Below are 143,106 nucleotides of genomic sequence, written 5' to 3' on the forward strand. Positions count from 1 at the left end.
ACTGGATAGCTAAGTGATGGGAAGAGCAGAAAGTAAAAAATATTCTACTTTAGGACTTCTGTAATTCATTCAGTTATAGGGAATTTGAAACAGTAGCACAAACCCACATTTTATTAAAATGCAATTTTAAAAATAAAAGTCCATCTGCAGTACTTTAAAACACAGGTTAAAAAAAAGAGAAAAATAGCCCAAACTTGTTGGGTTTTGTTTGTTTGTTTGTTTGTTTGTTTGGAGTTTTTTTTGTCCCCAGGAAATATTTATTCCAGAGAAACTCTTTCACATGGAGTTTCTGTTCTTTTCAAGACTTGTATTTTGGTATCCAGCCTTTGGCTAAAAATGGCTAAATGCAATTCCTTGACAGACCATGAATGTTGTATCATTGCAGCAACTTCCCACCATGCTTTATTTTTGAGGAAGAATATACTGATTTTGTAGCCTTTTCTTTCCAGGTAGTAAAGGAAATTTTAAAGCGTAACAAAACAATGTGAGCCAGGCCAATCACTGTGAGGATTGGTGAACAGCACTCCAAAAAAGAGCAATTTAACCATGCAGTGACCTCCAAAGCAGCCAGAAACTGTCATTCAGTTCCTTCATGAACCTTAAGTTACTTCACTGCTTGTCAGTGTTATCTCTTAACCACTTATTCATCACAATTCTTAACATGGAAAAGCTGTTTAAAAATCTGAATCCCACAATAGTCACTGTGAAATATTTCTTGGCCTCCAAGCAAACAGTATAGGACTAATTCTAGAAGAATTAAATAAAGTAACATGTAGGCTGTCATTGCTGAGCTCTTCAAGACAGGAATGAACAAACCCACTCAGAGCAAGAACATCTTAAATCTGTAAAGTACCAAAATCGTGATCCAGATTAAAAAATAGACAAGCAATCAAATCCAAATTTCTTTTAGTCTTACCCGGAAGAGGCCTTTGACATTAAAGTTGTCATTGCCTCACCTGATGCTTTTATTCATACTCTGCTCATAGTGCTACTATTGTTCTTTTTTACCCTATTCACACTTCCCACCTGTTACAATCTGCAGAGCACAGATTATTGTTTACTGGAATTTTTGGAATAAATGTTCAAAGGAAAAAGAGTTTATTTCAACTCCAATTATATGAATATATGTTTCCTTCCCCTTAAGGGTGGGTCATGACAATGAAGAATCCAAAGCTTTCTCTGTATCCTATTTCACCACAGTCAGTAAAAAGTTGTGGGCTTTCTTGTTTTGGTTTTGGTTTTTTTTGTAAGCTGCCATAATTTTAGCAGACATATTTTGTTTAATCTATTTTTATACTTAATTTTGAATGCTTCAGTCTGGCAGTATTTGTTTTTCTAAACTGTAGGTAAGAGCAAGAGATTTTGTTTTGCTTTTGGATGACAAATCTTGGAACTCTGTAGTAGGCTGTGGTATTTTGGGAGCAGGGGGGGCTCAGCCTGGAGAAAAGGAGGCTCAGGGGGGACCTCATTGCTCTGTACAACTCCCTGAGAGGAGAGCAGAGCTAGGTGGGGGTTGGTCTCCTCTCCAAGGGAACAGGACAAGAAGAAATTAGCTCAAGTTGTGCCAAGAGATATTTAGATTGGATATTAGGAAAAATTTCTTCATTGAAAAGGTGGTCAGGCATTGAAATGGGGTGTCCAGGGCAGTGGTAGAGTTCCCATCCCTGGAAGTGTTCAAAAACCACATGGATGTGGCACTTGGGACATGGTTTGGTGGTGGCCTTGTCAGTGATGGGTTACTGGTTGGATTCAGGGATCCTGGAGGACTTTTCCAGCCCTCAGGATCCTGTGCTGGACCTGCCAGCCAACACTGGGCTGCAGGAAGGCACCTTGTGCCTCCCAACGGCTTTTCCAGCACAGACAACTGGAGCGTGGATTTGATATGAGTAGGTTATTCCCATTTGAATTTAGTTTTCCACTGGCATTGAACTGACCTATTTAAAAATCCCAGCCAAACAAACAAACATCCCTGTTTCAGAAAGAGGGATATTTTCTACTTCAGTGGAGAACTGATTCAGTGACACTTCCCTCATGGCTGCCTGCCACGCTGTAGTGCCAACAGAAATCTAATCTTATTTATTCCAGAAAATTCCAAACAATAACTAGACCTGTTCTCCCCCAGATCACCATGCTATAGTGACATGAGAGCATCTTTCAATACCAGCTAAATCCTGACTTAATCCAGCCAGAGGTCTCTGGGTGTGCAGGGCTCTGCAACAGATCCATCCTGGACAGGGAGATGGGTCTGGCACGTCTCTGCCTCTGCCGGATCCAGGGATAGGGATCAACCAAGAGCCTACTCCTTGTATTAACACAGAAGGGCTCTTTATGGACACTTTCCCTCAAGGACACTCAGATTTCCAGTTTCCAAATACAGTCTGTGGACTGGATTGAGCCAGGAATTCCTTCCCCACAAACCAGGACACACAGTGCTCTGCAGCCCACAGGAGTGGGAATGCCAGTTCCTAAATGGAATTTCAACACATGGCGATAAAGCACCGAGGCCCATTCCACAAACAACCAAATTATTGCTGCAGTAAATGAAGTGTCTTTCCTGCAGAAATCTTGTTGATTTAAAACAAAGAAACAGTCCTGCTGCAAACATTTAGAATTTGTTCATCCTGGGACCAATGTACAATTAAATTTTATTAAGTTTTAATTGTGCTCTCAAAAGAATTGTGTCTTCACCATAAAGGTATCCCTGTTCCTATTTTCTTTTGGAATTTAGGTAAAATATAACTGGATATGGCCATTTTGTACATTATCTAAATCCCAGAGTAACTGATCATTTTGTTAGATGCCATTTCCAGCATCTGTCTTGTTCTAGGTTTTATCTCCTAAGTCAGACTCCAAGGTTGCCTTCCCTTCCCCACCAATGAAAACATGCCAGTGGTTCTTCAGTGACATTTAAAACAAAATGTTTATTATGGTGGCTCAGATACTTTGTCAGTTTTGCTTTAATTAAGCTCCTGTCACTTGTTGCTCTGCTACATGTAATTCCCATTAAGTCATGACAAATTTGGTTTCCAGCAGCTCCAGGAGATGTTAATGTGAACATATCAATATTCATGTGTCTTGACAGATAGTGAGGTTTAATAAATTGCTTTCTATAAAATAATTTCTGTGGAATCAGGGGTGTTCCTCTGATAGCACAAAGGAAGCCTGAAGCTGAGATATATAAAATATCATTTGATCTAAAAGGTAATAAATTGTTTCTCCAGAAAATAATAAGGGATTTGTTTTAGGCTAAATATAAAAAAAAAAGTGGAAGACAATTAGGATTAAAAAAGCACTTCCCTTTCATGTGGTTAAATGCTTAGTTTGCACATAAAGATTGTTAGTGACCCACTTCTGATACCATTTCATTTTGGCCACACACCAGAAATTTATCACGTTTTGGCTTACAGAGAAACTCAACACCTGGCTGTGTTAGGAGAGTTTGGTCAGAGAACACGGGCAGGCACTGACCAGTGTGTGCTGGAATGAGGATGTTATGGGTTCACCTAGGTGGGCCTAGATTTGGGCTCTGAAGTGTGGACTAGGCTGAAGCTGTCAGCTGACTTGAGCTGGGCTGAGCTAACAGCTGACCTCTTCTAGCCAGTAAGTTTGTATTCCATACCACATTATGACATCATCTCCAGGGAAGTAGGAACCAGTGTGGGAGTGGTTAAGGCAGTCGCTTCTCAGCCCTCCTCTTGGGAGGACGCACGATGCTGTCCCAGGGGGGATGGAGAGGACCAGGCCCACCACTGGCTCACAGGGTACCTCAGGAAAGTAAAATGTGTTGTTCTGGGTCTCTCCTTTCTGCTTGGGTTTGTCTCCCTGGGTAATAAGCTTCTTCTTAAGTAACGTGTAGTTAGGACAGTAGAATTTGTGTGTTCGTTAAGAAGTTGAGGTGGGGAACTTGTTGTTGCAGATTTGTGTGAGTGTGTATTTGTACTCTCTTCTAATTGTCTCTTTCTTTCTGTGAAAAATATATGTAGATTTAGTATAAATGCAGTTTGAAGTGTTTTTTTTTCTTTCCCCTCTCTTTTCCTCCCTTTCCCTGGTGTTAGGAGGGAGGCTTTTCTCTCTGTGCTTGGGGGGGTTGGCAGTTGCTTATCTCAAACCAAGACAGAGGAATCCTCAGAACTGGGATTTTGTCTGAAGAGCATTCCATGTGTCTATTTGCACTTTTATAAATAAATAATAGATGGTGGCTGTGTATCTAATAGAAAGGCCATATATATTTAGAGCTATTTTAATGGATTTTACTTTTGTAAATATAAAGAAAATACAGCAATGTGCATGAACATTAGCATTTGTATATCATTATTAGCATATCACTAATATAGACCAAAAAAGTCTTTAATATTTGAATCAAACTCACCTTGAAGAGTATTATCAGATGTAGCTCTGTGCCAAACTTCTAATGCAAGTCTGTGGAAGAAACACCAAACAGCCTTTTCAGGTCATTTAAAGTTTCATTTCCTTTCTGCTTAGCCCAGGAGGATGACTGCAGAGTGGTCTTTTCCCAAAAAAATCTCAGGAGGAAATTAAAAATACTGCAGAAGGAAAGACAATATAATTTCCTGATGATTGTTTCTCTCTGCCTTCATATCTTTGAAAAGGAATTTATTTACTTCTTCCCTGTTATTCCCAAAGAAGTATTGTGCAAGTATTTCTGTCCCCTGTAATGTGCATGACTATTCTGTCTAGCCTGGATACTTTGTGATAGTTTGGGAGAAGAAAGTGGAACACAATGTGCCCGGGATTTAAGGAGTATTCAGGTTCCATTAAGTGAAGGTGAGAACTGCCATTAGCAAGGGTTTGTGACAGTATTTGAGCTGGCCAAACTTAACCCTTTGTTTTGATTCAGAAAGTGGTAACTCAGCTGTGATCAGGGCTGGGGAAAAAACCAGAGGAGCTTGATTTCTTCCAAGATCTTTTAAATAGTTAGAGAAACACAGAGCTGATAAAGGATAATTATTTTTTTTCATATAGAATTATAGATTAGCATATGTATTAGCTATGGTAAAGGCCAGCCATTACAGTCAACCAAAAAATTGCTGGAGAACATGATTTATTTCTGGGGCCCACATGCAGTGGAACCCTGGGCTGCAGACCACAGCCTACATGAGTAGATCAGTGTCACAATTTGGAAATAACAGAGCCAAGGAGATCTGCAAGGTAGGACAAAAATAGCTTTTTGGTCATGCTTAGATGTGAGCACAACCCCTGTTTATTACCTCCTAGGCACATATAAATCCATTGGCATCCTGGGAGCAGCCACGAGTGTCCTGCTGCTCCACAGATGAAGATATTTCCAAGTGATGCTGCTGTAAATACAGAAGTTCACAGCCAGATGGTGTTGGGGGGGCCTTGGCAGCTCTCTGCCCACTAAAATATGGTGAGGTTACTTTGGATGAGGATCTGAGTGTCAGGTTCTTGGCAAAAATCTGGTGCACCTGCACGCCTGGTCTTTCCCATTTAGTGTCTTAGACCCCAGGCAAGCCTGAAGGGTGTTACAGTGACAGGTAATTCTGGGAAGACAGTCACCTTGGAGCACAATCCAACAGCATGAGGGAGGAGAATTTAGGCCAAGCAAATAAAGGGAAACCCTACTCTTATAATAAAAAAATGCCAAACAGATGGTAACCAATTCAATGCATGGTGAGATGTCAAAAACATGTTGAGCACCATATTGGGACCTGTTTAGGGAAAATCACAGAGCCATTTATTCTGTTATGCTTTTGAATGACCTGTTAATTTAATAGTAGGAATAAGCTCTTGCTTTGTACAATTGCAGGTCTGCTGCTGGTCCTTCAAGTGAGGTTATAACCAGGAGCAGCTGTCAAGATCAAGAAATGATATATAGTTTGACTGTCACAAAGGACTGGGGCACTGTAATTGCTCTTGATAAAAATATCAAAAGTATGAAAGAATCATCACTTTCACTCTAAAGACTTCAGGTCAGCAATTTAAACAAAACATGTGTTCTTCTGAACAGGTATGGATTTTTTTTTACCAGAGACATCAGAAATGGGTACTGAAGTGTTATCAGTGCAACTGTACAGCTTTTCTGTCTCTCCTCCTCTCATCTGCCACTTCAGCTTTTTTTCTTACATTTGATAACAGTTCTGGTGCAGCTGGATTTTCATGCTATTATTTCATTTTGCTGGTAGACACTCTTGTTGATGTGAGTCTTTTTACACAGCAACAAAGAAGAAAAAACAGTAAGTGATCTTTTACTAGATGGCTGCTTCCAGCAAAATATACAATTAAGGGCCTTCTTAAACACAATCTAAATTAGGAGGAAAACTCTATCTGTCCCAAACAACACTTTTAACAGCCAGCTTCCCTCCCTGCAAACAGAGAAATCTTTACTTGGAAAGGTTAAATTATAAACCTGAAAATCATAGAACTGAACTGATGACATTGTTGAACCTTTGGGCAGCTGAGAGAGGCCAAGCAGCTCACCTGGCTGGTCACACTGGGGATATTGTGTGAGAGACCCAGAGCTGGTGTTCATGTTGTAGAAAGGGCAGCCTAATGTTTATGAGATGAAACCTTTAATGATCCATCTCCTCTCCCAGTTTGTGGATCAGCTGTTCCACAGTGTCCTGCAGAGATGATGAACAAGAAGAGCCACCCTTTGTCATCTGAACACAATATAGAAATGAGCTGTCAAAACCCAGCTCTTCTGCTGCCCTCATTTTCTAAATCTAAACTAGTGTATAGATATGGTGATTTCCCAAATGGAATTAGAAACAATGTGGATATTTAGTAGTAATTTTGGCAGTTAAAAGAAAGTGGATTATTGGCATTTTCTGAGGAGGATAAGCTGGAGAAAGAAAAAGGCAGAGGAGCCTGTAGTTCATCTCATAATTTGGATGGCAATGAAGCTTGTCCAAAATCTAGGACAGAACACCTTTAGACATGGGCAGGTTTCAAACAGGGTAGGATGGGGTATTTTATTAAAATGCACTAGCATGAAAATTAAGCAGTTTATGCCCAGGGAGAAGCTCTTTGCTGCACTTCCTTTAAGAGCTGATCTATCCTGGGCAATGCAGGTGTGGATGAGACACAGGCAACGACAGTGCCTTGAGTGGAATCCAAAACTAAACTGGCAGTGCAGGTGGTGGGCAATAAATTAGGTTTTAAAAACTCTTTCAGGTTCAGTAACTTGAAACGAACCCAGATATGTTAAGTCTGAGACAAGAAATACACCAAGAATTTGTCAGTGTTCCAGGGGTGAACTGGGAAAGGTGGAAAGAAACACAAATCTGTAAAATTATTTGTATAAATTCGTAATATCATAAATTCAAGTGTGTTACTTTAGCAGCCAGATGCCAAGCCAGTATTAGCATCATTGACTGTTCAGAGCAAAATATTTGATGTCACTACACAGCAACGGGGTTATTTTTAAGGACCCCATCACTGAGGTTTCTGTTAGCAGCTTAAAACCTGCCAGGACACTGTGTAACAACAGGCTGTGCTCTGACACAGCACCCCGTGTTTTACACCACTGTGGTGTTTGCAGATCCCATCAGTGCTTCGTGCTGAGGTTCTCCACGGACATCTCATGGATCCATCCCTAAACAAGGTCATGCTGCATCCCACTGACCCTTTGCTGGAGGCACTTGGGAGGGGATGCTGAGCTGGAAGCTTTTCACCAGGGCTTCACTTGGCAGCTAATCATATAAAACAGCCATACAGAGAGGGTCGTCAAGGTCAGACAGGCAGTTTACAGAAGGAAATTTAAATCTTGTGACAACCTTTTCATTTCCCTTCTGGCTGCCCTACCTGGCAGCAGCTGCTGCCAGCGATGACGCGGAGGGCAGGGTTGAGCCCGCCTCCGGTCAGGACTACTAGGAATGAGTCACTTTTGCGTTTTAAGATTTGGCAAAGATTAAAAAACAAAGAGGGGGAAAAAAAACCCAACTCAGTATAATACATGACAAGCAACGTGGCGCTGTACGAGGGCAAACCTGTGCGAGCAGAGCAACGGCTCAGCCACAGCCCCGGCCGCCCCTCTGCGCTCACCGCAAGGTCTTCGCTTCCCCCGGGGTGGCCGAGCCGCGACAGCCCCTGGCGGGCCGGGCCCCGGAGCGGTGCAAGCCCCGCGGCCGCCGGGCCCCTTGAGCCGCCCCCGGGCCCCCTCAGCCGCCCCCGGACTCCCTCAGCCTCCGCCGGGTCCACTCGGCACTCGGACCGACCCCTCAGCCGCTCCCGGGCCCCCTCAGCCGCTCCCGGGCCCCCTCAGCCGCTCCCGGGCCCCCTCAGCCGCTCCCGGGCCCCCTCAGCCGCTCCCGGGCCCCCTCAGCCGCTCCCGGGCCCCCTCAGCCGCTCCCGGGCCCCCTCAGCCGCTCCCGGGCCCCCTCAGCCGCTCCCGGGCCCCCTCAGCTCCCGCCGCCGCTTCCGGCCCGCCCGGTCCGGGATTGGCGCGCGCCGCGTCACGGGAAGTGATATGCGCAGGCCCCGCCCCCAGCGCCGTTCAAACGCGGCGGCGGCAAAACAGGAGAGCGGGGTACGGACGGGGCTGGGCGGGTGTGGGGGAACCCAGTGGGGATGGGGGGGGAGCTGTGATGGGTTTGAGGGGCTGTGAGGGCTCTGGGGGTCTCTGAGGGGACCCCCGGGTGGGCTGTGATGGGTTTGAAGGCGGGCTGAGGGGACCCCCGGGGCGGGTTCAGTTGGGTTTGAGGGGCTCTGAGTGGCCGACCGGGTGGGCTGTGATGGGTTTGAGGGGTTGTGGTGGGTTTGAGGGGCTCTGGGGGGCTCTGGGGGCTGAGCGGATCCCCAGGTGGGCTGTGATGGGTTTGAGGGGCTCTGAGGGGCCCCCCGGGTGGGCTGTGATGGGTTTGAGGGGCTCTGAGGGGCCCCCCGGGTGGGCTGTGTTGGGTTTGAGGGGCTCTGAGGGGACCCCCGGGTGGGCTGTGATGGGTTTGAGGGCCTCAGGGTGCTGAGCGACCCCGGCCCCGCTCGGGGCTCTGTGTCTGCGCTCCCCGCCCGCCCCCCGAGGTGCGGCAGTGCCGGCCCTGGCCGTGCCCCAGGAAAGGCTGCACGGAGCGCCGGCTCTGGCTGGCACGGCCGTGCTCGGGCACAGGTTGGGCTTGCTGATCTCAGAGCTCTTTCCCAGGCTCGTTGCCTGGGTGGTTCTCCCTGCCATTCCCCAAACCGCTGTAATTGCAGGGGCCCTCCAGTCGTGTTCACACTTAATACTATTAATAAATGTCATCCCAAAGGGAATACAAATGTTGCTTAGATTATATCCTCCCTCATCTCCTTTTTTTTTCCCCATATAAAGTCAGCCATTCAAGCGCTTCCTGAATGTCCCTGTTGTTTTTTTCAGGTGATGGTTTATGGCAGATAAGCTGTAAAGATGCTGAAGTTCAAATGTGGTGCCCGGAATGCCGGCGATGCAGGAACACCAGAGCCCATCACCAGCCGAGCTTCTCGCCTAAACCTGCTCTTTCAGGTAAAGAACATCTGCCCTGGGAGCACCTGATCTTGGTTTTGTTCCTGTACACTCCCAGCATGTCAAAATACAGCTTTGCTTGTTTGTGTGGGTGCTCAAAGTGTGCCTGTGTTGTTCTTTGTGGGAAGGGGTAAAAGAAGTGGATAGAATCATAGAATAGACTCACAGAATGGATTGGGTTGGAAAAGACCTCTGAGATCATCAAGTCCAACCCTTGGTCCAACTCCAGTCCCTTTACCAGATCATGGCACTCAGTGCCACGGCCAATCTCAGTTGAAAAACCTCCAGGGATGGGGAATCCACCCCCTCTCTGGGCAGCCCATTCCAATGCCTGAGCACTCTCTCTGCAAAGAATTTCTTTCTGCTCTCCAACTTCAATTTCCCCTGGCAGAGCTTGAGCCCATCATGCCCCCTTGTCCTATTGCTGAGTGTTTGGGAGAAGAGACCAACCCCCACCTGGCCAGAGCTTCCCTTCAGGATAGAATCATAGATAGAATCATAAATGGGTGAAGTTCAGAGTGTATCTTTGCACAAAGCTCAGTGCATAGTATCAGGTCTTACCTTTTGTGGCTGTGGCAATGTTTTAGCCTGATGGGTTTTTCCACACAAAGATGAAGTACTGCATTCTGCACCCTGTAATCTTAATTTTTTCCATGGGTGCTGTAGCTGTGGGTTTGTCCTGAGTTGAATTTACTTAACCTGCTGCTATTTGGTCACCTGAGGCTCAACAGCTTTTCCTCCCAGGGTTAATATTGATTGTTTAACCTATTTGTACAATGAAAGAAACACACATGATACAATGTCAAGGAAAAATCCAGTCAGATCAGAATCATCAGAAGGATGTAGATAGTTTCAAGGAAGCTGCAAGTTGAACTTTAGCAATCATTAAGATTGCTCTGTCTGAAAGTAAAATACCTGCAGCAGCTATTACAGATAGACACAGGGAGTGGATATATTTACCTCACACTTCTGTATCATTTGCCTAATTTCTGAAGAAGTGATTTTGAAATGGATAATATATAATCTGCTCTATACATCTGTTATGGATTTGAGGCTTTTCATTGTTGTCTGAGACTCCATCTGCTGTTGCTGCTTTTTTTTTCCAGGGGAAGCCACTCTATGTGACTCAACAGCAGATGTCTCCTCTCTCCCGGGAAGGCATCCTTGATTCGTTATTTGTTCTTTTTGAAGAGTGCAGAAACCCTGCTCTGATGAAAATTAAACATGTTGGCAACTTTGTCAAGAAGTGTAAGTTTGTTTAAACTAATTTTCAGGTGTCATTTTAAAAGACAGTTCTTAGGAATCTGGATGTTTAAGTAATGCTTTAGTTGCTTTGATCCATTAATGATTGTAACCCAGGACTTTGAGCAACTGATTTTCTGGGGGCAGACTCAACACTGCAAAGGGGATCTTGGCAGTCTTAGTAAAGCTTTGTTCAAGTCCAAGATCAAATGCAAGTGGCTTTTGAAGTGCTGTGACTCAAATGTGCATCCTTTAAGAAGCCTGTACTATATTTCCATTTGAGGAGGTGTTTTCTTGGAAAGTGTCTGAGCACTGGGTACAGTAAAGCTGCAGGATGTCAGAAGTTGAGAGCAGGGTAGTGCCTGGAAGGATGAGAAAACAGATCAAGAAAGGGACTTGGTAATCCCTGGCTCTTTCATGTTTTGGATTCCAGGTGTTATCTGAGTTTTGCATGTGTAACTTGTAAAGAGTATTTCTGTGCTTCAAAAGTATAATTTCTGAAGGAGTCGATATTTTACTGATAATCTGTTTGGATTTGTTTTGGGCCTGAGAGTAGAGAAAAGGTTCCTCAATTTTCCTACTAAGACTTAGCAGAAAGCCTTTTGCTTACAAGTAAGGTGCTGTGCCCTCTGTGATAGCTCCATCCAATGGTTTTTAGACGTGATTAGCAGACAGTAATTTTCTGCAAGTCTGGAGAATGTTTAGAGGGATTGATTATCACCCTGCACGCTGGTCTGAACTGGTCAGTGGAGAAGTTGAGCTGAGTATCTGCAATAAACGCCTGTGGGTGGTTGTTAGACAATAGACTAGTGCCTCCCTCAGGCAGAGGAGCAAACCCTGCCCTGGACTCCAGTAAAGCCCTCCCATTTAGAGAATAGACTTTACACTGGTGAAGGGTGGCTGGAAAGAAGTTAGAAACCAGAGGGGCTCTCAGCCTCTGATGTTGTGAATGGGACAGAATTATGGTTGCCATGGAAACTGTCTTAGCATTTCCTGATTCTTTTATATGTGCCATATTTCAGACTTAACTCTGCATCGATACATTCTTTTTCTAGTTCTTATGCATACTGTTATTTTTAAGAAGCATATTCTGGAAAGATTTAACATTTCTTGAGAATCTGGAACAAAATTTATTTATTTATTTATTTAGTTTTATTCCCCAGTTTTAATGTCTTTTTTTGTGAAATACCAGTTGGCTAATGTAAAAATAAGTGTTTTATTTTTATAGATGCAGAGGCTATAGCTGAACTAAAGGAACTGCAACCCAGTGTGAAGGATTTTGAAGTAAAGAGTGTGGTTGGCAGTGGTCACTTTGCAGAGGTCAAAGTAGTAAGAGAGAAAGTCACTGGTGATGTTTATGCTATGAAGGTGATGAGCAAGGAGTCCCTGCTGGCTCAGGAGCACGTATGTATATTGTTATGTTATGACAGTAGAAGGATAAATTGCAGTTTGTTGAACACTTCCTTTTTGTCACTGCTATTAGAATAAAGTCAGAAATGTATCTTGAGAAGGTTCATGCTACATGTCAGTAAAGCAGTAAATTCGTGTGCAGTTTTGCTGTGTTTAAAAGCCATTGTCAGTCTGTGAATCTGCTGGGTGAGGTGCCATCCTCAGGTGCTAAAACATGGCCCTTGTCTTAAAGAGCTTAACATCAATTGTAAGACAAGATAAAACAGATGAAGAAAACACTGAATCAGTATTGATCTGCTGGCTTGAATTTTCAGGCAATCTATTCATTAAGTTTTTTTTTTATTTTAAAGACTGACGTAGAATGTCAAGAGTGGGTGTGAAGGCAAACTGTGGTGATTGGATTTTTATGGAGAGCCTCTCACAAGCTTGAGAAGTGTGTTACTTTTAAACTTAAAAAAAGAGATAATAGAGGTTGTTATCATAGTTTGGTGAGAAACAGAAGTTAATCTTTGGCTGACATGAAATGACAAGTAGGACAGAGATAGTCCATGAAAGACCCCATGAATTTCTACAACAATATCTGCATCAGGTGTTCCCAATACATGGTGCATTTAGGCTGCTCCTGAGATTCCTCAGCATCTTTTGTAGCTACCAGAAATTAAACTAAACTACAATTACTTTCTATTACATAGATTAACAAGAAAGCAAAGTATGATGCTACCTCATATGGCATTTCTCATTCTTGTTCAGTGTTTGGTGAAAGTGGGGAATGTTAATGTAAAGAAATTTGCAGTATTCTGTAATAAAATTAATGTCTTGTCTGGCTGAACATCTGAACAATCATAGTTGCTAGAGGATGATTTCAACAAAGCCTTGTGTTTTAATGCCTTACATTGAATGCATTACTGAATTGGCTGTAAGATGGTACCCCATAATTGCTCCAGCTTCTTTTCTGCTTGTCTGATTCTTTTGAGATTAGTTTTACTTTGCTGGGCCCAGTCCAGATGAGGTCAGCCAGGGTTGCACTCCAGACTGGTGGGTGTTTCAACAGATTGGAAGGGAAGGTGGCCTTTGCTGCAGGGACTGTTCAGCTGGGAGCAAGCCAGACAACAGGAGGAGGGAGGGGAACAGAAAACAAGAACTTTTTTAAAGGTGCACATTGCAAGGAAATAGCACTTAATAATATCTGTGTAATTTTTTTGTGATGTGTGCTTTTGGCACAGACTCAACTTTATCTAAATCTGGGGGATTCTGATGTGTTCTAACTCCCTCTCATCATGATTTAACTGAGCACTATTTTTGTAGGTGTCATTTTTTGAGGAAGAACGCAGCATATTAGCTCAGAGCACCAGTCCTTGGATTCCACAGTTACAATATGCATTTCAGGACAAGAAAAATCTCTACTTGGTAATGCCTAGTCTTTGTTTTTCTTCTCTATTGAACACTATTGCCATTGTTGTATTTAACAACAATGTGATGGTTGAAATGTCTCATTTCAACCACGTGCCACTGTTTGATATGTGTCCAGTATAATATGGAGGAGGTGAATGGAATATCTTTTCTGTATATGAAATAATGTATTCTTTTAAAATTTAATGTAGGTTATGGAATATGAGCCTGGAGGGGATTTGCTGTCACTCCTAAACCGCTATGAGGACCAACTGGATGAGAATATGGTGCAGTTTTATCTTGCAGAGTTGGTTTTGGCCATTCACAGTGTGCATCAGATGGGTTATGTACACAGGTAGGTGAAGTTTGCTTTGCAGAGCACAGAAATGTTTAATCAGTCCCATTCCAGAAAAGGTGTTCTTCAACAATGCATTCTTATATTTTTATATTCTGTCCTCTTTCAGGGCAGTATTTCACATGCTGTATTGGAAGACAAAATTAGAAGATTAATCAGAGTCCCAACTATAATTGTAGCTAAAGGCATTGACTTTGATGTAAAGTTCAGCCTAATATCAAGAAAGGATTGTTACATATGTTTTTCTGGAGGCTCAGTAAAAAGAAGCCTTAATGTTGTACTATAAAAAATTTAAATCTTTTCCAGAGATTGCTGATTTTGGCACCAAATAGTGTGGGAAATTAGTGTAATTGTTTAAAATTGTTGTGTGCTGGCTGGTGAACAGGGTAGTATAGGATGTTGGAGTAGCTAAATATCACAGGGGTTTCTCTCAAGGCTTGGAGGCTGTTACTGTGTGCATTTTCAAATCATATTGGTATTTAATAAATTTATTCCATTCTGAAAGTGTGGTAATTTTATGTTCCAAGAGTTGCAGTGGTTGCACTTGGAGCCCAGGCTGTGGTTTCTAGTGCAAGGTCATTGCCTGCATTTGGAAGATGTGCAGAATAAGCTGGGAGGGAATTTGGGAAGAAAGCTACAAAATACTGTAATGCAGTTACAGAGTGGTCAAGGTGCAAACCCACCTTCTCTTTCCATCTTCTATCAATAATTATTAACCTTCCATGAAATAAGGGGAACTTTAATACTTTCCTATTTGAAAACAGAACAACAGTTGGAAATAACTCTCAGTTGAAAGGCTTCATGGAACTGAGCACACAGTTGAGTACAGCTGGACAGGGATATCCTGTTACCTGGATGTGGCAGCAGGGAATGGTGTGGGAAGGTACTGATGGCTTTCCTCTCACTTACAGAGATATCAAACCAGAGAATGTCCTTATTGACCGAACAGGACACGTTAAACTGGTGGACTTCGGGTCAGCTGCCAAGATGACAGTAAACAAAATGGTATTAAAAGTGGATTTAAACTTTGTCTGTGGCTTGTTTGGATAGTCCAGGCAAAAGGGCAAAACTAACCTGGTATTCCTCATTGTACCTACCTCTTCTGCCTTCCTTGTCCAATGTGGAATCTGTTCTCAATCATATTTTTCCATTTATGAATGGCTTTTCAAACATGAGCTTGAGTACCTTTTGCAGCCCTCAGCTGGTATTTATTTGCTTATTAAACTATTAATGCTAAGTAAGGCATAGGAAAATCTACTTTCTCATGGTGCTGTGATACACTGTGATACAAAATCATTCTTTAGAGGTTCTTTCAGCTGTTCCATGCTCTGTTTAAAGAGGACATGGATTTACAGGTGGTCCTAATTGGAAGGAAAATTGTGCCTGTTGCATCTAAGGTGGCATAACTTTGAAGATCGGGGAGCTCTGGATTAAAATGAGTCACATTCCAGTGTTCTGGGCTTCACTCATCAGAATGCACTACATTCCAGTCTGAATCAGTGGAGTTTTTTATAAGTTGCCTGTAAGTTTTGGTAACTGCACACAACTTCCAGTGAAAATTTAAAATTAAAATATATCAAAGTGAGAACGTGAAGTTCCGCACCAGATTCTGGTCTTGTTTTACAATTTTCGTTTTTTTGTACCATTTTCTTTGTAATGTGATTCTTATTATTCTCTTTTCCCTGTTCTTGCATTTTCAGTGCTTCTCTGCAGTGCATTTTCCTTTTAAGTGTTTTCTTCACATTATCCTTTCAGTCACCCTCAGGTTTTTGTGTTAGCCTGCCTGCTGTTTTGTTTCATTCTTTATGCCACTCAGTTCACAAGTGATTGCAGTTTTGACTCCTGAATTACCTTTTCTAAGCAGTCCAGGGATTCAAATATTAGTACTTTGCTGATCATGAACACAAGGTAAAAAGGCAGGGGTGGCAGGGAATGGAATGAGGGCAGGGAATATTTATGTCTAAATTTGACCACTTTTGAAATTTCAGCTTTGATATCCCTGTTAATACCACTCGAAGCAGGAGAGCTGGAGTATATTTGCTGCTTAAAACATCAGTTTAGTAATCCTGTGGTTTTGGAATGCAGCTTTCCTACTTTAGCAGTTTGTACTTTCTAGTAACAGCTCTGATAATTTGACTCTTTCATACCAAATAACTTGCTTTGTTTATCAGCAGTGTCCTTAACCTTGCACTTATCTGCTAAACAGCCTTGCTGAAAATTACTTGCTTAAAATTCACTTGCAGGGCTGAAAATTATGTCTCATTAAAAAAAAAACAAGAAGGAAAAAAAAAAGAAAAAAGCTTTTGGTTTGTTACCAAGATGAGAATGAACAGAAAGTGCTGTAATCTCACTTGGTGTATCTTTGCTTCCAGGTGAATGCCAGGCTACCTGTTGGCACACCTGACTACATGGCACCAGAGATGCTGACGGGGCTGAGCGGGGATGGCAAAGCCTCGTACGGTCCAGAGTGTGACTGGTGGTCCCTCGGAGTCATTGCCTACGAAATGATTTATGGAAGAACTCCCTTCACTGAAGGGACCTCAGCCAAAACTTTCAATAACATCATGAACTTCCAGGTAGAGAGAACCCCTTCCCTGTTCTCGAATAAAAAGGCTGTAACTAAAGGCTCTTTTAACAACTGAGAAAAGAGGCTTGTGGATGTCTCTTACTTCATCATGTTCGTAAAATATTTGGAATATATGCATTATATTGTATTTATTTGTCTCTGTATTGTAGATATCAAGTTATTTTTTGTAACAGGTGTCATCATCCCTGGTTCAGAAAATCCTAAGCCACAAACTCTTGGAAGTTTGGGAGAATTTTCTGGGAAAGTGACTTGTTTTACTCTTCCATTTGTGCATGCCCTTGGCCATTGTTCAGCATAAGATGGTGACCTGGGGTACCATGTGCCTGGGTGGGAATGGTTGTTCCTTTACTCTTATCTTTACTATATAAAAGCCAATTTGGATAAAATGCACCATGCTTTTATTTGTGTGCTATAAATATTCATCCTTTGTGCCTGACATATCTCAGAATAATGAAACTTAATCTTACTGTTCTGAGCCTCTTTTCCTACTGAGCAGAAATCCATTTCTTTCTAATGCAGAGATTTCTGAAGTTTCCAGAGGATGTGAAAGTTAGCAGTGAATTTCTTGACCTGATCCAGAGCCTGCTTTGTGGGCAGAAGGAAAGGCTGGGTTACGAGGGTCTCTGCTGCCATCCTTTTTTTTCTAAAATTGACTGGAATAATATCCGTAACAGTAAGTAGAATAAAACTGTATTTATAAATAATTTCTGTTTCTTTGGGTAATGGGAAAATTTGTACAATGTGAGTATTCGTGGGTTTGATTTGAATTATTCATTATGAAACAGGACTGAAGCAGGTGTTTTTAACAAAACAGCTCATTTTGGTTTTTGAATAGGCTGTGTTAACATCTCAGGTGAAAACTGTAAGGTGAGATGAAGTTTAATAGAACTCCCCATGAATTTCTAATGCAATTGCCATATTACTGCAGGCACTAGACTGGAAAATCAGAACGGTCCCTTCCATGTCCTTCCTCAGATTAAAATGCATCAGTGTGTTCGTTCAGCCCTTTCCCACCTCAGTTTCCTTCATTTTGGCTTCATCTCACTTTTTTTGTTGCATCTGCAGCTTTCTCTTTGCTGCTTGTGAACCAACTTCACTTAAGGGTGTTTTGTTTTCTGTAGCTCCAGTAGGTGATGAAATGTCCATGGCCATAGCACTGGAGTTTTTCCTCAAAGTCAATGGGGATAATATATCACTATTGTTTTGGTCAAAAATCTGTTCATTCAGCCAGGAATAAAATAAAACCAGCGAGGCAGAAAACTGTTTATAATACTATGTAAGCAATGGAATTTAGCATTTGGAAGTACTGAGGCACCAGCTCCGTGACAAAAGCAAATATTTCACAGATCATCAATGATCTCTGTATGGGTGTCTGCCTTGTACTGGGTAGTATTTGAAATAATTCAGACTGTAAGATTATCTGGGCAAGCAACATGCCTGCCTTATATTTTTTATCAAATATGCTGCAAGGGAGTGATTGTGCTCCATTTTCCGTGATAAATTGCTAAGCCCAGTGCTTCTACTTTTGATGACTATCTCAGCACTTCAGCTGTCAGCTCCACAGACTGTTTGCTCACTTTTCTGTTGATTCATTAATTTTGAACTTGTGGAGCTGCTGTTCTGTTAAATTCCATTGTTTCTGCCCTCTGAGAGCCATTGAGCCTCGAGCCCTTTTCATCACTTCAGCATACATTTCCCAGCTCACTCTGCCTTCTCTCCCCAGAGCCCTGCCCAAGCCACCACTTTCTGAAATTTTTCTATTGCATTTATATCATATTATCTCAGATCTAGGAAAAACGGTGGTGTGTTGAGCATATGTTCTGGTGTTTCCTTAGCAATTGCATACCCAGCATTCACACAACTGCACGAGTTAATCGGGCGTTTTTGCCCCTTCCCGTGGCAGTGGAGATGCTGATGGGCAACCTGATGTCATTAAAGTGCTGAAATAATCATCTGGGATTTTAAATATCCCATTCCTGCAGCTGGCCAGTGGATCAAATCCCTGCTTGTAAAATCCAGACCTACTTACTGTGAAGATTCAGGCAGTTCTGACCCCTGACTCGGTTGTTGTGCCTCACACTTGATACACCCCCGCAGTAACTGGCACAAAACACAGCAGTCCTCTTGCTCTAAGCAGCAGATTCAATGTATCACCACTTGCTTTGCTCTCAGCAGTGCCTCTCCCTGTGCTGGTTCCTCGGGGCAGTGGTGCTGCCATTCTATTCAAAACCAGTGTCAGGTTTGACCTGGGCTATCTAAAAGCTAAAGGTCTCTCTCTAGTCTTGACCTCTGCTGATAGTGGTGTTTAACTGGAGCAAGGCCAGCCTGAGAAAATTAGGAAACTAGGGAGTGCTGGGAGAGGTCAGAGGATTTAGATTTATATTAAAGTATCTTGCTCCCTCCAGTTAATCTGGGCAAAGATTCTGGGGTTACGGAGTGTTGGACTTGCTGATCTTAAAGGCTTTGCCTCCTGAAGTGATTCTATGGCTGTTAAATTCTGTGTCAGTACAGTCAGACTTCTCTCTAGTCAATAAGAGCAATGATGTCATTCCTATTTCAAACTGAGCAAGGTAGAGAAAAATTGGTACCTTTGCCTTACAGGTATTTAATTATCATGCTGAGAGCTCCAGGACAGCCATTCTTAATGCACTGATTTTGGTTAAGAATGTGTCATTAAGGGGTTTTTCAGTGTTATATTTTGTTGTTATGGTAACCTATGAAGCACTTGACTTTTTAGTAAACCCCTCTCCAAAAGATTGTTGCCTCTGAACAAAGCTCCCAACTTCCTTGGGTTCAAGTAATGTGTGTCTGTAGAAGCAGCTCTTAAGTTACAGAAACAGAACCAAACCATTAAACCCAAGGTCAGGTTTAACTGAATTTGCCTCAACAGGTAATTTTCCCCTTCACTGGAGTATTGTACTGAAACACACTTGTGGATTTTGCTCTCTGTTGGTTTTGCTATTTAATGGCTTCTAAAGCTTATTAAAAAAAATGCCACCCCTATAGAGTTGCCACCACACTCCCCCCAAAACAAAACAAACAAAACTTTCAAAAGTTTGTGTTGTTTTACTTGACAGAATTTTCTGAAAATATTTTGGAATTTATCTACCTGGAATAAACATATTTCTACCTGTGCTTCAGCTGAATGATCAGATGTTTTACTGAAAAGTTGATAACAGCACTATTTGAGTACTTATAATTATCTAAAATCAGAGGTAGAGACTGGGGGGATGACATGCTTGAGGTATCAGCAACAAGGCAGCATTCTCTGTAATTTGGGGATTTTCTTAGTTACCTTTTGTAATTTGAAATCCATAAATTACATCAGGTTTTTAGTTTGGAACCAACAGTCTGCTGAAGTCCAGCTGGGTGATGGTCAGAAGGCTTATTATTATCTAAGCTATATGTATGTATGGCATAAAGAGCCTCTCATGTGAAGAACTGCTTTGTAACTGCAGTCCAAAAAATCTTGAAATTGGAATGCCATATTTGGACTTGCATGAGGGAACTACACATATGGGAAGAAAAGAATTAATGTCTTGTGCAAACAGAAGAACTTGTGAAAGCACTGAGGACTGATTTTTAGGCTGTTTTCTGCTACCAAACAAGCAGAAAACCAAATCTCATTATTCAGAAGTTTAAGACACTTCCTTTTGAACCCAAAGTTGTCATTCAGTGAATTAACAGTTAAACATTCTGGTGTTTCACACTTGTCTTCAGAGAAATATATTGATTTCTTTCTTGAAGTGGATATCACTTTCATTTCAGCTTGAAGATCACTTATTATTAACAGAAATGTCTGTGTTGGATCATTGTCTTGGCAGAACAGTAGAGGTGTTAAGATAATGTTGTACAGATTGGTTAGAACTTGTACAGTGCGTTTTTTATAAGTGGTCTTAGAGAAAACATCCTCAAATTGCATCACTGGGGTTTTCTATTTTTCTTCCATAACACCTTCTCAAGTAGGGCTGTTGGAGCCTGAGGAAGAGGAATGCCTAACCTACTTAAAAAGGCTGTGTGGATGCTTTTCCTCGGGAAGCATTTATAGATCACCTTGTAGATCAAGAAAAGACACATTTCTATCCTTAAGAAACATTCTGTATTGCTTTTAAGTTCCCTATTTCAGTTGAGTCTCTCACTGTCCCAGGGGAAATGGAGTCTCTCTTTTCTGAATTTGCATGAAAATATTTTGAAAGGATGGAAAGACCTGGTTAAGGCAACGTTCTTTGAACTAGTCATAAATACACACACTAGTGAAAATTTCAAAAAATGAAGCTTCTTTCCATAAGAGACACTTTATCTCATCCTAATGATACACTGGTTAAAGTACTTTAGTGTGTGTGTGGTGGTTTTAGCTTTTTCTTTCTTTTTTTTCTTTTTTTTCATTTTTTTCTTTTTTTTCTTTTTTTTTTTTAAACTAAGCAACCTACAACACCCCCTTTTCCTCTGAAAGTCATCCTTTGGAACAGATGGAAGAGGGTTACATCCTTCCACAAGTGGGGAGGTATCTAGGCAAGCAATTGGCTTTTTTAAAACATGCAGTTCTCCACAAGATACTTTAAATGGTAAACAGAACGTGTGCATTTGTTGTAACATTTCAGAGACAAAAAGGTCTTTATACCCAACCAGTTTGTATGAGTAGAAACATCAGGTTTAGTGTCTTTTTGAGTAATAGTTTTGCCTCCCTTTCGAGTGAGTCTGAAAAAAGTGCAGATTTTTCACCTTGTCAGCTGCGATGGCAGAGTGTTCACATTCAGTTCTCAGAGGTTTATCTTGACCTCCACTGAAGGATCTTCCCTTAAAGAAGCAACTCACCAGCAGTTGGTGTGTTTGCATTTACCAGCCTTCATCTTGCTCTGGAAATCCTATAACTGTGGGACAGCTTTCAGATTTTAAGCAAGAAATATTAATTTAACTAGAGATTATGTCACCATGGAACCCACGTTAGAGAACAAAATTGCTTGTCTGCTTTAGCATGTTTTTATGAGACTACTCAGTTTATTCTCTGGGCATTTTGGACATCAGGCAAAGGACTTGTTAGTCTTAGAAATAAAAGACTTTGCAGAAGCTACAAAAGAATTAACAAATTCAGACAGTGAATCCATCTTACTTTTTTCTTTTTTTAAGTTATTACCTGTTACTCTTGAGTGATTTTCTTTTTTCTCCAGTGCTTAAACTTCTGAACAAGTTTTGCTTCTTGTTTTCAGTCGCTGTCCATAAGTTCAGAACCACTTAACATCTAGAGGCATTTTTGTTGAATGACTTTTCTAGGTTTCCTCCTTAGTCTTAGAAATGCTATTATTGCTACTATTTCTTGATACAAATATTGTATCAAAGTTACACTGCAGAGTTTTTGTACTGCTAGTCATGGAATTTTAGTGAATGCAACATAGAGGGCAAAGGAATTTTTCTTTTTTTTTACTCTAGTGTTCACAACTTCTCTTCTTTGTTCTCATATTTTATTAAGCATTAGAGGACGATATAGTGTAAAATATTGTGCTCTTTAAACTCGTTTCCCACCAGCCCCAAAGGTTTGCTCTGTCTTGCATTCAGTTTTATCTTTGTGCACTCATTGTTTCCCCACTGAGTGCTTTTCATCTTCCCATGAGCATGCATAGTTACATGGAATTTTCTTTTATGCATGTGGTTTGGGTAGGAATTCTTATTGTTGGTGAGAGGAAGGGCTTTCTTTTAATTGCAAGGGCTTGAAGATGACCTTTAAGATATTCTGTGCTAGTTTCTAGTGAGCAGTAAGGCTGTAGATCCCTCTTTCAAAGGCAAAGTTACCTGTCAGGCTTGGGGAGGGTATAACAGGGGCTTATACCATTGTAAAAAGGCAGCCAAGTTGGGTTTTGCTGCCTCTTTAAGAAAGGTTCTAGACTCGCCCAGATGAAGTGAAGAGTTTGCTGTTTCTCTATTACTTCACCTCACAGACAGGATCTGCCTTCAGAAAAGATGTTAAAAACCTCTGAGAGGATGTGCAGAGAGTTCTTTCAGCAAAAGTCCTGAACTAAAAAATACTAATCCTGAACTAATCCTCCTGTGCTGTGAATTAACTGCAACTCTGGGCTTATATTTGCATTAAAGATGATATACTTACAAATTGTTTTCTGTCAGTTCTCTGTTTTTAATCACGAAAAGGACATGGAAGAGTAGCTGGACATTATCCTAACATTAAATGATTTAAAAAAACCCCACATCCTAATCAACAATCTGTATTTTAAAATTATGTTTATGGTACATAAAAATCAGCATTATATTGGATCTAAATTTGTGTTATAATCAATAAAATAGAAGAAATGAATAAATTCGTGATACTGACAGAAATTACAAACCTTCTGAAGCTGATAAGTGAAACTGCTTACTACAGAACCCATTTAATTTGTGTATTTTCCCCATTTATCTCATCCTAATGTACTTGGAGCTGCTGTACGTGAGCAGCATCCTCTGTGCTTCATGGAATTTCCTCTCACTTCCCTGCTTGGGAGCAGCATCAGGATGGCTCCTTGGGGAGCTGCTAACAAAGCCTGTGTGTGTAGCTGGGACTTGGTAGTTTATACAGACAGATTTTTTGTCCTGTTGGCTGTTCCTGCTGGTCTGGGGGGTGGTTTGAGCTGCGTTTGTGCAGCGAGTTAAGAGTTAAGAGCGGGCAGTGCAGGGCTCTGGCAGCCTAGAGGGAGCCAGCAAGCTCCAGCCAGCCCGGCTGCCCCTGCCAGGGCCATCGGCAGCAGCAGAGCTGTCACGATGCAGCCAGGTGGGGTTAAACCCCGAGCACGCAGGCAGTGAGGAGCAGGGAGCCTGCACTGCAGGGGTTGGAGTGTTTGTTCCCCTTCCTCAGTCCTCATCAGCCCCTCAGCTCCAGGAGATCCATGCAGGATCCATGGTAACGGTTTTAGCGCACTCCACTTGCATCAGCTGGTGACAATGGGCTGCTCTGGCTGCTGGCTGAAGGGCTGGCCCCTTTGCTAATCTCTTTTTTTGCTCTATACAGTTGCAGTGAGTGGGGACCCAAGTGATGAAATAAATAAATAAATAAGAAAACGTGACTTAATAGGGTAGGAATTGCTCAGCAGGCTCTTGCATTCATTGCTTTCCCACACTAGCCAAGCCAGCAGGTAGCTCGGGTGCTGCACATCATTGAGAACTTGTCCTTTTGTTCCTTGGGTTAATGAGACTGAAGCTAGCACGAGAAAATCAGCTGAAATTAAACAACTGCTTAACAAGTTAAGTGGTACCAATTTAGAAATTACAGTAAGAAATACATTGTAATTCCTGTTATTTATACCTCTCTTCAGAGCTGATTGTATCAGAGCCAGACTGCAGTGGTGTCCCGACAAGAGTTCCAGATCTTCAGCAAGCTCTTTCAGAGAAATAAAATCTTAGTTCCTTTCCTAAAGACTAGTGAGTTTCTAGTAGCTATAGTTTATTAGAACCTTCCAGGAGAAAGCCCAGTTTGCTCTTAATGAGAATCCCATGCTGGGAAGATTCTTGTTAAAGGATAAGATACAGCCCTGGCTGACTAGCACAGGATCAGGCTTCATTCTCAGGTAGTGTCACTAATTGGACAGGTTGGAGACATTTTCCTTTTCAAGATGAATCAGAATCGAATGACTTTTAGCTGTATTACAGCAATGATTTTCTTAGCCTGGTGCTTTGATTTTATTCAAGGTACATATTTAAAAAACCCAACATCCTAACCTGAAAAACATACCCCCAAGCCCCACAATCTCAAATGCCCAGGCTAAAGCCCAGTTTGATCAGTGTGGGAGATGCTGTGCCTGCAGAGTGGTAGCCATGTTGGTGGCTTAAGGGTTAATCTCTTGTTGCTGTAATACGCTTTGAGAGCAGCAGCTCAGGCTGCTTGTGTTAGCAAGATTAAAAGCAGGAGCTGCAGTGCCATTGCAAGCACTGAATGAGTGGGACTGTTGCAGAGTGAACTGTAGCTGAATTTTGCCTTTTCTTCTTGCCTTTTTTCACCAGCTCCTCCCCCCTTCGTTCCTACTCTCAAGTCTGATGATGACACCTCAAATTTTGATGAACCAGAGAAGAATTCGCGGGTTTTATCCTCTACGCGCCAGTTGAGCCCAGCAGGATTCTCGGGGGAAGATTTGCCGTTTGTGGGGTTTTCATTCATCAAGGCATTGGGGATTCTCAGACCAGAGTAAGTAGGAATTATTGCTTAGGTGGATAGGACAGCTGGAAAATGGAAAGGTTTGTTACAGTGAGGATGATGTGTGTGGAAAAGCTGTTTTAACTGACCTGTGCTCTGCTGTAGGGAAGCTGCCAGATTTGGGCTGTATCTGTTGCTGCTGTGCCTTGTGCATGTCCTACGGTTTTGTTTTTTATTTCTGGGATAAGGGGCAGGGAATGGGATGGAAAGATTGATTCTAAACCAGTTATTATTAAAATTGTTGCTGAAATACTTTGAATTAGTTGTCGCTGTTAAGCAGGGAGCTGCAGGTGATTGCATTTCTGATACTGCAGATCCCTGCAAGAAGGAGAATACTGAGGAGTTCAGAGATGGAAAAGGGGGGTGGTGTTATTTTACTGGGTCAGAGAGTGGGCACCAAGTGCTGGGGATGTGTAAGGCTGAATCAGTGATCCACAGAAATGCAGCTCCACTAACCTGGGAATGTGCAGCCATGGGTCAGTGAGCAAGAGAAGGATCTGATGGCAGCTGGCTGTGTGCTACTGGGTCAAGTTAAACGGGAGGACTGGGCATTGCTGTGCTGTGTGTTAGGAGACTGGAGATTCAGATGAAATATGCAGTGTATGTGTGTGTGGAGGGACGTGGAAATCAGCAGAAATGGTTTTCAATGGGAAGAAAACCTGCCTTCCGAGAGACTGGAGTCAGAGAAAAAGAAGAAGTAATGTGGTATAAACAGTTTGGTTTGGTGGGTGGTTGGTTTCTGATGACAGGGCTGTTGAAAAAGTGTTAGTGCAGTGCATTAAGTTGGGAAGTCCTTAGCTGGGGATCTGGAGGCCTCTCAGGAGCGCAGTGTGACTCTGGCTGGGTTAGTGACTCAATGCACTGAGGTGTTGTGTTTTCATGTCAACCATCCTTCACTCCTGCTAGTTAGTTCCCTTCAGGGACTTGGTTGTCAATCTGTCTTAATCAAGTTTCATTTTGTGTCATGCTGGGTGTGATAGTTGCTCTGCAGTGAGCGTGTCACCAAGCTGGTGGTACTGTTGACATCCTTGATCTTGCCCACACCGTGAATCAAGGTTATACGGCGGTTATGCCAGTAATAAAAAGGGAATCCTTGGCTGTGCCTCCTCAGCAGAGTTGCTTTTATGCCAAAAGAGGAAGGAATGGAGAGGACATAAAAACCCAAAAAGTGTTCTTTTGTTGAAATGATGTAATATTGTCAGCAGAATTAGAAAAATGGAATGTTACATCTGTAGATACCTGGGGTTAAAATCTGTCTTAATTTAAGAGTGATGAATTTAACTTATAGTGTTATCCTTTCCACCTGGAGAACTGCAATCCATGTACCAAGGCTAAATGGCCATTCAGGGAACAGCAGAGCCTCAACAGTGACCACATATATGTGGTAAAAATCTGTATGTGGTCAGGGCCCAGAACCAGGACTGAAGAGGAGCGTGAGGGAAAGTCTCAGAGCAGTGGTGTAACTGTGCTGGGGGCTGAGACAGCTCGAGCAGATGGATTGATGGGCTTCCTCCTTGGAGCTGGTGATGAAAATGCATATGGAAGTTATATTTGAATTTGGGTAATAGATGAGAAGAGGTATAGCAAACTGATACAGAGATTAATGTCCTCTGGAGAAATTTTGACTGAAGTGAAATTTCTGTTTGGTGTGGCCTGTTTTATTCAACTGGAACAGAAAGACATCATGTATTTAATTTTCCCCAAATAATTTTAATGTAAGTAGATCTGATTGGTTTCTTTTTTCTGAATGAGATCTTGATAAATGCACTTTGTTATTTTTAGCAGTTAATATTTGCATTTTGTTCTAAGAAGGTGATTTAAATATGGCAAAGAGCTTGGGGAGTCTTGAAAATATCTGTATTTAAATAATGCAGTGATTGGTTTATGCTCAATATCATTGCAATGGGATCATAAAGATAACTTCTTACTTAAAAAATACTGTCTGGTGTATGTTTTACTTGAGGAAATACAGTTCTGTTTCTGTCCACACTAGCCTGAATGTCAAATTCTAGATGGAGAACAGTAAATGGAGGGGGGAAGGCTTATCTGTTGTGAATCTTTGGGATGTCCTCACTGGAAGGTCCTAAGACATGAAGTTTATCAGACCAGAATTATTCTTTTTAGAATCTTTCCTCTTAAAGTCCAACCTTTTGGTTGCTAAGTGATGCAGATCTGCTTTCCTGTCTGCAGCACGAGCCTCCAGTGCTGCTCCCAGAGCCCAGGCAGCTGCAGAGTGCCAGTCACAAGGTCCTTGAAACTTTCGTTGCTTTTAATTTGAGGGCTGCCAAGCCATGAAGTTTGGGGTTATGCTCTTGCCCTTGTTCACTGGACAGTAAGAAGATATGGCTGAGCCAGGAATTACAAATACTTCAGTTAAATGAATAGGGAGGTAAAAGTTGTTCTCTTTTCCACTCTCCTCTTTCTCCCAATGACTCAGTGCTAGAAGGGCTCACCTAAGTCACTTAGACCTGTTGCCAGAAATTATACAGTTGGCGTGTAGCTTAGAAGCTTCACTGAATGACAGTGTTCTGTATGATTTGGGAAGAATTTGTGATGGTCTAACAACTGTGAAATTTAACAAAAAAGCAAAGGGCAAGACACAAATGTGTCATAGGAGGCAATGAGGAGAAATCAGGGGCTCAGTTGCTCATGGCACAGGATCCTGTACTAGCAAAGTGTTAAATAAATCTGCTGTGTGATTCTAAGAGCGGGGTTGAGCTGCAGAGAAGGACCAGCTAAGTCCTTCTCCCATCATGGCCTCTGAATTCCTGCTGTGGGGGAGAAGAGCCTGTCTGGCTGCAAACCTGGCTGCTGGTTTGGCTGCCAGTGTGACTGTGACAAGATAAGAGGCAACTGAGGGTTTAATTCCATTAAAAGCCAGCCCCACCTTACTTCTTGTCCCTAACCATGGCTGATCTCCAGTGCTCAGAGCAAGTGACAAAAACCCTGAGGTGCCAAAAATATGCATCAAGTGGTGAAGGAAAATCGTTCTTGTCCTTTGCAGGTGATTACCAGAAGCCTGAAGGCATAAGATAAATACCTTATAAATCCAGAGCTAACCAAATATACCAAACTGCCTAATAAAATTAAATACCTAATAAAAATTCAATACCAAATAAATTACACCCAATGAAAATAAACTCCTAATTAAAAAAATATTTTTAATGCAAATTTTTGCATACCTGTGTCTTCTCTGCAAGGTCCAAAGAAGTGATATTTTTCAAGATTTCTGGAGTTTTCTTTTTGGTTTTGTTTTTTTTTTGGGGGTTATTGGGGTTGGATTTAAAAAAAAAATAAAAAAAATTGATATGGATTCGTGACTCTCGTAGAATACTGAGATTTAAAATGGGCTGTTCTTCCAAAAAGAAGGACTACTGGTTTCTTCCAACAGTTTGTCGGGTTCTGGTAAGCTCTTTCACCAAAGATAGATTAAAGAGGAAGCACAGGATGAGCATACCAAAAATATGCTTTGCTTCAGCAAGCTCTATTCACAGATTGATGGTATCACTGTTTGTTTTTGGTTGGTTTTTTTTAGGCCTGAGCAAGCATTTAGGAGGGGGCGGAAGGTACAGATGAGTATAATGCTAAAAGGAATAGAGCATGAGGGATGGGGGATGAGATTATGGGCATGTTGTGTGGGGGCCAGGACTGGGACAGATGGTGCCAATCATTGTGAGAAGGAAGAAGCACAGGTGAGTTGGGGGTTTATGAGAGTGGCATAAAAGGACACAGGAAGTTACGAGGTATGAGGTGATGCACAGGGGGGACCAAGGGACGTGTTTGGTACCCCAGAATCATCCTGGAGCTTTCCCTCTGCTAATGCTTTTCTCTTCTTCATCTCAGCCACGTTGGGACTGGAGGAGCTTTTACACAACCAGCACTATTTCTGATCTCTCTGCTGGTTGAGGCTGCTGCTGATCTAGCTCTGAAATCACTAGTCAGCTGTAAGTTAACTTGGTTTTTAGCCATGCAGGAAGTGCTTCTTTGAAAAGTAAATTGGCACAGCCACAGTCCTCTCAGAGCTTGGTACTACAGACTTGACTTTGGTTTTTTTTTAATATTTTATTGCAATTTTCTTGTTGATGGGTGCTGGTTACCTTTTGTCAATCTATTTTTTCACACTTCAGAGGAAACAGCAGAAACTGCTCTGCTGTCCTAAGAGAATTGATCCAGATGTAGCATTAATTAAATGAAATACCCTTAGATGGTCCCAGCCTGAATGATAGCTTTGCATCATGGCTTTTGATGTTGGATTGTATGTGTTTAATTTCTGCAATTATGCTGACTGAGGAAGAATGTAAGTGCCCCAGAAATGTGGGCATTTTCCACCTTGTCATGCTCTGTTGAGAGCTGCTATCACCATGACAAGGCTTATTAGATTAGCCAGTACTCCATTTCTCTTGATTTCCTCTGTCTGCCCCTTTCTGATACTTTGAAGATTGTATGGATGTTCAGGAAGTTGTTCTAATACAATTTGTACACAGGAAAGAATCACTGGGAAAGTAAGTCCCTTAAAAGCTGCATGTCCACAATCAGCTTTCCTTGGGGATAAAATGGACTGTTTCCATGGCAGGAAAATTGTCGTGTCACCAGGACACATATTTTTAAGGAATTTCTTCCTTGCTTTGGAGAGGGATGAGGAAGGAAGATTATAGTTCTCTTTTGTAGCCTCCTCTTCCCTTTCAAAGCCGACACCAACCCTGAGGAGCAGCTCCCTCTGCAGTCACCTCGTGAAATCCAAACTTTGAGTCCTGTGCTCTGTCCCAGCCCAGCCCACCTGGCTGAGCCACCTGTCCTTGCAGAGCTCTGCGCCTCCTGCCCTGCATCCATCCTGGTCCTGCCTGGGTTCCAGTGCCTGGGGGTGCTTTAAGCTGCCTTCCTGGGAGAACTTTTTGAAATGCAAAATGGTGCCTGTAATATTAGACTCTGATTCTTTTAATAGCAAATAAATAATCAAAAATAACAACTAAAATCAGCTCCTTTAGGGAGGCAGAATAGAAGCCACAAATAAACTCCAGACAGTTCTCACAGACCTGGTTTTTCTTAGGTAATGCCTCAGGTTGGAAAAGAGTAAAAGGAAGAAGGTGATGGCTGAGGTTGAAACTGTAATTGAAAGAAGATTGCTTCAGCCACTACAGTTCAGATCTGTAAAAATAAACTTTTATTATAAGAAGATTTTCAGACTTGTCTCAGTACATATTTGCAGCTATTTACATATATTTGATTAACATTTGAAAGCAGATTCCTTAGTGTCTTTTTTAGTTAATGTGAGCTTTAATTTGTATTTTTAGACTGCTTTTCTCAACTATTCATTTTTAGCCTTGTTTGTACACCCAGCTGTTATGGGATTTAATATGCATCTTTCTCAGATGGTTGCCTTTTCTCTGTAGGAGTATAGACATGCTTTATAAATTGATTTTTAAACATGGTAATTTGACGGATCGGATTGATTGGACCAGGGCTAAAGGAAGGCTGTAGAAAAGCATTCATTTTAAATTTTTTTTAGTAAGTCCTGATCATATCTGTATCCCTGACATGCAAATTTCATTCTTCTAAGTTTTTCCATATCAGGTTTCTGAAGAGATATTAATATTTGACCTTTCAAGGCAGAATTGGTGGATTTTGCAGTGTTTTGTTTGTGGATATCAAAGCAGTGTTTCCTAATGACAGCTTGAGGTGGTGGTGCTGAAGACCTGTTTGGTACAGAAATGTTGCTGCAGCATTTTCATAAATATCCCCGTGTCTGTTTCTGTGCCTGTGCTGCATATCTGGTTGGATTAAGGAGTAGATTTTTCTCAGAAAATGGTGGTGATGGAAGGAAACTTTGCTGGGTGTTGAGGCGCCTGTGCTGCTGTGTGTGGGTGTGTGGCTCTGTGCAGAGAGCTGCTCAGAGCTCCCTGCTCTCCGTGGGGATAACTGGCTGCACACCAAACTGTGGCCAGGAGAAGCACAAACCAACGTGTGGGCAGCCTGTGTGATCTTTTATTAGCACCTTCATTGTGCTCCTGTGTTTTCATCCATCACTTAACTCTGGTTCCATCATTAACTGCTGAAATATCCAGTTTGAATCATTTCATGCGAGGGAGAATGTGATTTTTAAAATTATGTTTTGATGTGTGTACTTAATTTTTTGGTTGCAGATTGCATATTTAAGACTGCAAAGCACTAAAAATACCCTCCCAAACATCAGGTGGCTTCCTATCCTTTTCTGGAATGAATTTAGGCTAACAGAAATTGTGAACTTCTTAAATGCTGAGTCCCAATTAGACAGAAAGCTTAAGAACAAGTAAATATTTCCCCCAGGTTTCTGGAGTCAAATTGTTTTGAATAGTACAGTTAAATTGTGTCTCATGAAAAAAAATTACTTCTAAGAGGAACTCTGAAGTTCTGCAGTGTGACTAATCATATTGATATTGATTGAGTTCGTAGGGATCATATGAATTGTGTTAGGAAAGTTTCAATTTTGATTCACAGAATGTAACTAAGGATATTAAATTCTTCTTCCTGTGGTGCAGATTATGACATGTTGAAGTTTTTAGGGTTTTTATACTTCGAAGATAATTTAAAAACCTGTTTAAAAATAAAGTACCAAATAAAAAACATTTCTCTGGAAATTTGTTAACTTTCCAAAGGTTGCTTGACTTTATGCTTTGGTTTTGTTGCACTTATAAATCCCTACAAATTACGCAGGACTGTTGCTGTGATTTATTGTTTTGCACTGTGACATATCCACTGATGGAAAATATTAATATCGTAACTAGAAGGACACATGGATTATTTAATAATGATACACTGTCATCAGCTTTTATGGTACGTTTGATCTGAAATGTTGGCTGTTAGAGTGGGATTGCTGCACCTTTCTTTTGTCCTGGGATAAGTAAGTACCCAATGACTTTACAGAGGCTGCATAAATCAGATTTCTGTACCTTTTGCCCATATTCACGTGCTGTTTGGCTTTGCTCTTTTAGATCTGTTTTTTCAAGTGTGGATTCTCCAGCCAAGGTCAGCTCCATGGAAAAGACACTTCTTCTCAAGAGCAAAGAGCTCCAAGACGCGCAGGACAAGTGTCACAAGGTATTTATTTATGCGATTGGCCATCTCCATTGCTCCAGGAATCTGCAACCACTGTATGTCCAGGGATCTGTCAGATGCTGCTGATCATCCAGACTCGTGGTGGGCAAAGTGCTTTTCCTTCAGAGAGCTGGCTTCCTGTCCAGTACAAAGGGAGATGAATGTAGGCCATGCTGTTGGTGTAGATACTTTTGTCTTAACAAGAAGCGGCTCTGGATTTTAAACAGTCCTTTTCTCAGCGCTGACACAGACGACCTGCTGCCTCCTCATCACACCAGTTACCCCAGTACTGTTCTGAGGGGCTCCTCCTCACTCATCAGCTCCTGCTTATATAACTGTTGTCACGTCACTGCTTGTGGTGAACGTCTCATAACAGTTGCTGTGCTCCAGTAAAGGGAACCTGGTGGAGTCTTGTAACGCTTACTGCTTGTTTGAGACTTTTATGAGAGTTCCATTACTTTTCTCCCTGCTCTGTTCTGGATTTGACCATTTGCTCCTGACAAGGAGATGGGGGGAAACCATCTTCTGGTCCAGCATGGATTTGGGATAAGGTTAAAGTGACCCATCTCTGCAAGTCAGGTGAAAAATGATTGTGTCTTCTTTGCTAACTGGGGTTCGAAGAATGACTGACTATGACCAAGCAGCTTGAATGAATGGGGTGACTTAGACTTACTACTTGTCCTTAAGAAGAACTGTGCATTCCTGGAGCAGAGACAATGGTATCGGAATTTAAACACCATTTGGAGAAACGTAGCTAGAAGTCTCTTGGAGACAAATTCCTTACAAACAGAGCTCTGAAAGTAGCAGTTAACAAAGCTTTTGAAGCCCCCCTTTATAACCTCTTGATATTTATTGCAGATGGAGCAGGAAATGACGCGGTTGCACCGGAGAGTGTCAGAGGTGGAGGCTGTACTTAGCCAAAAGGAGGTGGAACTGAAAGCCTCTGAGACCCAGCGATCCCTCCTGGAGCAGGACCTGGCCACCTATATCACAGAATGCAGTGTGAGCCCTTACACCAGTCCTTTCACCTCTGAAGGCCTGAAATCTGGTGGTCTTTGTCTTTCTCTTCCATCGTGCTTTCAGTGGGGTACTTGATGGAGAGAAACTAGTGTGTGAGGGGATCTCTGTTGAACATGGAGCCCTGAAGTGTTTGCAAAAGCTTGCTTGGTAGTTTTATTCAAGTGTTGTTTCATGGTCATGTGCTGAGGTCATGCAGGAGTGACTACTGTCCTGGTCTTGCTGCAGCTCTTCGTGATGTTTGTCTCACTGGCTGTGCTAGAACATGCTTGGGCTTGACTTCTTGCAGGTCTCTTAGCCGGAAGAGGATGGGGCCTAATCAGTGCCATGACAGAAATCTTCAAGAACCAATAGGATTAGGAAGCAATGGTGTTGTCTCCATCTTTGGTGTCCGAGTGCAGACTGATCCAGTTCCCCAGCACAGTGTCAGGGAAGGTTGTAGGACAGGTGCTATTTTTCAGGTAGAATATAAAAATGAGGCCGTAAAACCACATCTTCAAAGATCATTTGGCATTTTCCATGGGAGCTGGAATGTCTGCCCTGTTGTCCTGGCAAGATTCCAGAGAGGGTATTTTCATTCTAGTTGATAGTCTCTGTATTTTCAGTTGGATATACAATTATGTTTCCTCTCTTGTACCAATAACAAAAGTGCAGATAATACTTTGTTTCAGAGAACTGAAAACCATTTCTGATGAGTTGACTTGTTGGGAAGGACACCTTAAAATGGGGCTGAGTGATTTTCCCATACCAAATGCTACTAGGTAAATAAATAAAATTCAGTTTATACCTCTCTGTTGAAGAATAATACTCAGTTGATAGGAGGACAACTCCACTGGTAGGTCCAAATTTGAAGGTAAGGTGTGTGGTGAGATACAGACTCAGCTCTTCTGTTCTTTGTAGAAGTTTAACAACAATTAAAACATTTCACTCACTTAACAGCAAGAAAAATGTAAGTAACATGAAGTTGAAGGATTGTATCTAGGTTGTGGATTAATAGTGCTGGATAAAATATAGATAAATGCTGTCAATAATGGATGCCTTTTGTGATCTGTGTTTGGTTTTTGTCTCTAAACCTCATGGGAGGAAGTAGAGATTTGAACCAAGATTTGAGTAAACAGTGTTTGTAAAAATGAGCTGCTTCTGTTCAGACAGGAGCAGCACTGGCCATGAATTTCATTAGGGTTCCATCACTGGTGCCTTGATTTTTATTTTTTAATTATTTTAAATTTTTTTTGGTGCCTCACTGCAGCCAAGGAGGCCTTTGTGTAACTAAAGATCTTCGTTATACAACCATTTGCAAACCCAAAGACTGTGTATTGAACATTTTGCTTTCTGCAGAGCTTAAAGCGCAGCCTGGAGCAGGCACGGATGGAGGTGTCTCAGGAAGATGATAAGGCACTGCAGCTCCTTCATGATATCAGAGAGCAAAGCCGAAAACTGCAAGAGATCAAAGAACAGGTATTCCTGCTTCTTTGGGCAGCAGGGTGGCTGTCCCCACACAGGCATTCCTGGCAGGTCCAACTCTGGTGCCAGGATTGTGTTGATGTTGGCAGGTTGGGATAACTCCCAATGTGTGTGTTTTCACATGGGTTCCTAAACTAGACAGCAAGCAACAAAATGCCACTTGTATATTTAAAAGTAAGCACAGACACCAAATTCCATGTTTTTCTTTTCCTAGTCCTGAAAGTACTTTGTCTATAAAACTAGCTTAGGGGAAAGTTGCAATGCTTAGTAATATGCTGCCTTAGAAATGAGCTATCTATTTAAAATGGTTAAGATATGCAAATTGCACAAGAAGTTAATGAATCTTCACCTGGGAGAGAACTGAGCTAGCCTTAATTTTTTGGGCTTTTTTCCCTTGTTTCTTATCTGGCCATTTAAAATATTATTCTTTCAAAATAGAATGTGTGTTGCCAAACTGTTCTTTTGCTAATTTAATCTGTTTTCAAAGTGGAAATTCATGATTTTTTTTCCAGTAGAAGAATGTTAAAAATTCATTAATCCATATAGTTGTTCATAAGGAAAAAATCAGAATTAAATAAAAATATAGTGACAAATCTAGACTTTTTAGGATTTAAAATTGTTTACAAGACAGAACCCATTCAGTTTTATTAATTAACAGCAACATACTGCATTGAGAAAAAGAAATTGAAGTTTGCTGTAGCATTCAAATAGTTCTTTGCAACTATCTGTTGGTTTTCATCTTCAAAGCACTTTACAAACGTTTAACTGACTCATTTCAAAGTGTTTGAGACAAGGAAACCCAGAAACCTTGGTAATGATTCTCCAGACATGAGAAGCTCTTATGTAAAAAGTAATGAAATGCAAACCCAACCCTCTGGATGTCTCAGGCCTCCATGGACTTCTCCAGCATTCTTCTGGGTGGCTGTTTTATGTAATCCAGGGATCTAAAGCTCCCTGCTCTCTGTTCTGGGGCTTTGCTAGCAAAGTTGCTTTAAATGCTGAAATGTGGAACATTTTTGATGATTATAAATGCCCACAGATTCTTAGGCAGTACAGACACATGTAACAGAGGAAACATAATGGAAGTAATTTCTAATCAAATGCTTTGTCCCAGAATCTCATAATTTGGCTTGTGAAGATTCACAATGACATAAAAAATGCTGCTTAGGTCAACAAATGAATCTGTAATATCCTGCAGACTGTCATATCTGGGGAGGTCTTCTGAGCTTTCTGAGACTCACATGCAAGAACATTGCAACAGGAAATGCTGAGATGTTTGTGCTGACTCACACGAGCAGGTGGACCTTGGCCATTAACTTGGATCATGATCTTTATGTCAGAGGGAGCTGGGAGATGAGATGGAAGAGTCTCTCAGAGTTTTGCTGTTGAAAACCTGAAACTTGAGGGACAACAAGTCAAATCAACAGCAAATCAGAACCTTCAAAACTTAGGCATATGATATTTTCAGGGCAAGGCTGTAGGTTCAACTTAACCTCAGGTACTTGAATAGAAGAGCCTGGTGGGTTTGTGGGATTTTTGTTTGTTTGGGGTGTGTGTTTAGGTTTTGGTTTTGTTTTGTTTCATTTTGGTTTTTTATTTTAACTAAGCCTGTGCTCTGGTTGTTACTTGATGAAGATCTGTATGAGCAGATGAACTTGCAACGAGTCAGAATCTGTATTTTTTGAAAGCCCCACTCATCTGTATGTAGTTCCCTGATGTGATTTGCTTCAGGTACATGCCCTGAGCTTTGCCTGTCCAGTAATATGTGCTAAGTACCTCTTGGTAGTTCTTAAACTCTGACCAGTGAATATCTGAGAGGTTTGTTCTGTGTTGGCTTGAGTGGTGTGGCCTGTTCCTCTGATCTTATCATGACACTTATTCAAAGATATTCTTGCAAATGTGATGAAACAAGAAAACCTGAAATATTACTAACTCTCTCCTCTTCTTCCTTCTTTTCTCCTTCCCCATTCTCCTCCCTTCCCAAACACTCATTGTCACAGTGGCAACTGTAGTCATACCTGTAATTCTTTGGTCAAGTGCTTGTTGATAGGGAAGCCCAGTAATTTAGGAAGTCTTAACAAATTATACTTTCTGAGCAGAACATGTATTCCCTCAAACCAGTCTGCCTTTTTTCTTCACAAATGTATTTGTCTGCAAAGAATATTTGAGTTAATATCTGCTTTGTTATTATCAAAAGGCTCTAATTCTTTCCAGCAAGAAAATAAGATCATCCATAAGAGACTAACTGGAAAGAACAGGTCCCTGTCTGCCTTCAAACTGGAGAACCAGTTTGGGGATTGCAAACCAGAGAGCCCCTGAGCCGTGCTCCCTGTAAGGGAGAGTCAAGCAGCCTCCTAAAGGCCCAGCTTTAAATATCTGATAAACTCTCCTTGCTGGAGGATCAGGGGCTCCTCTGGGGTCAGTGTTGGTGCCGCCCCGTGTGGAGCTGGAGGCGCTGCCTGTCTGGAGGGAGCGCTGACAAACCTCCCCCTGTCACGAGACACTCACTCTGCTCCATATGGGGGCAGCCAGGCGTATTGTAAGGTATTAAATTGGAAAGCAAGATAGACTCCCCCACTGTCAGTCCTTCATAATCTTTGTTCCCAGCTCTTGATGTGCATGTTTTCTACTTGTTCTCATCTTCATAAAAATGCTTTAGTTTTGGGGTTTTTTTTCAGCTTTGCGTTAGAGTAATTTTATGAAATGTATACTTAGAGGACTTAGTAAATGCTAAATAAACATAATTAAATTCTTTTTTATCCAGTGAATATATGAGAAACAATCTCTTGAGCTAGTCTCAGTTTGAGTTCCCAGTGTTATCGAGATAGGAAACTCAAATGTTCTTTTCTTCCCCCACCTTCCCCATCCAAAAGCCCCATCTTGTAGTCTCCTGCATGGGGAATCTTCATTTCTGCCTATCTAGGCAAACATCTTCTGTGGGCAATGTGACTTTTAGGTAGTTTTTCTAAGATAATATTTGATTTTAGGTTCTCTCCCATGCAGAGCTATGTGATCCTTTTTAACTGTCAAGAGAAAATAGCTGATGGCTGGAAGTCTCGTTGTGCTACCCCTCTGCTTCTCCTTCTTTCCTTTTACCCAAGCTGTGCAGATCTGTGATAACTGTCATGTTATCAGCCTGAGAAAATAGATCTTGAGGGAGCATCTGAGCATTTAGTAGAGACACCAACTCAAAGGCACATTTCTGTTTCAAAACTTAGAAATGTAAGTAATTTTTATCATTTGTGTGTAGATGTATCTGTGTGTTCCTGCACTCTCAAAAAGTCAGTGTTTTGGCTTTTTGAGGTGTTGAGTTGAAAACGGTGAGACTAAAACCAGAACACCATCCATGTGATTGTGTTTAGTTTTTACTGTTTCAGTTTGTACTTTACCTTTTCTTCCACATCCTCTTAAACGCATCTCTTGCTGCAATCAGTTTTCTGGGATCTGCTGCTCCACACACTTCCCCTGTTGCCTCTAAAACGTAATACCTTCTCCTCCCCTTCCACCACAACTGCAGGAGTATCAAGCTCAAGTAGAAGAGATGAGGTTGATGATGAATCAGTTAGAAGAGGACCTGATCTCCGCTCGCAGGCGCAGCGACCTCTACGAGTCGGAGCTGCGGGAGTCGCGCCTGGCGGCCGAGGAGTTCAAACGCAAAGCTGCCGAATGCCACAATAAACTGCAAAAGGTAGTTTAGGCTCCAGGGGGCTGATGATTTGCTTGAATTTCTAGTGCTTTTTGACACACACACACGAGTTGGGGTGGTGTCCTTCAAAGATCAGGGTGGTTTGTACAACTAACACAAAATGTTTTTCAGTTGTGTCCTCAAAATAACAGGACTGAAACTTTGTGTAAATCCTAATGTTTAAACTGTGTGACTGGATAGAAGCTCAATGTACTACAGCTCTTTCTGAGATTTTTATGTATTTTGTATTTAAGTTACAGGTTAAAGATCAAGGAAAAAATGAAGCAGGAGAGTTGTATTGCAAGTTGGAGAAGGTATGTTATTTCAGTGTCCTGGAGTTTGCTAATTGGGTCTTCACGTTATGCACAGAAACCAAGAGTGTCTTTGGCACGTCTGTGACATGCACGACCTCACAGCCCTCCCCATTTCATTTTACTTTTCAGGACATCTTTTTCTTGCTGTGATTCACTGTTCATTCTGCTTTGATATAAAGCTCTCTCTGGATAACCCGCTCGTAATGGATTGTGTTCAGAAGCCAGGCAAAGATGGGCCTTGATGTGTCATCCCAGTTTGGAGCTGGGCTGGGGATTCATCAGAGTTGTCTTTATTTGTAAGAAGAGCAAATGAAAACTGAAAGGCTTTCTGAGGATTCTCACACTGAACAGTCTATTTAGTGACCAAAATATGAAATCAACCAGAAGTCAGCAAAATGGGAATAGATTGGCCAAGGAACATTTTGATGTGATGGATTTGATAGGGAGAAACAAAGATTTTTTGGAAGGGAATCAAAATAAATATGGTGTCATCAGCAGAGAGCACTTTTTCCCTTTCTGGTTTTATGACTCCCTCCATCTTTTTATTTAACTATAGATCAATACAGAGCAGCAGGCCAAAATCCAGGAGCTGCAGGAAAAGCTGACAAAGGTAATGGCTGGGTGGTGAAAGTGAGTTTTCCACAAGATTTTTGTGTGAAACCTTAATGAAGAAGAGGGATGCACTTTGTTTTACCCTCAAAAATAGAGTTAGTCACAGCACGGGGGATAAGGAAAGGGGGGTGGGAACTGGTATCAAATCATTGGAGTTCTCAATATGCTTTTGGCTCTTGAGGCATGTCAACAGTGTTTATTTTTACAAATGAAGCTGAGTCAGAACTGGAGTAGTGTAAAGAAATTCTCACTTAATGGGTATGCCATGGGCAATGCACTGCTCCCTTGTCTCTGAAGAGTTCAGCTGGTTTTAGCTCACTTGTAAAATACATGTTGGATTTGGTTTAGTCTCCCAGTATACTCTGCTATAATTATAAAGGCACTTAACAGTTCAGTTATTCATACCAATTTATGCTGAAGGATGTTCATAATACTGAGTGTTTGCTGTCGTGGTCAGTCTGGCACTTGAGGCATCACTGTCAGAACAGTCAGAGAACTTCCCTTATGGGAATCTTTCTCCAGAAGAGAAAGGGGTTGTCGTAATAATCCTCTGGGTGAGCTTTTCAAACTTGGCACCTTCTGAGAGGGGCCTTTTTCAGGGGTTAATAATCATGGATATGATCAGGAGGCCAAAGCTATATATAAATAGTACTTTTAATATTTCAAAACAATCATGTTTTAATCCCCGTCTCCTTTTCTCCCTTCATTAATGCTAAAGGAATTATCTTTAGGCCAACAGGTTATTCTCCTGATCTTTTATTAAGAGTATTTTGTGAGTTCTTTCTGAGAACTTGAGCTGAATTTGGGGCTTTACTTTACTTTCAAGACATAGAGTCAAGTAGAAACTTGCAGTACAGCAAGACAAACAGGTGTATCTCCTGGATTTCAATTCTTTTTTGTGAAAACAGAAGATAGAATTACATAATTGAAGTTAGAATTTGGGGTCCTGCACATGCTTGTGGTTGTCTTAATTTAGACTATTAGGCTGAACTTCTCTAATGTTTTTATTCAGACTGTTGACCATCCTGAGGTTGTGATCCTTTCACATGCCAAATTTTTGTGTGTGCTTTTATAATACCTCTTTTTTTCCTTCCTTTTGCCTTTCAGGCTGTGAAGGCCAGCTCAGAGGCAACTGAGCTTCTGCAGAACATCCGTCAGGCGAAGGAGAGAGCTGAGAAGGAGCTGGAGAAGCTGCAGAACAGGGAAGATTCCAATGAAAGCATGAAGAAGAAATTACTTGAAGCAGAGGTGAGTGGAGAGTGTCTGTCTGGAGTAAACCAGTTATTGGGATGAGCCTCAGCTTAGGAAGCCTCATCTGGATGACTCTGAACAGTGTGTATTCCTGTAGAAACTCTTCAGGCGGATGTGTTGTTAGATATTAATCCATTTTTAATTAAAAAAGAAACATTTCTTTGAAGAAAGCTGAGAGGTTTTTTATTCTGAGTGAGGAGTCAATAAGGACACGTGGTTACCTGAGGGATTTGAGGCATGATGAGGATTTAAAATATAAAAGCCAAATATATATATTGACTGCTTCAGCCTGTTTTTTCCTGGGAACTGCTCCTTGCTTTGTGCCGGTGCAGAGTTGAACAGCCTAAATGGCAGCTCCTGATTGCTCTGCAGGAACGGCGCCATTCCCTGGAGAACCAAGTGAAGAGGTTGGAGACTGTGGAACGAAGAGAAAACCGCCTCAAAGAGGATATCCAAACCAAATCCCAACAGATTCAACAGATGGCAGAGAAAATTCTGGTGAGCAGAGGTGAAAATGGAACTCAAAGTGTGAGTGTGTGTGAGAAAGGGGTAGGAAAGGCCACACCTTGAGTGTTGTGTTCAGTTCTGGGCCTCTCAGTTCAGGAAAGAGATTGAGGGGCTGGAGCAGGGCCAGAGAAGAGCAACGAGGCTGGAGAAGGGACTGGAGCACAAGTGCTGTGGGGAGAGGCTGAGGGAGCTGGGGGTGTTCAGCCTGGAGAAGAGGAGGCTCAGAGGTGACCTCAGCACTGTTTGGAACTCCCTGAAGGGAAGTTCTGGCCAGGTGGGGGTTGGTCTCTTCTCCCAGGCACTCAGCAATAGGACAAGGGGGCACAATGGGCTCAAGCTCTGCCAGGGGAAACTGAAGTTGGAGATGAGAAAAAACTTCTTTGCAGAGAGAGTGCTCAGGCATTGGAATGGGCTGCCCAGAGAGGGGGTGGATTCCCCATCCCTGGAGGTTTTTAACCTGAGATTGGCCGTGGCACTGAGTGCCATGATCTGGTGAAGGGACTGGAGTTGGACCAAGGGTTGGACTTGATCTCGGAGGGCTTTTCCAACCCAGTCGATTCTATGATTCTATGAAAGGATTAGAAGACAGAATTGCACAGAGTAAGGTGGAAATTGGTGAATAAAGGGCTTTGTTTCTTGTAGCAGTCATACTGGAGAAAGCTTAAGCACTCAAACTCTATTTGCACCTGTAGTTAGTTACAAACTCACTCCTGTACTTTTAGTCTCAGTGGGAGCACCCTTAAGCCAGCATAATAATATTTAAATTATTTAAATTATTTACCTAGTATTGTTTCAGAAGTAAAACATCCTCAGGGCAGGATACTGCAACAACAACAACATTGATGTCTATCTTTTAAACTAAGTTGCAGAGAAATTTAGAGGTCAGATCTATTTGAAATGCTTATGTTTTGAAGCAGCGAGAAATTAGTCATCTAAACTATTCATCTCCAAAGATAATATTTGTCAGGAAACCATTTTCACCCACATGCTTTCTCTGTTGACAATTTCTTGTTTCTCTCCTGCTTAAACCTATTAAATCTTTGCAGCAAGTTAGTGTGTCAATCTCCAGTGAACCAAGCAGAGGGTTTCTAATTCTTTTGCTTCCCTGGGACAGGAAGCATAATTTTATAGTGGAATAATTAAATTTATTTTGCATTCCTCATGAGTTCTCTTTGTGTGTTGCCAATATGACAAGGAAAAAATGGATTGCATTTTATTGGTAGTAATCCCAAGCCGAGACACACGTGAGGAAGTCCAAATGGAAATGTATAAATAAGCATATTTAGAGTCAACAGATGACCCAGGCTTGTTCTGGGAATGTGGACTTTAACATCAGAATGCCTAATTGCTGTCAAGAACAGGTAGAATCAGTTCTTCAGTAGTGCTGTTCCTTGCAGATTGTTTTGATAGCATGAGTGCATGGTAAGTGGGAGACTCTGCTGGGCACAGAGCCAACTTTATGTTTAGAAGTAGTGTAAAACTTTGAATTGTTTCATAAGCCTTTTGTGTATATTTGGGGATTGTTCCTTGGTTTTGATTATGTTCTCTGTGGAGGAGAAGCTGGAAGGGAACACAGAAATATCGACTAATTGTTTTAAATCATGGGATATGTTTAGCTCTTCTTATAGGTAGTTTCCATGGAGTTCTGACAAAATGTTGGAGAGGCACAAAAGTATTTATAAAAAAAGTCAAATAGGCATTGAAGAAATATTCCTACAGTCTCTCCTGGTCCCTTGATCTGTGCCCTGGGAGCACAGGGTACTGGTGTTCTTTTCCTCCACCCCTACCCTGTACCTCCCCTCAACTTGATCTCTGCAAACTCTTCTGACTTTTCCTGGTATAGAAAGGTAAGAAGGAAGTTGAAGATGCAGAATTGCATAGAATAAGGTGGAAATTGTTGAATAAAGGCATTGTTTTCATGTGCACTCATAAAGCAGGACCAGAGAAGTATCAGCTCATCTGGTACCAGCCTGTGATGAATTGAATAAGAACCGAGAAACAAGTCAGAGAAGATACTTATTATTGCCTGAAAGTGCAGATCACTGTGATGCCAATAACAGTCAGTGCTACATACAGAATAGTGAGTGAGAACTGGAATGGGAAGAGATTTACCTTTTTAAGCCCACACTGGCTGTTAAGTGCCACTGCAGGAGCTGGAGGAGCTTCTGCCACAGTATGAGCAGTCTGATGCTGGTGGCTTTGAAGCTGCTGCTGAGCTGGTTGTCTGATTCTCTGCCAGGACCTGAAACGTGTGGGCTTCTGGGGGAGGTGAGTTGTCCCTCTTGTTGCTGGGAGACATATTTCAATTGCAAAAAGCAGCAATCTCCATTCCATGCAGAAGTGTTGGGACTAGGCACTGTAGGTGACCTACTTTTGGTGAACCTCCTCTTTGATTCTCACTTCTGGTCCATTGCAATCACCATTGCAAGAAAAGTTGTTGTATGTTTTCAAGGTGAGGAAGGTCAGAAAAGAGAATATGGAAATAGTATGAGAAGTGCTAAACTACACACAAATATCAGGAAGTTTTCCTGTGCTGTGCAGTAATGAAGACAGACAGGAGACCTGGATGCAGCCCAGCATCTGAATTTGTCCATGCAAAAGTCAATCCAGTGGTAGTGAGTGACACATCTGGAGCTGTTCCTGTTCTGGGGAAATTGTTGGAGTGACAAATACAACGTGAATGAGCCTAAAGTTGTAAGCTCAGCTCTTGTGAGGTGTCCTGTTGCAAGGTGATTGTAGATATACCCCAAATAATACAGTCAGACAGCAGATACTGCTAATTTTCTGAGTTACAAATCACTTAAGTCCCTGCTGTGCATGGCTGAACCTGATGTGAAGTAAAGAGGTTAAAGACATTCTGGCATGTTCCACCACATATCTTGCATCCTGCACTTTTCATTTTCCAAGCAGTTTATAAATAGTTATTCTGACAACATTTGTCTGAGGAATACAGCAAAGTAAATGCTATTCCCACTCTGAATGCAGAATGAAAAGCATTGACAGCAATACCCCCTTATTGAGGTTTTCTCTGAGAAAACAAGTGAGAGACCTTGATAAAAATAGATCTGAACTTCCTGTGATGCCACTGCAGCTATAAAATGTTTATAACTATGTGTTTTCACCAAGTGTCCTTGGCCTATCTTTGAGAATATTTTACTGGGAAATGGAGATTCTTACCATGGAAGGAGGAATCTTTGTCCTTAGCAGAGAACCTGCTCTGCAGTGGATGGGTCAGCAGCAATATGCAAAGCTCAAAGCTGATAATGTGCAGCTCTCATAAGGTTTTTTTTAATGTGACAGCCCTGGGCTTGGGATTTTTGTAGTGTGAAGCCTTAAAGAGGAGAATGAATGAGTGGTACCTGTGTAACACTTGCACACAGCCCTGCCATGGCTTTGTCTCTGAATGTGGATCTCTGCTGCTTTCAGGAGCTGGAGGAAAAGCACCGCGAGGCTCAGATCGCAGCACAACACCTGGAGCTGCAGCTGAAACAGAAGGAACAATTCTACGAGGAAAAACTCAAAGTAAAAATGTCTTATCTTCCTACAAGCTTTTGTGGGTAGAAGGAGTTCATTAACAGTTGTCTTTATGTTCTGATTGTTTAGTGTTATGAGTTGCCTCTTGCTCAGCCCACTGGAATGTGCAGGGCCCTTGGTGGGATCTGAGTTTTCCTCCCTCCCAGTCCCTGCCATTGTGCCCTCTCTGTCTGTGGCACTGCATCAGGGCACAGGGATTGGAAATCAGACCTACAGGGAGGCAGTTGGTGATTGGAATTTGACTTTTGCTGACTAAATGATCCTTAATGCTGTTGGATCTCACACCCTGAAGAAGCTTTCAGTTCCTCCTGGTGATTTTCTGTGAGTGCTCACTCAGCCTACCTGCAGGTTTTAAATGCAACAAATACTGGAGTGTTTCTGAAATTCCATCCTCTTGGAGCTGTAACATCTGCCAAGAAGCCACAGAAACCACCCACTTTGTTTTTGTCTTTTCCAGGGTAGCATTAACAAACAGTTAGAAATAGAATCAGACACACCATCTAAAATTAGGAAAAACAAGCTGGGAAATAGGAGTCTGTGCACTGGCTATGGTTTTTTTTCTAAAGAACTTACAGTATGACAGCCAGTGAATGCATTTTGTAAGAATCTTTGCTAAAACAGGTTATTCTTAGTAGAAACAATCTTTCTCTAGTACATTTATCTAGGAACTTAATTCTACATTTTAGCTTGAGAGGACATAGTATTTAAGAGCAGGGAAGAAATTTCTGTGGGAGAAATAAGAAGGATGAAAAGAGAAACAAGATTTGCTGGCAGATCAGAGCATGTGATAATCAGCAATGAGAGGAGAGTGACAGAAAACAGGAAGATCAGATGTAGATGTTGGGAAAGAAGTGGTAATATAAAAGCTGGAAAAGAGGATAGGCATTGGAAAAAGAATGAAAAGAAAAAGAGAGCCAGTGCATTATGGAGACATGTGTTAGAGGGTTTAATAGGAGAAATCAGGAAGCCAAGTGAAAGAGGTTCAAAGGCATGAAAGAGGACATGGGGTTTTTTGTAATTGGAACAGTAAAAAATATCCTGTGGTGTCCAGAATTTGTACCTTTGAAATCTTGTCTTTGAAGGAAGCAACTTTCATTTGATTGAGAGCTCTGGACATACCTACATAACATGGATTTTTTTAAAAATGTAGCAATTAATTACTTTAGTCCTGTTCCTAATGACAGGTATTTGTGCCACAAAGAGAAGTTTTTTACTTAGGTGTCAGATTTGGTGTATCCTACTGGAAGAATTCATGTGGTTCTCAGTTGCCTTTCTCATCCATACTTATGGAACTCACAAATTTCTTCTGAGCCATATTGGTAGGGCTGTTCAGGATTGGCACTTTCTTACTTTCCCTGCTGAACATATTTTGGGGTAGAGAGTTTTTCTGGTTTTGCTTGCATTAATCCAGAGCTGTTCTTGAACACAGTTTATATGACTTAAAGTAATAGTTTAAAAAAAATCTACACTGTTTCCATGTCTGTAAAGTCCCATCATTACGTTCAGCCTTCAGAGGTAACAGAGGGATTGCTCTTTCCTGGAGTTTGCTCTCCCATGGATTTCATGCAGTTGCATCAAGGGATGAATTTTGCTTGAGATATGATCAATTGCTTAAAAAAATTCTGTCTATCTTGATTTTCTTTCTGCTTGCCCTTTGCCCAGTGAAACAGATATAATTTAGACAAAAGAAATGTCTTCATTTAGGTGTTGGAAAATCAGATGAAGAAAGATCTTGCAGATAAGGAAGCCCTTGAGAATATGCTGAGAAGACATGAGGAAGAAGCTCGTGAGAAATGTAAAGTCCTGGCTGAGCAGAAGGCGGTAGGTACTGCTGGGCTGGAAATCAAAGCAGCTGAGGAGTGGCTTTCTGAGGCTGATTTCAAGCAAGATAATCTTGTTTGAGGTTTGGTAGGGCTGCTGAGCTGCTTTGAAGGAAAATCGTTGATTAATGCTAATTTTAAAAGACGTGCTTTTTAAATTCTGAGTATCTTCTAGAATATTTCCTTTAAATTAGCCATGTAGCTTGCTGTGAACCCCTTATTTTGTGCCTTGATAATATAATGGTTGCTTTTTTTTCAAATATTAAAGCAGCAAAAAGCAAGTTGTAAATAGCTCCAGGAATTACACCTTTGATGCTCTTTTGGCCATTTGTTCAGTTTTCCTTTAGTTCTTTTTGTTTTTGGAGTTCAGATTTTTTATAAACTTTATAATCACTTGTGTTTCAGATGATCAATGCAATGGATTCAAAGATCAGGTCACTGGAGCAGAGGATTGTGGAGCTGTCTGAGGCCAACAAGCTGGCAGCAAACAGCAGCCTCTTTACCCAGAGGAACATGTAAGTGTGGCAGCTGCTGCCACTGCTGAACAGGTCTCAGCAAGGTGACCTTAAGGCCTTTTTCAATCTAAATGATTCTCTGATTCTCAGGGTAGAAGTGGCTCTTTCTTGCAGGCCTGCTGTGCTCCCTGCTTGATTTTCAGTGATAGCCTTTCAGAAATGTGCTTGTTCTTCACTTAACTCTGGCTCACTGTGTATTTTGTGTTTCCTCAAACATCACTGGGAAAATTGGTTTGTATTTCAGGGAGTGTTTACTTTGGAGCCTTTCCTAAGGCAGGTGATCTGTGCAGGTTTGCCAAATATGTTCAGTGAATGCTAATAATTGTAATATCTAAATTACCTGTGGAGAAGCACATAGTCCTCTCTTGAACAAACATATTGCCAATAGAATTTATATTTTCCTTGGTTCCTGTGACATGTGATGTTGAAATTGAAAACTTTAAACACCTTTAATTCACAAACATCCCATCCTGCATGGATGATTTGGTACATCCTGCAGGGCAAAGCTAAAGCAGTTTATGCCCTCACTGGGTTCAGAAAAACCAACTCTGTACAATCAGCCAAAGGTTTCAGTGCCTGTCAGCTGCTGGAAGCAATGTCAGGTCGTGTTTCTGTGGGAAGCACTTGGATAGATTCACCTCTAATATTGAATAGAACCAAACAAGAATGAGTTTTGGCAAAGAGCTGCCATGGTTTTATTCCTTTTCAGTGATGATTATGCCTCCAGATATGTAATGGCTCCAATTTTCATTGTATTTCAAATATCTGGCAAGTTCTTTTAGCCTGTGCAGCCAAAAATATTCACAGAAATAACTGATGAGTTTAATTGTGTTGCTTGATGCTCCAGATGACCTCCAGTTAATCACCCAGGAAGTTTGTTGAGGCAGCAAAAGCCATAACTCACCTTCAGGCTGAAATAAAACAGAAATATTGTCCCAGTGTGTACCTGGGAAGGATGTGGAAGGTCAAATGCCACAGTCTTTGGTCTGACTGTAAGAATTTAGCTGAGCTGGATGCACCCTCTGAGGGCAACACACTGAGCTGGAGAGTCACAAAAATCAAGAAAAACATGACATGACATTTTAACATAGGACTTAGAATAGATTATTGAGAGACACATTGTCAAATGACACAACTTTGAAGGATTGGTAGAAGGTGGTACAGAATTAGCAACATTTATAAGAGGCAGTTGCTTTATTATGCATGCAGATAGTTAATGAATTTTTGCTTATTTGGTGAATTGGGCTGGGAAAAATACTTAAATTGTTGTTGGGCTGCATTTTGGATGCACAAAAGCCACAGCTAATCTGAGCATGTATCAAGAGGAGAACTAGTGATTAAACCCTTTAGAGGAGAGGGGAGCTCTGCAAACTTTTGTTCCAGGGGTATCTGAGGAAACCAGTGATTATCAGGTTCCTGAGAAGATAGCCCAGTAAACAGCAGGAAATGAAGTAACACCATTTGACAGTTCTGGCTGACAATAATCTGTGGAGGTAAATTAAAAAAAGACAAAGGGTGAAAGGGTAGCTTTGCTTGCAATGCACAGAAATGTGAGTCAGAAGACTAAAGTTCTATTTTTAGTTTTGTTAAGTCTTCCTATTTGATCTTGGGCAACCCACATAATTTCTCTGGGATAGGATTAATAACAGCTTATCTCAGAGTGAACTTCTTAAAATATTAATTCATTAATATATGTAGAGCTTCGTGAGGCTTCTAAGCAGAAAGCACATGATGAGGCAGAACTTTCCAATGCATGATAACATGATTCCAGGAATTGTAAATAATGTACAAAGACCCCTTTTATTTTCTTTTTTTTTGAGAGTATCCATTTCAAATGGTAATAATTAATCATTGCCAGCTCTCAGAATTCTTATGAGCACAAGTAATTGCTTTTGTTCACTTTGTAGATTAAGAATTTGATCAGAGACAGCAAAGCTTCATGTGAGTGTAGGTCAGGTTCTGGGTCCATTACAACTTAAAACCCCAACAAACAACACCCAAACCCCCAATCCTGAAGCACAGGGTTCCCCTTATCTTGTGGAAACAAAAGCAACTCTTCTTAGCATTTATTTTTGCCATATAGAAAAACAAAGGATTGAAGAAATGAGAAGAATGAGCTGTAGCCTAAATATTGTTGCAGATCACCCTGTACAAGACTCATTTGTCTGTGCACCTTGCAAACATGGCACTTTAGTGCTCTGGGCGTATGTTGATGCATACACTAGTATTTTTTATTTTTAGTTGGGATGGTGAATTTAAGCTATGAACTTAACTGTTCTACTTATCAGGACACTTGTGCTCTTCCTCACTTCACCCCAGGGGAAGGACATTTGTTGGGGACATTCTGGGTTTGTCACTTGTGCGTTTCTCCCGTCAGGAAAGCCCAGGAGGAGATGATTTCAGAGCTCAGGCAGCAGAAGTTCTACTTGGAAACACAAGCTGGGAAGTTAGAGGCCCAGAATCGAAAATTAGAGGAACAATTGGAGAAGATGAGTCACCAGGATCACACTGACAAGAACCGCCTGCTGGAGCTGGAGACGCGGCTGCGAGAGGTGCAAAATACTCCCAAAAAACTTCCTTGAATAGTGTACTGAGAACTAGAATTAAGTTGGTTTAGTGGTATTTGAAAGTGTATGAATTTAGTTTGGTCTAAGTACTTTTTTCCCCCCTAGTAGTAAAACAATAATTAAAAATTGCTCATTAGGAGGAGATAAAATTAAGTAATTTAGGGCTTGTCATACTTAATCTGAGATTTTAGGTCCTTTGGCATTCTCAGAATCCTATTTATGTGAGTTTTTTCTACAATATCCTTATAATATTGTCTGGGTAGAGAATAGAAGCTCAGCTATGTTTAACCACACCTTTAGAGTCCACAGCATAGAGAGCAAAGGACACAACAGAACTACTGTAAGAAAACAGGAGACCTGTTGCTTCACATGCATTTTCCAGAGTTTTCTGGAAAGAAAACCTAACAGTAATATGAAAATACACATTTTTAAAGATCTGTGAGCTGTGCTTCATTTTTAGTTTTGTATCAACTAGTTTGGAGCCACTTCAAATCTTTGTTTACCTTCTCCAGTCTCCACTAATTTTCAGCTAAGACTGAAACCCTTTAGGGGTTGGAAAACCATGTCCTTGTTTGACTGGAAGCTGTTTGGGACCAGTGTAAGATTTCTGACAGGCTTGTCATGCATCTCCAGCACAACAGACAGATTCCTTTGGGAGAGAAGACAGCCTGAAGGAGGTGCTGAAGTTTGGAATTGATTTAGAGCACTGAGATCTGTTCTGTTGGTGGTTTATTTCTTATCCATGAAACGACATGTTTGTCCCTGAGTGTGCCTCAAGAAAACCTTAATCAGAATCCATTCAGGTAAACCCAGAGCCGGATGATCTGGTGGGTTTCTTTAAAAGGAATCTGAAGGGAAGATGAAATATGAAAGTCAATTGCAAAGTGTTTATAACATTTACATAAAAATAGAGATTAGTATGGACATTTGTACCTAGAGATTCCCAAGTAAAGATTCCTGAAGACTCTGTTTCAGTGGAGAAAGTTCATCACAAACTACTGCAACTCTTTGTATCAATGTTTGATGTGTGAAGTTTGAGTCACAGCAGGAACTGTTCTTGTGTCCTTGTAGTTTCAAAATGCCAGGTTGTTTTCAACCTTTTCCCAAGCAAACCAGTAGTTTTTAGGGAGTAGACAGATCTGCATCCTTGACTTCTCAGTGACTGAGGGAATCTGTCCGGATGTGATTTTTGGCACGGACACGGCAATGGCACCTTAAGGTGGGGTCTGAAACGCCATTTCATTGCCTGTTGTTTCTTTGTTAGTAACTCTACTCGGATGCTGCATTTTCCTTTTCCAGGTTAGTCTGGAGCATGAGGAGCAGAAGCTGGAGCTGAAGAGGCAGCTGACGGAGCTGCAGCTGACCCTGCAGGAGCGGGAGTCGCAGGTGACGGGGCTGCAGGCGGCGCGCACGGCCCTGGAGAACCAGCTCCGCGAGGCCAAGACCGAGCTGGAGGAGACCACGGCCGAGGCTGAGGAGGAGATCCAAGCCCTCACGGTGAGCCCTGACACCTGCACCATGAACTCTATAAACAGATTAGAATTGTGTAGGTGCATCAGAAGTCAAAATTAATTTATGCTATTAAATTTTTAATTTTCAGAACTGGGTGTGAGTTTTGGCTTGTGTTAATAGAGGCAGGAGTGGCTAAAATGCCAAATTGTATCTAACCGTATGAAAACTTCCTAGTAGGGGTTCATTGCTGCCAAAACTAATTGATGGCTTGTAGGAGCATTATTACTTTTGTACTGAAGGCTGCTCCTGAAATTGGTATTATTAGGAGTTTTACTCTGATTAACTTACTTAAATAATAGCTCATGAGTCTGAAAGTACTTGATAATCATAAATGTTTTGATTATTTTCTTTCTATCAGTTACCCTGCTTTGAGGATACTTACTCAGGGTGGGGAAAAACCCCACCAAATTCCTAGAAAAAGAGTGTTCTTAGCACATAATGCTTGTTTCATTAAAAATTGTCACGTGTCTTGCAGTCTCTGGTAAGGTGTGTGAATGACAGAAAGGAAAAAAAGTTCAAGTCCTGCCGCCCTCTTCCACCCCAGCCCCCTGCAAATGAAATTCTATGTTGCTGGTTGCTTTCTCTTGAGTACAAAAACATGCTTTCAAACTGTTTGATTCTAAGAAATATTTCCTTCACAAAAGACTCCCAGGGTTGTGGGGTAGAGAGTGGAGCTGAGCTGCCAGCACTAACCCCCCTCAAGCTGCAGCCTCCAATGACCCTCAGATCCTGTTCTTTGGAAGTGTTGAAAATGTGCATCTCGTGCTCCAGTGGCATTTAATCCTAAAACTGTTCTCAGTGCTCCTGCCATTGCTGTTTTTGGAAGGGGTGGTGGGCTCAGCTGGTGTGGGTGCTGGAATCATGCTGATGCTTTGGTGGATGAATGGGAGAACCATTCCCTCAGTTCCAAAGCAGGCACAGGCTGGGCAAGGGCAGCAACAGCATCGAGGCCCGAGAACAACTGAACAGAACATGGCACTGGGTTCCTTTCTGCTCCAAGCTGAGGCAGTCCCTCCCAGCTGAAAGCTTTGCATAACAACAAATATCACTGCCAGTGGGCTGGTGATGTGCTTGATGTCTTTACCCAACAGTGAAACAGATGAATATTCATGCCCTGTGTTCACTCAGTCATTGCTGCAGATAATTTGGCAGAATGGTGGTGCTCTGGGAGCAGCTGCTGTGAGACAGTCCAGCTCGGTGGGCTGGGGACTATTCCTGGCATGGATTTTTTTATTGTACTTTTTTTCTTACTTTTCACTTGCCTGTTGTGGTAAGATAGCTTTTGAGCTCTCATATCTGACTTCTGCTGAACAGTTTTTTCCTGTTTAGTCTCTTGGCTCTAAGGAAAATGTTCTGAATGAAGAAAGGTGGCTGGGTGTGCTCGTGCACAAACCTTTACACAGGTTACCTTTAGCACATGACATTAGACACTTTTTAAATCACTTTGATGGATTTTGAGAGAGGCCATGAGGCTGAAACAAGAACTTTTTGCTTTGTCATGCTTTGCTTGGAAATTAGGGGGTAAAATGGTGCATGCAATCCTGCATTCTTTAAAATGAGTGTTTGCACTTTTCCATACTTTGGATGCTGTCTTCCAAAGAATTGATTATTGGGTTTTGCTACTGCTTTTTAGAGAGGCTTGGGATTAAATGGGACCTTGTGGTAGGATTCAGGTAGATTGGCAGAGCTGTTTGGGATAGCTTGCATAATACATCATTGCAGCTTTTCTTTGCAAGCATTAAATTGTATGCAGTATTTATTTCCTATGAAATACCAATCTGGATATGGAAGTAAAACCAACTCAAATTAAAATGTCAAGAATGTACAAACTCACCATGGAATCAACAAGTCTTCTGGTGACCATTTCAGAAGGACCCTGTTACACAATTCCATTCTCGAGTTTGTACATTTTCCTGAAGCAGTTCAGAAGTGGGAGCACAAGTGTGTGTTGATGAAGTAGGATGTGACTTTTGCTAATCAGTTCTTTGCCACTGCAAAGTGCTTTCACAGCCTGCAGCATCTGCCTTCCAAACTTTGCTTGCTGGTAGATTGTTCTGCAGATTGTTTAGCAACAGCTGTTGGATTCGAATTCTAATGTATGAAAAATTGATGATTAACTTCTTACCTCCTTTAGGCACATAGAGATGAAATCCAGCGTAAATTTGAAGCCCTTCGTAATAGCTGCACAGTGAGTATTAAATACAGATCCTTGAATTATTTTGAAATTAAGGATAATGAAACAAACAATTTCCTCATTTAATCCTTGATGGCACTAGTTCCTAATGAGGACTTCTGGCTTCAAGGTGTTAGTAGGAGCTGGATGGATTGGATTTGATTTCTTTTAGGTTTCAGGTAAACCTCAATTTTGAGGTTTTAGTCTGATCATGAAATTGATACTGTTCTTCTTTTTGGAGAAGAAAGTAAATTAAAATATCTCATTGCAGTGCAGCTAGTAAGAATGGTGTAGCAGCTGCAAGAAATGACTGTAGGTGAAGATCTTTTCTGCTCACAAGAAGAAAAGATCTGCCTGTCCAAATCCTGAGCTACATTGTAGATCTAAGCCAGAGTGGGTTTTAAGGAGGACTTTAGCACTGTTTGAAGAGGCAAGAAATGTTAAGGTTCCAAATAATCCATTGACATGTAGTTATCTGCTCAAAGTGCAGAGAGGACTCCAGGATCTGAATTTTCACCTTGAGACCTTTGACATGTTTTCAGATTCATTTCATCAGTCCAGGACAGATGTGCAAGGTCTTTGTCAGCCCACAGGGGTTCTTGCAGTTTAACACAATCTTCACCCTTGTTTGTGAAGGTTGATGGGAAGCATCTGCCTTCCAATGGCATGGATTACATGAGTGTTGGATAAGGCCCACAGTCCTCTGGATCAGCTGCAACCCTCAGTCACTTTGGGCTTTTCCTCCTTACCCCACCCTGTGAGAAGGGCTTCATTTGGGGACTTTTTTATCTTGTTTCTCTACTTCCAGTGATTTCCTCAAACTTATTTTTTCATGCTGTAGGACTAAGTATCTGTGCAAGTTTTCATCTTCCAAAAATACCTTTTCTTCAGGATGAGTCTCATTCTGTTTTCCTCACTTGCCCTTTAGCTCTAAGCAAGGGCATTCTTCTGTTCATGGAATATCCAGATATGAAGAAATCCTGCACAGGAATCTTTACTTTTTGTTCCTTTCTTGGCTTTCTTAGGTTGATCTTTTACCTCCATGTGTGTCATCATGTATCTTACATGCAGAGCTCTCTTCTTTTTCTCTGTGCCTTGCCCTTCATTCAGAACAGCAGCTTCCTATGAAAACACCTCTGTGACCCCCATGCAGGCAAAAACCAGATGTGGAGACTGAGGCTTCTGTTCACTGCCCTGTGGAGCCTGCAACTCATTATCCAGTTACACTTTGTCTCTAAGGGTGTGAACAAGCTCCAGCAGGCAAGAGTGACCCAGAACATTTCCAGAATGTCAAGAGCTTCAAAGGTTCTGCATCAAAGGATTTGTAAAAGTGTTGTGCATTGTAAGGGCCTTCAGTGGGATAAGTGGGATCAGACATCCTCATCAATAAGAAATTAATTAAATAGTTCCTAAATGAATAATACATGCTCATCATACATTCTTTTTCCAGCCCAGGAGAATGCCATGTATAATTTAATTGACCATGGGCAGAAACTTTCCTGTTCTGTGTTATGACAGGTCCTGGCTGCCCATCCTGTGTACTGATGAGCAGGAGAGGAGCTCAGGGCAGTCTGCAGTGGACAGAGAGGGGCAGGGAACACTAATTGTGATGCTTTCACCAGATGCTTCACCCTCATGTTTATCTGCTGGTAACCAGTAGGATACAGGCTGTGCTTTTGGGTGACCATGTGATTCCACTTGAAGGTGATTAGAACTTACACTCCCTTTAAAATCAGGCAACACTCCAACGGAATAATTGTAAGATGCTGCTACTTATACAGCATGACAATGGATGGGTTTATTCTTTTAGCAAGTTCTCAAAAGATATCCTTCTAAGCTGATACAAACTCCTTGAACTAGCCTGGCAAACTTTGGTAGGGAATGATTTTTTATTTGATCTTATTGAGAAGCCTCAAACAGCATAAGAATTATGAAAATAAGATTAGGCAGGAAAAATATCGAAATATTGAATGACTTCAGGACTTTTGTAGTATTCAAAATATAAATAAAAATACTTAATCTACTTTCTTTGGTATTTTTTCTGTCTCTAGCTGCACAAAGGTCAGAGCTTCTGATTGCAGAGAAGGCTTACACCTCAGATGTGTGTCTGCTTTCCTTGTGTGCTCACTTGTTATTCCTTTTGCTGAGGTCTCTGTCCAAGGACACAGTTTTTTAGGTTCTCCTATTTGTTCATTTAAAATTTTCTTGGTTTGGGTCATACCCAGAGACCATTGCTGTGGTGTTGGTCATAATTTCTGCCTTGTTTGGGGATTTATATTCAGTTGCTCTGATAGCTCTGAGTTGTTTCATCTTGTGACATCTCCCTTTTATTATTGGGGTCAGAAAGAAAACCTTAACATTTGCTTTCTCTGTCTCTGAGTTGAGCAAGAAATAATAAGATAGCTAATTACAACAAAAATTGTAAGTTGTGGTTCCTGCTGTGCACACACAGGGCTTGTGGGCACACACAGAGTGGTGTTTTATCACAGTCTTCTCACAATGATGGCTCAGCCAGCAACTCTCTTGAGGGAGAAGAACTAGTTCCCTACATTAATTCTGTCAAAAATGTGCTTCATTTGAGTGTTAGAAATATTTTCCAGGCAGTCAGAGAAAGATCTAGAAATAAAAGGCATTCCTAAATAGGAAAATTTTACATATTTGTCACTTGTTTCCAGGTGCCTCTGAATTATGGCTTGTGTAAATTTAAAAATGTGACCAAGTTATCTAAATAACAGTAGAATTGTTTCAAAAAGAAAACATTCAGTGAGCAGGCAGTAAAGTCTTTAAATATTTAGCAGAAAATCCTATAAAATCTTTACACTCATCTTATTAAAATACTAGAGACCCACCACTTCAATCTTCTGGGGTTTCCAGGTACAGGCTCTTGCTTTTACTCTAGAAATGAGAATGGCATTTCTTAACACTAATTGGAGATTGCATTTCCAGTTACTCAAGTTTTCTCCAGTAAAACAAAGTCTGTCTTCCCTCCTTTAGTTTCTTTTGTCCTCATCTTGTGTTTCAATTCAAGCCTTAACAGGTTTGATTCTGCCCTTGTCCATGGGATTGGGTATTGAGGCATTAAATCTGTGAGCCCATCAGACAGTGTGTGATTTTAGTCATGCATGAAGTCTTGCTGTCTTCAGTCTAAGATCCTGATTCCACATTGGCTCAGTCAGTTGGTGTACAAGAATAATCTGTATTCTTGAGAGCTTCCAAAATTATATCTAAAGATGTTGCTGCTAAATTATGTTTCAGAGTAAAGGAATCTTCCCCACTGTTAAAAGGCTAATACCCAGGCAAAAACTTTTATATGGCTTTGTTAAATTTGTAAAAAAAGAAAAAAATTGCTTTTGGGTGGGAGGGGTTACGCCTGATTCTCATTTCCCAAACAATATGATGGCACACACCAGTTACAGGCAGAGACTGAACTTTTGTAGCCTTAAAAAGCTCAGAGACCTCTCAGGTGTTGCTGTTAAAGAGGGTAGTGGGACCTTCACCTTGGCCCGTTCCATGATAATTTCAGGTGAGGATGAAGCTCCTGGTTGGCAGAGGAGAGCAGGGACTGTGTGTTTGAATGGTGGGTTGGAGTGGGAAGGGCAGGAGTGCAGACAGTGCAGTGTCCAACGAGAGCCATGTCCCTCAGCTGAGCCAGGACAAGGTTCTGGAGACTGAGATCCCTGTCCAAGGTATGTTTAGAGGCACAGGTGTTGTCTGTCTATGGGAAGGGGAGGAAAGTGAGGGATTCATGAATATCTGGCCCAAACAGGTGGAGATGCCAGTCCCTGCAGCATCTCTGGGTGCTCGGCTCCCTGACGGAGCTGGGATTCCTCCGTCTGAAAAGCTTCTCCCATCCAAACGTGAGACAAAGCAAGTCTGATGTCTGCTCTTGCTTCCTCCTCACAGTAATTTGGGGCTGAGAGACAGCTTTTTATTGTTTCCTATTTGCCTCTGACTGGCCGGTTTCTAGTGGAGATTAGTGGGGATGGGGAGGACTGGAAATGGATAGAGGAAAAAACTGTTAGTCTGGAATTATGTTAAACTCCAAATAAAAAGCTGCTGAAAGCATCCCAGAACACTTCCCCTTGCTGTGTCCTTGCATTTTTCTGCAAGTTTGTTGGTGGCACCTCAGAACTGAGACATCTTCATGAAGAAGTTAAGGATATGGAGAAGTTTGTGAGCTTATTTAGTGGTATATAAATAAAATTCTTTACTTTTCATAGAATCACAGAATCAATTGGGTTGAAAAAGACCTCTGAGATCATCAAGTCCAACCCTTGTTCCAACTCCAGTCCCTTTACCAGATCATGGCACTCAGTGCCACGGCCAATCTCAGTTGAAAAACCTCCAGGGATGGGGAATCCACCCCCTCTCTGGGCAGCCCATTCCAATGCCTGAGCACTCTCTCTGCAAAGAAGTTTTTTCTGCTCTCCAACTTCAATTTCCCCTGGCAGAGCTTGAGCCCATCGTGCCCCCTTGTCCTATTGCTGAGTGCCTGGGAGAAGAGACCAACCCCCACCTGGCCAGAACTTCCCTTCAGGGAGTTCCAGACAGTGCTGAGGTCACCTCTGAGCCTCCTCTTTCTCCTTTTCCTCATTACTTTACTCGTGGTTTTGACATGTGGAGCATACAGATTGCATTCTGTACATTGTGTCTGAATGCAAACCTAATCCTCATGGCCCTGACTGCTTGTTGCTGTGATATTCCATGTGATCCATGGCTGGACAGGTTTGCAGGGCCAGGTGTGACAGCTGGGAACGTGCTCAGTGTCACCAGAGGAACACTTTGCTTTTCTCAGACTGTGCAGTGGGGAGGGAATTGTGCTGGGCATGGTCCCCTCTGCTGAGGAGCTGCTCTGCTTGGGTTGGTCTGTGATATCCAAAAGTGAGACTGAGCCTTCTGTATCTGTGTAAACTGAGTGCTTAGATGTGGTGTGTAGTGAACAATCTGCCAAGGTGAGTGTGGTTAGTTAGGTGAGATCTCTGTCCTCTGGATTAGCTGTGATGGAGATGGGCAGAGATTGAAGAGAAAATTCCAGTTGCTCTGGAGTGATGATGCAGTGGCTGCCTAGATTGTCTAGAATTGCTTTGCCAAGCTTTCAAGTGTTTGGTTGTTTTATAAACTTTAAAAGTTAAGATTTTTATAATTACTTTATGGGTTTGTGAATGATGTTATAGTGTTTTCTTACAGATTTTCCTTTAATATACTTCAAATTTACCTTCAGAAGAGCTCAGGGTTGGTTGGTTGTTTTGGGTTTTTGTTGTTTGTTTGTTTGTTTTCTTTTTTTGCCTGGGAATTTCCTTAACTGAAGAGAACAATACCTAAATCTGTTAACTCTTTCCAGGTGCAGGATTCTGTCATAGGTTGTGTATATGTATGTATTCCTAAAACAACATTTTCAATTTTAATGTGGTTTTTTGATCTGTTTTTTTTTGTTTGTTTTTTTTTTTGTTGGTCCCCAGGACTGGCATTTATACCACACCATGTCCCATTTTCCTGTGTCAGTATTACCCATTACTCTTTAGGCTTTGTAGCATTAATAAACACTCTGTTTCAGTTGGGTTATACATAGCTCTAGATAGCTTTTAAAAATTGGATTTGTAATAAATTTTCCTTTCCCCATGAAAAATAGAAAATTGTACCAAGAAGAAGAAATTTTCTTCTGTTAAAAAGAATTTAAATCTGTCTATCTATATGGATTACATTGTATGAGTTATAATATAGTTGGCATTTAAGCCAAGGCATTTTGGAATTGCTGGCAAATATATTGTTAGGAAAACATTCAGGAAAGGAGACCAAATCACTTCTGGAACCTTCTTCCTTAACTGCTTTATTTGTCTGAGGTTTTCCAGAAATATCCTGCCAGATAAAATGTAGCAGTGCACTATGGAATGATTTGGTTTAATTTTAGTTATATTCAGGGAAGGAAGTCAAGATCTCAGAACAGAGAATAAAAGAAAATGGGGACTCAACTTTTAGCCCTTAAGGAGTAAAATCAACTTGAAATACAGCCAGTTTTAATAATTAATTAAGTAGTTTGACATGTTAACTCTGCATGTCACTTTATCTTTTTTGTGTTTTCCCCATCTCTACTTTCTTGTATTTCAAAACTAGTTTAATGATTTTTATTGAATACTTGTATTAATATATGAAATGGATGTGGAAGAAACCATGGAGTATAAAATATATCTTAAAACTTCTCAGACACATGATGTGGTTAAACATAAAAATAACAACAAGTGAAAGAAAAGGAGTTTCTGGTCTGGCAGTTAGTTGAGATCTCAGCTGCTGTAAGAGTGGTAGGTTAAACACTGTAAAAACAAATGTTCTTTTGCTCCTTTTTATTTGTATAAACACATACCTAAGTTCTTATCCTTGCAGCAATACCAGCACTGACAGGTCCTGCTGCCTCCTCTGAGAGCCCAATGCAAACAATGCAGAATCAAATGTGTGTTTGGAACAGGCCAAAGACAAGCACACAATCAGAGTTTCATTAGAAATGTTGTGTTTTGGAGTGTGAATCATCTTGATTGACCCTGAACATATGGGTGGCAGGAACTCCCCTTCACCCAGCAGGCAGAAATGTCTGTTGGACTTTTTCTGCTTACAGTTTGAAAACCAAACACTGTTAATTTAGATCTAGGAGGGGCATGGTAAAAGGCTGCCAAAATCTGTGCTACAGATTCTTCAAAAAGCAATGGTTGTCATCTTTCCAGAGAGCTGAGAAGAGCTGCATGCTCTGTCCTCTGCTGCTTTAGGTATTTAAGTCCTTGGCTTGTGTAGGAAACTGGAACATTTAAATCTGAATGTGTGGCCACCTGTGCTCTGGGATTTTATTTTTTCTCATTTAATGAAGCATCTTATTCACTTTTCTTTTACATCCAGGCAAAAAAGCCTCTAGAGCCTATTTTTAAGAGCTGAATATGAAGTGTATAGAGTTTACCAGTGCCTGAAATTCTTTTTGTTAAGCTGATTTCAAGATTATGCCAAGGTTTCTTTTTCTCTTCTGTTGTGGTGACGTTGGTTTTGAGTTAGGAGGAGGTACAAATTCATCCACCCAGTGTTCAGACCTTTCATTCATAAAAATCAAAAGGGACTGTGACAATGGCCCACTGCTGTTTATATTTTTTTAAATTGAAGGGAAAGTGGTTTGAAGTGTTCAGTGTAATGCAGTTCTGATTAACCAAATGGATGTTTCCATTCCCCAAAGGCAAGACCATTGGCCATGTGGAGGGTTTGCTTTTCACTGGTTCTCTGTTAATCTGTTGTGTTACCACACCAGTTTTTTCCCTTGTGGTCCCATGCTGCCTTTCATAATGCTGTTACTTTGATAGAATATATTTCTTTAAATTTCTCTGCCTTTTCTGGGCACACACAGGGTTACACACAATAATAGCAGCAGCTCCCAGGGGTACCAGCAGGTTGTGCTGCCTCCACTGCACCTCCCGGGCAGTTTTCTCCAATACCACTCTTTGAAAGCCTCTCTGAGAGGTGTTGGCCTGATTGCACTTAGGGAAAATTGAGGCAAAAAAGGGTAAAGTGCTTTGGCAAAGGCTCTGTAAGTCACAGCAGAGCTGGGAATACACCCAGCACTCCTGACTCCCAATCCAGTGCTTCAGCTATGACAGTTCTCTCAAATAATAAATTGCATTGCAACATATTTGTACTCTGAACCAGATTAAAAAACCCAGGCTATTTTCTGTGAGAAACAAAACCCTATTCCTGATTGAAGTACACTCCTTTGCATAAAAATCTACCACGACAATATTGCTTTTGTTTAAATTTGAAAAGAAGTAAAAGCCTGGCAATAAATGTTTCTGTGTGAGGATGCTTTTTCAAAAGCCTGTGCTCACTGACATATAATTTAATTTGTTTTTCTTTCCAGGTGATTTCAGATTTAGAAGAGCAGCTGAACCAGCTCACTGAAGACAATGCAGAACTGAACAACCAGAATTTCTTCCTGTCCAAACAACTGGACGAGGCCTCGGGGGCCAACGATGAGGTTGTGCAGCTGCGAAGTGAGGTTGACCATCTCCGCCGAGAGATCACCGAGAGGGAGATGCAGCTGACCAGTCAGAAACAGGTAAGGCTCTCTAAGCCTGGGTCATGATCTCTTGCTGGTAGCTGGGTAATTATCTGAAAGGCAAAAGATTCTTTTAAATCCTTAAACCTATAAAGAATGAGTAAGATTCCAGGGGCAATGGCCTCTAAGTCTTCCTTCCCAGAGCTGTTGAGTGAATGGAAATTTTTGGTACTCTCCATTGTGTTTTTATGCAACTTTGTTTAGAAATTTGCACTCTGAAGATATTTAGGATATAATTAAATATCTGAAGATATTTAGAATTATTAATTTCAGTTTTGTGGCCCTGGGAATCTCAAAATGTTCCTATTGAGATCAAACTGACATTATCAGCAATCACAAGTGAATGTATGGGAGCCTTGAAATAAATGGGTTGTGATTTACCAGCTTATGTTTGCTGCCAATTTGCATGTACTGTAATTTAGATGGTAAGGCTGAAGCTTAAAGTGCATGCTTGATGTGGGATGTGAGAATTGATAGGAGGATTTATTTTTAGACTATGGAGGCCTTGAAGACAACATGTACGATGTTGGAAGAGCAAGTAATGGACTTGGAGGCCCTGAATGATGAACTCCTGGAGAAAGAGCGTCAGTGGGAAGCATGGAGAAATGTTCTAGGGGATGAGAAGTCCCAGTTTGAATGTCGAGTTAGAGAGCTGCAGAGGATGCTGGATACTGAGAAACAGAGCAGGTCTCTCTCCCCTCCTCCCCCTTTTATTAACTTTTATGAAAATGCTCTACAGAAGCTAGTACAAAAATTATATTTAGCATAGGATATGGGAGTTGGAACTAAATATAAAATCTTGTGAGGTAGTTCTAAAAATGGTTTATTAGTTAATAGTCATTCACCAGTGATATTGTTCCTTTTGTTTCTTTGCCAAGTGAGAGATTCATGGGGAGTGGTATTTATCATTGTAATTTTTAAAATGTCTTGATTTATTATCTTCTACTTTATTATATGGAAAAACAGTCTTTGTTCCCGACTGTTCCTGTGGGGTCTTGAAATCTTAAGGCTGTAGTTTTAGCAGGGGCAGGAACAGGGTTATATAATATAAAAGTGTTGCAGCAAACAGTCTGGCTTCATAAAGGAACATCTTGAATTTGAGGCAACCCCTGAAAGAGCTATTGATGCCACTGCTTGCTAGGGAGAGGTCAAGCCTGAAAGGAGTTAGGTAACATTATTTTCCATTTTAATGCAGAGTGAGAGCAGATCAGCGTATCACTGAGTCTCGCCAGGTGGTAGAACTGGCTGTCAAGGAACACAAGGCAGAGATTCTGGCCCTCCAGCAAGCACTCAAGGAACAAAAACTCAAAGCAGAGAGCCTTTCTGATAAGGTAAGGAACTTTCAAGCCTAGACTTTTATAATTAGATGAAATACTTTTCTGGTGATATTACCTGTGGAAATGTGGCCTTGAGCAGATTTTTCAAGATGTTAAAGCAAATCAAAAAGACTGGAGGTCACAGAATAGAATTCTACCTTCAAGCCAAAGCCTTCAGATTTTCTTTGAAAAAGACTAAAGCAAAAGCAGCCTATGATGCCTGGAATGAAGCCCTTCAATAACTTGGTATCTGCATTTGAACACACCAAAATGTGATTTGCTTGGTTTTTCCCAAATAAGGCAAGGATAATTGTATCATACTTTAGCGTGTGCTTGGTGAAGTTGGATTTTAGGACTGTGGAATGCTCTATCTGTGTTCAGTGCCATCCTGACCCTCTGTCCCACCTGCCCAGCTCAATGACCTGGAGAAGAAGCATGCCATGTTGGAGATGAATGCTCGCAGTTTACAACAGAAGCTTGAGACAGAAAGGGAGCTCAAGCAGAGGCTTCTGGAGGAGGTAACCTTGGAGACTCATGTTAGAACTTCAGAAGGTTCCACATCTTGAGGGGGGGAGGCTGTGTGAATAAGTGTTACACATCCATCCTTCTTCTGTATAACTGGGGAGATTAATACAGGTGGGGGAGTTGTTTTTGCTGAAAACTTTGCAGAGCATGTGGCTGTGTTGGGGAGCAGTAAAAGAGAACTGCTCCTGGGGGGAAGGTGAGCTGGGAGCCACGGCATGTCAGGCAAGGCCAGGACCTTGCAGCCAGCAGGCACAACCCAGAGAACCAGAACAAGAAGAGCAGAGCAGGTTTGGGGAAGGTAACCAGGCTCAGCCAGTGACTCAGCGAGCTCTACAGAGCCTGTAGCCAAGAGGTACATCCCAGGCTGGGCCAAAGGCATGGACCATGGTTTAAAAACATGTCTGGAGCCAAAGTGCTGAGAGTTCACATGTGGACGCCACAGGTGGGGCTTTTCACAGCTCTTTTTCATCGTTAATTTGGGTCACAGGAGTGGGACCCAAGGTCACAGACCTGCACCATGTCAGGGAGTCACTGAATGCAGACACCCAGTCCTGGGTGGTGGGGGAAGAGGATGCAGAGGAGGATTTCAAGGGAAGGCTAGTTATGGGCAATTAGAACCTTCTGGAGTTCTTGGGGCGCTGACAGGTTACCCCAGAGCTGAGAACTCCTTTATGCATCACTATGAAAGATTTCTGGCTCTTGCTTTATTACATGTGATTGTTCATGGTTTTCCTGCTCAGGGACTTTCTCATCAAGAAAGTGTAAATCCTGAGAGAGTTGTTTGTCATGTGCCCTTTTCTGTTGTTAGTTGGAGACAAAGATGTAAACAGTTGGCCATAATTCTCCTTATCTCATGTGACTATGACTATCCTGCTTTATAGTAAAGATTTTTTTTTTTAGTTTATTATTGCAAAGTACTGAGATGCCTTCTGGTAGAGAACTTGAGAAAATGGTACCAAGAAACTCTTCATGTACGGTCTAATTAACAATTCTGTATGTGCTGTTTAATTAACAATTACAAGATTTTAAATGCTTGAAAAAACAAACAACTTGAACATGCAGTTGAAAGAAATGGCATTCCTACAGATTATTATAAATACTCTACATAGAAAGGCTTGATTAGTCATAATGCATCCTGAAAGTAAAGGAATCTTCTAGAATGTTGTAATTTCCCAGCTTTTAAAGAATTGTCTGTTTACTCTGAAGTTCTGCAGTGATGTTTATTTTACAAGGAGTGATAAGGTTTAATTTGTTTTACTTACAAACAAGCAAACAGCAACCCCAAAACACTGGTCTTTGTTTTCCTATTAACAGCAGGCAAAGTTGCAGCAGCAAATGGATCTGCAGAAGAATCACATCTTCCGCCTGACTCAGGGTCTGCAAGAGGCTCTGGACCGAGCAGATCTTCTGAAGACTGAAAGAAGTGATCTGGAATATCAGCTGGAAAACATTCAGGTGAGGGTGAGGAAGCAGGGCAGGACTCTGCCTCATTCCCTGTGAGGCTTTAGGATGTGATCTGCTGTTTCTGTATCATACTTTCCTTACGCTGTTTTTAGCTCTGTTTTGTTGTTATCTGTTTGTTTCTCCCGTTAGGATGACATTTCTTACATGTGTGTGTGGTTCACAGGTTCTCTATTCCCATGAAAAAGTGAAAATGGAGGGCACTATTTCTCAGCAAACTAAACTCATTGATTTCCTGCAGGCAAAGATGGACCAACCAGCAAAAAAGAAAAAGGTGGGTGAAGAAGGTTTGAGAGGCATAGAATTAAATGGTTTTGTGATTGGTTTTGTGCTGTGTATTCTTAATATTCTATTTTATCTGCCTTTGTGTAACAAAATGTGTCCTCATTTAAGACCCCTCTGAGCTGCTGAATGCAAACTTCTCTAGCCAGAATGTGTTCTTTGTGGCTTTTCCTGTATTTTGTTATTCCTACAACACTCAGGTTGCCACCCAGTAGCTACACCTCAGTGAGGCTGTAGGGATACAGAATTATATTTTAATGGTAAGTATGTACATGTGTATAAACTTATTGTGTCTCTAGAATGGTTGTCTTGTAGTCACAGCATAGGACTGATTAGTCAGGTGATGTGACTTATGTCACACCTTTGTCTAAGCTGTTCTGTCATGTTGAATTAAGTAACTTAATTTTAACCTCCTATTTTGAGATCCTCTGTTTAGATGCTTTCGGAAACGCCAGGTGTGAGTACTGACAGGTAACGTACGTCCTCCTTCAATGAATCCATACCTCGGCATTTTCTCTCCAGTGCCAACTTGAACTAAAATTCCATCCTTAAGCATAACAGAATTGCCATTAGGCCCTCTGGCCGGACTGCCACTAGTGAGTGCCACTGTGCCTAGTTCAAGCCATCTCTTGCTAGGAGTTAGGAGTTGTCTGTGTGTTTCTGTTGCTAGGGCCTGTTTAGTCGGCGGAAAGAGGACCCTTCTTTACCCACACAGGTTCCCCTGCAATACAATGAGCTGAAAGTGGCACTGGAGAAGGAGAAGGCTCGTTCTGCTGAGCTGGAGGAGGCTCTACAGAAAACACGCATTGAACTCAGATCTGCTCGTGAAGAAGGTAGGGGTTAACAGAAAGGTGCATCTGGAAGGAGACACGTGTTTTTGGTCTGAAAACATGCCTTTAATTGTGTGCCATTATAGCAGTAGATATGTTGTTTAATTATTACCTCCTCCTGTGAAGGTGCAATAGGGCTACACTTTATTCTGTGGGTTGTAACTGCTGGATGGTCACAGAGAGCCACTGCTGTGAATGGGAGTGTCACACTGGTTGTGTTAACAAGTGGCATTTGTCTTGTCTGTAGCTGCTCATCGGAAAATATCCGACCACCCTCATCCATCCACCCCAGCCACAGCCAGGCAGCAGATCATCATGTCTGCCATAGTGCGCTCCCCAGAGCACCAGCCCACTCCCATCAGCCTGCTGGCTCCTCCCTCCAGCCGCAGGAAGGAATCCTCCACACCTGAGGGTAGGCTCCTGCTCAGCTTTTTCTGTCTGCTAGGTCAATGCCATCTCTTGATTTTTAATTTCAAACCCAAATTTGTTTTCATTGTAATGTCATTAGATGATGAGTTTTCCTTTCTGTTTTTTTGGTTTAAAATTGTGCTTGGAGAATATGTTCCTGAAAACCTCAGTAAGAAAGTAATTATTAGTGTGAATTGTTTTAAGAGCATGTTTTTCTCAAAGGAATATGTTTTCTGTTCTTCTCACTGCATTGACAAAAGGATTTATGGCTGTTTCCATAGCAGTTGACATTTTCACTTGTCCGCAGATTTGTTCAGCTGAGGAGAAAGTTTCTATTGAGACTTTTGGTAAAGGGAAGTGACTTGGGTTAGGCATAAAAGGAAGATACCAGGTCAAAGATGACATTGGTATCCTATTAACTAGAAAAAGCTGATACCCTTCCTTATCTTTGAGAATGAAGGGGAGAGAGTCATCAGAAAAAAATAAGAGATTAAGGGTTCTGATTTTATTCTTGTTTAACCAGTGTTCCAGAGAGAGTCTGAACTAAAACCTCCAGCCTTTAGCTGGAAAAAAACAGAATCCACAGCCTGGTCCAGCCCTGACAGAGTCCCAGGGTGTCATGAGGGTGGGTAGCACTGGCATGGGGAAGTGTCCTCAGAGGCAGGTCATGGGCCGGGAAGAGAATTGTGTTCATCAGTAAAAGACAATGTCTCAAAGGATAGGTCCACTCAGTATAGATCCACTAACAGGGATTTAAGATGTTTTCCAACTGCAGAGGCTGGTGTTACAGCATCAAGGCTGTAGAAGAAGTGTATTGATTCCCTGGGCTAGGTGTGGAAGGGTTTGTTAGCTGAAGGCAAACCAGAGAGATTACTTTAGCACATCCAAGTTCAGGCTTGAAATTTAGGTGGTTTGATTGGCATAATCTTGCAACACCAAAGGTTAGCTGTAACAGTTCTAGAGTCTGTTCCTTAATACAGCCTGTGCACCTGTATAAGGTAATTCCTGAGCAGCTTAAGATGTGCAGATTGCAAAGGTAAACCATGTTCATCAGGGCTTTCACAGAGATATGGAATCACTTTTTACTGCCTTAAACTGCCCAAACCTACTCTAATTTCCTACCCCAGTTCTCCCCCTGATGGTGTGTTGTCCCTTCCAGAGTACAGCCGCCGCCTGAAGGAGCGAATGCACCACAACATCCCCCATCGCTTCAACGTGGGGCTGAACATGAGAGCCACCAAATGCGCCGTGTGCCTGGACACGGTGCACTTCGGCCGGCAGGCGTCCAAGTGTCTGGGTGAGGGCCCTGAGGGCAAACACGCCCTGACTGGGGGGTGGGAGGGAAACCTACAGCCCTCTAGAACAGATTTTCAGTGCTAGCTGAAGAAATGACTGAGTGTGAAGGCTCTGAGATTAGTCGGTGCAAACATTCTACATGAGAAAACATCTGGTGGTTTGGAGCGCAAGGTGGTTCTTGGAGATGCTGGAATTTGTGTGGTGGAAGTTGAGGCAGCTGTGTCATGATTTTTATGTCATTTAACATAAGGGGTTTTTTTCTGTCCTTTTGTCAGAATGCCAGGTGATGTGTCACCCAAAATGCTCCACTTGCTTGCCAGCTACTTGTGGTCTGCCAGCGGAATACGCCACGCACTTCTCCGAGGCGTTCTGCCGGGATAAAATGAATTCCCCTGGCCTGCAGCTGAAGGAGCCCAGCAGCAGTCTGCGTCTGGAGGGCTGGATGAAAGTGCCAAGGTATAAACAGCAGTGTCACACCTGGTGCCATATCACGTGCTGAAATATCCCTTATATTATCCTGGCTCTTACAATGAGATAATTGGTATGTGCCCATTACATGGGCATTACAATTACTACCACTGCAATTGCAATTGCTGCCACTGACATTTGCCTTTCTAGGATTTGCATGTTTGGTTTATGTAGAATCCAAGCAGAAAGTCCAACATAGCTTTGTGCTTATTTTCTTCAGGAATAATAAACGTGGGCAACAGGGCTGGGACAGGAAGTATATTGTCCTGGAAGGAACCAAAGTGCTCATTTATGATGCAGAAGCAAGAGAAGGTAACGTAGCATTTCTAGGAAGCACCTATTTTCTAATCTTCAGATATTGTTTAGTGAGTTAGAGAGGCTTAAAGATTGTTATTGTTTGCTATGGTCGTGTCTAATTTAGCTCAATATTCAGTAATAAAACAACATTGTTGTTTTTCTAGATCCTTAACCATTTTATTAGCTGGCATGCCATAATAATCCAGCTGTGAAACATCCATGGTGCATCTACTTCATTTTACTTTCACAGTTATTTTCTTGCTACCTCTTTGTTCATTCCTAATCTGTCTCCCCATTCTCCTGCAGCTGGACAGAGGCCTCTGGAGGAATTTGAGCTCTGCCTTCCTGATGGTGATGTAACTGTTCATGGAGCTGTAGGAGCCACTGAGCTCACCAATACAGCAAAGACAGGTGAGAATATTACGTAGATGAGGTCAAAAGGATTTCATCTGGCTTGCCATCAGTTGGCCTTCTGCTTGGCTGAACAGAGTGTTCTCCCTTTAGCTTCCATTCTGTAACTGTCAGCTTGAGGTTACCTCTCTCTGAACTGGGGGAACAGCTCAGCACTCTAGATCTAGTTGCACACAGGCTCTTGCTTCTGTCGTGGTAGTTGAACTGTGGTTAATATTTAATATAATCATCGACCCAAATGGAAGTAAATTTGAAGAGATTTGTAACCCTTGGTTTATTTAAATTTCTTCTCTCTCAAGTGTGACGTGTCATACCTCATGCCACCATTGTGCTCTGACCAGGAAGCCATTAACTTAGAAATACTGTGGGATGTATAGTCTCTTATTATGAAAAAATGTTGATGTTTTAATTTGTATGTACTGAATAGAACTGATGATAAGTTTCTGTATGTCTTGACTTTAACATTAAAGGATACCGACTGTTAAAAACAAAGGTTTCCATAACCAATTTTTACAAATTTTTTCTAATCAGTAGAGGGAAAACTTTAGTCAACTGACTGGTTTTGTGGTTTGGTCTTTTTTCCACAATGGAATTTCTTTCTCTTTTAAATAAACGGCAAGAAATTATTTTTATTTAGTAAAGACAGCATTGTGTGTATGGCTTGCATATATGCAGCTAATATTTAGCTGTAAGTAGCTGGCAGGACCTGTCAAGGAGAAACCAGTGTATCAATTGCCATGGTAACATGTCATGATAAATACAACTTCTCTCCAATGAGGCTGAAAGGTGTTGATTTTAAGTCCACTGACAATATTCCAAAAACTAATCTAAGTCTTATTCTATCTATATAACATCTCAGATGTGCCATATATCCTAAAATTGGAGTCTCATCCACACACCACTTGCTGGCCTGGTAGAACACTCTACCTGTTAGCACCCAGCTTCCCTGACAAACAGCGCTGGGTCACAGCACTGGAATCAATAGTGGCAGGTGGGAGAGTTTCCAGAGAAAAAGCTGAGGCTGATGCTGTGAGTATGAAAGTTTCATTTAATAATAAAATATTCTGGGAGGGAGCAGAGTTTTGAAAAATATTTTTTCGGTATTTGACATACTGAGGTTTAACCGAAGGTAAGTTGTTGCTTCTGCCTTCTGATGTACAATATGAGCACCAGGAACTGGTTCACTGGGAGACTGATGCTTTATGTTACAAGACCCTTCTTTAGGCATGGGGAGTGTAGTAAGAGGATCCCAAAACAGCTCTGTAATTCCAGCAAAGGGAGAAAGAGTGGTCAGGACATGGTCTAAATCCAGTCTCTTATGGAATGAGCAAACCAAGGAAGAAAGAAAGTAAAAAGCAAAAACTCCCTCCCATTCTTACGGAGTCAGAGGTTTTGTTGTTTCTTGGTGGGGGAGGGGGGTGTGTGTATGTGTTTTTAATTTTAAGTTTTATTCTTAATAAGAGGCTAAACAGATTTGTGTAGGTTTTGGATACCTTTTTTCACATTGTTGCTGACAACTCTATTTTCTGGTAAAGGGAGATTCGATTCTGTGTCATTGCATAAATGAATGTTAGCTCTGGAGGCAGGGAATACCTGACTAGCAGGAAATTCTCTTTTTTTCCTCAGGCTCACATTCCTTTTGTCCCTGAGAAAAATAATCCTCCCATCAACATTTGTACTTTTCTTAAATCCTTCCCCTCAGAATATTCTACTTCTCAGTTGGAGGAGATTGGGGGAAATGGAAAGGATAGGGACAATAATGGCTTCTGTCTGAGTTTAGGATAATCTGATTGGTTTGCCTGACTGTGTTTCAGGTAGATAAAAGTTTACTAAATGTTTTGTAGGGAGCATCCCTGCAATTTTTAGCTTTCTGAGAAAAAGCCAAGCTTTTTGCCCATCTGAAATGATGACCTTACATTGTTAAAATGCTCTCAGATAAAGATATTAAGATTAACTCAACAAGAAAAAAAATCTTCTTTTAATTTGCAGAAGTTGCTTGGAAACTCCCTGCTGAAGCTGGAGGGTGAAGACCGCTTGGATATAAATTGCACAATGCCCTTCAGTGACCAGGTGATGATGATGTTCAGTTGGGTCTTTCTGAGTAGTGGATAATTCCTTCATGGAAATGGGATCTTAATGGCAATTTGTGTAATTATACACTTGTTTGTGGGTTGGTTCTTTCTCTTCACTGCCAATGAGTATCATCCAAGTTTGCTCTCGGAGCATTCCCTGCTCCCCTCATGCAGAGCTATTTTTTCCCCTGCTGTAGGTAGTACTGGTGGGTGCAGAGGAAGGTCTCTATGCCCTGAATGTACTGAAGAATTCCTTAACACACATCCCAGGAATGGGTGCTGTCTTCCAAATTCACCTCATCAAGGATCTGGAGAAGCTACTCATGATAGCAGGTACTGGGCTGTGTGTGTCACCACTGGCCCTGCAGGGAAGGTGGGAATGGCTTTGTGCTGCTGCAGCACTGAGGTGCCAGAGGCCCTTTGCTTTGGATGCATTACAGGCTTTTGTCCACTTCTGTGTCAGTATTTGTCAGGAATCCCTTCCCATGGTGAGCACAGCCCTGTCTGAGGCTGGGAAATGGGTATGTACAGGAAGGCTCAGTTAAACCTTTCCGAGAAAGTGATTGCTCAGTTTCAAAAGCTGAGGGAGGGAAGAACCAGAGACAAACCAGGTTAGAGGTCAGTTGTCATTTTAAGTCCAGTTTGAGAAGTGTTGAGTTGATTAGTGATCATCTTCCTAATTAACCATTTGAGGATCACAATGTGATGACTGTGGCATAGGGCCTGTAACTCTTAACCTCTCTTGTCCTAAATGCTAATCCATGTAACAAAGCTGGGACTCCTGTCAGGATTTAAGACTCCCTTCTGAAAGGAACACCAGTTTTAATGTCTCCATCTGTGGTTTTCCAGAGATAATCCTTCCCACACTGATGTAGGCATGCTGAACATAGGGATGTGTCTTCAGCTAAAAGCCCAAATTATCAAGTGTCTATATGACATTTGTAGGCAATAAAAACCAAATTTTCTCTCTTGTTCTGTTTGTTCTGCATTTTTTCCCTTGTAAGGATTTAAGCTGTCCATGCTTTGTTTGTGTCAGGGTGGTACAGAACAAAGCAAATCTCACACATAATGAGGAGAGGGCTGTGTTCGTCTCTCACTGGACTTCTGAGAGGAATCATGTTTGGGCTACAGTGCAATTTTATTAGGGCACTTCTTGGAAATCCCTTGCCAGCTCTCTTGGCACAGAGAGGTTAAAAAAGTCTTGTACCTAAAGCATTTTGTACTTTAAGGAGTTCTGAAGGGTAAAATAAAACTTCTTGGCTAATTTTGAATAGTGTCCTAATGAGGCCACAGTTACTGTGGTCTGCTAGACCTTAGCAACACTAATGATTCACAGAGGGAATGGTTGTTCTCCCAGTGGATTTACTGCCTGTTGTGGGCTTGGGGTTTTGTAAGTTTTCTGCTTCACTTTGAGTAGGAATAATGTGGAATGAATTCTACGTGGTACCTTGTGACTGTTTCCACAGTAACAGCCTGTAACGAGGAGCTGCTGCTTAGGTAACAGGACAGGCTTTGGTAGAGAACAGGGAGCCCTCCTTTGATGAAATGCAACCATTTTTGTTTCCAGGAGAAGAAAGGGCTCTGTGTCTTGTTGATGTAAAGAAAGTGAAGCAATCTCTAGCCCAGTCTCACCTCCCAGCCCAGCCTGATGTGTCACCAAATATCTTTGAGGCTGTCAAAGGATGTCACCTTTTTGCTGCTGGCAAGGTAGGAAACAGCTTCCTCGGCCTCCAGGCCTCCCCTTAGACTGCTCTGAGTTTCATATTAATCAAATCAGCATCTTTATTCCACTGGCAACACATCCAAGGGCTATATTCTTGTTTGAAATATTTTTCTTCAAGTAAGAAGAGTGTCTGGGCTGCAGAGAGGCTGAGCTGGACACAGAGAGGGGGATCTGCTGCTCACAGGGATAAAATTAGCCAGGATGCCGTGGGGGGATGGCCTGAACTGCTTAATAATGGAATCCAGCACAGCAGAGCACAACTGCCTCACCACTGACTATAATTGTGAGATGTATAATTAGTGAATTCTCTCCACTCTTTGTTCTTGAATGCCATGTTCCCAGGCCAGCACGTTTCCTTAGGTGTTTGAGTCACTTTAATTCTTGACATTTACATAAATTACTGGGTTTAGTAATGGAACATTTAACCATAACAAAAATTAACAAGGACTTCTGTGGACTACTTTGGTAACAAACAAAACATCATTCCTTTCAAGGTAACAGTTTCAGGGACTGAAATGTAGACCTGACTTATTTGAATTTGTTAATCCCTTTTCTGTGGAAAACCCTCTATTTTTTTGTTAACTTCTTCCAAGTATAAAGGAGATCATAGAGCCATTTAAATTCACGTTCTTTTTTGAGAATGTGAAGAGGCTTTTCATGAATTCACAATAATTACCCTATTAAAAAATGTACTTGCTTATCTCTGCAAAGCTCTTTTGTGGGAAGAGGTAACTTGGATCCCTTTCACTTGCTCAGCAATAGAATTTACTCTGTGTTACCATCTTGAACTGTGCTTGTTATCTTCCTTACAGGTTGAGAACACTCTTTGTATCTGTGCAGCCATGCCCAGTAAAGTGGTGGTTCTGAGATACAACGAGAGCTTGAGCAAGTTCTGTATCAGAAAGGTGAGCTAATAACTCCCTGCAGAGGCTGAGGTAATTCACACAGTGCCCTAAGCCTTTGCTTTAGAGCAAACATCTGAAACCTTTTTGCATGCATGAGAACATTTGTTTGCCAGCTAAAATGATAACAAATTGCACTGTGCACTGACTCAAAGTGGAGTAGGCAGCAATTTCCTTTAATAAGAGTTGGCATATTTGGAGAGATGCAGAACAGAACTGTGATTTTTTGAGATACTGGATTCAGCTGTAATTGTACCCTCTCTTATTTACCCCTAAAAAGCCTTTCTTAATAATCCAGCTGCCTTAATTATCCTCACCTCTGTTGTCTTTGGAGAAATCCATAACAAATTAATTCACTCTCCTTTGCAGCTACAGAAGCAATGAGTATCTGAATTTGTCCCACTGCAGCAGTGAAAATTGAAGGGTATTTGGTATTATTCCATCACAGGATAGGCAGCTCTTTCCTTCCTTATCCTGGTCCATGTGTACTTTCTCCTGGCAGCAAACAAGGCAGTCAGGTGTGTTCTCTCATGGCTCTGTGCGCCCTCCTTGAACATAACCCTGCATCCCCAGTCCTGTGGTACCTGCACAGGTCCTGCTGCTCTTTGCCAAGCAGGGTGGGAGAGCAGAACTGCTGCAGGTCCCCTCAGCCAGCTGCAGGCAGCTCACACTCCAGGCATGTGACCCACTGCTCCTCTCAAACACAAATCCAATGAAATTGCAGGGATACATTTTATGTGTTAATGCAGAACCAGGAATAAAACCCCAAATAGTAGGGATCTCTCCTCAGAGCAAAGAGTTTAAACAGCCTTAAACCAGACTGGTACCCAGGAACTCATGTCCTCTCCAATTCACCAATTAAGGGGTGTTCCAGTCAAGCTACACGTCCCTGTGAGGTTCTGCAGGTGACTTTGAAGGCACTGGCTCAGCTCACAGCCTGCCCGAGGCTGAGATTCCCCCGAGTGCCACACGGGCACCACTGGAGGGAAGCAGCGGGCACAGTCATGCAGATCAGCCTCCTCAGGAGGAAAGATATCTTTGCTGGAGATCTTGGCACAAACAATGCAAACCTGGAACATCTACCAGCATTGTAGCTGATACCAACTCCTGCTCACCATGGGGCAGCAGCCATCAGGAAACACTGAGGGTGCTCAGCCCTGTCCTCTGACAATGCAACATGCAAAGGCACGTTTTAGAAGGCAGGTTTTCTTTATCTCCACTAATCCAGACAACTGAATTTAGATCCCAACAAGATGGCAGCAAGCCCAGAATATGCTCTTCTTTTCTGCCAGCTAAATTTCCAGATAAACTAGGATTTATGCAAGGAATCTTGTCCTCAGAAGATCTGGAGATCTGTGTGTTGTGCCAGGCTAACCTGACCACGAGGCAGGTCTTGGTGGACAACATCTGTGTAATGCTGTACAAAGGAGGAAGATTGTGTATGTTTGTCTTCCTTGAGGGAGCCATCAAGCTGATCTGTGAAGTGTTAACAGCAGGGATGCTTTAGGCAGCTGATTCTTGCTGTTGGGAGAATCACAGTGTGGGCATCCCTACTGACAGGAGTTCTGCTCCATGGGTTATAGAGAGTCTGGGACTTGACTGGGGTCAATCCTGCTGCAGTTGTCTGGGCATCTTCTGTCTGCCTTTCCAGCAGCTGCCCTGGTGACTTCCAGGCTACAAAGCTGGAGCTGGGGCTGGTCTAACTGATAAACTTCCTAGTAACAAGTCTGTCCTTCAGTCCCTATTGCTCAGTCCTGGTCTTCTGTCATCTCCAAATAGTCCTTGGCATGGCTGTGACCTGCTGTGAGCAGGGAGCTGCTCCCTGCTGCTCCAGAAAACTGAGATGCAGAGCAGACAAGGGTCTTCCAGAACAGTACATTCTTCCAAAAGGAAGAGTATCTTAACTCCTGGAGCTGAGTTGATAAGGAAGGCTATATTCAAGCACGTATGACTTCCAACAAACCCAAACTCTTCTAGCAAGAGGTTCTTTTCCATGTGCTTTTGAGAAAATGTTTGGGACTTTGATGTTGCCATCTCTCCCTTCTATAAAGACACATGTGGCAGTATAGAATCTTCCAGACTAAGCAGTATCTGTGAACTGCTACAGGGAGGTAATACCTGTCCATACTGTCCCCTTTTCCAGGAGATTGAAACCTCGGAGCCTTGCAGCTGCATCCATCTGACCACTTACAGCATCATCATTGGAACCAACAAGTTCTATGAAATTGAGATGAAGCAGTACACCCTGGAGGGTAGGACATAATTCCTGAGGAATGCTCCAAGTGGCTCCACAGATTCTTTTGGGTGGGGCTGTTCTAAAACAGTTCAGGAAAAAACATTGGTACCAATCAAGGTGTTTTTCTCCATTTTCTTTGCAGAGTTTCTGGATAAAAATGACCACACTTTGGCCTCTGCTGTGTTTGCTGCTTCCACCAACAGTTTTCCAGTCAGTATCATCCAAGTGAACCCAGCAGGGCAGAGGGAGGAGTATCTGCTGTGTTTCCATGGTAAGTGCTGGATGGTGGTGCAGGTGTTGCACTACACCTGTTCCCTGGCACATGAGCTGCAGGAGGCACCCAAGTGCTGTTGGATTTTGGGCAGCCTGTTTCTGGCTTAAAAGTTCTCTGCTGTGGATCAGTTGCTGCACATAGACTGTGCCTGAAGGAAGGACTGCACTCAGTGGAGTTTGATTATCCTGATAAATGTTCAGGGGTTCTCAGACTTGGGCTTTGCTTTCCACGCAGACAGATGAGACTTTTTAACCTTCTTGTGATGAAATAAGAGGGAGTGTTATTTTTTTTGTATAGCTACTTTTATTGCCCTCTCATGGCAATGCACAGGAAGTCTTTAAAAGCAGTAATTCTGGGTGAGTAATGGTAGGAGTCTGCAAATTAAATAATAACCTTGCCTTAATGAGTACAGAGAGACCTAGAACTGCAGCACCTTTTGGCCTGTCAGTACTCCTACATCTCCCCAACTCTGTTTCAACTGGAGTCATTCACAGCGCTCCAGGATTTGCAAGATAATCCCTGCACTTTGTCCCTGATAAAAAGTCCAGGGCAAACTGTCTTTGTCCCTTCAAAAAGAAGCAAATTTCGTCCCTTCAAAGATTCAGGCACATGCTCAGGCCCTGACCTGACTTTTCTTGGCAGAGTTTGGTGTCTTTGTGGATTCCTATGGAAGACGCAGTAGGACAGATGACCTGAAGTGGAACCGCTTGCCCTTAGCCTTTGGTAGGTGCTGGGGGGCAGTCACTGGGATTATGGAAATCACTGAAATGGGGAAGCATCCCTGTGGGATGGGGGTGCTTTGCACTCAGCACTTCTGTTTCCTTCTCCTCTCCCAATTCCCCCAGAAACTATGGAGATTTTCCCATGATTTAAGCTCATTATAAATCCAGATGGCAAACCTCCTCAAGTATAAGCAATTCAAGGAAAACTAAACCAAAGCTACATCTCCTTAGTGTTCCTAGTCTGGCTCTGACTCTGAACTGGCTACTGGAATTTTTAATGATGCTTGGAAGGTTCTGAAGTAGTCAAGAATATATGATGGCAGTGTGGTTCCCTCAGGCCTTTCATGCTGCCTAATGGGATTTTGTTCAGTTAATAGTCTGTTTTTAATGCCTTTTTCATGATACTTTGGTTAGTAAAGTCCTTAAGACACAGTTTCAAAGCAACAATTCTTTGAGCTTGCATCTTCCCTCTTAGTAATAGTGTGTGTGTCTTATTATAGGAAATGTATTCTCCAGTTTTCCCACAGGGCTGTGAGGCTCTCTTGTGCTCGCTGATGTGTTTTAGAAGTTTTTAATAGAGAATTTATTTTGTGTTTTTTCCTGCCTTCGTGCTGCTCCTCCAGCCTACAGGGAGCCCTATCTGTTCGTGACCCACTTCAATTCCCTTGAAGTGATCGAGATTCAGGCACGAGCTTCTCTAGGGTAAGTTGTTCTCTTTTCACTCCTTTGAGCAGCCTCTTCTGCAGAGATATATGGACTTGCCAGGAAAAGGCAACCATTGCCACTGTAAAGACTTTTTCCTGCAATTTACCCAGAACTCCAGCACGAGCCCACCTGGAGATCCCGAACCCGCGGTACCTCGGGCCTGCCATCTCCTCAGGAGCGATCTACTTGGCCTCCTCCTACCAGGACAAGCTGAGGGTGATCTGCTGCAAGGGCAATCTGGTGAAGGAGACCAACAACGAGCAGCAGCAGCAGCAGCACCACAGAGGCTCCTCTGCCACGCGCAGGTACAGTGACCTCAGGGTGTTACAGCCCCTCATGAGCAAAGCCCCCTCCTGATGCCTTTCCCCCTGATGTGGTGAGATCTCCTTGTTCTCTTCTTAGAGATGGAGGCTGGTGATAGCCTGTCACTGTAATGCTGAAATAGAGTCACTGATTTAAAACCCAGAAGGAAAGAAACTTCATCTCCCTAGGAAGATATGGATAATCTCCACAAATGCTTTGTGGTTTTCTGCTGGTTTACTTTGATGTTGTGATCAGGCTCTGACTTTGAAGCTTGGTGACCTCAGATGCTGTTGATATGACACTAAAACACGGCTTGGCTGTAACAAGCTCTAAAGCTTCCTGTCAAATACCAAGTCTGCCTGAGGGAGACAGCTTTGGGAAGTTGTGAGGGTATACAGCAGAACAGGTGAACAAATACTGGGGTTGGGAGTGGCATTGTGCACAGGAGTCACAAAATGAGGCTTGTAGCTTATCCCAACCTGGCCTGAACATCCCAGAAAATTCTGAGTGTGAAAATGCATCTATCAAATTTTAGTGTATTTTTATATGGAGAAGTGTAGGAAAAGGTGACATTTTGTGGCCTGTTCCACATACACGACTTACACTTGCAATTCCTTAAGGCACTTGACCAGCGTGGCTGACATGATGGATACTCAGCTAACAAAGTATCTCTGCATTTCCACCTCAGGGAGGGGCTGATGCCTTTCACCCGAACCCTGCCCAATGTGTAGTGGGAGAAGTTACATTTTTGCTAAAGTAAGAGGGTTTCGTCACTCACCTGTTCTGTCCATTATTTTTGCACCACAGCAGCCCCAACAAGAGGGGCCCCCCCACGTACAACGAGCACATCACCAAGCGCGTGGCGTCCAGCCCGGGCCCCCCGGAGGGGCCCAGCCACCCTCGGGAGCCAAGCACACCCCACCGGTACCGCGAGGGCAGGACGGAGCTGCGCAGGGACAAGTCCCCGGGGAGGCCCCTGGAGAGGGAGAAGTCCCCGGGGCGGCTGCTGAGCACCCGCAGGGAGCGGTCCCCGGGCCGGCTCTTCGAGGACAGCAGCCGGGGCAGGATGCCCGTTAGCGGTGCCAGAACTCCTCTTGCTCAAGTCAATAAGGTGAGTCGGGAGTCTGGAGAACTCTGTTCTCGGGAAGAGGCTTGTACGTACTATGGGAGGGCTGGTGGGACTGTAAAGCACAAGAGCAAATCAAACCTCACCCCTCTGCTCCTCAAATTCTGCAGGAACAGAGCCCACATGGTGTCACTCTCTGGCCCTGTGGCCACCTTCCCTAGGTCAGTTCTGTGACTGCAAAAGCTGCTTGACTCTAGACCAGGCTGAAAGCAAAGGTGCATTTACTGGCAGAAATCAGTGACAGAGGATTTGACGGGGGTTAGTGTCTGGAGCAAGGAATGTGGGAGCCTGCTGTGCCCAGAGTGGTGGTGACAGTGCCTGCCTCTGTCAGCGTCTAATGATAATGCCACCTGGCAGGACTATGTCTGGCTCCATGGGAGCAGCAGGTGATGTTCTGCTTCTGGCACCTCATGCCTGGGAGAGAAAAATCAGTGCATTGTAACTGTGGTTTTATTTCCCTGCCAGGTCTGGGACCAGTCTTCAGTGTAAGTCTCAGCTAGACAAAGTTACTCATCTTGACCTGCAGGAAAAAAAGGAAATATACTGAGTATATGCACTCCATCTGTCTGCTGCCCAGATCCCAAACAGCATTCCTGGGCCAAAGCTCGCTCCGCAGTGGGAGCCATAGCGCTTCTGAAGATCCTTCGCAGCTCAGTTGATTTCTCTGCACTTTCCTGCACTCCTGTTTTTGCACTTTGTACTACTGTTACTCTTTCAAGCAGTTCATGAACTTTTTGTATCCACTTTAGTCCCTGGTAGTTCATCAAGGAAATGGGACTAGTGTCCCGCCCAGGTCGTTACTGTGGTTAGCACCCCTTACCAGAGAGTTGGTCATAGTTCTGAGACGTGCTGGGAGCCCCTGCTGGCCTGGAAACAGAAGGGCCAAGGTGAGTGAGTCTTTCAATAGGAGCTGTGTGGTTGGATGTTCTCCACAGGACACGGGAAAAATCACTTCTGATTAGTCTGTTCACCTGCCACTTCTGAAAGTTATTTTGTTCTCACTAAAATTGCTCTAGAGCAGCTCTGATGGGGAGGGAAGAACCCTGCTTTAACCAACCCCCTGCCCGGCCCTGAGACAAAGTGCATTACCTGTAAGCTACTGGGTTATAAGACTACCCAGGTCTTCTGCATGACAGTTCACTGCATGCTGCTGCACCATCACTGGCTGCTCTCTCCTTTTAGGTTGCTTTGCTGAGTAGTGTATTGTACCTCACTTGTAAATTAACTGAAACCTTTAGATTACGCTGCAAAATAACCGTTACTCTGGAAATTTGGCAAGGAAGAGTTAACAAGCCTTATTCTATGACAAGAATTACAGTCACATCTGTGTTCTCCTCTCAGCAACGAGTCCTGCCAGCCCCAGCTCCCAGAGGGAGCAGCCTGGGCTGGCTCCTCCCAGGGGCTGTAGCTTGTCCCAGGCTAAGCTGCGGGGTCATGGCACAGGACACTCACAGGGAGCAGCTTTGGCAGGTGCTGACACACCTTCGCTTCTGCCTGTCTGACCTCGAGCCTTTTATTGCTTCCTACTCTCTTCTGCTGTGAACATGAAGCAGAGAGCAAATGATTTTCAAAGCAGGTTTTGACCATTCACTCTGCAATAGCAACATCCTAAGTGAACAACCATGTTCTTTACAACTGGAAAGAGCAAAACTGCATCCAATCTTCCCTTGGCACCACACTTAAACCTTCTGCTAGTCCCTTGCAAGCCTGTGCTAACCTGTTCTGGAAACCCATCAAAATTCCAATGCCTTGTCAGTGTCCTTTGGCGAGTTTCATGAATATTGTATTCTGTTCTCTTGTCTGTTGGGTTATTTTCAATCAGATAATTTGGCAGGAAACTTGCTGAAAGTTTTTGTCTCCTGGTCTGAGTATTTTGAAAGGTCACAGAGATCAGTCTTTAAATCTTTGCATCTCATGGAAGATCTTCAAGACCTCAGAAATGGGCCTGTTGAGTCCTGAAAGTGTATATCTTGTGTCTTGTTCGTGAAATGCTTCCTGCTATAGAAATAGCTCAAAGGACTGTACATATTTACAAGAATCTTTATATTCGTAACAAAAGGGAATTGAATTGGTTTCTACTTTTTTATTGTAAACTGTGCGTTTTTCAACACTGGCTTTTTGTTTTACTGGTGGTTGTGGACAGCCATCTTCAGACACTGGAGGGGCCTCAGCTCAGTCCTCCTCGCTCCCATGAAGAAATATTGTAACATTAAATTGCAATTGAAGCTTGTTAGCATAAATGAGGTTTTAGGTCTCTAAAAGTACAGGATTTTTCTTCATTACCTTTTTATTATTGACAAGGGAGGGAACCAGAGGGACAGTTCAAAGCTCCACCTGGAAAGTATTGAACTTTGTTGTTGAACAATAACCAAATAAAACAAATAACTATCTTGACTGGCATGGTGAACTGACGACTTCCTTCTCCCTGGAGTGCCCTGCCCATCCTGCCCCCACCCAGCACGGGGGCTGGGGAATCCACAGGTGTCACAGCTGACCCCAGACCTAACCCCGGGCAATATTTAGCATTTAATACCCTGAACAAGTAGTGTAAGTGGCTTCAACAACCCCAAGCATGTTCACATGACCTAAAAAGGTGCATTTATCTCAATGCTTTGCTAGAGCAGCAGTGACTGCAACCACCTACAGCTCAAACCTGCCCTCATGTGCTTCTCCAGTGAGAGGGGGAGAGGTAAAACACCTGTGAGTGTCTGGGAAAACAGTCTTGCCCTGGTAAATGACCCCATGCATCTTGAGCTGGAAAAAACCATCTTGACTAACAATAGTGTGATCTAATGTCAGGTTTGGGATTTACCCCAGCAATGTCCTCATGGCAAAGCAGACAGAGGCAGTTCCTCATCCCACTGCTGTAACACACTGGTGCTTTAAGGCCTAATAGCTGCAACTTTAAAAAAAGACCATTCACAAATCCCGTCAGATTGAGTACAACCTGCAGAGTTAATGTACAGCTCAACTTACACCTGCTGGGAAAACTTGCTAGATCAGACTTAAATGTAAATACATCTATTTTTAACTGAACCAGTTTTTACAGGGTCTGAAGTATTCTTTCACAGGAAGAGGTTTTTAATATTCACCCTGCTGCCTACAGTAACTTAATTTGTCCTCCTACTGCTCAGTGTTTTTGGTTCTGTGCACATACCCACCCCCTCAGCCCTGATAAAGGGCTTGTTGGAGGCTGTGGGGGTGGGTTACCAATGGCTCCTCTTACGTTTTGGTCTACATGACATTCTCCATGAAAATGCTCTCCATAGACCCCGAGCTGCTTGATTTATCTATTGTGCCTACTATGATGTATATGATGAAATGCTGACTTGTTCAATGTTCCTTTATTTCTTTTACTGTGCACAAAGAATACTTATTTAAAGCTCATTGTTGCAGTCCTACGATGCATGATCCGAATTGTAACAAGACTAAACTAATCCAGAAACTGGTGGAGTAAAAAAAATTATTATTTATTGAGCCTTTTGATTCCCAAGAACCCTGCACAGCTCCAGGTCAGCTTGACCCCCACAGGCTGTGCTGAAATTCGGGGTCGGGGAGGGCAGGGAGCTCTTGTTATTTCTGTACTGGTTTACTCCAGAGTCCCCAAAAGTGACTGTAACAAAAGTCTCTGCATCTACCTTAAAAATGTGCTCTCCTAGCAACAGCCAAGAATAAACATAACAGCACAGACTGTGAGCTGTGGGTGGGGAATGTAAGTGAGCTAATAAATCCAACTCTTGATCCAGCTTTTGCCTTTGGAGGGAATTGATTCATCCCATTGCAACAAGGAAACACAGAGTGATTAATCTAATTCATTCACCTATCATGCAGAAAACAATCTAGAAAAAAAACAATAAAAAGACCCCAAGACCCACCCCTCCAGCAAAACCAGAAAACCCCCTTCCTACATCTGCTCTCCTGCAGATGCTCCTCCTGGAGAGAAAGGGCTCTGGGGGGCTAAGGGGTGGCTGTGGCTCACCTGAGGAAGGTTGTGGCTCCTGGGAGTGCCAGCTGAGGCCACAGGTGCCAGGGTACCTCTCAGCTCCATCACCTGCTGCCCCTGGCTGGAGAGGCCCTGGGCTCACTCACTGCATGGGCAGGAAGGGTGGAGGTGAGGATGGAGCCTCAGTCCTGTGGGGCAGCTGCTGCTCACACAGTTTGGCCCCCACACCAGACTCTGAGCCCCCCTACAGCTTTTTGGGGGCTGCAAAAGCTGGCAGAGTGTGCAGTACCTGATGGTGGCTGCAGCCCTCGTACTGAGCACTTTGCCAGCACAGAGAGGGCAAAGGGCTGCAAAGCATGAATTAAAATTAAAAAAAAAAGCAACCTTTCTAATCCATGCTGTGGTTCCACCATACCAGCACTGATAAGAACCTGGAGTGAGTCATGCATATATGAACTGGAAAAGAAAAATCCACAAAGCTTAGCAAGAATTAATGAGCCTGAACACTTCAGTCATGCTTTCACCTGCCTTTCTGTTCTCCATGTCTCAAGGTTTCAGCTTCTTTAGTCTCTGACATGTGAAAGATTTCTTTTGCGACTAGAAAAAAAAAGAAAAAATCCAAACTTATTAAGCTACAGCTGAGATTTTTCTAGCAACAAAGTAATTAGTTCTGGGTCACTCAAATAAGAAACTTGTGCTATCATTTCCCTGCAGGCAATGAAAACATTTTAGGAGGCTTCCCCACAGCATTCTGACAATACACTCTCTGAGGTACTTTGAACATAGCTGAGTGTTCCTCTGCATCCCAAATAAACACCAACACTTTCTTCACTAAGTCCAAGTGGACTAAGTGTTTCAAGCTGCATCTCTCAAAGAAAAGCTTGCACAACCCACCCAGGCATAAACTGCAACCAGGCAATCACAGGTTTTAAAAAAATAACAACTCATAACTAACCATGGGAAGGGTAATAACAAAGCAGGTCATCCACTTCTCTTGAAAATGTTTTATTTGTTTCTAAAGAGGCTGAAAACAAAAGCAATTCCATAGTTCAGAATACCAAATACTATCCGTAGCACAGAATGAAGAAAGGAGTTTTCAGAGAAAACCATTGCACTAGACCCAGGTCTGCTCAGCTACTGGAGGTATCGCAACACAGCTGGTGAGCAGCCCCAAGGATGGCAAACCAGCCCCCCACTGTGGCTGGCTCCTCTGCTGCAGTCCTGGCCCCTCAGACTCCTCACAGGTCTGTGCAGGGCACTCTGCCCCACAGTGGGAGGGGGTTGGTGATCATTGGCACAGTCACGGTGCCCCAGGCACCAAAACACGCCAAGGGAAGGGCCCAGCAGGGCCCAGCCTGGGCAGGCCTGGGGCACGCTGGCAGCAGGTTTGCATTAATGTTGCATTTGTTTTGGGACAAAACAGGCTGTGAGCATCGAGGACAGGCAGCCTGGCCTTACTATAATCACTTAGAAAACAGAAACAGAACACAAAGCTGCCCAGCTCCAGCCCTGGCACAGAGGGCTGTGGTGCCACTGCAGCTGCAGACACCGAGGGGCAGGTTTGGCCACTGGGACACAGGACAGTCACAGCCAGGCTCTTGCTGAGCAACCAATTCCCAAACTGAATCCATTCATCTCCTTACAGCTTCCCATCCCAGCTTAAGGAAGTCCTCATCAGCAACAGCAAGAGAAACCGGTTTCCAAAAGCAGATTACTGCCAAGACACACATAATTTACAGAAAAATCCAGCCATTAAAAACAATTGTCTTTTACCAGAAATTCCACAGGGGAAAAGTATTTCACTTCTCCTGAAGAGAAAAACTACAGAGCTATTCACAGTAGAAACACTGAACCCCAGTCTACTGTAAAACAATAATGAGCTTGCAGGTGATTATGTCACTGACTTTGCCCAGAAAAGGCTGCTACAAAAAGATCATCAATATTCACACTTATCTCAGCCATGCAAGTTTGGAACTTGCTACTGAAACGATTGTGTTTGATGGGTTATGGAAGCAGTAATGAGCTTGCTTTTGCTGAGTGTTATGCTCAAATTAGATTCCACAAGAATCCTGAACTTTCTAGACTTTGGGCTGACAGACTCACAGCCTGCCTCGCTGCTAAAGCTCTTTGATCCATTCCTGCCCTCACAGTTTTCAGCCTAATTAAACAGGTGGGTTTTTAACTGAGGTGATGACGGGCACTGACACGTTTGCCACCTGTCTGGTTGCCATGAAGCTGCCATTTCCAAGAACTTCCAAGGTGCTACTAGGAAAATAAGGCAAATACAGGAGAACCTGGAAGTCTCAGAAACAATATGAAATCAGAGTTCATTTGCTACAGCACAGAGCAGAAGTATGTTTGGTTAAATGAAGTATTTTTTTCTGAGACTGCACTGGCCCAGAACAATTGGTCACAAACAACCACGATGCTCATATTGGCTTGTACAGCAAAGTGGTCACGTATTTCTTCTTGTAACGATGTGTAGCACTGAGCACCATCACTCCATCCTGCAGGAGAGGGAAAACAAGTGAGCCTGTGACACGGATATCTGAAACTGCCCATGTGGAGAACATGGCCAGGCCTCTTACCTTGATGGAAAGGGCGTAGAGGTGGTTCAACATGACGTGGTTGGGTTCAGGAAGCAGAGCGGGATCGCACTGGAAGGAAGAGAAAGAGAGACTGTGTGAAAACAACAGAACTCACAGTTCACTCAGCAGAGCTGATGGGTGGCAAACACTGCCTGTAACCAGCCATACCCCCAGTACATCACTGCTGCTTACCCTGAGCCCACCACAAACACAGCCACTGCTTCAGAACAACCCCAGAGCCCTCGGTGAAACGCTCTGCATCCTCACAATGACCATGAAACAGAGAGCAACTGCCTCTCATGTGTTTCCAGCATCTTAACAGTTCAGAAAATTCACGTTTTGGGAGGAAAACAGCAATCTAGTTTTCAATTTTGAAGAGTTAAGTAAAAAAAATGAATTTACTTCAGATGAATCCATCTGGACATACATAATAAGAAACTAACCAACACGGCAACTGTCCTAAGGTTTTTCCTAAGCTGTTCCCTGTCTATTCCCAGATTTTTTCCCCATCTGTTTCCAGCCTCAAGGCCATTATTCAGCAAAACAAACTAAAATACTCACAGAAATGCCTGTGTCCTTGTTCAGGATGACCTGCAACAGGTGTGGGGGCAGAATTGGTGGAGATTTGAAGCGCTCCTCTGCCTTACAAACATAGGGCTCCTGGTGATATGGTCCTGGGGGTGAACTTGACAGCTCTGCCAGAGAGATGGTAAATATTTAATCCCAAATACTTTGTAAGAATATCTGCTCTTTATAGGTACATGTGGCCAAAGGAAATCAATGGCACCTAAGTACAACAACTGCAGCAGCTGGTGTGGTTCCAGAGGATCAGTCACTGCCCAAGAAGGGATTTGTAAGATGCCCAAAGTCTGGCTTGCAATGAGCTGTGAGGATTTGGGCAGCAGAGTTCTGAGGGCCTGACTGCACTCCAGAACTCCTCTGTCCTCTCCGCCCAGCACTTCTGCAGCAAACACCCCACAGTGCACAGGCTGCTCTATGTCACCTCCAAGGAAGTACAAAACCAGGATGTACCTGTGAAAGGAAACTGCTACTCCTGTGCAGAGACAGGTATGGAAAGAGCTCTTCAGAGGCTAAATGAGTCCAAGGAAATGCTGTTACAGCACGTGGGGGGAAGGCACCCACTAGAATCTCCTGGCTTTGTCTCACAAATAACACGTTCTCCAAAAAGGCTTTGCCCAGGGCAAAGTTGCACAGAGCAAAAACCAACCAACTACACCTTCTGCCTCAGGCTCAAAGGAGGATGTAACCACTGCAGTCATGGTCTCCAGCCCCACAGAGCTCTGTAACAAAGAGGTGGCAAGGCTGAGCTCAGACATGGCTCAGGCCAAATCCTACCTCTCCTCTGTTATAGTAGAATAAGAAACTTCAGGCAAAAAGATTTTCTTATTCTGAGATAATTTTTATTACACTGTGAGAATCTGATCTATTCCTGAGCCTGTGTTAGCACTGCTGAATGCACCTGATTTCTCCCCACTAATGTGCAACTTCTGACCCCCTCAGCCATTTCCTTAGCAGAGGAAGATGGAATTAGGAGCAATGTAGGCTGTCAATGTAGGTTTACTATGGCAAAGCAGAAACTGAACTAATGAGTGCCCTCACTCCAGAAAAAAGGAAAATTACATTTTTAACAGCTCTAAAAAGTGTGATAAAAAATTATCAGTGTTCTTACCAGACATGTCTGAACACTTTTGAGAGTCCACCATCAAAGCATCGAATACTTCAAAGTCAGTTTTCTTCACCTGGATGATGTTGTTGACAGTACCCAGCTGGCTGGTTACTACTGGCTGAGCAGACACAAGATACAAAAATCAGAATAAAAAGGGCTTGTGGGGCTATTGGATTCTCAAACCTACACAATCAACATTACAAGAACGGGGTATATTGCTTTTAAAATATGAACTCAGATATGGAAAGAGCTTAGTTAGTTTTAGGTTAAGAGCAAGTGCAAGATTCAGGACTGGGAGGGAAAAATACCAGTTGAATGTGCCAGGCCCACAGCCCTTGACTGATTCTTGGGCTAAGACAAGGGGAGGGAGGGGCAGGTCTGGGCTGAAGTCACCAGTGACACCAGGACTAAGCTCCACAGGGCTTATGGAGCCAGGCTCAGACCTGCGAGGCCTGGGGTAGGACACTGTGGCTGGTACTGCTGGTTTGCCACAAAGCCAAGGCTGGAGTCCAAGGCAGAGGGTTCAAAGAGCTGAATTGTACTGCAAGGTAAAGTCTGAGAGGTTTGCCAAGACAGCAAGAAACTGCAGGTGTGAATGTGGAGCTCTGAAGCAGGTGGGGGCTGCTGGGTGAGCTGGGGTTAAAGCTCATTTTACAGCACAGGAGGAAGAACAGGCCTGGTAGATTTTGGCAAAATTACTGGACTATGAAAAGATCTGGAACAACAGTGGCAACATCCTGGCACAGAGAGCCAGTGCAGCACAGCCAGACCTGGGCTGCCAGCAATGCTACAGTGCTCTAAAGACAGTTTGGCACTGGGCAACAAAACCTTGGCAGCGCTTATGAACAATGGCCAAGAGATCTTGTCCCTCATTTGTTACATCTCCTGCCCTCTGAGGCTCAGCCTGGTGCTGCCACCTATTCCAGCTGGTGTCAGGAACCTCTTTCTCACCAGCTTCAAAAGCCAGTTTCTGCTGTTAACTGATGCCCTCTCTGAAAGGACCAGCTCTTGGGAGAGAAACCAGCCAGTTTCTCACCTTCAGGTGCCTCAATGAATCCACACCAGCTCAAAGCAAGTGTTACCTCTGCAGGATCGTGTGTCCACTGCCCATCCACAAAGAATTTGTACTGGTGCTCCCCTTCTGGCAGGTCCAGGATTGCCACAAAGTTATTGTGACTGGAATTGAAGACAAACAATCAGCCCTGAAAGGTTCTGAAAAGTACAATGGTCTGTAAACGGTGACACACACTGTGACACAGAGCACAAACCTCCACACTGTGCAAAACCTGAAAAAGGCAGTGCCACATTTCAGCGAATCTCTGATGCAATCCAAAGGTAAAGAATCTAATTATCATTAATGTTTATGATAATTTCCTCAGTGACAGTAAGTGCCCCCACGTTCCTGACATCAAGTGACTGGCACTGAGCTGTTGTAAAGTCACCCTCGCATCTTTATGCCACTTGTTTGTACACGAGACCTTTTAGTCTGTGAGGCTCTTGCTGATGGAACAGGATCAGCTTTCTCATATTTCCTTGCCTTTCAGTATTTGCCTTCATAAATTGCACTTCCCAAATGCCTATGAAATAAATGAACAATGACTACATCAAAGCAGCAACTTGATACTTCTGAGTTACTCTGGGGCTGAATAGCTGCTGCTTGGCCATTTTGATACTCCTGTGCTGTGAACTTCCAGATCCTTCAAAAGCCTTTACCAGCATCTCAAAAAGGTGAGAAACAGTTGATGTTCAGCTGCCACTTTTCTTCTGCTCAGGCATGGAGTGCAAGCATCCCACCACAGAGCTGGATGTGAAATTTAAGTTTGGAATAACAAGCCCTTCTACTTGAGTGTACCGAGTTCAGTGATGTGATTTTATCCAGCCTCTAAAGAGGTACAAACACTTCCTTTCCCAGACTACCTCAATTGACAACAATGTCTCTTTTTTTTGTAAAGAGACATTTTTATCCTTTCAGATTCATTTCACCATCTCCTGTCTCCCAGGCTTTCCACTTAAGCGAGTGACAGTAACACTGATGTTCCATTGGCCTTTCTTCCAGTTCTATCTCAATAATTTCCTTCACATGCACAGAACAAGCCTCCCATGCCATTTTATCAGGCCCCAGTGCTGCTCCCTCAAGTTTCCTAAGACATTAAGACCCTTCTGCACCACTGACTGGAGGTAGCCACTCACTGAGATGAGACACACCAGGACCTGGAAGATGAGTCTTTCATGGGTATGTCATCACTGACAGACAACAGGACTCAAATCAACAGTCAAACTCAGACTCTCTGCCATACACTAAGTTTTAAATTTTTGAAAAACCCCACATTGGTGTAAATTAAATACTTACTCAGGTACTGAATTAAGCAGAGCTCCAGAGCCCTCTGGCAGGAAGAAGCAGTTGGGACCTTAATATGAATTTATTCTCTTATCTGTGTAGTTAACCTGCAGCATCCCAGGCTCAGATTTGCCTAAGCAGAATCTGGACCCTCTCTGAGCTGGGGAGAAGCCCCGGGTATGGCAAAGGACATACCAGTGTCATCAGAGACACTGTGCTTAGAACCAGCTGTCCCTTTCACACCCCAGGCAACAGGGACTGTTTGGGGTCATTCCTGTGTGGTGCCAGTGAACAAATCACTCCTTTAAAACTGACACACAGCTCAACTTCCCTCCTGTGCCATCCCAGAATCACAGTCAGATTCTTATCACTGGTTTAAGGAGCAATAAATCCAAGTAAAATCACCATCTGCCAACTGAGCAGCTTCCTCACAGCACTGAGCACTCCCAGGGTGGGGAGCACCACTGCAGCAGCAGTTTCTTACCTCCGTGTCAGAGGGATTTTGCTCCAGTTGTTGAAGGACCCTGACAGATAAACTTCCTTCCCTCCTCCGGTCCAGCGGAACACGGTTGGCCGAGCCTGAGTGGGGGTTTTATCATTCACTTCCAGGTCCTGCTGCCAGGCTAGAAATTCTTCTTTCTCCAGTGGAGCCTGCAAGCACAATGTCTGAATCAAAAGGAATTTCCTCCTGCCACACTCAGACAGCCTGAAGGCTTTCTTTGCCCTCAGGCACAATTCTCTAGGGTAAAAGTCTACTTACTACAAGTAGTTTTTGCCAGATGGAGAATAAAAACTGCATTTCTAGATGCAGTTCACCAGTTCAATTGCACAAATTCTGCAAAGATGTTAAAGCCTTCCAAATGTGCAGAAAGAGCAGAAGGCCAAATAATGCCACTCCCTCTAGCTCCAATTAGGTTAAAAAGAAATTACTTGTGCTCACCAAAGTGTTTGAAATACACAGATATAATAAGAGGGCGATAAATAATCAAGAATACATTTATGAAGCATTTGGGCTGTACAAATTTTGTAGGCACAGAATTTATAGTTGGCAGAAAGACCAGGAGGTGCCTGTAGAAAACAGTTCTATCCAACAGTCAAAAGCTAAGTGCAATTTCCTGTTAGATGTTCTTATGAAACGTGACATGCAGCAAGACACTTCCAACAACCCACCTAACACTGAGCAAACAAATAATAACAGCTCTTTTCATGTGGAAAAGAATGGACAGATCAAATGGCACTGGTAACTGCAAAGGCCTTAAGGATGCAAAGGAAGCTGGGGCACTGTCCTCAGAGCCAGTTACATTTCAGTTTTTCTACACTTAATTCTCCTTGGAAACCACACCATTACTATCAATGCACTCTCTCTCTCCTCAGCATGGGCAGCAAAGGGGGATGGTCAGTTTTGTGTAAACTCAATGGCAGAATCACTGCAGGTGGGTAACGAACAGCCCAACTGACAGCACTGCCGAGCCAGTAACGCTGGAAGGCACGAACCAACCAGCAGTACCTTCATTTCCTCCGGGTGGAACAGGTCTGCGTCCTCAGGGCTGTCCATCAGGATCTTGGGCCTGTCCCCGTCCTTGGGGGGGCCCCCCGCGCTGTCCCCTCGGGCCCCCTTGTGCCCGTGGCGCTCCAGCCCCGCCCGCTCGCTGCTCGTGTTCCCCATGGCTGAGGATCTAAAGGAGCAGGAAAAGCCAGATTAGCACCGGTACTTCCTAAGGCAGACCTGCAGCAGGCAGGGCAGCAACTCCCCAGTGGCGCCGGGCTGCCTTTCTGAGCTGCAGGGCCTCAGAAACTCGACTAACCCAAAGAGGGGTCGTTGCAGAGTGACACCACGCTCAGAACAGACTCCAAACGACAATTTTAACAGCTCTCCATAACATGCTCCAGCTCAGCACTCGAGCACCTCTGCCAGACCCGCTGTCCAAGGAGGCCAAGCAGGTCTGTGTCGCAGCACAGGCACTTGGTGTTTTCCCAAGGCAGGAGCTCGTTCTCTGCCTCTGCACGCCCTGCAGGGGATGCTCCAAACACCGCTGGGGCTTTGGCTTTGCCCGAGCGCCACAAACCAGCCGAGCACGGCCGCGGCTGCCCCAGAGCGGGCTCTCAGTGCCCCGAGGGGCGGGCAGGGATCGCTGGCTCGGAAGGGCCATCGAGTCCCAGCGCGGGACACCCCAAACCCCCTCCCTGCTTCAGGAGCACCGCCCGAGCTCGGGCAGCCTCGGGGCGGGCACCAAACCCTGCGGAGGGCCCGGCCCAGTCCCGGCCCCGCTGCGAGGCCCGTCTGGCCCTGGAAGCGGCTCCGTATTCCCGGCACATGAACCCGCTCCGCAGGCTCGAGCGGGACCCGGCCCATCGGGCACGGCAGGGGCGGCACAGCCCGGCCCGGCGCGGCCCAGCTCGGCCCAGCCCGCCGGGTCTCCCCGAGCCTGCCCCGGCCGCGGGCCCAGCCCCACACCCACCGCCCGCCGCCTCCGCCGCGGCTCTTCCGCTTCCGCCGGCCCGGCCCGGCCCGCCGGGAACAGACCCCGGCGCGGGCGTTCCGGGGCGGCTGCATCCCGGCTTTATCCCGGGCTCCATCCCGGGTCTATCGGCAGGTCAATCCGGGCCTCCATCCCGGCCCCATCCCCAGCTCTATCCCCGGCCCCATCCCCGCCTCTACCCCGGCCCCATCCCCAGCTCTATCCCTGGCTCCATCCCCGCCTCTACCCCGGCCCCTATCATGGCTCCATCCCAGCTCCATCCCAGCCCCATCCCAGCCATCCCAACACACAGCTGCTGCCGGCAAAATTTGGGATTTGCCCAAGGCCTCGGCCGAGATGTTCCACAAGTGAAATTACTCTGATGTATTTCTCTAAGAACGCCCAATCGCCCTATCTCGCCTTACTCTTTTGCTCTTCATCATTTCTGGACAAACAGCAGTGAAACCTTAAAACACAAATTTACTTAGCCATGCAGACCTTTAGATAAAGGAAACCTTTAAGAAAATTAGTCCTGTAGTCGTAAGAAATAAATCAAAAGACCTACCTGTCCTAGAGACTTAAATCTGTAAACATTGTCTAGTTAGAAAAGAAATATGTAGCCAAAAGACATGTAGTGTTTTAATGATTTGTCTAAGCCCTAAAAATGTATGTCTTGGGTAATTCAGAGGATGTTTGGGTAATTCAGAAGGATGAGTAGTGATTGATGTAACTTAGGAGGATATGTAGCAATTACCCGTGGAATGTACAGTGTCCTCGGTGAAACTCACAATGTGAACTGGCCTAAATTTTCCTTCTGTGGGGCTGCATTTTGTAAGGCACAGACCTGCCTTCCCCCCCGGTGCCAGTACAGGATCTCAGCCTGGCTGTGTGGATTCCTTGGAACCCCAGCTGCTGTTGGTTTGGTGTTTCACACAGCCCAGCACTCCTCAGGTCCTTCCTCCAAACTCACTTGTTGTGTTCTCCCCAGTTTTGGGGGTTTTTTTGGCCACTTTTTTGCCATTTTTTAGCACACCTCTGTGTCTGCACTGCAGGGCTCCCTCTCCTGCCCATCATTGCCCATTGTGGTGATCTACACAACAGCCACACAGACCTATTGCAGGGCACAGCACCCTCACCTGAGGCCTGCCCCTGCTGCTGTGCAAAGCTTTTTGTTACTTCTGAGAACCCCAGAGAGAGAATAAACTGCAGGGTGAGCACTGCTGATAGCCCGTGGGGCTGTGGTACCCAATCTGTGTCAGGTGCAGGTATTATTCAGTTTGAAACTTGGTATTAAATGTGATGGTTCCTCCCCACACGGTGATGGACGATCCTGAGATGAGCTCAGTTGGTTAAAACTTGGTTGTAATAATGCCAAGGTCATGGGTTCAATCCCCTGTGTGGGCCATTGACTTAAGAGTTGGACTCAATGATCCTTGTGAGTCCTTTCCACCTCAGAATGGTCTGTGATTCTGTGACCATCCATCCATGGTGTGCCATGTGCCAGAACCTTTGGGAACTGTCTGTGTCCCTGGGCTCTGTGCTGCCCACAGGTATCTCAGCCTCTCGGTGGCTGAGCCTCAGAGTCACTGCCTTCTCCTTCCCCTTTTCCCACCGTGCTGCTCCTTGTCTTCCCTGGCTGTGACAGGAGGGTGTAGCAGAGTCACAGACTATTCTGAGTTGGGAGGGACCCACACGGATCATCGAGTCCAACTCTAAAGTCAATGGCCCACACAGGGGATTGAACCCATGACCTTGGCATTATTACAACCAAGTTTTAACCAACTGAGCTCATCTCAGAGTCCTGGAGCAACCAGCCCATTTTGTGAGGTGCTGGTCCTCAGGAATATTGAGGGTGGGATGAAATTACACCACAAAAACTAATTGGTGCCGCTGCCTCCCCCTGGGCAGGCACAGTCCCCACATTCATGGAGTGCTGTTCCCTCCCATCAGATTGAGTGGGAGCCCAATTCCCTCACAGCTGTTAAAGCAGGAGATGTGGGAAGCAAGAGATCAGCTAAAGACAAGCCACATGGGCCTGGCAGAGCTCAACCCACCCACTGGTTTTCTGGAACTCTGCAGTTTTGCTCCTCCCTTTAACAGCAGGTGTGACTTTTTGCCTCCTTCCATATTTTCCAGCCTGAAGGGCATAAAAGCTCCCGCTCTTCCACTCCATCCAGGACCAGCCTCTGCAGTCCAAAGGAAGACTACAAAATACCTTTTCCACCTCTGCCCCTTTACATACCTGTCTTAACTTTCCTTCGCTTATTACCAGATGAGGATGAAACAGATGGGAAGCTGCTTCACATTCTTCCATCAGAACTTCCACACTATCACAAATGAGGCTCCTGGTTAACCTCCCTAGTGAGAATGTCAGAGTGTCACTCCATTGAAATAATTTATCACAACTCTCTAGTTTTCTGAGCTGTTGTATCTCTCAGATGGGAGACCCAGCAACAGCCCACTCAGGCTTAGCCCTCACTGAGCACTCCCAGCGTTGTGGTGGAAGGGTCAGGGGGAAAATGTAACAGTAATTCTGAAAAAGAAATTCCCTTAAAAAAATCACAGTCCAGTTTTGGACTGTTCACAGCTCATAAATCAAGATAAAAGTAACTGATTGAAATCTGGTGTCATGGCTGTGCTGCATCACCTTCTAGAGCAATTTGGGGTTTTAAAGCAGATGCTTGTAAAACACCTGCAGAATATGAGAGGCACATGGTCTATGTTAGTCACTATGTCAGCAGTCACAAGCAAAGCTCCTTTTTCCCCCCACTCACTCCTACTTTCTTTAGCCCACATGAACTAGACCTGGCCTGACTATTAAATCTTACACAGAGCATCTTATTCAGAAATTAATTTTAAAGGAATTTGGTTCCCTCATAAGAGAGTGAGACTCAGCACACCTGGTCAAAGCTCTAACAATCATTACAGAGCACTTTTGGTGCTGCATAAGCTGAGGGGTCAAGTGAAGTGACCTCTTTACTCCTGAGTCATTCTACCCCCTTGGAGATATCACTTACCACCTTTCTTCATCAGCTGACTCATTTTAAAAGAGAGTAAGGACCAAACAGCATCTGAGGTCAGCAGAGATCTGTACTAGGGGAATGCATATCCTGTATTAGATGGGGTGAAGAGTGGCCTTACAGACCTTTAGGCACAAAGTCAGGGATGGCACTCACTAATCACTGTGCTTTAGGCCAGAAACTCTCATTTTCATTGTTGGAATTATCTCCTGCAGTTGATTAAAATCAAAAGACAATTAAGCCCCCATTGAACACTGGTTGGAATGTGAAGACAAGGCTGCCATGGCTCATTGTGACACTCACCCTGCTCTGGTGTGCATCCCTTCATTGCAGTGGGGTTTCCCTTCTCTGACCTCAGAGTACATGTCAAAAAAGAAATGCAGTGCCCTAAAACCTCAGACTGTGCAGTTTGAGGTCCTGAACAATCAGTTGCTATCTGGCAAAGTTCGTTTTCCTTGCCATGATCCAAAGTTATTTAGCCAGAGAGAAGTCACTAAAGTGAAAGCTGACTCAGCCCTACAGTGAGATATGACAAACCCAGGGGAGCCATCCTCAGAATGAGCTGGTAGATCAAATTCGGACATGCCATAAGTCACATTTTAAAGGACACATGAGGAGCAAGTGCTTCTTGCAGCTTCTGTGCTGTGGAGAGTGAGCTAAGTGGGAGCAGCAGCAGAACTTACCCTGGTGTTCCGGAGAGGATAAATTTAACTGCAGAAACCTTCTGGTTGAATTTCTTATAATCTTTCATTCTGCTTTGGAGTCCCAAGTTTGTTCCTCCTTTTTTACACTGGCCAAGTGATCTGTTTGCAAGCCCCCTCCTGCTTCTAGGTCACTTCTGAATTTAGCCTACTTTGCCAGGAGTGCTGCAGAGGAAGCTGGGCAGGCTCTGAAGGGCTCACACCCATTCCAGGGACACGTGGCCCTGCTGTGCATGCAGAACATGCCGTTGTGCCTGGAGATGGAAAACTGGGAGTGCACACAAAGATCTCTCACAGGGCACTGCATCCCTTCTTTACTCCAACACTGCACACCTGCTGAGCCCTGCTGGTGAAAAATGAGGTTGGAGGTGGCAGGGTCACCAGAGGGAACCCACATTCAGGCAGTGTTTCACCCTGAAGGTCCTGCCTGTGCCTGCTGGGGGCTCCCACTTGGCCTGGAGGTGTCTCCTCCAAAGCCAGGGGAGGTTCCACATCTGTTCAAGGTTTGGTGATAAGGACTCTTCCCTCCAGGAACCAGCACCCTTCACAAAGGCTCCTGAGCAGCCCTCAGGTGACCAGGATGTTTCTTACCAGCTTGGCCCCACAGCAATCCAGTGGCTTTCTTTGTATTTAAATCTGACTTACCTTGGGGAATCCAGTCCTTCAAAGGCACCTGTGCACACACAGTCAGACAAAGTGGAAACTAACTGGGGAGATGACCCAGTCTCTCCCCTACTGAGGCAAATCAGTTGAAAATTCATCTTAAATAACTGGCAGACTGGGTTAGGGCCTGGGTAATGAAATGAGTCTAGAAGAGATGCTTTGCCACTGTTCCATCAGGTGTTCCTGGGCTGATGCTGAGTGGTGGACACTGGGGCAGCAGATACAACCTGTCTCCAGGCTGAGAGGCAGAGCACAGGTCACACTGTGAGCCCACACCCAAAGAGACAGGTACAAACCAACACCTTCTGGAGACCCACTGCTTATGGATCCTGGTTGCAACCACATAAATCAAGGAGCCAGCACTGGCCTTCAGGCCACAGGCTGTGAACTCCTGGGTGTGTCTGCAGGGAGGCACACTAAGAATTTAATTTCATATTGTCCCCTTGATTTTTTTTTCCTGTGCAGTCTGATGGCACTCACACCACATGTTGTTTAGTGCCTGGCTGACCCCCTTCATGTGGCAGCAAAGAACCCCCACCTATATTTAGAAGGCCCTTCTAGGGTTACATATCAAGCTACGTGCGTGGTGCTGTTTTGCAGAATGCAGCTGCCCCCGAGACAGCAAAGATGCCAACCTGAGCCAGGAGCTGAGGCAGCAATTCCAAGTTTCCATCTGTCTCTGCCTGTAACATGTGCAGGGAAGAAAGGAGAGCTGGACTTCAGGCATTAGCTGGTGCCTTCAGCATGCAGGAACACGTCTCAAAAATGGGAGCCTGAAGCAGCTTTGTGGAAGACTCTGTTCATGGGCCCAGGACACAGATACTGAGTTGAAATACATTTTGCCACTTCCCACCTCCCCGTGTTTCATCAAAAATCATTATTCTGGGCATACTTGTGACAGCTCTTTTTTTTCCCCACAAAAAAATGGCAGGTCCAATGCAGAATAATGAACCAAATCCAGGCCTACATGTATGGCAAAGAAGAACAATTTCCAGAGCCTGTTAGAGATGATGAAATTTGTGTCTATGACCCTCAAAATATGAAACAGGCACTAATTCCTCAGTCAGACAACTGCATTCTGCCCTCCACACCCACTGCTGTCACCAGGGCTCTGCTGTTTGGGCAGTAAAATGTCATTTAGGCTGCCTGTGCTTGATGCCTCCTTGTCTGAGTCTGTCACAGCTCCAGCAGAGTGATGTGGTTGTACAAGGACCATTCCCAGCACAAGCTGCATTTTCTCAAACATGGCTGAAAATTTATGTTAACATAAATAAATGAAGAGAAGAAATATCAGTACATTAGTAAAGCAAAAATAAGATTACCTATGACACAGGAGTACTAAGGACATTAGAGGAATTGCTGTATTCTCCCTTCTCTGTCACATTAAGTGGTTTAATATAAAGCCTTTATTTTTATACCGATCAATAGCACTGTAAGGTACTGACATTTATCTTCAGAAGTACTGAAGATACAATGCCTCAATTCTCAATTATATTAAGAGAAAAACTTCAAAGATATTTATGAGCATCAATATGCAAGTTAGATTTCCAGTATGGTTTTCAAAAGCCTCTGAACAAGTCGGGTGTCTGGCTCCTATTGATCTCAGTCCTCGCTGGGCACTTCAAAAAATACCTCAACTTGCCTATCTCTATCCTCTGGTGCCCACATAACTTTGGAAATTGTCCTCCCCTCTCATACCACCAGCTGTGGTTCAGTTTACAGTAATGGAGTTTAATATTCTGCAGAAGGATCAAACTTTTTGAACACTCTCTGATGTTTCCATGTGCTGCTGTAGCAAAGTGGCCCTGCAGGAATGCAGAGGTGTTTGCTTTGAAACAGCAACTCAGGGGGTGGAGATCTGTGACCTGCTGAGACATCTCCTTGGGTCACCTCCTTTACCCACTTTCCCCTCATGGCAGGAAAGACCCACAGAGACCACTGAGACAGCACAAGTGCTGTGGGGAGAGGCTGAGGGAGCTGGGGGTGTTCAGCCTGGAGAAGAGGAGGCTCAGAGGTGACCTCAGCACTGTCTGAAACTGCCTGAAGGGAAGTTCTGGCCAGGTGGGGGTTGGTCTCTTCTCCCAGGCACTCAGCAATAGGACAAGGGGGCACGATGGGCTCAAGCTCTGCCAGGGGAAATTGAAGTTGGATATCAGGAAAAAATTCTTTGCAGAGAGAGTGCTCAGGCATTGGAATGGGCTGCCCAGAGAGGGGGTGGATTCCCCATCCCTGGAGGTTTTTAACCTGAGACTGGCCGTGGCACTGAGTGCCATGATCTGGTAAAGGGACTGGAGTTGGACCAAGGGTTGGACTTGATGATCTCGGAGGTCTTTTCCAACCCAATCCATTCTATGATTCTGTGATTCTGAAAAGGCCTCAACACTCTTTCTGGACGCTATTTTGAAAATCAAGCAAAGAGCTCACCTTGCTGATGATATTTGAGCATTACCTGAGCTCTGGCAAGTCCTGAATGTATTTAGCTGTGGCAGCCTGGCTGTGTGGGATCATGTGGGCCAGGAATCTTCCTCCTTTCACTTTATCCTGAAACTGTCCAAGGGGTTAGAAAAAAAGGACATTACTCTTTCAAACAGAAGAGGCAACCAAGCTCAGGAACAACACTCCCCACATACCAGACTGGATATGAATTAAAAGTAATTTTATTCCACTTGTCAATGACATTTCTATCATATCTGATAATAAGGCAAGCTACTAAAAGTCCCACAAGACATACCAGACCATTCAAAAACCAAAAAGGAGTTCACAGAACATCCAATTCTTGGGATCATCAAAATCAGTGGCAAGATTCCCACGTGGACAAATTGGGTCAGTGTCAATGCTGAGTAAATCGATTGACTTCACCAGTGTTCTGGAAGTTTTTTCTGCTGCAGTAACTCAGGATAGTGATGCTTCACTGACTTCAATGAAAAACAGAATTTGGCAGGAAGAAAAGCGAAAAAGCACATTGAAAATATAATATCAAGGCACAGAAAATACATGCTACTTCCAGGCATATACTGTAACAGGTAAAGGTTTCTGGGGGATTTTTTTTTTTAAATAGGAAGTTGTACTCCTGTCAGATGATTCTTCTCTCACCTGCAGAACTCCCCATGGTTCTGGGAAGTCAGTCCAGACTGATGTTAGTGCAAAGACAGGGAGTGTGAGTTGGCACGACTTGCTTGAAGGTATAACAACCAAGGAACCAGAGCAACAAGCACTGAAGGTGCAGCCATGTCTTAATACTCCTTCAATACTGAATATTTGTGTGACAAACCAAAGGTACTCTATGAAAGTTTTCAGCTAATGAAAACAGCTGTCCCATGCTTAATTTTCATAATGTATCAAGAAACTGCAGTAATTTAGAGGCCATCAATTCTGGAACCTGAGGCTGCTCACTGAGAAGTATCTTGGGATCAGAAAGTGTTTGGAACTAGGGAAGGGTGCAAAGTCTGCCCATCTCCAGCTGCAGGGGTCTATGGAGCAGTCACAGCAAGATGGAAGGATGAGCTAAACAAAAAAGGACATGAATAAAGCAGAACACAAAGAAACAATGTGACTTGCCAGAGGAACAATAACAAAGGGATGAAGAAGAACATCTATTTAAAAAGATATTTTGTCAGATAAAAAAAATAGGAGCTTTTTACATACATGAAGTTCCAAGTGGAAAATATGATCAGTGCAACTTCAGTGCAGGACTGGAGCAAAGGCAAGGGAGTACAACAATGTAAGACAACAAAACAAAAATAAATCATTAAGAAAAATATGGATGCTATGGAAGAAGAGTTTCTCTTAATAATCAAGTGATTGAAATCGGTCCCAGGTGGTTAAAAATCCAAGGCAAAGATCTAAAACTGAGGATGACAGAAGAAAGCAGCTGCTGAGTCAGAGTACACCCACGGCATTAGAAAATCTCATAGCAGGATAAAACCACAAACCCATGGTTACAATTGTGTTGAGACTATTTTAAAGTAATAAAAAAATCCTTAGTGGCCTGATTCAAACCCCATCAGAGGTAACAGGAGTAGCTTCAGTGGGCTGTGCATCAGATCTTACATTGTGCACTACAGAGAGTCTAGACGTGTTGCTTTGTATGGCTGAGGTCAGCCAGGGAACATCATGGATCCAGCATACAATCCACAGAAAGGAGAAAGAAAAGGGATTATTTTTAGGGCAAGATCTCATTACACATTAGGGTGAAAGAGAAAATGCTGCTTTATACTGAGATTTCTTATAAATAAATAGTTTTGACAACCTGGTCACGCCATGCTGATTAACTAACTGGACTAGCAGTTCATTCCCAGCAACATCCTCTGCAGACTTGTAAGGTCAAAGCTAACAGTCTGGAATGGTTTCCACCTCTTCTTCTTTTTCCCCCTCCCAAGGTTTACATGTTGATATCCTCCAAGTGCAGTCCAGGTCTTCAGAAAACATGCTGCAAGGACACAGAAATATGTATGTTTAAAGGAGGAAAAGACAGAGAGGTTGCCCTGTGAGTTTAAATTATTAATTCTACAGACCTAATGGATACATTATGCCAAATTAGTGGTACTTGTTCTCTTAACATCCCTCTAGATTAGCAGCTCAATACAGGTTTGAATCAAAGAGCTGAGTTTCTAATGGTATTGGTAATCTGTCAGTCTGAACTGAATTTTTAAACTGGGTTACCTGAATCAATGCAAGTTAGGACCTTTCACTGCCAGGAAATGGGCTCTTATTTGAAATTTTCATGAGGTCAAGAGCATCTGTGCTTCTTGGAGTGGGACATAAAACAGGCAAGGACAACACTGCCATAGCAGAGGACTCGGTAAATACGACAGCAAATGTGACAGATGTTTTAAGCTGGGTAACCTCTCTTGTGCATCTGCAGTAGGAGAGGGAGGAGCTGAAAAGTTCCCTCACATTCTTGTTTAGGTGGAAGGTCTCAGATATTCCCCATGGATGTACTGCCCTCACTGGCTTGTCCCTGGATTCTGAGCTCTCTGCTGGAGTCTCAGATATCTCCTCCATCAAGCAGCCACATTTAGCATTTCATTAAGAGGGATCTAGGACGTGAGGCTCTGCACAATAAATATATCCTGCAGACAGTATTCATTCCTTTGCTGATTGTCTCCTGGACGCTCCTCAGCACTGCAGTGAGCAGGAGCTGTTGTGGGAACATTTGCTCCATGCACAGCTGGACCAGGATTTCTAATGTGGTATCACAGCCCTTGGTGCATCTGCAGTGTCTGCCACGGCTCAGCCTCTGAGCTGACTGAACTCCTTCATAGACAGACAGAGGATTTTAAGCTCTTACTTTTCACAAATCCAGTAAATTGAGGTAGGGATCAAAGAGATAATCAGTGAGTGTCCTTACCAATGAAAAAACAGCAGTATAAGCTCACTGGCTGGGTGGACACCAAGAATTAATGTGGGCAAAGGAAAAGGAATGCCCTGACTTCAGACTTCAAGCTCTTCAGTTACTGGCAGATCAATCCCTGCAGCACAAGGCAAGTTGTCTTCCTGGACTTGTTTTTTTTTTTTATGGTAAGGTACAGAGGACAGAATTGTAATGTAAAGATCAGGAGATTGGCTGTGTAATTCCTGTAATTCCTGTCCTTGTGCTGGCCCTCAGTTTATTCTGTCTCTGACAGACAGATACGCAGTGAAAAGGCTGCAAAGGCTTCTGAGAGCCTCAGGAAGGGGAGAGCAGAGAACTGAAAAATAATGTTGCATACTTTTTCCTCCTGAAAGTATTAATAATTTCCTCCTGAAGTATTAATAACTTGCTAAGAAAAGTGTGTTATACTGTGTGTACACAACTGTTACTGGTGCCCACTCTAAACCCTCACTCCTTTTCCTTCAGCCCAGAATTACCAGTTCTGCATTACTGCACATGTGTTTGATTTCAGACCCTTCTGGTTATGAACCAGCAGGAGCTGGTGCTTTCCACACAGCCTGGCTGTCTCTGCCTTCCTTCAAAGCCATGCTGACAGGTGGTATTCCTGTGATTTCCCTGAGGTGAAGTTCTAGATCAAGTGAGATTAAAGAAGGGGTCAGAAGTTCAGGCTACTCTACGAAAGCATCAAAATATCATAATGGTTTGCATAAAATTCTGAACTCATCAAACATGAGTACCCTTCTCACATAAGTTATTACCAGAAGAAAGCTCTACCCTGCCTGTGGCCCTGGGTTCAAGATAAACAAAGACATTGAGCACCTGATGTGAATTAGAAAACCCTCACACACTGGTCCATTGGCAGGAGTTCCTTGCATTCCATCCTTCAGTGCTTTGGCTCCCCTTCCTCAGACCAACACGGTCTCTGTGTCAGTCAGAGCTCTACAGAACACCTGAGTCTTTACTTCACTCTAACACCTTTTGTTCTTCACATTTCTAATTGACTCACTCCTGTTTGCAGAGAACCACTAGAGAGGTGCACAGGAGACATTTATCTCTTTATGTGACGTGCCTTGTGGGTCAACTGGGTGGCAAAACTCATGTGAGCTCTAGTTCTACCCTGAACAGCAGTAAAGTGTACACTGTGAAGTGTCACTCAGACATTAGAGACAGCCTAAAAGTGAGTCTAAAAATCTTCTGTGAGAAGCTGATTAATGTTCCAGACTGCTCACAGGCCATGCAGCAAACCCAGGAATGGGATAAGGATTCCCATGGCAGCATGAAGTATGTGAATGGTGAAATCCAGTTAAGAAAAGGGTTTGGGATACTTGGGGTCTCCTTCACTCACATAAGGGAGGATCCAGCCCAGGATTATGTTTTCCTAAACCCTGCCAGTGGAACTCAAGAAATCCAAAGGCACCTTCTGTTGTGTGTCATCAAAACCCAAACAAAATTTCAAGACTGCTTTGAAAACACAGATTGTGAATGACTTGACAGCCATCACTGACTGACAAAATTATTACCTTTTGCTGAACAAAATACTTAGAGACAGGAAGGCTGACTCCAAGACCACCCAAGTCAGTGGAAAGGTTGCTAACAGGCTTTATGAAGTAGCATGAGAACAGTGGCAGTGGGTTGGAGCAAACCTTTGCAGCATCACATCTCTGACAGTGACATGTCACAAATGCCCGAAGGGACTGCCCTTCTCTCTCTCTCTCTCTCTTTTTTTTTTTTTTTGTGTATGTGTGTGCATTCCACATCTTTCCTAAGACAAGGACACCAGAACCTGGGGCAGGACTCAGGATGTGGCTCCCAGCCTGTCCCTTGCCATCAGCTGTCTCACCATTCACTCTCCACTCCAAGGCCACCCAGACTGTGGCACACACTGCTCTGTTTCCCTTCACACTGATGCCTCCTTATGGAAGGCAAATATGTCCCTTTTCTCACTGCAGCTGTTGATGGACAACATGCCCATGGCACATATGCAGGGCCAGACTCTGGGGACACAAATATTGGCTTCAGTTCCATCTGAGCAAGCAGTGGAAATGTAAGTCAGCATTCTGGACTGGCAAGGCAGGAGCACAGGAGAGCTGACAGGAGGAGTTAAAGTGTATGGAGAAGGGAGTAAGAATAAATTTGGCCTAGTGTGGAGCAAGGGACAGCCCTGATTTGGCAGAGCACAGCTTTGCTCTCAGAGATTCCTCAGCACAATGAGGAACACACCAGTTTACACCGATCAAGACAGACAAGTTTTATTGCTGGCCTGTTAATTCTGGTGATGCAAATGGAGGCTTCCCCTTCCCTACATTCAGGGTCATGACTACAGAAAGTTGATGGTTCCCAAATGTTGGATGGGCCCTGTTCCAGGATATATATCTCACTATATATCTTAATACATCTTTGCTAAAGATAAAATGCCAGTGATCAAGACCAACAAGTCTCTCCAAGGCAGCAGAAGCCCCAGGCTGATTTAGCACCACATAAAGCTTCAAAATGAAAGGTCAAGGCTGCTTCTTCCATGCAGACTTAGCTGTCCACTGCTCTTATTCCTGTGCTGCCATTGCTGTGGGACTGAAATAGCCAAAGAAGACATGCAAGGGTGCTCAGAGGTAGGGATTTTCTGAAAAGTGAAATTCAGGGTCTTCCTCTTCTCAAGCCTACCAGGTGTTATTTGGGGTACATTTGAGGTATAATGTCACTGTTCAATGCAGGAATTTTCTGCGCTTTCTTCCTCTGCATCTTCCACCATTTCTAACCTCAACACCACTGACTCGAAGGTTTTTTCCTGGCTGAGACATGTGGAGTTGTTTTGGAGGCGACCTCAGAGCCAGCTGAATGTGCTTAATGGTAATCAAATAAATCTGTCATTTGGTATTAAGGCTACTTTGTGCTATCTTATTAATACTGAAACATATGTTAAAGTTAGCATAAAATTAATTTACAATCACTTTAGCAGAGGCAAAGAGGCTGTTAGTGAATAATCAAAGGTACAAATGGATGTGACATAACTGCATGGAGTGCAATCCATTCACACCAGTGGCATGTCAAAAAGAAATTTAGTTTAAAATATACAAGTCCAAAAGTAAGGCAACAAAGGGGACTCAGGTAGGCAAAGAGAGTGGAAAGACCAGTTGGGTGCTCCTGCTCACTCATTTTCACATCAAAAGATTGTTATTCCCATCAAATACTTTCTTAGAAACAAAGGTTTTTTGGAGGGTGAGAAGTGAGAGGGAGAAGGGAGCAGGAAAGACACTGGAAAGCCAGAGAACAGGGTGGATCCAGTAACCCCTGAGCCCTCACAGAACTCAAGGTACCATTTGGCCAAGAGACATCTCTGGAAACCATACACAGAAATTATTACCCCAGCAGTGTGCTGAGGGTTCCCAGGCACCTTCTCGTGCTGCCCTTCTCTCCTCCTCCTTTGAGAAAAATGTTGAGCTGCTCTCTCTGCCTGAGAAATGATGAGTAAGGTGGCAGAGGCCAACAGAGGAATTTCCTGCTGCTGTCAGTTACAAAACTTGGCAGCCCCTGCCTGAAGGGACATGATTTTAAATGTGTGAGGGCTGAACAAACTGAGCACAAGCTGAACCAGAGAGAGACTCATGCTTGCAAAATGCATAGGAAATTAATGAATATACAGGAAGCTCCAGATTCTGTGGCACCATCTAGTAACATCCTCCAGAACTGGAGTCCCTCTCCACTAAGTTCCCTGTAGTTCAATGTGGTGCATTCAAATTTCTTATGAAATTGTGGTAGATGTATAACCAGCTACTCCATCCCACTCCCCATGTCTGCATTTCAGTGGTGGATGGGATGATCTCTGTTTATAGTTTATGCATAAGTTTGTGCAGTGCACTTAAAGGCTCTTCAGTCAAAACAGCCAAGAATAAATTCATTTAAATTGGTTGTTTTAATGGGAAGTGCACAGTACTACAGAGAAAAGAACATATTGTTGCACAGCCTTAAGAAAGGGGATCAATACCCTCATTTTGTCCTCTTTTCCAAGTAATCTTATAATCCATTAGGACAATAACACAGCACAGAGAGGGAATGGCTTTACACCAGAGAGCGCCAAGTCAGAATTACACCTGTGGTCACCTGTTTTACTGACAAACAGTAAAAGAGTAATTGACTCTCATCTTCTTACAAAGTTAAAAGATAAGTTGACCAGATGGTGAGACTGAAAATTAGCACCTGGGGACTCAATTACCTGCAATCTAAGGATCTCTGGACTTGAAGATGGTGAAAATGAGAAGCAAAAAAATCAAAAAGCCACTGGCCAGAACTGGAAAAACCTATTGGAGCTGCAAGAGCTTCCAGAAAATCCACTGCTCGTTTGTGTTTAAGGTAAAGACAAGAGAATTTCCTAAACTGTAAAATAGGTAAAGGGGGTGGTCCCATGGTGTAACGGAGAGCACTCTGGACTCTGAATCCCAAGGTCCTGAGTCCGAGTCTCAGTGGGACCGTCCCCTGGCAGTTAAAGCCTCTCTGCCATCCCATCCCATCAGATCTCAGATGCTCAGCAGGGTCAGGCCCTGTTAGTACCGGGTGCTGTGACAGTCCCGGGGACTTCACTGTCACTGTCCAAGCTCGCTCGGCCGTGGCAAATGGACCTCAGGACTTAAACAGTGGGGCCAGTTCTGTGCACGCTGAGCCTCACCTGAACAACCCACTGCGCAGGCTGGAAGGGCTCACCCACGTGGGGAGAGAGAGCCCTTCCCAAATCTTCGTTCGCGAAGTTTGGCCATACATACATACAAAATAGGTAAAAATCATTCTTTTGGAAAACTTGCATGCATCCTTAAACAGATAAAGCCAGGAAGTTGTGCCAATGTTTGGTGTGTTCCTGTGCAGCCCAAGCCCAGGCAGTGCCCCCAGCGCTGTCTCACCGTTGTGAAATGCACCACGCAGTAGATGCCGATGATGACGAGGCCGATGATGATGGAGGCGACGGCGACCCAGAGCGCGTTGCGGCCCAGCCTCTTGGAGCCTTCTATGTCCCCTTGGTTGTAGCTGTTCAAAGCCTGCAGGGAACAAACAGGGAGCTTACAACCTTTTAGAAAGAATCAGAGATCTGCAGGCAAGTTGATGGGACTGCTCTGAACTGACACAGAGTCTGCACACTGGGACTGTAGGAAGGAGAACAGAACATGGTAATTTGCTTTGGGAAAATAAATGTCCACTGCCAAGGTGAGCAGAGTCCAGTTTTCTGTTCCACTCATATTCAGTACATTTAACTGCAAATACAGCTCTTTTTTGCAGTGGTGAGGCTGTGTTCATATGATGCACACCAGATGAAAGCTGTCAAATCAACAATAACTCACCCACCTCTATAAACCAATGGCTTTTACCCCTAGAAATACTTTTGTAGAATATGTGAACTGTTAGTTGGCCACTTGACTCACAGTGAAACAAACTTTTATGCTTCACAGGACCATAAGCATAAAAAAGAGCATAAATAGACTGCATTTTTAGAGAAAGCCTCAGTAAAACTTAAAAAAAAGTATTAATTTCCTTTTTTTCTAGTGTTTTACTTACCAAAAGAAAGTGTGAGAAATAAATAGGTGATTTGCAAGTGGTGGGAAGAATACAAACCAAAGAAATACAGATCATCTGAACAAAAGACCTGAGTGGGACAGAAATTCTGTCCCTTTGCATTCCTGAAAGACTCTGATAATTATTTTCATATCCATCCTGAGTTATGCATCAGACATACTGATATTATCTCAAGACTTGAGTTTCTCTCTCTCTACACCCATGACAGCAAATGCTTTATATTCATTACATGCACAGATTGCAAAGTGTGATAGGACCACTCTGACCTTCTGGTCTTTTGTGAGACAGACTGTAGGATTTTCTGAATTAATTTTTGGTTTAAGCAAACCATTTTTAAAAGAAGAGATTCAGCGAAGGACACTGAAGTGTTCTGGTGTATGAGTCTAACATAGTTTGTAGCCAGTTTTTTCCCCAAGAATGAGATGCTATCAAAGCATTAAAAAGAGCATTATTCCTAAGAATTATTTTGTAAAATCATGAGAGTTTGAGTTCCTAAACCATAAGACTGAGTCCAGATTTCTTTACCAAAGTGTTCTATTGCACTGTCTCATTATCCTCCCACGGGGAATCAGGTCAGTCATAACGTGTTCTTTAGTATTGCTTATGTATTCCAGGAACTATCCCAGAAATAGGAATTGTGTGAGGAGAAATAGGAGGACCTGATCAAATGAACTTTTCTGTGGACTCAAGAATTCAGGTTGTCTTTAGGAAATGACTGCACAAGTATCACCAAGGGCTACGATGAGAGGGCTTCTGTTATAAATCACCTTTTGTAGCAAAGACAGAAGGACAGTTCATTTGAGTGAAGATCTGAGACTGTGGAGGGCAGGAAAGGGATTCAGAGGATACCAAGCATTGTTGCAGAGCCATTTCTCCCAAGCAGAATAATAATTAGGCACATTATCTGTGTGTTCTGTCGATTAGTGAGCACACAGTTAATGGGCTGAGATGCATTCTCGGTGTCAGCTCTGCAGTAAGGCCAGGCCTGCCAAGGCAGTCCCAGGGCAATGAAACCTGTGTTCTTAGAATTGCATCTCAAGGATAAGTGCAGCTCCTTATTCTCTGGTGTCTAAGAAAGGCTGAGATGCTGATGCACTCTCGTCCTTAAAGAGAGCACTGATACATTTCTTTTCTTCCCAGAAGCCTACATGCCTAAATATTTCTCTCTTTTATGTCCCTAAAGAATATCACTAATACCTCTGCTCTGCTGTCAAATTTTGTTGAGGTTGACGAGGAGATGGAAGGGATGGAATGGGGGAAAAGGGACGAGATGGAAATGAGAGGTGGGCACAAGAATACAGTCAAATGGGACAGTGTCACTTCTGATTCTCCACCAGCACAGCCTCCTGTTCCAGAGGGCACTGGCACAGTCCTCCCACCTGAGCCACTCCACTGTCTCCAGCGTCCTGTCAGCAGCAGAAGAGCTTTCTTAGGTTTTATCAAAGTACAGTTGGGAAGCTCATTAAAAAGAATATGAGGAGAAACATGGCTTGGCTTGGTCTTGAGCAGTCTGAGCTCCTCCTGCCTCTGCCACCACCCATGACTGTGACTCCCTTTGTGAGGCACCTTCAGCACAGTCCTGCAAACCCCCCAACTCAGCTCTCCAGACATGTGCCCTCCCCACCGAGACAGAGTTGTAAGCAAGGCATGACAGCACCAGCCTGCAGTTCTGTGCCATCTTACTAATGTATTTAGGAAGTCTGGAAAATGTCCATGTGATTTCTGCAGGTACTGCATAAATAATTCACTATGCAAACTTTAATAAATAATGGCATTTTAATACAAATCCATGATGAAGAGGAGCAAAACAGCATTAACAATAAAGAATAGAATTTGGGAGAGACAGGAAGGAGACAAAAGATCCTTTATGAAAAGGTTTAAATTATATTAAATAACTTAGCATTCAAGCAAAAGTAAGAGGTTTGAGGGAGTGGTTGGGGTCTGACACAAAGCTTTTTGAAATTCATTTGAATTTCTTTTTGAAATTAATTTTAATTTAGTTTTGAAATTCATCTGCTTCAAAGGGCTCCTGGTCAAGCTACCAGTTTTCAATGTTAGCCATAGATAACATTAACTGCTAAAGCCTTAAATGTTACATCTGTTTATTTCCAGGGTCTGGACAATATCCTGAGCATACAGTATCTGTATGAGACATTTGGTCTGCCCAACTTTTAAAACAAATTTCATCCCTTTCCAACCTACTACCACCTGATTTCTCAGGTTTCTGCTACCTCGCTCACTATGAGGTCACAAACTAAATTAAAGCCACAGTTCTGCAGCTGTTTATTTACTTGAGTAATCTCAGTGACTTCACCAGGTTCACACACATCTATTTATAAAATATATTCTCAGTTCAACAATAAAGCAACTTAACCTCATGTGAACAGAAATTTGCTGAATTAGCTATAAACTACTAATCCCTATTTATGTGTGTTTTCTGTTCCACATTCCCAGAGCACTGCACAAGCAGAAAGAACACTGAGTTACTTCAGAAATCACTGCTCCATCTCTTACAGGTCTGGACAGACCAGACTGAAGTTCTCTGATCAACACTTTTGAGGCTCCCTAAGCCAGGCTGGGTGAACCTTATTTGGTTGTGCCTGGAAATGAGACACTCTCTGGTTCAGAGCTAGGGAAGAGCGAGACGTGCTGACTCAGTGTGAGTCCTCACTGTAAGAGCAGCTTCCAGGGAAATGGAAAGAACAGGGGGGACTTGGGGAGCAACTCAGGACTAGGCTTGAGCTCTGCTGTTTGGCAAACAAAACAGGCAGGGCACATGAAAGGGGAGTTTGCTCAGCAGGCTCTTGCAGATGAAAAACTTACCGGTTTGCAAAGAGAAGGACCATGCAAAAATGCCTAAAACCAGCTGCTGAGCCCTGTTTTTTACTGTTCCTGAAGTAGGTACAGGCTGTCCCATACAGTGTTAGATGTCCAGCTACTTACAAGCTACTTAAAAAAAGATGTATACATAATAAAGTTTGCAACTACACTTACTAACTGCGGGGGCACTGGTCACTCTGCTGACCAAAGCCAACACAGTGTACGTGGCTCACGAGGATCTCAACTAGAACAGGGGACTCCCTCAGAAAGCAAGTTCCATCCTTTGCTGCCCCATGACTTCTATCACCCTCTCATTTGTTGTCTCTGCTTAGGGAAAGTCATATACAGACAAGGCATCTGAATTCAACAGCAAAAAATGCAGAAAAAGAACTTGTTACTACTAGAGGCAGATGAGCCAAGATTGTTGCAGCTTGACCACATATGTTGTTTGAAGCATGTAAATGATTAAACAAAAATGTGTCAACATAAAGAGGGAGTTAGGAGCAAAGATCAGTGAGAAATAGCTTTTGGGAGACTGTTTTGAAGCTGTTACAAATCCAAGGCCCTATGGAATCAGATGACTAGTCTGACACACAGATCTTTGGGATAAAGACAACTGAAGGTGGCATCATGGGAAAGGCCAAGAAAATGTGTTCAACTGTCAGCCCTCAGTGCTGGTATTGGAAATTCCCAGTTCATTCCTCAGAGTTGTCCCACAGACCCCCTCTAGCTCTGGTGCTACGAGTCAGACACAGCCAGTTCATGTGAGCCATATCTCAGACTCAACTGCCAGGTCACTGCCAGCTGAGCTCTCTTTGGGCTCAGCACAGGGGACAACACACACTGCAGAAAAGGAGCCAAACAGCTCAGTGACATCCTGCCTAGCCAGCAGAGAAGTCTTCTGTCACAAAAGCCTCCTGACTTGGTACCTGCCCCCACACTGCTGCCCCTGATGCCTGTGAGAAAGAACAGGGTAAGTCTGATCAAGGCACTTCTGAGACAGAGCGAGCCAACTAATGGTCCAGCAATGCAATACAGCTGCTGGAAGCACAACTGATGGCATCTGACTGGAACTGCAGAAGAGCACTGAGAGCAGTGATTCTACAGCCAAGAGTCCTGGCCAGGACCCTGGGGAAAACAGAACTCCATTTGCTAAAGATACTGAGCAATCCTCACACCTCCCAGTGACCAGAGACTCGTTTGAGGCTCTTGTAATGCCAATACAGCAACACACTGATGCCATTAGGTGACCATTCTGCCAGCTGTCCTCTGACTCCTGCCATGAGAAACAGGTAGGTAAGGAACAAGAAAAGGTTATCATCACAATAGGGAGAACTTGTGAAAGGTTTAGTCTAAAAATACAGTCAAGGAGGTAAGATCTGTCACGGTAAGGTTTGTGCCTCTAAAGGTGAGAAAGAAGTGAGGAAACCAGTGCTGGAGTTGTAAATGGGGCAGCAGAAGAGACAGAAGAGACTGAAGACAAATCTGTCATTTATTTTGGGGTGTGTTAGAGCCCAGAGTCTACTTTTAGAGTGAAAACCCTGTCTGAATTTAGAGCAGTTAAGGAGGACATGACACAGGTACACAGGGTGCTGAACCCTGCCCCTCTATAAGCCAATGGGACTTTCCCTTCAGACCCATTCTAGGAAGTGGAAATTTGTGGAGGACTCCACTTCCATGGGTCTTTATCTCTGACACAACACCTCAGGGAGGCTCTGCAGGCTATAAGGCATCCTCTGTATGAAAAGAAAGTAACCCATCTTTGTATCTCAGTGTTAACCCTTAGCATCTCCAGCTGAGAAAGAGAAAGGAGGATGCAGATCCCAGCAGAAATGGAAATAAACCCAGCATGGGCTGAAATGTAGAACCTGCAGCTGAGGATAACGGAGCAGTTACAGGTTGCAGCTCTGAAAGGCAGGAGGATCAGGTTGTAGAAGAGAAGTTGGATGGGTTATTTTTGTGGGAAAGGACAGGGTTTAGATACTGTTGAAACATAATGCTGCTGAAACAGAAGGGTTTCACCCACAGTGCAGGTTATTGGTCTGGCTTTTGTTTCGCCCCAAAAGGGAGTGGGCAGCTGAGACCTGCACAGACTGTTTAGCATTCAGGAAGTGCTCTTCCCACCCTGGATCCTACAGATGCCTGGTGGCAGCTACTGATGCCTGACTCCAAAAGCCTGCATGAACTTCAGTTAGGCCGTGGGTGGAGGTTTCTCCATATGGGGTGCAAAAATCTTTAGAGGCCAAATTCTGTCCTTGACAGATAACTTCTGTGCAGCCCCAGTGCCTTGGTGAAAGCACTGTCACACCGAACAGATGCTCACAGCCCCAGATCATCAGCTCTCATTACTTTATATAGACCCCTCAATGTCCACAGACAGAAAGGGTGCTGGGTACCAGCAGAACCAGATCTTCTCAAATCAAGAAAAAGACCATATTGCATAGTTAAGGTAACAACAAAGAAAACAAACACAGAAGGGAAAAAAAGAAAAAAGGCAGCTAATACTGAACTGCACAAAAAGTCTTGGGAAGAAGTTTGGAATAGCTCCTTTAAGTAATTTTCAAGCCTGAGCAATGTGATTTCTGATCAATCACACTAGTCTTAAAAGAGTATGATTTAGGATATTTTAGACATAGTTAAACTATTCTTACACTTAATTGCAAAAAGAAACAACTACACTTTTACTTACCTTTTCAGCCTGACAGAGAAAAGGATGAAAATACACAACATATTTTAAACTTTTTCAGCTCCTAAACAACAGAAATACATTGCAGTATTACTGATAACACTGATCGTGCATATGACTAGAAAACTCTGGGTCTGACTCTGCAACTTTTAACTCAGAGAATGAGGTTCTTGTTCAAACAATCCTTTTGAAGTTAATGGGATTGCTGGATTATTAAGGAATATTCATATCAATTACAGGTTGTTGGAATAAGGCTGTTCTCTCAGTGTATTTGATACTCAATTTATAAAGGCTTTTGCCAACAACCTACAATCTTTATCGTTGTATTATTCCAGTAAATAGTATTGAAGAACCTGTTTACTGAAAAAAATGTGCTCCTATCATATTTGATTAGGCGAACCAGAAACCAAATCTGATTTCTGTTCCCCAGTTGCCACTTTCACACATAGATACTGTGTCCAACCCAGCGTGCAAGTTATTTGGTGTAACAAATCCCATGAACTGAGATAAACCTCCTTCCCTTACTTAGCCCGAGAGCGAAAACTTGTTCGAAACTGCCTTTCCCTCCACGTTCCCATCTGCTGCTGGGATAGCTCGGCGGACCCCTGGCTGTGCCTGCTGATGCTCCCAAGTCCCGCTGCCTCATCCAGCTGCCCGCGGGCTCCGGGACAAGCGGTTCCAAGGCGGCTGGATGCCCCTTTCCCGCATGCCGGGAGCGCCGGGGCCAGGGCAGCGCCAAGCCCGAGCCCCGGCCGGGCACTACTCACCATGACGGCGAACACGAAGGCGACAATATTGACGGGATAGGCGGGACAGAGGCAGGCGAGGATGCTGAGGAGCAGGTAGTTCTTTGGCCGCGGCTGCGGCGGCCCGTCGGGCAGCTCATCCTCGATGTTGGTCTCGGGGCTGTTGTCCAGAGCCCGCTTGATGTCGGCGCCGGCGGGGAGCGCGGACATGGGGCTGCGAGCGGCGGGCGGGCGGCGCGCACAGCGCGGGGCAGGCGGGACCGAGCCGAGCCGAGCCGAGCCGAGCGAGGGAGCCGCCCCGGGACGGGACGGGCCGGGCGGGGCGCGGGAGCTTTCAATCCGCCGCCAAGTGCACGGCAGGGATCGCAAAAACGCCAGCCCCAAACACAGCCGGCGAGGGATCCCAGCGCCGCGCCCCGGAGGCTGCCGTGCCCTGCTCTGCCCTGCCCTAGGGGCTGCTCCTACCCTGCCCTGGGGGCTGCTCCTGCCCTGCCCCTGCCCTACCCTGCCCTGGGAGCTCTTCCTCCCCTGCCCCTGCCCTTCCTCGAGGGGCTGCCCCTGCTCCTGCCCCTGCCCTGGGGCCTGCGCATGTCCTGTCCTGCCCCGGGGGCTGCTCCCGCCCTGCCCTGCCCCGCCCCGGGGGGCTGCCCCTGTTCTGTCCTACCCTGCCCTGCCCTGCCCCGGGGGCTGCCCCGGCGGATCCCCAGCGCGAAGTCTGTGGCTGCTCCGGACTTTTTGGAACTTTTTAACCGCTTGCTGTTAAAGGACTTCAGCCCGGTTTGCAACACCCGTGGGGAAGGTTTAAGAACTCCCCCCGAAGTTTAAGAGCTTAAACTCTTATTGTCAATGTCTGAACTGCGTCAGCAAGGGCAGCAAACCCTGCAAAGGGATTTTCTCGGATCTGGGCTGAATTTGCCATCTCCTCACCCCAGCGACTCGTTAAACTTAGTAAAAGCATTGAAGAATAGCGTAAAATAAGGAACCTAAAGGATCATGGGCCAATTTTTAGCGAGTGATTCAGTTCTTACTGAACATAACATCTGTAGGGTGAAACACGCTGTGGGGGATGCACAAGAAGGAGCAAAGAAAGGAATATTATTTCCAAACCCTAAAGTTTGGGGAAAAAATTCCAAACAACCACAAAACAAGTAAAAATCTGCTTTCTTCGAGGTTTTCAAGTTGGTGAGAAAAAGTATGGCATCCTGCACTCAGAAAGCAACAGGCTCTGTTTCTGCCATGTGACACTAGGAAAAAATCTTCATACCTGTGTGGAGCTTCAGCCAAATGGAGACTTGTGATCAGATGAAGGCTGAAGTTGAGATTTTGCTCTGTCTGGCTCCTCTTGAGAGCATTTCGGTAATTAAAGTTACAAAAAGTACTACGATGTGCTTAGAGCTTTATGAATGAGACACTTTTTCTCTGGAAGTTTTGTACTTGACTCGAACAGAGCCACATTTCCCATTTCTGGATGTCATCCTACAAGATATAACATAGTAAAGACATAAAAAATAAAGGTGCAGTATTTTCACTGTCATAGCCATTAATTATCACTCAGCTGCATACCTGGAATATAACATGGAATGAATATCTGATGATCTATCAAAATGTCAAAAGAAAAAATTGTGTATCTTTAGGAAAGAGTAAGAAATACCAAGTCCCATCCGCCTGCCAACGTTGCCATTAGCGCTGAGGCACAGGCTCTGTGAAGCTGTAAAATCTGATCTGTTCCTTCAAACACAGCCAGCAGGCTCAGAAAATACAGTTCACATCACACCATTTGATTGCTGTTGGAGTTGATACCACAAGGGATGGAGTCCATGGCCATCCTCTCCAGGGCCACTCACGCCCTTAACCCACGAGCACACACTTTCAGGGAACCATTGCAATGGCTTAGAGGTTGAGTTTGCCTGCGGGTAGCTGAAACACTCACAGGTAAATAAGAACCTATTACCAGGCACGTGAATGAGAAGACCCAGCTCGCTTTGGGCAGTTCAGCCATTAATGGTGAATTTAAACCAGCGCAATAAAACCCTTCGGCAAATCAACCCCACGGGGAAGGCGCAGTTGTGTGCAGAGATCAGCCAGGGAAACTTGAACCCGGGCTGTGAGAAAAGGATGTGGATTCTCACTGTCCAGCATCAGACATTTAGTTTAAGTGCTTTTATAGAGTGATCCAGAGACTGGCAGAGTTATCGGTCACATCAATAACCTGCACTAAATCTTCCTCTGAGGACAACGAACTGTAGGTAGAATTTGGGCTCTGTGAAGTTGGACCGTGTGAATCCCTCCCCAGGTCTTTCAAAGTCCCAGACCTAAGTAGAACCTGGGGGTCCTTGAGGGTTTCTAGAAACAGTAAAGTTTAATTGTTCAAATGAGGCTGCTAAAGGATGCTAATGGACTGCAAAGGAAGCAGAAGACAGGAAGTGGTGAGATATTCAAGGGCAATTTGTGCTAATGAGAGTCATTAAGAGGTTCTTGAGATAAAGGTTCTGTCACGAGGCAGTCAGTGTAGCTGAATTTAGTGGTTTATATAGAAGATGGGTTAAAATCCAAGAGGTGTATCCTGTTAGGACAAGACTAATTAAATTTTAAACGGCACTGACTTGTAGCCACTTACTGAGGTGATGAAAAAGGAGATAGTTTGGTTTTCCAGGCTGCAGTGACAGGGAGTAGTTACATTCCCGAGAACCTCAGAAAGGTTCTAACTTCAAAGGGGGAACCATTGTGCTGAGACAGCTCAGCAGAAAGCTGTGAAAATGATTTAAGAGCATGAACTGAGAGTTTTAAGATGTAGTTCCATGAACAATCATAAAAATAGCCCTCCAAGAGAATGAGTCAGAGTGCCAATATTCCTGCTTACAGCCTTGCACTTCAAGCTGAACCTTGGAAAAGAAACTGCTCACTCTGCACAGAGCAGCAATTTCCCCAGGGATATGAGTAAGGCAAGATGCTGCATAAATGACTGTATTGACGGGCAAAGCAGATGGGCTGGAGACACGACAGATTCAAGATACTTTTTTAAAAGGTCTTCCCCTGGTTTCAGAGGGTGCTGTGGCTTGGCAGCAGCATTCCTGCTAAGGCAGGTGGTCTCTCCACCACACGTTGCTGTACTGCTGGTAGGACTCTCCTCAAAGGCATAGTCATGGCCCACAGCAGTTCTGGGAAGAAGTTCCAGCATCTGCACACGAGTCAAAGTCCACATAAAGATCAAAAGTGGTAATTTAATGCTCAGAGGTTGTTTGGGACTGGCATGTATGCCCAGACAACAGGATACAAGGAGCTTCCTTAAGAGTTCTCCACAGCACTAAGAACAGATTCTCTGCATATCCTGGGCACTATGAACTCTTCCCATGTGTAGAGTCACACCAGAAGGAGCTGGTGGGATCTTGTATTGGCCTGAGAGACTGCTCAGATGGGCTCAGCTTCCCCAGCTCAGCACAAGGTGAGGGAAGGATTTCCAGACCCAGTTCTTGCTGGAGAAATGTGGCCATGTGTCCCCAAACTGGCCTTACATATGGCTGTGTCTGACTAGCACAGTCAATCCCTACACAGCAGAGCTGGTGATGTTCAACAAACCTGATTTCAGATGATGTTCTCTTCATGGCACAAATGACCACATAGGTCTTTCCCAATTTCTCTTACAGGAAAAAAAAAAAAAGAAAGAGTAACTGAAAATTTGTAAGAGAGTGCAGTGTGTCCAGTGGAGGAACATGAACCTGTCAGTAATGCAAGCAGTGTCTTTATAAAACTATCTGATTTCTCAGAATGGTCACACAACAGCCTGTTATTGCTTCTGTTTCTGACACTTCTGGATTATTAAGCAGAAAGAAAGGGCTATAGAAATTGTAAAGGAGACCTGTGAGCAACACTTTTGTGCTTTTCCAGAGAACAGTTTGTTCTCTGGCTAGATGATGGACTCAAGCCTTTCTGAATACAGCACACAAGGTGTTTACAGGAACTTTTCTCCACTCAGAACTAAACACCAATTTCAGGGAAGGAGGTCACAGTAACAGTCAATGGCCATGTCAAGCTCCAAACTGAGTTCTACTTAAGCAAAATAAAACTCCTTCAAGCATTTTCCAAGATTTAGTCGTGCTTTATCCTTCCTGAAAGAACAGCACACCTCAGTACCAAGGGAAGAGAAAACTGTGAACTGGAAATCTAAAATACTCATACTGCACCCATTGCACAATAATTTAAAGTAGTTTAAAGTTCTTCATATCGTTCATCACAAAATCTCACAATAGTAAAATCCATCCCTGTTTTCAAATGGAACAAGGAGTCCCATGGGGATCAAGTTGTGTATACACAGCAGGGCTGCTACTTCTGCCACACAGTTCAATGTTCTGACTCTCCCCTTTCCTCAGAAGGAGGATCACCTGGACACAAGAGGCTGGAGGCCTCCCATATTCCACGAAGTAGTATTTCAGCTTCTTCTACAAGGGAAAACAAGTCCACCCTTCTCTTTTCAAAGGCAATTTTGTACCTGGTTATTCTGGTCCTACAAAAGTGCAGGAACATCCCTGTTCTGCTGGTTGTTCATCCTCACAAGGCCATTCAGCAACACAGACTCAGAGACCACGACTGTGGGGGAACAAAGACAGCCCTGCATTATTGGTTCTTGGGGCTGTGAGGTTATAAAGAAATCTGTGCCCCACGAGGGACACCGGAGGGAAATGACTCCCTGGCTGTCCCCAGACAGCAATGCCAAATGAACCAGTGTCTCCAGCTTTTCCTCTTTGCAGGTCTGGTGCTAAATCAGGTCTTTATTCTGTACATTTTGTACATTTTGGTGCCCAGATTTCCTTTGCACAGATAGGTCTTTGCTTAGAAATCTCTATTTATAGTCAACTGAGGTAAACTGTCTTCTTTCCTTCTGCCTGAACTTCAGCTGCAAACATCCTATCCACACCCTCCTCCCCCTTCTGGTTTTTGAGGCCTTAGACCCAAATACTTACATAGATTGGGGTTTTCAAGTTTTGGACCAGAACTCTGTGCTTATCTTTGAGAGAGAGGCCATATTTTTGATCCTCTATTGCAGTTAGAGTTGAACAGAAGTTACAGAGAATCCTGAAAGGGGTGAGGCATAAGACAAGAGGTGCCCTGGTTGTTATTGATCTTCAGATAATCCTGTCTAATCTTATTTGTTTGGTACCCAGGAAACTCCTTATTACAAGTACAGAAGGTTTATGTGAGTGTGACATTCCATTCTGGCCTCAGAACAAGGAATAAAGTAATTCAGAATAAGTAACAAAAAAATAGCCTCAGTGGGGTGGGCAGTGAAAATGCTACTATTAACCAATGTAAAATTTGGATAAAAATGGAGATTATGGTAATGACCAAAACTGGTACAGCAGAGGACTAAGCAGGACTAAGAAATGCAGGACTATTACAGGTTTAAGAAATTCAAAATTCATTGTGTTGACCCCAACACAGCTGTACCAGGAAGGTTTCCTGGCAGGCTTTGGGAAATAGCCATTATGCTTTTGATTTGAGATGTTTTGGGATCCTTTAGTCCCTCTTCAGGTGATTATGTTGTTTGTATAGTAGAGCTTGTAGACAGAAGAAATTGTACAGGCACACTGAAAGCACTAAACTTTCTTTATCATGCAGAGAAATGAGAAGGGAGAGATTTGGGAGGCTGCCTAAGGCTGCTGACTCTGCCTATCAGTTCAGGGATTCAAAATGAATATTTGGATCAAATTATTTGTCAACATTATGCAAAGGAAACAGCTGCAATAAGGTGTCACAAGGACAGTTGTTCCGAACTCTGGAGAAAGTTTCTCTATGGACAGTATCACAGAATGTTCATAAATTCTATTCAGGCAGTGCCAGATAATGACAAACTAAACCCCCTTTATCCAGGAGACAGAACGAAGCTTACCTGATGGCCCTTAAACTCCAGTTGAATCAGTGATAGCCCAGCAAAGGTGTTATTCATTTATGAGGCTGGATCAGAGAGGTGCAGCTCACTGTTTTTCACACATTTTCAATATTCTCAGTTATACTTTTCCTCAGACAGGAAGCTGCTCTATGATTTAACTGAATACTGCAGTCAAGAAGTTACAAGAATAATTTGGATGGTGATTTCTTATGAAAGGCTCAGAACTTGGTAGGCTTATAAAGAAGAAGAGACTACTTGTACCCAAATGATTTCTTTTCCAGGAGAAACAGATAACAGTCAATATCTGTGCATGACAAGTGTTGAATCAAGAGGTCTGTGTGCCCTTTAACTCTTTGCCAGAAATAAATGAGAACAGTCTTGAATCAAATACTAAATTCATGTTGTTGGGGTTTTTTTGTCTTTTGTTGCCAACTTGCATATATTTGCATTATATTGAACTTCAAGAATTAATTCAGACCCTTCCCTAAGTCTTGCTGTCACTGTCATTTCTTCTAGAACAGAACTGGTCAGGGCACAACAGGGGCACAGCTCATTGTTCCTGCTTTTGAAGGGGACAGGGTCTGATATGTGGCATATCAAATAGTAGAAAGTGCAATGACTGAAAGGATTCCTGTTCCCTTCCCGAAGAATCCTGGATCAGGACTGCTCCTGCTGTTGTATTCTGAGTCAGCAGTGTCTGTGGGGCTGATGCATCACTCCCACAGGGATCAGTGTCCACTGATGGTGTAATAGGTGTTGTGAGAGAGATGCCTTCCTTAGCTCGAACATAACTTGGCAGTTTCCCCCCTGCAGCTGGACATTCCTGTTCCTCACTGTGCACTGCAGCTGTGGGCTGTGGCTTTGGGAGCATCAGAGATCCATGATGGGCTGTTAGCTTTGGTAAATTATTCATGGAAAATAAATATGTGACCAGGGAAACGTTCAGATAAAAATGCCAGTTTCTTTCACAGCCTGAGATTGTGTTTTCATTCACTGATAACCTTCTGAAGCACTGTCATAAATTGAAGCCACTAAACAAGCTGACTGTGCAAACTTGCTGGTGCTCAAACACATGGGAATATGTCTCTGTATGTTTTCCATGCTCTGTCCTTATCCATGGTCTCCTGGCTTCTGACCTGTCTGATTTAGTCCTATATCAGTGTTACAGGATCTGGTGCAGCAGCTCAGACAGCAATGGGATGTGACCAGTGCCGTGGCTGATCCATACTGGGCCATGCTGGGAGCAGCCCTTGTTTCATCTCAGTGCTCCATTTCCCTGCAAATGAGTTCATGTTCTTGGAAGTTTTCCTCCTGGTGACTGGCAAGACAGGCTGCTCTAGCAGTCCTTGGTAGCACTGAAATAGCAGGATTTGTCTTACCTCACTTCAACTCTCTGAGAGCAGAGCAGAGCTCAGTCCAATTTCCTTTAGAATCCAAGTGCTGAGTTACTACGAGGGGTTTAATAGCAGGTCCCTTCTCGTTCTTATCTTTCTTTCAAACTGAATATCTCATTTTTCAGATTTCCAGCTATGAGAATTTGTTTCACACATGACTGTGCAATGCAGTGCTGTAAATTTTGAAGGGAAGTTGTGGCCAGCTGGGGGTTGGTCTCTTCTCCCAGGCACTCAGCAATAGGACAAGGGGGCACGATGGGCTCAAGCTCTGCCAGGGGAAATTGAAGTTGGAGAGCAGAAAAAAATTCTTTGCAGAGAGAGTGCTCAGGCATTGGAATGGGCTGCCCAGAGAGGGGGTGGATTCCCCATCCCTGGAGGTTTTTCAACTGAGCTTGGCCATGGCACTGAGTGCCATGATCTGGTAAAGGGACTGGAGTTGGACCAAGGGCTGGACTTGATGATCTCGGAGGTCTTTTCCAACCCAATCCATTCTATGAACATTTATTTTCTCAAAGTTCCTGAAAACATTTATAACAAATTCCTTATGTTAAGAATTTGAACAATTTTGCCAACCTGAGTGGAATTTGTATTATTAAAGAATTTACCAACTGATTTGTACTAGCAAATAATGAAAATAAGCTGGTTTGAATATTTTTCATAAATTGAAGTTGTGAGAATGTTTCATGATTATTTAGATTATTTCATATTCTATTGATAAAGGTATTTGATGCAGACAATGAATTCAATCAGTTCTCACCCCACAGTCAGTCTGGAATCTCTTCATGGCCTCCCTGGAGCAGCTCCAGTTTCCCACAACACCAACAGGAGAACAGGAGTGTGGCTGTGCCTGTGCAGGGGCTGGGCTGGGTCACTGATGTCACTCACAGGCAGGATAAGGCTTGAACCAGAAGGTAAAATGCCCCCATCAGGGAAGGTTTGTACTGGACTCAGATCTGAACTTGTGGGATAAGCTGAATACTAATTGTTCCATGAATATTTAATACATTTAGCACTTTTCCACTGTGTAGCATCCCAAAGGAAACATCTTTGCTTCTCTCACACACACACGTGTACTCTGCTTTCATTAAGGATTCCCAAACACAGTAATTGGGACAGTCATCAAATCTGGATCTGGCTGATCCAGACTCCAGCTTTCCTTCACTGGGATTGCAGTGGCCTGGAGAGGACACAGCCTGGGACTCAGGTAACTGTTACATCAGGAGATCATTTAACAAGAACAGAGCAACTAAGACTGTTTCTGGCACAGAAACCCATCAGGAAATAACCTGCCTGTAAACATAACAGGAAAGGATTCTCTTTCCAAACTTACACTTTGCCTTTATCACAATCCTAAAAAAATGTTCAGATGTATAAACTCAGTGGTAACGTCTGTCCTGTGATACCAAGACAAGCTGCAGAACAGACACCAACATGTCAGACTGATGAATATGCAAATATTCTGTTTTGTTTAATAATTTCAGTATTTTGTTTTTATACTTCATGCATAAGAAAATCTGGTAACACTGTTGTGGAATTGGAGATGGCTTTTAAAAAAGTTGAACAACTTTTTAAAGTCATGTCCTGGATTCCTTTTTTAAGCCTGAAGTAATCAAGTCTATTTTTTTCACAAGACCAAAAGCTTGTTTTTCTGTCATTTTTATCTCAGCCACTCAGATTATATGGGTCACACTTCTTCCTCTTTTCCTGCAACAAATGGGAACTCTTGGACATTGTAATCTTCCCTCCACACTTTTTATGCAAAGTTTTCATTACAGAATATACATATTTCCTCTATCTCCAACCTGCCCTACTTTGTAAGCATTGTTTGAAGAATCAGAGGTAGAAAGCAGCAGCCTTTGAAAGCTCAACATCTGCTAGAATATTCTGAAAAATGTTCTAATGAACTCTGTGCAAGACAATGTTTGGATGACTGTTACAATAATCTGGCACTAGAAATAAATTAGAAGTTGTAGTTGTGTCAACCATGACGTGTTCTTTTAAAAATCCAGTACAATTTATGACCCAGTGACTCAATCCATCATATATAGTTGGGTGTAATTTACAATGTAGTGTACAAAAATATGGTCACCCTGATAAAAAAACACATATAAATCACATGGAAAAGAAACAACCATTTGCCAGATAAAAAAAGGAAAGACATGTCAACAAAGAGAAAAGGTTTTTTTCAGCCTTCCCCTACTTTGGGTCTAAGTTTGCCCCTGTGAAATGCACTGCAGAACTCTAGTCAGTGATGGAAAATCAGAATCTTCAGAACTGACATTGCTAATCAGGAGTGACACCACTAAAAACAATGCTATTTTGAGGGGCTGATGCAGCCATCAGCCCAAAGCCTGCAGGAGATCTGTGTGGCTGGAGCTTGCCAGCCCCTTTGGAAGGCATGTCCTGATGGGAAGGAGTCAGTTTGGGGGTTGTTCTGCTTTCTGCAAGAGTGAGTTTTTTCCCTTCTAGTGGAACACACTATTTCAGAATACACCCTTTATTTCCCTTCTTGGCTGCAGAACAATCTAGGACCTGACTTTCAATCCACATAAGTACAAAAATAAAAGAGCCACTTACCACGACCCAGAGTCCCAGTGAGCTGTGGTGGTGCCTCTGGCCATGGGACTCTGGCTGGGTCAGTGCTGCTGCCTCCCTGCCCTCCTGGCATGGCATGAAGAGCATTCCTGGCTTCTCACCATTGAGGGGCTCCTAAACAAGCATCCTTTCTGCTTCCTGTTACCCTGATGAATAGATAAATACAACTTCAAACACGCTACAGTGGCACTGGTATGTTGGACTGTTACCCAACCACCTCAACCTTTCCCTCCCTCTCCGATTTCATCATAAAACACAAACATCAGGTAGACCAAATGCATCTATGTCCCCTTTCTGATGCTGGCCAATGATGGATGGTTAAGAAAACTACAAGGAACAGGGTGATTTCAGGGTCTTTCAGGCCCTGGTGTGTCCTCCCAGCTTCTCATGATCCACAGTTTATGATCCAAAATTTAGGAAATTAAGGTTGGGGCATTGGAGAATTCTTCTCACCTACGTTTGGTCACATCTTTTTCTTTCTTTGATCGCTTCCTTTTGGTGGTTAGTCAGTTTTTCTGCTGGGAAGTGAATTCTTATGTTGCTGTGTGGAGACTTGAGGCAACAACCTCTTCTGATTTTACAGTCATCAACACTCCACAGGGTCAAAACAATCTTCCCACTGACCTAGATAGGAGCTGGAGCTGATCCAAAATATCCTGGGGTTTGGTAGGCTGTGTTTTTATCTTCTGCAATGCCACAACAGTGCTATTTATTAAAACTTAGCAGAAAGATTTGCTGTTATTATTGTGCAAAGCTAAATATAATTTCATCTCTTTATCATGCTGGTGTGATCTGAATTTACAAGTCAGGATAGGAGTGGGATACATAAAGCTGAAATTCCAGTTGGGAAGGTGTTCCTCAATTTCTGAATCCCCCTACAATGATGGGGCATTTCTTTACAATAAGCCAGGAAAAACAGAGATGTTTAATTTATAATCCCTATTTATAAGATGCTGCTTTTTATGTCCAATATAAAACACAGTGGGACTATTGTTGTTGATATAATAGGATGATTGGCTTCTTTTCCATCATGGTGAAAGCTTTCCTAGGAAAAGAGAGCAGAGATGGCAATTCCAGAACCATTGCAAAGGGGACTGGAAGGGTGAATGGAGAAAGAGGCATTACTGACTCTTCTAACTGGTGAGTTTTCCTGTTTCACTTGTCAGCCCAATACCCAAGCAATTCCCATGCAGCCTTAACTTTCTGCCCTGCTACCTGTGACACCAGGAAAATGCTCTTGTTTCAGTTTCACCTGCGGGGTGTGGGGCTTGGATGACACTGGGAACACACTGGGCAGGGGAAACAGGATCGAGAGTCTCTGAGTGCAGTGTCTGAATCCCCCAGACATCCATCCAGAGCATCAAGCAAGGGCTCAACCCAGGCTTGTGTGGCCTGGTTTGGCTAATGGAGTTTGTGAATGGCTGGTCCACTGGCTGAAATGCAGAGGACCAGAACAGAATGGAAGGATGAACAGACAGAACACTGACCCAAGCAGCTCTACCACATGCTCTGGTGATGTTTAGCAAGTTGCTTGGACTCTTGGTGCACCCATCTCTGTGTGTTAAGTGGGTTACTTTGAGCCTGCCTTGCAAGGGGCTACTGGAGCAGTGAGTCTAAGATTTGTTCATGGAAGCATTTGGGAGAATCCAAGGCACCTGCAGGAAAAAAACCTCAGAAGTTTAAAAAGCCCAAAGCCTATTTTACCTCAGTATGGACCCAATACCTCCTTGTTTTGTTTCAGTCCTTTAAACTGGCAGGCAAAGACCTGAGTAAGGCTGAGAAAACTGTAAGTTTGTCAAGAAACAGGAAAAGGAAAGCTGCTATTTTTCTCCAGAAGAGCTCTTTGCCACCTCAGAGTAAAAGAAGCAGATTTTTTTTTCATTAGGCTGTTGCTGGAGAAGACAAAAAGACAATCTGTTTTCTTTTTAGAGAAGAAATCCTTTGTTACTTGGTAGAAATAGGAGAGACAAGAACCACATGAAACAAAGACATACATAAGATATTTCATAATCCCACAAAAACATTAGAGACTCCTAACACACTGGCATCCTGCACCGGGAGCTCAAAGAGCTGCTCAGACATTAGCTAATTACATTTGGCACAATCATCTCCTCTTACATGCAGGCAGACACAGCAGGTCACATGCTTGGCTGGTACAGAGTCTGGATTTTGGACTCCAGCTGGGGACAAGCCCCTCTGCTCCTGGTTCTTACATGTAGGGAAGTGTCCCAGCCTTCCCTCTACAGTTCTCACACTGAGGAAGGACCATGACAAAGGTTCCACCCTGTGTAACCACAGTTCCAGCAGGTGCTCTCAAGCTGCTGAGTTAAGATTTGGTTTTGTTTGCCACAGGGTAAACACAAGAGCACTGACAAGGAAACAACTCAGCTTACGGTGAAATGATCCCAAAAAACTGGAGAGTTGGGGTCTCTCAAAACCCAAGGAGGGCTACAAAGAAGTTAAATAGAATACAGCAAAGAGTAGAATTGAGGTCTCAGAGGTCAGAATGAGACTTCATCCTGCTCCTCTGGCAGAAGCACTGCCACTGAATTTTCTGGGCAGCAGGTCAGCCCTACAGAGCTTTCGGAGGGAGTTTTTTACTGGATTTTGAGATGGAGGAAAAGCATGGAGAGAGGAAAACAGCTTCACTGCTTGTACAAAGGCTAACTTATCACTGCCACATAGAGAATGAGAAAAATGGGAGCACAACAGAACTTTAGGATCTTACCTTTCTCTGGTGGCTGTAAGTCAAAGAAATCTGGCTCTTTTCTCTGAAAAACAGTTATCCCTTGATAATGAGGGAGGACATAAGGCCATTAATCAATAACAGATTACACATCAGTGGTCACTGTGCTCACCTGGACCTTGAGCTGGCATCGCTTCCCCTCACTGTGCCTGAAGGACCAACAGCATCCCCCCAGCGGGTGCTCTGGAGGCTTGGACAGGCAGGGAAGCAGCTCATTGAGATCACCAGCTTGGAAGGTCGGTGGGTCATCAATTCCATCACCCAGCAATGGTGACCCAGCAGGAGATACAGGGCTGAGACCAGACAGGTTCACAAATATCACATATTTATCACTGTCTGCCAGTTCAGGGGTGTCACTCCCCTGTCTCACCCTGCACAGCCATGGCAGACACAGGCTGAGGTAACCAGGGGAAAGAGTCAGCAGCTGGGAACATGGGAAATGCATCTACTTGGCTTTTCAATACTGATCTCACTAAGACAAGATTTAATCCATAATAATAGAGTAACTACAGAATAAACTCATGCAAAAATAAAACCACTGAATTTAAAAAGAAAAAGAATTATTGCAAAAAAAAATTGTCTTAAAGCTTAAAAGCCTCAAACTACCCTATGCTTGGGCTATTTTCTGTCAATGAGAGTTCAAATGAAGAGCAGAATAGAGACAATGCTATTTAGATGTGGAAATCAGTGTATCTGTACTGAAGAGATGCTTGTTAGACTGCAGATATTGTCTGAAGAAATGCCCTGACCTGTGATTCAGAGGTGAAGGACTACCCAGAGGGAGGCTACTGATCAGAAACCACTCTGAAAACCTCTGCTGGCATCTGCATGACACCTTCACATACCAATTGGAACAGAAATGGTTCTTTCCTTCTGATTTATGTGTAAGAGGCAGGTGGCATGTGGGAATATTCGACCCTCGTGACAACAGAACAAATGTAATGGCTTTTGCAGACAGTTAATATAGTGCTTTATATCACCAAGATAGTTACTGCAACTTTCAGAGCATTGGGGATGCTCTAAAATGAACTTAAAAGGAAAACACTACAATTTTCATTGCAATTCATATCCTGAATCCTTCCAAGTCAAGTCTTTGTGTTTTAAACTTGCATCTGTTTTCTACCTACCATTGAGGCACCTACATTAAAGCAACTTGGAGGTAAATAAGAACTTCATCTGGAACCTCAGCCAGGTCATATTCAGTGATGCTGCTCCTTCTCCTAAAATACAACAATTTCCTTCCTCTGTTCCAGGCAGAAGGAGCACCAAAGTCCTCCTTCCTCTGTGTTTCTGAAAGGTGTATAAAGATAGGCAGAACATTCAGCTACGCTCACGTTTTTCTCTATTAGTGTTGCACTAACATGCAGGATCAAAATGCAAATGAAACAGAAATGTAAATCTATCAAGAAACTGAGACATTTCTAGTGAACATCTGGTTAGTGACAATGCAAATTAGGGCATGAGACAAAAGGGTTATTTTTATAAAACACCAAGAAAATACAGATATTCTGATCTTGCCATGTTAGGTGCTAAACCTTTGCCTTTGTAAGGCAAGATAACACTTGATATCTATAAAATGCAGAATAACCTGCTGTCTCAGAGCTTTCTCAGCTCCTGCAGATCAGGGGAATGAGTAACTGTGATGAGAACACAAAACACAAGGTGGCATCGTTGCCATTTTGGTTGGTTACCTGGTTATACCACACAGAGTCTAAATGTGACAGTCACAGAATACTCTGAGCTGGAAGGGAGTCTCTTCCCTTCCTCAAGTCCTTTCTCAACTGCCAATTTCTTCTGGAACTACAAGAGTTGAGCCCAGATTAAGATCTTGAGGAGTAGGTGTTGGTTTTTTAGTGTTGCTGAAGCAAAACTAAGATTTCTGCAGAGTTTCTGGGTCAGGGACATAAGACATAAACCAAATGGCTCATGGATGTAACTCCTGGGAAGGACAGGCCTTTTGAGCACAAGTTAAGGCTTCACTTCAAGTGTCCTAACAATGTATGACAGATGTCACTGAGGCAGTAAATAAATCAGCAATGACATCACCATAAAATGATACTGATTAATAAACCAATGGTTGTCATAATGTCTTTCTCTTCAAGAGTTCAAAGTGCCTTGTAAAAATGAATAGGAGCATCTTCATTTAGTGAAACCTGAAGTGATTTAACCTGAGAACTTTCCAATGCAGGAATTGCAGCCAGAGGTGCCTGGATCTCCCCACCCTCCTCACCCAGGGAATCAGGAACGGGGCTCATCTCACCTCCATGGCTGCAGCAGCTCTGGAAAACAGCTCCCACATGGATACATCAGCCAGAACCTTAGGAAAGGTGTCTGTGTGAATTTCCAAGTCAAAATTCTTGCCATATTTTTCCAGATTATTTCAGATTTTCTGTACAACACAGCCACTCTTCACAGACTGTGTGAGCAATACGGGAAACCTTTAGCAGAAAGAAGAGCAGCAATAAAAGAGAAGCCCCTGGGAACAAATGAATATCTGATTAATAACTCTGGGTTTGTCTGGCATTTCTGCCACTCCACCATTTCCATGACTTCCACAGAAAACATGGCTCTTTGGGGAATGCACTGCTCAACGTAATTCCGAGTGAATTAGGGAATGGTTTGGGTTGGAAGGGACCTGTAATGCGAATAATGTGAAAGAGCTTTACTTTATTGGACGTGGGCACCAATTCCCTTTGCTGGGCACTGAAATAAGGGCTTCTTCATTATTCATCAAATTTGGATGACAAACTTGGGTATGAAAGGAAATAATAAAACTCAACAAATGCTTCCATTTTACTGCACATTTGTCCTCTTCTGATTGTCTCTATTTATTTTGTTTGGCCTCTGTGGATTTTCCAGTGCAATCAGTGCCTGATCTGACACACTTTCTGATTCTTTTTAATATCCCTTTTCCCTGTGCTACCATCATTCTCCCCTCTCTGTGTGCTGACATCAATCTCGTTGATGTAAGTGCACTGTAACACGCAGCCTTCACCATTTCACTCTGAATATAGAGATACAGGAGGGGAATTACACATTACAATAAAAATAAAACTCATGTGAAAAGACTGCCATTTTTTAAATGTTCTGTCCAAATTCTGCAGTGCTGCTTTGACAGCCCTGAAGACTGATGTTCCAAACCTTTCTGGACTGTGCATGGCTGTGCTGTGGCTTTCCCTGCAAAGGCTGAGGATTTGGCAGCACATTAGCAGAAGTGCTGCCTCCCTCCAGGTTAGGATACATGTTACTGGGACAGAAATTTCCTCCTTAAACCAGTAAAAATGGCAGCACGTGGTTCTCATCTCCAGCAGGGCCAGTTCTACACTCAGTGCTGGTGTGGCTGTGCAGCCAAATCTTTATTATCCTTGCTTAGATTATCCAGGTGGCTGTGACTGTGTCACACTCAGGCCTTTTACAACCCACCATGCACTGAGATATTTTGAGGAGGGAAGCTCTGTTCAGCCTGCTCTTACATCACATATTTATTTGTTTTTCTCTCACCTAACGAGAGAGCCAAGACAACTCGACTGACAGCACACCCCAGCCAAGTGTTCCTCTGTGATTCAGCTTTCTTGGCACGCAGAGTTTGCACGGAAAAACCAGCCTTATTGTGAATGAAACAAGCACTGCGGGGAAAGCAGCGGCTCTGCCATGACTTGGTGTCTCCACGAGGGGGGTGCCCAGCCCTGTTCAAACAGGGATTTCAGCTCCACACGCCTCGGACAGGGTTGGCACAGAGAGCTGTTGGCACAGAGAGCAGTGAAGGGTCTGAGCCTCCTGCCCAGCCCATCCAGCCCCATCACATCCTCTCTCTGCTCTCAGCTGTCTTGCTCTTCCCACGTCTCTCCCAAATACCTCAGTTGTTTCAGAACCTGGTATTTCTGACAATATTGCTCCTCCTGCCTCCTTCAAAAAAAACAACTTAAAGTTGTGTTTTAAACGTGATCCCACAGTTAGCTGGGAAGAGATAAGGGAGGCAGAAAACTCTGACAGTGGAGAAAACATGGTTTGTTCAGTCTGTGGACACTCATACCAGTTTTTCCTTTTGCAGTGTTCTGCAGACAGTCAAATTTCTCCAACTATATTAAAAGGGGTTACATTTTTTAGCAACTCTAAGATGTAGGTCAGAAAAAACTCAAACTGAAGTTTGAGTTAAGCTGAAATTCAATCTCGACCTTCTCTACTGCTTAAAAACAAACAGAATAATGTGCAGTGACTTAGGGTAAAATATTAATCAAAATACAACAGAAAAGAGGTGGAATAGGTTGACCTGAGCTAGAATTTTGACCCAGAGATTGACTCATGTCTGCATTACTACAAAAAGTGCTGCATTATAACAAAAATAACATCTGCTTTTCTTTCCAATAAATTACTTACAGTATATCCTTCCAATCTGAGATTTCATCTCCAAATGCTGATCACACAGGACATGCTGGTGTGGCTGTTTGGAGAACACTAAAGTAGCTGCAATAGTGAATTTCCATCCAACCTGTCCTTCCATGCTGCAGGATTGGAATGGTCAGTTCCCTGTGCAGGCACAGCAGCTGCTCAGGGAAGGAAACAAGGACCTGGGTGAGACAAGGAAAGTGCTGGGGACAAAAAATGTAAGTACAACACTAAAGAGAGGATTGGGAAGAAAAAGGAAGTGGGGAGGAAAGGAAAACTGTGCCTGTGACACCTTCAGGAAAGGCCTTGAGAGAGGACATTGCAACTGTTACTGGGAGAAGAGTCAAAGCAATGTTGAAGAACAAAACAGTGATATCTTAACTGAAAATGCTAAACAGCCATACAGACTGTGTTGACTGAATTTATTATTCAATTTTGGGGGGCAAAAAGGACTACAAAGTCCAAAGTAAATATATGCAATGTGTATTTCCAGAAGAATCCTTCCAAAATATTCCAAAGCACTGCTGTAAATGACCTGGAATGTATTTTCTGCACACAGTCATACACCTGCCTATCATCATCTCTGTATTCTTATTTAAGTGCCAAGCCACATAAATGCATCTCTAAAAGGCTTGTTGTGTTTCAGGAGTGTACAGAAAAGTCTCTTCCTTCCTCTCAAGGCTTACCAGGGTGTCATGTAAAGAACAAGCTGCTGCTTCACGTTCTGCTGTGAACTTTTGCCTCATATGGGCACAAAAGTGAGGTTTGTTTTTAATTGAAGAGCTGATATGGCAGATGCAAAGAAAGAAGGACAGAAAACTGGAATTAACACCCTGTGGTTACCATTTTGTGGCAAACACCTGCATTGCTCAGAACATACAGTGATGTGAGCCCATGAAAATCTTGAGATCTCCTTGCTCTCAGCAAAAATCCAAATGTAATACAATGTACAGCTCAGAGTTTTAATAAAATTTTAAAATAATTTGATGGATTAAAAAAATCATATAGAATTTAGATTTATATCCCCTTTCATCCCATCACATCCTTCCACGATAGTGCCTTCAAATTGCTCTGAAATGTCTGAAATGCCCTGCAAGGGTTCAGTGGCCTGCTCTGCTCTTGTGAAATAAAATGCTCCTTGACATTTGCATGCCAAGTCTTTGCATGGAGAGAGCTGGGTCTGTACAGCATATAATGTGCTTCAAAACCAGTTCTGTACCCTCCCCCTGCCTTCTGGGCCTCTGCCTCCTTGATATTATACTCTCTTGGTCTTTAATGAATGGCATGTTTACTCTGCAGTTCTTCTGAGCCACTGGCAACAAACTGTAAGACACAACAAGGTTTAAATTAGTCCACAGTGTGTCTTCTCCAGAATGGGAAACACTCTACAGGTGCTGAAAAAACATTCTCAATACTACTGACTTGATGGGGCTATCCAGGTACAAAGTTTATTTCTCTTGACCTCAACTCAAAGGAAAAAAAAATGCTCCAGTGAAGTCTGAGTGTAAGAATGGTTTGTCACATTGATCTTAGAGCTGTGGGAACCACCACAGAGCTGAGTAATGAGGGAACACATCCAGTGTCAGCTGGAAATGGTACAGAGAGACTACAGAAAATGCACTGGTAGAAACAGAAACAATTCCCTTGGAATGAGACAGAACACTGCTTTTTGTACAAAGCTGCTGGAGCAAAGGGGCTCTTCTGTTTGCAAAGATAAGATTTCTGGGGTATTTCCCAGAATGGACATGCTGCTTGCACAGCAGCATTGTTATTCTGCAAAAAAATGTGCATGTTATCTGAATTTACTGAATGCTGAATTCGGTTGTTTGGGGTGAAAAACAATAAAAAGAAAGCAAAAAGAAGCAGAAGCTCCTTTCTGATGAGTTGCTTCCCCTTGTCATTCAGAAACCCATCAGGTAATGTACCTGCTGTCCAATCTTCTCAGCCATCTCTTTTTGGTTATGGACACCTTGTGACAGTCCTTCACATTTTACCTGGATGACTTTCTGTAGGGGTGATAAAAACAATTCTGTAAAAACATGCCAGCTCCCTTGCAGAGAGGCTGCCATATATGCTGGCCTGAATGAGGCATCCTAAAGAAACCTGCTATTTAGTATTTCTGAGTTTGATTTCTTAAAGTTTCTTCCCCAAACCTCAGCTTTTTAAAGAGGTTTCAAGATAGGTACAAATCCACCCAATTAATTAATCCCTTTTGAAAATATAAGCTTTGTTAATTCAGCTGTGAAAAAACCCAACTATCAAGTAGAAGATACAAATATTTTTTATATTAGATGCTTATAAAAATAATGTATTAGAAAATGAGGTAGATTTGAACCAACCATGCAGCAAATCTGTTTTCAGTGCCCATGCTGTGCTATTTTCATTCCAGTGTCAAGTTTTCTGAATTTCCAAGTCTATGTATCACTTTGCCATTCTCCTTTTAAATGTCATATGGAATTTAATACATTTAACGTCAACAGGTATCTAATTACCTGTCTGTGTCTCCTTATCAGCATCCACTGCCACTTCAGACTGTCCTCAGCAGCCCTTCCTTGCTGCAGTTTCCAGACCAGCCACCCTCGAGCAGATCTCACTACAAACCCTTCACTCCCTGCCTGCCACAGTGAGGCCAATGCTTTTATTCTCCTCAGCCTTGAATACCTGGGGAGTTAATTTGACTCACTGTTTCCCTTCAGATGAACACCTTTGCTGTCCTTCTCACTCCTGCTGTAGTGCCAACCCCCTGGAGAGGCTCTGCCCCCCTTCCCTGCACTGTTCCCTCCAGTCTCTCACACAGGAAAATTCCTGTCACACTCCTCATCAAGCCCCCAGTGTTGGCTGTCACATTCTAAGCCACCCTCCAAGGTTCTCAGGTTCCTACACAGTAATAAGTGACAGTTTACTGAGCACTCAACACCCTCCAAGTTGTAACCCCCAAATGCAGAAGGTCCTTTTCCTACCCTTTTGTGAAGCACTGCATGGATAGGGACACAAAGTGGCTGCTGAGTGGGGACTGTGGCAAACAGCAGCACAAGCTGCTTCCACTTGCTAACAACAACAGACTTGAATATTATACTGTCAATTTGTAAATGACTTTATAAGACATGGATGTAAGAAGCTGCTGAGCACCAGCTAATGGGCTAATATTTTTTAAAAACCTGCTTATAATGAAGATTTTCTGTTATCTGTGGCCTGGAGAGTCTCAAGAGCGACAAGTTCCCACTTAGAAACTCTGAAGTTCCAGCACTGAGCCCTCTACTTTTTAGCATTAAAACCTGTTCTAGTTTTCTATCTGCAGGAACTGTGAATCCAAATAATCAAGCTTGCCTGTATTAATCAAATTTTTGAATTATTAACCTCCATAGCTGTGAGCAAGTCAGACATTAATTAGAAAAGAGAAAGAAGCAAAGAATTTAGTAATTTCCCCTGACCTTGATTTCTATGCCTTAGTTAATCATCTGTGAAATGGGGTACTAATACTTACCTGTTCTGCAGGGATCTAACAGTGATAAATCAATTGAAAAGGCATTGATCAATACCAAGAAAAAGCCCCAAATTCAGGAATAAGTTTTATAAGGAAGATCCTTTGCACAAATATTTATACCTCCTCTTTTAAAAATATATTTTTAACTGAGATGTCCAAACTAAACTGTTCACTGGGAAGCCTCAGGAATAAAATCCAGTTGGTGTTTAATCTCTCATAGAAGTCTCACATTTTTCTTCTCATTGTGAATAAAATGGAAGTGATCTGAGCTGATCTGCATACACACAATGTTCATTACACAGAAACCATGAAATATTAGGCTTACATTTTGTACTCTAATCTGCTTTGTAAAACCTTTGACTGATTAGGTGGGGACTAAATGATAAATGAGACTGCCTTGGTACTGACCTGTTGTTATATCACAGCTGCAGCTTCCACATTCACCTCTGTCAACATGATGAAACATTTAAACCTTTGGACTAACACAGGTCTTCACTCAGCCAGCAGAATTGAAAGTAATAATTTGTATAAGCAAACATTCTACAGCAAAACTACCATTGGACAAAAGGCTTTTTACTGAGCTATGAGTTCTTTTCTTAAAAGAAATCTTTCTGTAAGAGTGACAGTCAGCTGTGTCTACTGCTTAGCTGTCTTCTGCAGAATCCCTTCCCCACTTCTGAAATACGAATGGGAACATGTGGGTTAGGGCTGTGTGTGCTCCCAAATTATGTCTGTATGAGTTACATGGAGCTTTGTGAATTTAGGATACAACACTACAAGGCAGCTCTACTTGTAATCCATTTCTGATTCATCTGTGAAACATCCTATGATCAGAATCCAGGATTAAACATGATTTGAGCAGCTTCAGAATTCATTACAGATTCCAACCTCTGCTCTTTTCTGCAGGGCAACTCTGCAACTCCCCGTATTGTTGAGAGCTGGGGACACAACCCTTGAGAGGCCCAGGCTTGTAACTCAGGTCAGTCCCCTGAACTCACAGCAGTGATGTGATGGATGTTCCAGAGGGTGCCCTGAACATCCTTCCCACACATCAAACCTAACACAAGGTATGTCTTTATTTTCTGGCCGCACAGGCTCCCAGCTGTCACAGCTCTCCAGATTATGTTTCAAATCTCATCTCACACACAAACCAATTGTTCATCTACATCTGTAAACAAACTGCTTCAAATTATAGCTTTGAGTCTTCCACTCCTCCCCCTCATCTGTGCTCAGGGCCATGCACAGCAGGGGCTGTGCAGGTACCACACGATATTATCTATCTCAGGTTTCCTGATATACCCCCTCAGGCTCTGCCAGTCTGAACCTGAAGGTCCTTCAGACCCAGAGAACATGTCCCTTCCTTTACATTTTAAAGCAATTAATTGTTTTTCCTTCTATTCTGTTAAACTGCTTTTGTACTTGAATATACTTCCAGCAATGTACTGTAGCAGTGAATTCTTAAGTTTCATCATGCTTTGCTTGAAAACACTTCTCATTGCTTTAAATTTTCTGCCAGATCACTTAATTTGGTGTGCCATAAATCTGGTGCTGAGGGAACCTGGGAATAACCACTCTCTAATCCCTTTTTCCCCAAGCACTTGAGGATGTTACAGAGCTCTGTCATAACTTTGTCTCCAGCCATTCTTTCCTGCCCTGAAGAGCCTCAGCCTATTTAACTGTTCCCATGTGGAAGCCATTCCTTATCCCCACCATCCCTCAGCACTTTGTTCAACCAAACTTTAGCACTTGTGGCACCAGCCTGGCTGAATAGGAAGGACAGCAACTCAAGAAACATATAAAAATTATTTGTGTTTTTGTATAACATATTTTCTTCTTTGCCTTCCACTTAATTCTTAGGGTTTTTTCTTGCCTTTTTGTTAGATACTCAACGGTCACAGAACTTTCCCAAATGACTCCAAGAGCTCCTTCCTGGGTAGGAATTTCAAGTGTAACAGAGCATGGTATCAGCCCAATAATGATAATATAAATGTCAATTAAAAGGTAACTAGCAGTACTAAAGGCTAATGTGCTTTTCTGGTCCAGTTGTACTTGGAAGGAGGTGAGAAGACTGGAGGTTACCCAGCTTTGTACTGAAGCACATCACAGAGTCAAGAGATGAATGACCTGTCAGGTCCATTAAGAGCAGGGAGTCACTGAAGGATGAGCAGGAGGAACACGGTGAGTTCAACAGAGCCCCAAAGTTAAACTCTGCTGCCAGCCTGTACCTGAGAAACTTGCTGCCAAACTCTCTTTATCCCAGTCTGTTGGTTGTTCTTGTGTGTAAAGGGATGAAAAGGCCACTCACCACACACACTGCACTGGTTCTCTGCTCCAATTTAACAGACTAATTCTGTACAATGCTACTCAGCCACCTCTGTTAAACACAGAGAGTTTGCCTTGGCTGAGAACACAGAGAGAAAACAGAACAGCTTTGAAGAGCTCTGGCCTAAATCAGAGCATAAACTGTTCACTGCTTTACCAAATACTCAGGAATAATTTAAATACATGTGTCAACATGATTATGTTGACTAAGAAGTGTTAAAACTTAAATTACTATTTACTTTCAACAGTATAAAAGTTCAAAGGCCACATATTCTTCTACAAATACCATCAATGTCATACATAACTGATAGAACACAATCAGCTACTAAATATTACTTAACAGCTGGCTTTGTTCTGTAATGATAATATATGTGGCATTCCTGTTGAGTTCACTGGGATAACCCTCCCAGGGAAGGCTGTGGGAATACACAAACATCTATTACTATACAATTATCAACAAAAAGAGGAAAAAGGAAAGAAAACACAATTCAATTTGGCTGGGATAGCTCAGTATTTTCTCCTAGGTCTGCAACCTGCAGTAACAGGGGATGATGCTGTGCTTCTGATTTGACTGCACAATTTCCTGCTGCACAGGGACAAAGACAACCCAGAATCTGTTTATGTTGCATGGCACAGAATTAATAACATTTCACTGGACGAGTTTTATTGCTTGGAAGAGGAGAAACAACATTATAAAAAGGACAGAAGATCCCCAACTTTTCATTCTTCCACCTTGCATCCCAACAGGTTGATATGGAATGCATCAAACTGTTGGATTTGGGAGTCAGAGCCTCCAAAATCCCATGTAGGGCACTCAGCTGCTGGAAAAGCTGTTTCTTGGGAAGAGCAGAAACCAAAGTGCTACAGCACAGAGTCAGGGCAAGTGTCCAGCTGGCACTGTGTGGCTCAGATACATTTAACCTGTTCTGCAGCAGCCGAGTTTTAATTGTCCCAGTGACTTCCAGACACCTCTCAAGGTTTTCCTAATGCTGACACATAACTCTGTATCCTCAAAACACATTTTGGAATTAAATACCCCATGGGCTTATCTCGATGATGTGCCCAGGGCTTTCATACCTCTGAGAATTCTGGCATGGATTCCTGGGGGTTTGGATTCCACAGGAGCTTCTAAGTTTTGCCTTTAAGAAAAAACAGTGTGTGAGCTTAAAATGTTGGGGCCCTTTTTCTGAACTAAGATTACCTTTGGCATTTTAGCTCATTCCACGTGTAAATGCAAATATATACAGAAACTTTTGGTGAGCAATTGGAATAATGAACTCAGAACAGGACAGACAGTGTGCACTAGTGACTAACATAAAATACAGATAAATGCACATGGAACAAGTACTGCCTTCTCCCCCTCTCTTTCATAGGACTATTTTAACTTGGAAAACTAAATTTTAACTTTGATAGCCTTTTCTTAAAATGACCCTAATCTTGAAAGCTACACCACCTAAGAAAATTTTATGCAACTTGGAACTTGCTGAGTGAATGTCAGCAACATAAATGAATTTGCTTCTGTACACACACACAGGGTGTTCAATAAGCCATCAGGATCCAACAACTTCATGATAGAATTTAGCAGTTGCTGTTAATAAAAGCAGACTGTATCACCATTAACTCCTGAAGTTCTCAGAACACAAGTTCAGCAGCTCTAAGTGTATCTGTTATGGGTCTGTGTTACTGTTGAACTTCACTCAGGTCCTACCACAGAGGGCAGGACATGAATTTTCCTTCAAATTTACCTTTTTGCCCCCAGGGCACTTGGAATCCAGACATTGCTATGAACAGGAATAAAAGACTAAGGTCACCTTTTCTTCTTTATTCCCTGACTTCTTTATGTGGGTCTCTTCCATCAGAGTGCAACTGTGGGGAAAAACAAGGACTGGAGTTAAAAAATAGTATGTGAAATGAAGGCAGAGCCAACAAAGCTGTTTCTTGTGTTCACATCATCACACTTCCTCTTCTCCTTACATTTTAAAAAAAGTGCTTAGGTGTATTTCTAAATTGTTAATGACTGCATTTATTAGCACTTATTAATATTAAAGTTTGGATATTTATATGTTTACCAGGATCTATAATTTTTATTTATTTATAATATGCCTACAGTACTTTATAAATACAGTATTATTTGTATTCACACATTTATACTACTACTTATTATTAGCAATTAAGCATTTATGTGAAATCAAATTTGGAGGCAGAGGAAATAATGTGACTGTTTTGTTTGAGAAAAGATGCTGACACATTGCTTGCACTCCACTCAGTTGTTTTCTGTTGGGATCATGCCAGTGGAGGCAGTAAGATCATATATACAAAGCCAGAGTTTCAATATGGGCCTCAAATTCTGTTTAGTCTCTCCTGGGTTAATTTATTGTGTGTACAGAAAATAAAAAAGTTGAAAAGATTCACCCCAGTGAGAAGAGTCTTGAGTGCTGAGCAACCCAAAGGAACAGAAAACTGAGTGGGGGCTGTTCCTTCACTGCCACGAGCCTGTTCACCTGTTTTCCCCTTCCATAACTCTCCCTCAGGAAAACTGGATTCCTTTCCCACCTTTTCCAGCTGTTCTCTTAGTGACCATATAGAATGCTGGATATTTAATATCACTCCAGTAAATATGATATCTTTCTGTCCAGAATTTCTCAGCTTGTGCTACTTGTTTGCCTTTTGATGTGGGGTTTGTCTTTGCAGGAGAGATTTTATTTCTTGTTTTTTATCACTGGTTATTACATTGTTGTCCCACTTCATGACTAGAGTGTGATGGCATCTCAGGTTCCCCTGGAGAAGCTTTCCAAGCTGGGATCCAGCTCCTGAGAGGAAGGTGGCACCTGAGGGTGACAAAAGCAGCAGTAAACTGGTGAGAAGAGACTGGTAGAGATGAATGAGCTCTTGATGCACTGAGGATCCAAAGGTTCTAGAAGGCCACTCTGTCCTGCTGAGTGAGGATTTGAACACCACACAGCGAGGGCTGACAGATGGAACACAACTCCAGTGTTCCAACAGGCAGTGGAGGCGCCCTGAGAGGAGCAGGAGGAGCCAAAGGACTGCAGACAGTGCAATGACCAAATGGAGAGAAAATCTGAAGAAGGCAGTAATAGGTGTGGGCTAGTGAAGAAACCCACTCTGCAAGCCAAGCCACGTCTGCTGAATGCAATTCTTTTTATTCCTGATGATGTGGTCCCACTGAGGGGAAGAAAAGCAAGGCACAAGCTCGCCAGGCTCCTTCTGTTCTCCTCAGAGAATTGGTTCTGAGGTGGCTGGGAAACCTCTCCAGAGTTCACTAACCTTCTTGCTGCCTTCTAAACTTCCTTCTTAAACCACTTCAGGAGCCTTTTCCCCCCCACATTGCTAAGTTAACAGCTGCTCTCTTACCCAGACTTTAAGCATTGTCTGTTCCTAGTTCATCCACGGGAACCAAACAGGGACAGGAACTGGCAATTGCCACTTTTTAAACCCACTGCCCTCAGATCACCAAAAGCCCTCTGAGCTGACTTATGTGTGTATTTGTCCCTCTGACTCCTCCATATCAGAGGAATATTTGGGTGGCTGTACTCAGTCCTTTTCTCCTGTGCCCTGAGCCTGCTGGGCTGCTCTCAGTGGTTCTTCCTCTCCAGGGATTCCTGAAAAATTATATGAAATATTCTCCACCTTGTTTCACAAAACTGAGCTGATGTGTGCCAAAAATCATCACAACTCTGTCAGTGCTCTAATCACACACTATTAAATTGATTGATTTCTCTATTGCCCACTAACTTCATTTTTAAAGATTTCAAATTCTTCTGTATTCAAGAGATCCACATTAGTATTTCCTTCTGCAGTAGGATACAAAGGATAATAATTCCCCAATACGAACTGTGGGAACTTTCCTTTCTCTCTCTCAGTAACGTTCAGGTTAATTACTGGAGGTTTTGAGCTCAGCATCACTTTGTCCAGCACTTGGTTTAAAAACTCCCTGCCTAATTCTGCTGATTAAAATGTTAGCAAGAGCACAGCAGCTGATCCAAGCCCAAGGAGCATCCTGTCCTGTACCACAGGACACATCCCCTCCAGTTCATGTGCCTTTGAGTGGAGTGTCATCAGTGCACAGATTCTTCAAACACCACCCAGGCTGCAAAGCTGGGCCTCAGTTGTTGCACTGACAAGTAATAAGTCTCTTTGATTACCAGATGTGTTAAAGCATCCAAAGGTCATGCAGGGTGCTAATTTCAGGCACGAAATTCACTGGTTCTCAAGGGAAGCAGTTTAGTCCCCCTTTGCTTCTCAGATACAGAAAGAGAAATAAATAACAGAACATTTAACAGAAATTCAGGGTATAAAAGAGCTGTAATAACCACCCAATTTAAAGCCAAGAAAAAAACCCTCTCATAATTCCATAGAATTCTTTCTGGCATATTTATGAATGACCCTAAAGGTTCATGGACTCTTTAAAGGAAACCAGTATAATAAATCCAAACTTAAAATACAGAGGTAACCAATGTACTACACTGTAGATTTATAACATCTTGCTGGAATATGACATCAAATATTTCTCCATTTAAATCCTGGCATCACAATACTCTGTTTATACAATAACTTAATAAATTTAGCTGGGCTGCCTATTTGACAAGTAGGCAAGAATCCTTCATTAAAATGCAAATGTAATCAAGATGAAATTTGGAACACGTTTATTAAAGTAATTGAGCTTCAGTCAACTGTAGTCACAACACAGACTTTCAAGTGCCTTTCAGACAAAAGGATGTGTCTAATTTTTCTCTGTTAATATCTTTATCAGCAAGAGAATTAAAAGAGTTTTCTGAGCAGTAATAATGTACCATGAAACACCTCAAGTTTTCTCTCCAGGAATATATTCTTATAGATAAGGGTCAAAGACACACAGAGGAGTGACCCAGCAGTGCACTGCACATGCAGAAAATTGATTGCAAGTGTATTTTCAGTGCTTAGAGTAACTATGTACTTATTAAATTACTTTTTAAATACTCAAGGTCATCAGTTAATTTTAGTACAAGGCCATTAAAGTGTCAGGGAATTGAACTTTTTACTATTAAGATTTGGGATTCTTGATGCCTTTCTTTGAGTAGGAAATGACTCACAGAAATAAAAGGAAACCCTAAATTTGTTCTAGTTATAATTTAGGTGCTAGGAAAACATTAAGAAGCAATAGTAATGCCAGAAACTTTTCCATGTAAAGACAAGGTAGATATAGGGGGTTTTACATCAATTGAAGACGGGATACTTAAGCAAGTACAAAGGAGTCATACTAAGGATGTGTTTGTTCCAGAAGACCAAATTTTCCAGTTAACAACCTCACATTTACTGCAAACACAAACAAATTCAGAGGGACATGGTTACTAAAGGACTGACACGTGATGCCAAAGCCTTCTCAGCTCAGCTGGTGCAGCTCCAGCCTGGCAGATCTGCCAGGACCAGGGGCAGGAGGGTGCAGGTCCCTGGGCTGTTCCCCACAAAGGACTGTGTTTGATGCAGTGGGTGACACTGCCAGGGACCTGCAGCCTCAAACTCCTCCTGCTGATCTCCCTCTGCCCATTCCCCTGGGAGAAGCTGCAGTCCATTTATACCAGCTTGATTCTCTCTCTAAGGCTGAACATTCGATTGTCATCACACTGAACAAACATTTTAAGCACTAAATAAAATAATTGTTTCCATCAAGCCTTGTATGTGCACATATTTCTCTGATCATGGAAATTCTTAGCCACTGTTTCACAAAATGGCTTTTTCTCTGATCATGGAAATTGCTGGCCACTGTTTCATAAAATGCCTTATTCAATTTTCTTACCTTAATGGATTCAGCCTTTTTGTCAACAAAGCTAATGACAGGACCCCCCCTGCTCCGGACACTGCTCAGAGAGAATTCAGCCTTTTCCAGAGGCTTAGAGCCAATTGTGAATATAAATGACACCCATGTGGCACTGCTCTGAAAGCCACTGAGAGCAGAGGCTTTCTAAAGGCCATTTCCTTTATTTTCATAAAAGCATTTCAATCTGCATCTGCAACAATTCCTGGCTAGACAAGTAAAAGACAAGTTACTCCTTTTCGGGCACAAGGCCAGACCCTGCTGAGGGTGTTGGGAGGGATCAGCTGGGCACTGCCTGCCTTGCTGCAGGAGTGACAAAAACAATACGAGCCAAGGCTTCCCAGGTGAAAACCAAGTGCAATTCTATGCACGTTGCAACTTAAACCATTCCCAGTAAGTACTTTCTCTAGCAGAAAACAAAACACAACAACCCATTTCCTTATAAAACAGAAAGCACAGGAGGCAACACCTTTGAAACCACAGTAAATACAGCTGAGACGTATTCTGAACATTACAGACTACAACTGTGGGTTATAAACCAGCAAAAGTCTTCTAAATGAGGACTTTGCATCGTTTGCAGCCATATCATCATGATCCTATTACAAATCTTAAACGAAACCCTGAAGGTCTCAAAAAAATACCCACTGAAGGAAGCAGAGAGAGCAGGAAGCTGCTTCCCTTGGATTAAACTGGAAATCTATGCCCTTGCCTAGTTTTGGGGGCACCATGGTACTGGAGGGTCTGTCTTTATGAACACACAATAAAATGGAAGTTCTGCCAACCTGAAGAACTCAGGGTATTATGGCAATCTCTGCAGGAGCACAAGTGCTAACACAGTGTTCTCATCACATTTCAACTGATTAAATGTCACTGTCCTCGCTGCTGTTTCAGGTGGAATAGGACACCTTTTAAAAAATTATTTTAGCCCCAAAATATGTTGTATCTGCACCAGCACCCACCAGGCTCAGCTGCTGCATTCTAATAGCTGGAATAATTCTGACAAGTCCCTTAACTTTCTGACAAGGCGCTGTAACACCTAAATAGCTATTAATTGTGAAACAGCAGGAAACGCCAAGATAAAAGGAAATCCGTATGCACACAGTGCTTTTCTTATTTACAGAGCACACACAGAACAACGGGAGAGCAAACTCTGCCTTTTTTGTAGCCTGTCCATAGTGATGCTGGTTTATGCAGTGGAGAATGAGAGTCACTCTCTGCCATAAACCCTGGAGCTGCTGACCATTTCACTCAGTACTTTGTGCTATGCATTACATGCTGAATGTAAATCTATGGGCCAAATTTAGGTACATTAAGGCTGCTACATCACCTTTCCTGGGGATGTAAATGGGAATTAGGGTGTTGTTCACTTCAAACCCACTCAGTGACTGACTGTAGGTGCACAAACCACCCACCCTCTGCACTGACAGAAAGCCCTGGAGTTGAGTTTACCTGCTGGGGACCCAGCAAGTCCTGCTATTCAGGTGCACATTTGGGTCATTCTCTGAAAGCTCAGTGTGTGGACAGAAAAAACTTGCAACTACTCACAGCTCACATGTAGATACTAAGGGAAATTAATTATGAATTCTGGTTTGGTCATGTTTACAGCCAAGTCAGAGATGCCCACAGAAGGAATCAGGAACACAGTGGTTACAGCTCCTTTTCAGTGGCTGAATAATTGCACAGGAAGAACCAAATAGATAAATATTCATCCATCTAGTCTTTTTAAACTCGGTGAAGACCAGATGATAATGACATTAACATCTATTAATTGTAGTTACTAAGCCACAGAAGCTCAGACATCTGTGATCATTTGCCA

At 43.2% G+C, this 143,106-nt stretch overlaps 3 protein-coding genes across 4 annotated transcripts; 1 reads left to right on the forward strand and 2 right to left on the reverse strand.

The window, feature by feature from the left end:
- Positions 1-8,481: 8,481 nt before the first annotated feature.
- Positions 8,482-80,483, forward strand: CIT (citron rho-interacting serine/threonine kinase). Its single transcript, XM_071571684.1, has 48 exons — positions 8,482-8,509; positions 9,332-9,457; positions 10,564-10,705; positions 11,928-12,103; positions 13,415-13,516; positions 13,711-13,853; positions 14,765-14,858; positions 16,226-16,429; positions 16,960-17,113; positions 24,421-24,601; positions 31,579-31,684; positions 32,540-32,683; positions 34,037-34,156; positions 37,680-37,850; positions 38,102-38,161; positions 38,718-38,771; positions 39,881-40,021; positions 40,397-40,522; positions 43,958-44,053; positions 45,770-45,886; positions 46,291-46,400; positions 48,778-48,952; positions 50,267-50,464; positions 52,614-52,667; positions 60,535-60,732; positions 61,226-61,419; positions 61,928-62,063; positions 62,462-62,566; positions 63,888-64,028; positions 64,201-64,308; positions 64,987-65,149; positions 65,394-65,558; positions 66,714-66,851; positions 67,126-67,306; positions 67,539-67,630; positions 67,922-68,026; positions 68,886-69,055; positions 70,016-70,096; positions 70,296-70,431; positions 71,666-71,805; positions 72,634-72,726; positions 74,867-74,975; positions 75,102-75,230; positions 75,876-75,956; positions 76,579-76,657; positions 76,771-76,965; positions 77,771-78,074; positions 78,555-80,483. The coding sequence occupies exons 2-48, from the start codon at positions 9,362-9,364 to the stop codon at positions 78,576-78,578; spliced, it is 6,231 nt and encodes a 2,076-aa protein (XP_071427785.1). The 5' UTR covers positions 8,482-8,509; positions 9,332-9,361; the 3' UTR covers positions 78,579-80,483.
- Positions 80,484-83,021: 2,538 nt separating this feature from the next.
- PRKAB1 (protein kinase AMP-activated non-catalytic subunit beta 1) lies at positions 83,022-91,137 on the reverse strand. Of its 2 annotated transcripts, none has more exons than XM_071571703.1 (8): positions 91,105-91,137; positions 90,153-90,321; positions 89,130-89,296; positions 87,390-87,483; positions 86,311-86,425; positions 85,182-85,315; positions 84,621-84,689; positions 83,022-84,539 (listed from the first exon to the last, which is right to left on the reverse strand). In XM_071571703.1, exons 2-8 carry the CDS (start codon positions 90,309-90,311, stop codon positions 84,462-84,464), a joined length of 816 nt encoding a protein of 271 aa, XP_071427804.1. In that variant the 5' UTR covers positions 90,312-90,321; positions 91,105-91,137; the 3' UTR covers positions 83,022-84,461. The 2 variants fall into 2 exon arrangements, with proteins under 2 accessions (XP_071427804.1, XP_071427805.1); XM_071571704.1 differs by lacking the exon at positions 91,105-91,137 and adding an exon at positions 90,451-91,094.
- A 6,990-nt stretch (positions 91,138-98,127) lies between these two features.
- TMEM233 (transmembrane protein 233) lies at positions 98,128-113,172 on the reverse strand. Its single transcript, XM_071571708.1, has 3 exons — positions 112,689-113,172; positions 105,749-105,883; positions 98,128-99,917 (listed from the first exon to the last, which is right to left on the reverse strand). The coding sequence occupies exons 1-3, from the start codon at positions 112,875-112,877 to the stop codon at positions 99,906-99,908; spliced, it is 336 nt and encodes a 111-aa protein (XP_071427809.1). The 5' UTR covers positions 112,878-113,172; the 3' UTR covers positions 98,128-99,905.
- Positions 113,173-143,106: the final 29,934 nt, after the last annotated feature.

The sequence above is a fragment of the Pithys albifrons genome, chromosome 17 (assembly GCF_047495875.1).
Source record: "Pithys albifrons albifrons isolate INPA30051 chromosome 17, PitAlb_v1, whole genome shotgun sequence".
NCBI lineage: Eukaryota > Metazoa > Chordata > Aves > Passeriformes > Thamnophilidae > Pithys > Pithys albifrons.

Excerpts from the sequence above, each read along its gene's own strand:
- PRKAB1 (XM_071571703.1), bottom strand. The coding sequence starts at position 90,311 with ATGGGGAACACGAGCAGCGAGCGGGCGGGGCTGGAGCGCCACGGGCAC. Across the intron at positions 85,316-86,310 it reads AAAGTGTTCAGACATGTCTG|AGCTGTCAAGTTCACCCCCA; the intron begins GTAAGAACACTG and ends TCTCTCTGGCAG. Across the intron at positions 84,690-85,181 it reads ACAAGGACACAGGCATTTCT|TGCGATCCCGCTCTGCTTCC; the intron begins GTGAGTATTTTA and ends TCTTCCTTCCAG.
- TMEM233 (XM_071571708.1), bottom strand. The coding sequence starts at position 112,877 with ATGTCCGCGCTCCCCGCCGGCGCCGACATCAAGCGGGCTCTGGACAAC. Across the intron at positions 105,884-112,688 it reads CCTTCGTGTTCGCCGTCATG|GCTTTGAACAGCTACAACCA; the intron begins GTGAGTAGTGCC and ends TGTTCCCTGCAG.
- CIT (XM_071571684.1), top strand. The coding sequence starts at position 9,362 with ATGCTGAAGTTCAAATGTGGTGCCCGGAATGCCGGCGATGCAGGAACA. Across the intron at positions 9,458-10,563 it reads GCCTAAACCTGCTCTTTCAG|GGGAAGCCACTCTATGTGAC; the intron begins GTAAAGAACATC and ends TTTTTTTTCCAG. Across the intron at positions 38,162-38,717 it reads TGTATTGCAAGTTGGAGAAG|ATCAATACAGAGCAGCAGGC; the intron begins GTATGTTATTTC and ends ATTTAACTATAG.